General features: G+C 41.3%; 1 protein-coding gene across 1 annotated transcript; it reads left to right on the top strand.

Annotated features, from left to right (window-relative positions):
- Positions 1–10,360: 10,360 nt before the first annotated feature.
- On the top strand, positions 10,361–118,902 carry LANCL2 (LanC like 2). Its single transcript, XM_043885722.1, has 9 exons — positions 10,361–10,824; positions 50,333–50,450; positions 81,693–81,900; positions 82,760–82,907; positions 84,257–84,403; positions 87,317–87,499; positions 111,210–111,386; positions 114,018–114,090; positions 116,488–118,902. Exons 1-9 carry the CDS (start codon positions 10,636–10,638, stop codon positions 116,601–116,603), a joined length of 1,359 nt encoding a protein of 452 aa, XP_043741657.1. The 5' UTR covers positions 10,361–10,635; the 3' UTR covers positions 116,604–118,902.
- Positions 118,903–123,513: the final 4,611 nt, after the last annotated feature.

Below are 123,513 nucleotides of genomic sequence, written 5' to 3' on the forward strand. Positions count from 1 at the left end.
CCCCCTGCCCAAATATTTATGGGAGTCTTTGTAGTGTGTTTCCTATGTTCATGGGGGAGTCTGCTTCTCTGGCGCTGCATCTGCTTTGCAGGGCACCAAGCTACCTCTGCCACCCTCACAGGCTGTGCCCATTCGGCAGGAAGGAGGGGGCAACGCACTGTTACCCATGAAGCCCTGTCTTCCTTCACCATGATGACATTCTCTTTCCTGAGGACCCATCTGAGTTGGGCTGGGGACAAGCCCCTGCCCCTGTTGTTCTCAGAATTCCCCCACATTACATTGTTCTCAGAATCCCACCACATCTGCAACTGAGGCTTTGTTCTTGGGCCCAGTGGTTGCATGTGGCCCTCAGAGAGTAAAGGAAGACACACACCTTGCAAGTAGACTATGCTGGGGCTGCCTGCATGTCCCCAGACCTCAGAGATAGCTGAACCCCACAGGGATCTCCAGTCTGAGTCAAACTCTCTGTCTCATGTTTTGGAGTTCTCCAGATGAGCTCGTGCTGAGAGTATGTTGCCACTTCATCAATGTCTCCTGCTCTTTCTTAGCTTTTCCTGTGATCTAACCAACTGCTGGGTTCATCTTTGCCTTCTTATCTATCTGTTAGTCTAGAACAACCTAAATCATCCCACTGAGTCCTGCCGAGATCTAGAAATAAAATTAGATATTTTGGATCGTCATGATAGATTTTGATCCAATGTAGAAGGAGAGTTATGAAACTGCCCATTTTGGCTCAAAGACTTTCAGGGATCTCCACGCTGTCACCTGGTGACGGCCACTGAAGGGTCCCTGCTGGGACTCCTCCGAGAGTGGTGGCCCTGTCCTCAGCACTCAGAGACATTGCCACAGAGGACTGGTGCTGAGGGCTGCCACGGCGACAGGAGCCCCCCAGTTCACCACCACTTCTTTCTGCAAATGCCTGCAAAACCCAAGACTGGTTACAATCTAAATTGTTTCTGGTTTTTACAACTATCATGGAAGCATTAACATCCAGCTTACATTTTAAAATTTGGCACAAGCTTTAAATCTATTGATCCATCTAGGATCACACACACACAAAAGTTTGGGTCAGGATCTCCCAACTCTCCATTTTCATATTTGAATTGACACCTGGCCTTTCTTTGATCATCATTTTCCAATTATAAATTGAGTTCCAGAAAGCAAGAAACTAAACAAATAACATCAAAATACACTAGTGTTATAGGGAGACCTAACGAAAAAAAAGACTACAGGTAAAGAATCTGCCCGCAATGCGGGAGACCTGGGTTTGAACTTTAGGTTGGGAAGATTCGCCTGGAGAAGGGAAAGGCTACCCACACCAGTATTCTGGCCTGGAGAATTCCATGGACTGTTCAGTTCATGGGGTCACAGAGTCAGACACAACTGAGCAACTTGAACTTTCACTTTCACAGTGAAAGGTTGTTGCTGGACGATAAGACACCAGGATTCTTGTCCTCCGGAGGAGACAAATTCAATCCGGGGCCAGAGATGAGGCTGGATTGCTCAGAGCTTTTGTGTAATAAAGTTTTATTAACGTATAAAGGAGATGGAGAAAGCTTCTGACATAGGCATCAGAAGGGGGCAGAAAGAGTACCCCCCTGCTAGTCTTCAGCTGGATATTATGTAGTCACTAGCAGTCTGTTAATGAAAAGAAAGGAATGTCTTAAAACTCAGAATGGGACCAGATAATTCATCCCAGGCCATAAAACGATTGACTTGAATCTTGTAAAAGGGCAGATTACCATTCAAATAGTTTCATTTACATAGATTAGGAGAACAATATCTGAGTATAACATACTGGATTGTCAAGTAGGTTCTGAGCCATTTGGTGGAACTTGAAGACAGAGTCTGGGGTACATTAACATAGCTTAAGACAAACATTTCCATAAGAAAAAATGTATTGGTTAACTCAAGGTTTGAGAACAGTTAGCTTCAGGTGAAACCAGGTGTCATGGCAACACAGCATTTTAAGAGAAACCTCCTTTTAAATTTGTATAGAGAAGGAAAAAAAAATTTGTATAGAGAAGGAAAAAAAAATATCGCTAGTTTGTTTCCTCCTGCCACCTAAGAGAGATAAAAATGTCTGGCACTTGCAGCCTATTTCCTCCATTTGGAGACCCCTGGCGTTCCTGCCTGTTGCCCTCTCAACAGGAAATAGCAAACACCAGCAGTGAGGGTGGAGTTCTTTGCAATGCTCACATGCACACTGCATTGCTTTGAATGCTCTAAGTCCCTGAAGCATAGGCCTGTAACAACAGGTTGCTGAAGGCAACAGTTTTCAAATGTTAGGTCTCAGAATTCCTTTACACCCTTAATTTGTCAATTATAATTAACAATCTGTTATGTTAATATACTTGTCAAAATTTTAACATAAGTTAGATGCTAAACTTTAACATAAACAACGTATTTTTATGAAAGAACTATTTTCAAAACCAAAATAATATGCATGGGAAATGGCATATTGCTTTTTTGCACATCTGTGTACCTGACCGCTTCTCTGTTTAATCTGCTGTGACATCATGTACAGTGTTGCCTCCATACAGTACCACAGAGAGAGAGCAGTGCACGGGTACTTCTCTCGCACCTGTCTCCAACTGTCTGCACAGGCTCACCCGTACTCAGGGTCCTGTTCATATGTATGCGGAATATGACTACCAGAGCACCCATTACCACCGCTGGTGGGCCAGCTGCAACTGATTATCTAGCTTACAAAAGATTTTATGTTAAAGATCCTTGCAGCACATCTATGAAAACCTTTCACAACCAGAAAAACAACTCCAGTGTGTACTACCGTTGTTGGAGGTCCAAAAAGTTTACATTTTGGATTTATGTAAGTTTACGTAATGGATTTCACCCAAAACACAACAAAAATGAGGCAGGCTGGGACCCGGGACCCTGTGCTACACGGCCTGCACCTGGACACTCCTCTCCTCCAGCAATGAAATCCAAAGAAATTTCAAGGGACTAAAACCAATTATGTGCATGTGCAGGTGGGGCAAATTACGGACAAAAGATACAAAAAGGCCAAAAAAGTCCAACTGCCACTTCTGAAGAGGTGGGAGCAGAAACAGTGTATTGTGCATGCCCCCTGCATACAATGTCACCAGAGGAGCTGATAAAACACCCAAGCCCTCCCTCTAGCCCAACCCCTGACACATCCCTATTCTCGCCCCATGTTAAGGAACCAACTCACTGCCACCCCCTCAGCAAGCAAGCAAGGAAAACTGTTCCTTATTCTCATTCCCTTTTCGCAGCAGCAGGGGCCCCACCCTCACCTGAATATCTTGACTGGCCTCTAGTCAATTTCCATCGATCTGAGAAGGCCAAGCACCCTGGTCGGTATCAAAAAGACTGGAAACAACTTGGAACCTCTGATCAATAAGAAATAAGATATCTAAATGGAAAATCTTGATGCTGCAAATCCATTTGTCATGATGTTACTTAACTGTTTAACTAGAATGACTACCCCTTCTGTCCAACCCACCTCCCTTGGTTTTAGATGTGCAAAACTGCAGTGTTCATAGCCATGTCATTTACCTTACTTGGTGAACCATCCTGGTGAACATTCTTTTAAATTAAAAAAAAAAAAAAAAGGAAAACAGAGAAACCCACCTCGTGACCTGTGGGTTATTCTGGTCTTGTAAAGGATCTGTTTCTTTACAGTTAAAACAATGGCATTAAGATATGAAAGTAAAAGTGTTAGTAGCTTAGTAGTGTCCAACTCTTTGCGACCCACGAATTGCAGCACGCCAGGCCTCCCTGTCCATCACCAACTCCCAGAGTTTACTCAAACCCATGTCCACCGAGTCGGTGATGCCATCCAGCCATCTCATCCTCTGTCGTCCCCTTCTCCTCCTGCCCCCAATCCCTCCCAGCATCAGGGTCTTTTCTAATGAATCAACACTTCGCATGAGGTGGTCAAAGTACTGGAGTTTCAGCTTCAGCATCAGTCCTTCCAATGAACGCCCAGGACTGATCTCCTTCAGGATGGACTGGTTGGATCTCCTTGCAGTCCAAGGGACTCTCAAGAGTCTTCTCCAACAACACAGTTCAAAAGCATCAATTTTTCGGTGCTCAGCTTTCTTCACAGTCCAACTCTCATATCCATACATGACTACTGGAAAAATCATAGCCTTGACCAGACAGACCTTAGTTGGCAAAGCCATGTCTCTGCTTTTAAATGTTATCTAGGTTGGTCATAACTTTCCTTCCAAGGAGTAAGCGTCTTTTAATTTCATGGCTGCAGTCACCATCTGCAGTGATTTTGGAGCCCAAGAAAATAAAGTCTCTCACTGTTTCCACTGTTTCCCCATCTATTTGCCATGAAGTGATGGGACCAAATGCCATGATCTTAGTTTTCTGAATGTTGAGCTTTAAGCCAACTTTTTCACTCTCCTCTTTCACTTTCATCAAGAGGCTCTTTAGTTCTTCTTTGCTTTCTGCCATAAGGGTGGTGTCATCTGCATATCTGAGGTAATTAATATTTCTCCTGGAAATCTTGATTCCAGCTTGTGCTTCTTCCAGCCCAGCGTTTCTCATGATGTACTCTGCATAGAAGTTAAATAAACAGGGTGACAATATACAGCCTTGATGTACTCCTTTTCCTATTTGGAACCAATCTGTTGTTCCATGTCCAGTTTTAACTGTTGCTTCCTGACCTGCATATAGATTTCTCAAGAGGCAGGTGAGGTGGTCTGGTATTCCCATCTCTTTCAGAATTTTCCACAGTTTATTGTGATCCACACAGTCAAAGGCTTTGGCCTAGTCAATAAAGCAGAAATAGATGTTTTTCTGGAACTCTGTTGCTTTTTCAATGATCCAGCAGATGTTGGCAATTTGATCTCTGGTTCCTCTGCCTTTTCTAAATCCAGCTTGAACATCTGGAAGTTCATGGTTCACGTATTGCTGAAGCCTGACTTGGAGAATTTAGAGCATTGCTTTACTAGCGTGTGAGACGAGTGCAATTGTGCTGTAGTTCGAGCATTCTTTGGCATCGCCTTTCTTTGGGATTCAATGAAAACTGACCTTTTCCAGTCCTGTGGCCACTGCTGAGTTTTCCAAATTTGCTGGCATATTGAGTGCAGCACTTTCACAGCATCATCTTTCAGGATTTGAAATAGCTCAACTGGAATTCCATCACCTCCACTGGCTTTGTTCATAGTGATGCTTTCTATGACCCACTTGACTTCACATTCCAGGATGTCTGGCTCTAGGTGAGTGATCACACCATTGTGATTATCTGGGTCGTGAAGATCTTTTTTGTACAGTTCTTCTTTGTATTCTTGCCACCTCTTCTTAATATCTTCTGCTTCTATTAGATCCATACCATTTCTGTCCTTTATCAAACTCATCTTTACATGAAATATTCCCTTGATATCTCTAATTTTCTTGAAGAGATCTCTTTTTCTATTCTGTTGTTTTACTCTATTTCTTTGCATTGATCACTGAGGAAGGCTTTCTTATCCTTGCTATTCTTTGGAACTCTGCATTCAAATGGGAATATCTTTCCCTTTCTCCTTTGTTTTTCGATTCTCTTCTTTTCACAGCTATTTGTAAGGCCTCCTCAGACAACCATTTTGCCTTTTTGCATTTCTTTTCCATGGGGATGGTCTTGATCCCTGTCTACTGTACAAGGTCACGAACCTCCGTCCATAGATCATCAGGCACTCTGTCTATCAGATCTAGTCCCTTAAATCTATTTCTCACTTCCCCGGTATAGTCATAAGGGATTTGATTTAGGTCATACCTGAATAGTCTAGTGATTTTCCTTACTTTCTTCAATTTAAGTCTGAATTTCACAAAAAGGAGTTCGTGATCTGAGCCACAGTCAGCTCCTGGTCTTGTTTTTGCTTACTGTACAGAGTTTCTCCATCTTTGACTGCAATGAATATAATCAATCTGATTTCGATGTTGACCATCTGCTGATTTCCATGTGTAAAGTCTTCTCTTGTGTTGTTGGAAGAGGGTGTTTGCTATGACCAGTGCGTTCTCTTGGCAAAACTCTGTTAGCCTTTGTCCTGCTTCATTCTGTACTCCAAGGCCAAATTTCCCTGTTACTGTAGGTGTTTCTTGACTTCCTACTTTTGCATTCCAGTCCCCTATAATGAAAAGGACATCTTTTTTGGGTGTTAGTTCTAAAAGGTCTTGTAGGTCTTCATAGAACCATTCAACTTCAGCTTCTTCAGTGTTACTGGTTGGGGCATAGGCTTGGATTATCGTGATATTGAATGGTTTGCCTTGGAAACAAACAGAGATCATTCTGTCATTTTTGAGATTGTATTCAAGTACTGCATTTTGGACTCTTTTGTTGACCATGATGGCTATTCTATTTCTTCTAAGGGATTCTTGCCCACAGTAGTAGATATAATGCTCATCTGAGTTAAATTCACCCATTCCAGTCCATTTTAGTTCGCTGATTCCTAGAATGTTGACATTCACTCTTGCCATCTCCTCTTTGACCACTTCCAATTTGCCTTGATTCATGGACCTAACTTTCCAGGTTCCTATGAAATATTGCTCTTTAGGGGGGCTGTGAGGCCAAATCTAGCTTTTGGGTTTTTTTTTTTATTTTAAGGCTAATTCAATATATTAACTTTATTAAAATTAATTTTAAAAAAAAAGCTAGTTTTGGCCTCACAGCCCCCCTAAAGGGTCTGATCACACTGCGAGAACTGCTGGCTTAAGGGATTGAATTTTTCTTAAATCAGGGTTGCATAGCATACATAGGGCCTGTATATGGCTTGCAGCTGCAAGGAACAATCTCATGTCCCAAAAGAGACAGGGGATAAAACAAACCCTTCCCTATACCCTTGGGCTCGCTTGTTTCTTCCCCCAGCTAACAACGTGGACAGGACAGGACAGGACAGGATGGATGGACAAAGCGTAAGGAAATCTCTGAGGAGACTGCAGTGTAAGACAAAGGGCATTTGCCGGTCTGCCTTGTGGGACTTCCTCTTGTACCGCCTAAAGGAAAGTTCTTTTAATGGAAGCCTGGGCAGCTCTGGCAAGCATAGAGGCGACCAGAGGACTCACTGGTGGCTGAGGAAGTTGTGCAAATCTAAAGCCTGTCAGATGACAAACATGTGAAGAATAAATATAACAAAAAGAGAAATAAGAAATCAAAAGCAAAGCCTCAGGCCTTCCTGTGTCCTCAACAGAAGTTCTTTCACCTGACCCCTGCCAACATGCATGCTATCTGGAAGTTTCTCAGCCACACATCCCTACTCACGCCCTCAGGAAAACCTGCTCCTACGGGAGAAAGTCTTACTCTCTGGGCCCTTTCAGGGTTTCCAACCTTAAGTGGTGCCCTAGTTCTCAGTCAGATGAACACAGAGATGCCCCTTTCCCAGTTAGATTCCTTTGAAAGAAAGGAGACATCACTTGCCAACTGCCCTTACCACTCCTGGGATTTGTTTTGGATGGGTATTTGGTTAACCCTTGTACTGACCACCTCAATTACATAGAAGGGTTGGGAAGGATGCTCTCCCTAAGAATTTGGTTTGGCCTAAAATAATTAAAACGTCTGTAATTTCAAGGCACTGGCCACGTCCTTGTACTACTAAAGAGTGTCCAGCAGAGGAGGGTGGTCCTGAGGTTTGAAATGTCAAAAGGGATCCCTATGCCTCCTGCATTAAGAAGCCTCTTGGAGATAGGAGCTGAAGAAAGGAGACTGTCACTTCTTGAAAAACAATGTAAATGAAATCTCCACTGAAGACAGGAAGCTGCAAGTTGAACAGCGTTTAGGAAAATTTGCCAAGTCCTTACATTAGGTTTAGATTTTTTGATCTTCGAAAATATTGGCTGTCCTTAGGACAAGTTTGTGTACCTGCCAGTAGTTGTCCATGGTTATCACCAAGATTTTAAGGAGAAGGAGAAAAAGTATCTCACACCAAGTTGTGAGCAAAATATTGCCTTGCCATTGCAGCAAACAAGGGATGTTCTGATCATAGAGCCATCATCCACCGTGGTTGCCCCCAGTGGTACACCCTAAGGGGATTCATGATGAAGAAAAAAGCAATAATGAAACCCCAGATAGGTAAGATGCAGATCAGAGGAATAATGTCAATGAGCTTGGACTCTTGCATCTTAGAAGGGCACTAAAATCATTAATTTGTGAAGTCAGGAGTCTTTTTGTGTATGTGTGATTAGCAGTAACTTTTCAATATTCAACTACAGGGTTTTTTTTTTCCCCTCCATCAAACTCCTATGTATCCTGGCTCCTCCTTTTCCTCTTCAACAGTTCCTCAGAACTATCTGAGAGGCTGCCATCACAGGCTATAGTCCTCAGTACGGCCATGGAATAAAATGTAATTCTCAACCTTTAGACTGTGCTTTTTTTTTTTTTTTTTTTCCAGTCAACAAGGGGTAGAGAAAGGCCAAAGGTCACTAGGCCTAATACAGCAAAGCCAGCAGCGGATGTTTCTGCTGCACATACCTGTGGTGTCGGAGTCTAAATAACTCAGGCTTTGGGAAACATCTGCTGCGGGTTATTTTGCCTAGTAAAGTCCATGAAGTGGGAGAGAGACGGCTCCTAAGACAGACGAGTCTCAGCAGTTAGGGGATTGAACTTCAATATGGTAAAGGTAACATGAGTTTGAGCAAGCTCTGGGAGATGGTGAAGGACAGGGAAGCCTGGCGTGCTGCAGTCGACTCAGTCAAACACGACTGAATGACTGAACAACAATAGAAAGGGATCAGAATTCAGGAGTAGTTAGAAAATGTCCTTCACTGAGGGTGAGAGAAAGATGGACACTGGGACAAAGAAATGAAGCAGTGTCAGGCGAGTGTATGCTCCCTGCTTTTTGCCTCGTCACAACAAAGATTTGGAGTGACGGACATGAAAGCCCCCCTCAGCGGGTCACAGCTCTCGGGTCTTGGACAGACCGTGTTATAGCTCTCAGGTCTCGAATGGACCGTGCTATAGCTCTTAGATAAATCAGTGTTACAGCTCAGTATTACAGCTCTATTTTATTTAGATAATAGCAGGAAAATTCATCTTCGAGGCGTGAGGACATGTCGACCCAAAGTTGCGAAGAGAAGAGCGCCCTAGCGCACGGGTGAGAGAGCGAGCTAGCTTTGGCTCCTCTTTTTATATGTTTTTCTCTCCCTGGGCCTGTCCTATGTAAATTGGGTCAGCCAGGAGTGCTGTTTGTTTTACCTGAGGTTCTCACTCCGATCCTTGGACCTTCCTTTGTTCTATTTTCGCAGGCTTTTCCCTTCCAGGTCTTTTAGTCACTGCCATTCTGGACTCCTTTTCCCTATTCTACCTGCCTAACAGCAGGAAAGTGGAATGGGCCTTCAAGGCATCCCGTTATATCAGTTCTGTTTCCTTGAACACAAAGGATATACGTTTATGCCGAGTAACCTTTACAGTGATTTTCTCCTACAGTGGCGTTTTCCATGGTCATCTTATGGGAGGAGGCTGTTCAACATGTTTATCTAGTACAGTTCAGGGGAGACACCTGGACAGGCAGGAGTGGGAAGCCAGACCACAGAGGCAGAATACAGGCTTTATTGTGGTAGATATTGTTTTCCTCTATCATGTCACTTTTGATATATTAATGTATACCTTCTTTAGTTCCAGAAGAGTATTCATATCATGCTAAGCTATGCTTACTTTTCTAACTTGGAATCCCCAGGGCAGAAACTATCTTTTGTCATCACCTAGTACCATCTGGCTTCCCTGGTGGCTCAGAGGTTAAAGCGTCTGCCTGCAATGCAGGAGACCTGGGTTCAATCCCTGGGTCGGGAAGATCCCCTGGAGAAGGAAATGGCAACCCACTCCAGTATTCTTGCCTGGAGACTCCCATGGATGGAGAAGCCTGGTGGGCTACAGTCCACAGGGTCGCAAAGAGTCGGATATGACTTAGCAACTTAACAAACTAACTAGTACCATCTGGCATTCAATCATGTTTAAATGGAAACAAAAATTAAAAAACGAAATAATGGAACAATGTATTTCCCGCGAGGAGAAATCATGACATCTCTAACATCTACTTAGCTTCAAATAATTAAAGAAACAACAACAAGAAAAAAAGAGAACCAGTAAAGACTGTTAACTGTGTTGTGATCATATAACTGCAGATTTACTTGCTTGTGCCCTTTATTACACACGTTATGTTCCTGGGCAATTTAACTAATATCGATGGAACTTTCGGGTCAATGAAATATTTAGGTGATTAAGTATGCTTTCACGTGACCTGTTGTTACCTAAGATATTCGTTTATCCAAAACAAAGGGGCTAACCTAAAAGAAGGAAAAAAAAAAAAAGGCGTTGGCTCCTCCTCCAGACCCCCCCCCCAACAGCAGGATGACAGGGAGGGACCGCGCCCTCCCCGGAGACGCTGTCCTCGCGGCGCCGCCGGCCGGCTGAAGCCTCCTCCTCGGAGGGGACCCCGTACCGCGGAGCCTTGGTGACTGCAAGGCGCCGCAGCCTCCCCGGGGGCCCATCCCCAGCCAGGTCGGGGCGGGACCGGGCGCCCGCCACAGCCACGTGTATGCGCGGCGCGGCGCATCCGCCGCTTTCCTAGGGATTACCGCCGCCCGCCGTGGCCGGGCCGAGCGCCTCTGAGGAGGCTTGTCCCAGCTCACTCGCCGTACCGCGCGGCCCCGCGGAGGGCAGGGCGCGCGGCCGACATGGGCGAGACCATGTCCCGGAGGCTCAAGTTGCAGCTGGGTGGGGACGCAGATATGGAAGATCGGGCGTTCCCCAACCCTTTCCCGGATTACGAGGCCGCCGCTGAGAGGCAGGCCGAAGAACCGCCATGTTCTCGCACCCCGCTCTCCCCCGAGGAGCTCGGCCTCCCTTTCCACAGCGATGGGAAGGTGAGTCGGTGATAGACTGCTACGCCCGGGAAGCACCGGGCCGGGAGGGGAGGGGCAGGGGCGCCAGCGGTGGTAGAGTCCAACTGCCGCCCCCTCGCCGGGCTGACGTCACCCGCCGGCGCCGCGCGGACGTCACGCTCCCGCGTCGCCTGGGTCAAGGCCTGACCCGGGGGACGCCAGGGGCGTGAGAGGCTCGGCATGAGGGGACCGGGCAGGGGGCCGGGCCGCGGTCCTGTCTGGGCGGCGTCGCCCTGGAATGCTGTGACCCTCTGTGCTATTAGTCTCTTTCCTCGTGGTAGGCGCCTCCTGGCTTCTCCTGCCAGTCCGCTAAAAAACAGTCACAACCTGAAAGGAGTGTGTTTTTTTTTTTTTTTTTATGGGAATGCTTAGGACTTCAAGCCAGGGAGACTGCGTGTCATATAGCCCTGAGAAACTGCCGGGAGAAGGCCGGGGAGGGAGTTAGGATATATTTAAGTTGGTAACAGAAGGCGCCGGGCAGTTTGCACGTCAAAGTTTTTTGCTAATTAAAGAAAATAGATAATCTCAAGTTAAGGAATTTACTGTGAATGATGCAGGAGTGTGGAGTTTTTGAAATCATTCCTGTCCTGTCCTGTGCATCTCAGCTATTTGAGGCCAGCATCCTGGTTTTCTTGATTTCTCACATGCCCCCGAGCTCCTCAGCACTGAGGCTGAGGGTGGGTGGGTGGTGGCATCTGCTGAATCGCAGACATTGTTTTCTGTTTTGGGAGCCCTCATTCACATTTGGAAGCCCCAAAACGCTGATGGCTGTGACATGCTTGTTTACTGATGTGGCAGGAAATGTTTCTTTCACAGTCCCTCTCTATGGTTGGAAATTCAACCATATGTGAGAGAATTTTCATGACTCTTTTTTTTTTTTTTTTTGTCCCGCTACTCTGGAAGGACATCTGAGATCAAACGAAAGTTCTTGTTGATATGTCGCTCCAGGTGTTAACTTCTGGATTAGGCCCATTGATAGACAATATAAGATTCTCTGGATCCTCTATCTTCTAACCTATTAGGATTCAGGAGATATTTCCCTTGTTGCATCTTCCCATACCTAGAATACACTGTTACTGTTATTGACGGCATACAGATCTCTATTTTTTGGATCAGTTGCTTTAAGTCACCATTACATTGGTTGGAGGCCTGGCTACACACTCTTAAGAGAGGACAGTCTTATAAAATAGACATAAGCAATTTGACTAGTAACCTTGAAAAAGTCATTGTAACTGAGAGACAAAAGCATAAGCAATTTGGAAACAACAAAAGTTATTAGTTTAATGAGTTGTAATCCAGTTGCAATAACCATTAAGTCCATAGGAGATCCAGCTGGAGAAGCCAGATCTTGGCAGGATCAGGCAGAGAGAAGAAGATAAATGTTTTATCTTTGTTTCCAAAGGCATACTTATCAACCTGTTGTAGGTCACAGCATAAGAGAAAAAAATTTACTGGAAAACAGATTCAAGTTAGTATGTTTTCTAAAGTCAAAGATAAAAATCATAATTCATCAGTTCATTTAGTTTCATGTAATTGATTCCTGTTGATCTGTATGAAGTAATCAGGTTTTCCATTAGTTTGTAATTTGTTACCCAGTTTAGTGGTGGTAAGGCTATCAGAAAGACATTTGTTTAAAAGTTCTTTTTATGAGTTTTCTTGAAATCTTCATTTTGTAAAGGCAGTATAAAATAATGATAGTCTCTGAAGGACAAAACTTGAAATAGCATAGTTAAAGGTTTGAGTTCAGTGTAATTAGGAAATTTGGATATTTTAGTATAATCACTAAAATTATGACTGGTAGCATTATATCAGGACATATCAGATGTTAAGGATTTCATATAAATTTTGGAATATCTGTGTTAATGATATTTATCCATACCTAAAGTTCACCTTCAATCATTTGACAGTGCTTTTGAATTAAAAAATGCCAAATAAACTTAATTTAACATTTGTCTCTGAGATGTTTTGGAGATGTTTCTTCGAAGCATTCATCCCCGAGTCAGCTAGAAGCTAAAACAGCTTAGTTAGATTTTGATATTTGGGAATTTTGTTAGAATTATAAACCACAGTATCATAGGTCACTGAAAGAATACTTATTCAACCAAAGTCATAAAACAATTAAAGGAAATCAAATAGAAATCACTTAAGGTTGCAGAAACTCACACAATTTATTATTAAAAAGGAGCATTTCTCCCAGAAATCAAATTCCACTCCTGCACTGGCTCACTTAACAAAATCCATTTAGTCAACTTGAATCTAAATTTAGATAATCCTGAATATGGATAAAACTTTTTCCTTTTTCTTTCCAAAATCTCTCAACACTTTCTGTGTTCAGCCTATCTCTCATTTTCCATCCAAATAAAATCAACTGGCTCATACATTCTCTTTCCTCAATAAAATGTAATTTCATTTTTCATATCTTCTTTCTGAAAACATACATTCTGTTTCTTACTGTATACTGAAAAGTTACTGTATCATTTCTCATAGCTTTTTAATTCCATGTTTAAATTAGAATCCTCAACTCTTAAAACCTTAATTTTAGTAAAGCTAAGAAGTAAGCAGTTCTGAACTGTCTTACATCGGCATTCTGTAGATTGGTGTGTAAACACCAGTGATAATTTCCAAAAACATTTGTTTTCTTATAGAGAACATCTCAGGTGATACCAAACATTTTCATTAATATTCCCAAATACTTTGTTTTTCTACTTAGTAATGTTGTACCCAGATCGCGGAATCCCACCAAACACCACAGGAGCCGCAGATCGATGCAAAAACAGTGAGGAACTTTATTACAAGCTCGAGCAGGGTCTCTCTTCACACAATGGCAAAGGAGCCCCCAGTGAAAGCGGCGAATCATTTTTATACTGTATAGCAGGGGAAGCGGGAAGGGATGCTTAAGGGGATTGGTTAATTCATACTGTGCAGCAGGGGAAGCGGGAAGGGAAGCTTAAGGGGATTGGTTAATTCTTCAACTAAGGATGTCTTGTTAGCTACTGATTGGTGGGTTAGAGTAAGGGGGGTGAGTTGGCTCGTTGAGTTTTTTTCTCTTTACATTTCGTTTTCTCTCCTTGGGAGGGGGTTTTACTCAAAATGGCGGTGCTATCCTAAAATGGAGTTGTTTGGGTTTCACATTTCACATTTCTCCCTCTTCTAGTTCCTATGGAAGGCCCAATCATGGGTCTTCCACAGAGTCAACTATATCATCTGTGGAGACAGTCGAATATTGAGATCTGAGTAACATTAGGTGGACGGTATTAAATCTATCTTTTACAAAGGACATAATTCTATTTAATATACAGGGACCTACAGTTAAGATTAATAACAGTAGAATGAGGGGTCCTAATAGAGAAGAAATCAGGGTGGTCAACCAAGGGGAAGTATAAACCAAGACTCGAACCATGATTGTTCATTTTCTCTTTCTTGCTTTCGCCTACTTAGGCCTTCTCTAACTTTCGGTAGCGATTTCTGTACTACTCTGAATGGTCAATATAAAAACAGCATTTTTCTCCTAGGGCTGCACATAGTCCTCCTTGTTGTAAGAATAGTAAATCTAAACCTCTTCTATTTTGTAACACTACCTCAGCCAGAGAACTTAAGGATTCTTGGACGTGGGAAATGGATTTTCAAGCTGTTCAATATCTTTATCTATGGCAGCCCTCAGTTGGTTATACTGCTTATTTTGGAGCATTAAGGCTGCAATTACACTTCCCATTCCTATACCCCTCAATCCCAACAGGACAGCTAAAGTTAGGGCAGTGACTGGTTCTCTTTTTACCCTATATTGATCTGGTGTCTCTAACCTTGGTTGCAGTTCTTCTTCTGAATAATAGTTTAGCCAGGGGATTAGATGGACTAGGACACAGAAATCTTGAGAGGTTTTTAGTGCCGCCTGATGGGCACATGGGGTTAGCCCAGCGGAGCAAGCCCACCATGCATTTTCTGGTGGGATGATCCACTGGTGGGTGGAATTAATGAGGTTGGTCATAGGAACTGTGTGATTACATAGGTGTTGATAAGTCTCAGGAATGGCCCCTATGTAGGTGCCTATACCCGTAATGGAGCCCACCGTCAGGCGGCCAGTACTAGGTTGTTGCTGCCATCTACAGGCTGAGATATCAGCAGCCACATTGAATCCTGAAGAAAAAGCAACTGCCTCATAGTAAGGAGGCCTAATAATATAGCAGAGCCAGCAACCATTTGTTAAGTCCGGACGAGAGGCATTAAAGGTAAGATATGCTGAAGAGATCATCTTTATAAGGGGGTCTGTAGGTGGAGACATGTCGGCTATGGGAGGAGTGTGTGGAGTAGGCCCAGTATCCCGACTTTGGTTCTGGGAGGGAGGTTTTGGGGTTACCACCTGTGAGGAAGGTTTTGGGGCTATCACCTGATTTGGTCCCAAAGCTACCTTGGGGGTCAAGTAGAGTGGTCCCATCTTTAATTTAAGTTCAAATCGGACTCCATTGTCAAACCCAGTCTTATAAAGACGTAGGCCCCAAGCTCGGCCTACATCCCACCTGGTAAGCTTTTTCCCTTTATCTGTGAACTTAATCTGTAATGGAAAACATTGTCCAGGTTTAGACGATATTCCTTGAGACCTGCATTTTGGGGTATTCTGGGGTAATTTTATCTGAATGAGGTCGTTGCCAGGATTGATGGGCCAAGGGACCGTTCCCGAGGTTTCGCATCCCCAAGCGGCGCAATAAAAAGAGTCAACTCCCCCACATTTTTCAATTTGGTTCTGATCTCTTCCTCCCCCTGGGCAGACATAGACAGGCACTTGTTCTAAATACTGTGGGCCCTTACCCTCACAGTTACGGATGAGTAAGCCGTAGGAGCCATGAGCAAAAAAGTTGGTCAATTGGCTGGGACCATGGAAGCTGTTATTGTCGGCCTCCAGGATGCACAAATCAAAGGTCAATACCGGCCACCATGTCCCTTTGGGGGCTACGTTGGAACTTGAATTAAGTATTTCTCCAGTCTCAGGGTTGTAGACCATCCAGGTCATGTTAACCGATGATGAGGATTGGCTGAGGTAATGCCCTGGAAGGCTGCCCAGAGTACAAAGTACCTTAAAAGGGAGATGCTTCTTTGGGGCGTTTCCGGAGTTTTAGCTTGAGTGGATTGTCTGGATGTTTGGAGACTCTCCATTGTGGCAGAACCTCGTGGAGGTCGGTGAAAGGATCAGCAGGCCTCACATGCGAGAAGTGGACCCATGTTGAGATACCATCTACCTTGAGGGCCATTGGTGTGACTAGGATGACAGAGTAGGGTCCTTTACAGCGTGGTTCGAGGGTGCCTGAGTGGTGTCTCCGCACATAGACCTAATCTCCTGGCTGAAAACGATGCGGTTCAGGCGGTGGCTTGGTGAGGTATAGGGCTTCTAGCCATTTTCAAATGTCCTTGTGCACCCGTTGGAGGAGTCGGAGGGAGGAAAATAGAGCATCAACAGGTAAGTCAGCTATTAAGTCAGTCTTTAAACTAGGTACAATAGGGGGAGGTCTCCCGAACATAATTTCAAAGGGGGTTAACCCCAACATGTAAGGTGAGTTCCGCACCCGGAACAAGCAAAGGGGAGGAGCGCCACCCAGTCCCCGCCAGTCTCTAGGGTTAATTTGGTCAAGGTCTCTTTTAAAGTTCTGTTCATTCTTTCTACTTGCCCTGAACTCTGGGGTCGATAGGCACAATGTAATTTCCAATTTGTCCCCAGAACCGCCGCCAGTCCCTGACTTACCTTGGAGACAAAGGCAGGACCGTTATCGGAACCTACCTGTGCAGGGAATCTGAACCGTGGCGGGATCTCTTCTAAGAGTTTTTTTGTTACTACCTGGGCTGTCTCCTTTTTTGTTGGGTAGGCCTCTACCCATCCAGAAAAAGTATCAATGAAGACTAGCAGGTATCTATATCCATATTGTCCCGGTTTTAACCTCAGTAAAGTCTACTTCCCAGTAGGCTCCAGGGCGTGTTCCCCTTTCTCTGGCTCCTTTAGTTGCTCCTGAAGTCTTTGTTGGGTTTGTTAGCAGGCAAGCCTTACAGTCTGAGGCAATTTTCTCTATTTTCGCCCAGTAGTCTTTGATGACAATCTTTGCAGTTCTGACGAGATCCTGCATTTTTTTTTGCCCCTAAATGGGTTGCATTATGAATTTTCCTGAGCAGTTCTGTCCCCAGTTGTTCAGGTAGGATAGGCGCTGACTTAGCGTCTTTCCACCAACCATTTTTAAATTGTGTCATAGGTAAGGAGTTAATCCATTCTCTATCTGTTTCACTGTATTCGGGGTTATCGGGTAGAGTCATGGTCCCTGGATCAGGGAGTCAGACTGCCAAAACCGGGGTAACAGATGCTAGAGCAGCTTCCTTGGCCGAAAGATCAGCCAGTCGATTGCCCCTTGCCACGGGGGAGTCGCCTCTTTGGTGGCCTGGGCAGTGGACTATGGCCAGTTTCTTGGGCAGCCAAAGGGCTTGTAGAAGCTCAAGAATTGTCTCTTTATTTTTTATAGTCTTTCCTTCAGCCGTCAGGAGTCCTCTCTCTCTATAGATGGCCCCGTGTATGTGCGCTGTGGCAAAGGCGCATATCTGCTGTCAGTATAAATGGTCAGTTTTTTTTCTCTACCTCTTTTGAGTGCTTCAGTCAATGCTATAAGTTCGGCTTTTTGGGCCGAAGTCCCATGGGCCAAAGGGGCAGCCCATATAACTTCTGTCTCAGTGGTCACGGCCGCACCCGCATACCTTTGTCCATTTTGTACGAAGCTGCTCCCATCCGCGTACCAAGTCAGTTCAGCATCTGGAAGGGGGACGTCTTTCAGATCAGCTCGGATCCCACATACCTGAGCCAGGATGTCAGCACAGTCATGTAGTGGAGCGTCCAGGTCTGGATCCGGCTGGAGTGAGGCTGGGTTTAAGGTAGTTGGCGGCTGAAAAATGATCTTGGTAGGGTTTAGTAGTAGTCCCTGGTAATGGGTCAGTCTAGCGTTACTGATCCATCGATCTGGAGGTTGTCTCAATATACCCTCTATGGCATGTGGGGTTGTTATTTGCAGTTCTTGTCCCAGGGTTAATTTGCCAGCGTCTTTTACTAACAAGGCCACACCAGCCACCATACGCAAGCAGGGGGGCCATCCACTAGCCACTGGGTCCAGTTTTTTTGAAAGATATGCCACTGGTCTTTTCCAAGGTCCCAGTTTCTGGAGTAACATCCCTTTGGCTACCCCTCTGTTCTCATCTACATAGAGAAGGAAGGGCTTAGTGACGTCAGGTAGACCTAGGGCAGGGGCTGACAGGAGGGCTGCCTTAATGTCCTGGAAGGCTTTATCCATTTCCTCTGTCCGGGCAAATGGTATAGTCTCTTTTGTTGCCTGGTATAGTGGTTTTGCCATTTCAGCAAAACCTGGGATCCATAATCTACAGAATCCAGCAGACCCCAGAAATTCTCTAATTCCGCGTTGACTCTGGGGCTTAGGGATCTTTAACACGGTCTCTTTTCTAGCTTTGGACAGCCACCGCTGTCCTTCTTTTAATATGTATTCTAGGTAATGAACCTCTTGTCTGCCAATTTGTGCTTTCTTTGCAGAGGCCCGATATCCCAGCTCACCTAAAGTATACAGCAAGTCTCTGGTTGCCTCCAGACAGGTTTGTTGGGATTCTGTGGCCAACAAAAGGTTGTCCACATACTGTAGCAAGGTAACCCGTGGGTGTTGGATACGGTACTCACCCAGGTCCTCATGTAATGCTTCGTCGAAGATCGTGGACGAGTTCTTGAATCCTTGTGGTAGTCTTGTCCAAGTTAGTTGCCCATGAATGCCTTCCTCTGGATCTGATCATTCGAAGGCGAAAATATTCTGGCTTTTGGGTGCCAGGGGGAGGCTTAAAAAAGCATCTTTTAAGTCCAGTACTGTATACCACTGGTGATTGGAGTTCAAAGAGCTCAAAAGAGTATAGGGGTTTGGTCCTATGGGGTGGATGTCCATCACCCGTTGGTTAACTTGTCTCAAATCCTGCACTGGCCTGTAGTCATTGGACCCCGGCTTTCTGACTGGGAGAAGGGGGGTATTCCAGTTGGATTGGCATGGGCTTAAGATGCCCTGAGCCAACAGCCTGCGTATGTGAGGGCGAATACCGCTTTGTGCCTCTTGTGGCATCTGATATTGCTTGACTCTGACGGCCTCTGCTCCTGGTTTTAACTCAATATAGATTGGGTGCCGATGTTTGGCTAAGCCTGGACCTCCGGTTTCTGCTCAGGCTTGTGGGTATTCATTAAGCCACTGATGCATATCAGCCTCAGGGGCTACTTCGGAGGGGCCTTGGTGTAATCTGTACTCATCTTCTATTTGCATGGTTAGAACTTGTACAGGCCGGGTCCGTAACATTCACCCCGTCAGGTGAGAAATGGATCTGGGCTCCTATTTTAGTTAGCAAGTCTCGGCCAAGCAGTGGGTAGGGGCAGTCTGGTATGACCATGAAAGAGTGGGATACCCAGCCCGTGCTCAGATCTAGGTTTCTTCGGGTAGTCCATGAATATTTTTTCATACCAGTGGCCCCCTGCACCCATGAAGTCTTTGAAGAGAGTTTTCCCCGTGGGTCAAGCAGGACAGAATGTTCAGCCCCAGTGTCCACTAAAAACTCAATTGGGGTCCCCTCCACTTTTAAGGTTACCCTGGGCTCGGGGAGGGGTTCCGGGCCCTGTCTCCCCTAGTCGCTCAGGTCCCCCAGAGCCAAAACGTTGGTTCCTTGTTTGAACTTTTTAAGGCAATCCTTAACCCAGTGTCCTTTTTTACAATATGCACACTGGTTCCGTCCTAACTTTGGTTTTCCCTGGGGGTTAGGTTTCAGCTTACCTTCTGCCAGTTGTCTCAATCTCTTCTCTCGTTCGTCCGGCTGGGCGCTGGTGGCGGCCAGGAGAATGCGAGCCATATTTCGGGTCTGCCGGTCGGCGGCTCTAGTCTGCTTCTCTTCAGGTGTCTCTTGGTTATTATAAACTTTCTCTGCTACTGCCATCAGATCTTGAATAGATCTTTCACCTAATCTATCTATCTTCTGTAACTTCTTCCTTATATCTGGGGCTGACTGATTAATAAAATGCATCATTAAAGCTGACCTAGTATCCTCCGCCTCAGGGTCCATGGGAGTGTACTGACGGAATGCGTCCATCAGTCTCTCCAGGAACGCCGCAGGACTTTCTTCTCTCCCTTGCTGTACATTACCTACCTTAGCCAAATTAGTGGGCCTGCGAGCGGCCGCTTTGAGACCCCCCAACAGAGTCTGGCGGTAGACCCGGAGCCGCTCCTTACCTTCTGCCGTGTTACAGTCCCACTGTGGCCTAGACAAAGGGAAGGAAGAGTTAATCGTCGCAGGGTTAGCCGTGGGTTGCCCATTATCTCCTGGCACCAGTTTCCGTGCCTCTAGCTGGATCCTTTCTCTTTCTTCTGTGGTGAATAATATCTGGAGTAGCTGCTGACAATCGTCCCACATAGGTTGATGAGTGAACAGAACAGTTTCTAACAAATTAATAAGCTCTTTAGGTCTCTCTGAAGATGGGGCGTTCTGGGTCCTCCAATTGTATAAATCACTAGTAGAAAAGGGCCAATATTGAAGGGGCTGATTTCCATCAGCATCAGGGGGACCCAGAGCCCTGAGAGGAAGAATAGCTGCTGAAGTAGAGTCGGCAGGCCCCCCGGGGGAGGCGGCCCTACGATTTCGCGTGTTCATTGCAGGTCCTCCCCCAGCCGCTTCTGGAGAAGGTTGGGGAAGTGGGGGTTCGGGCTGAATAGGAGGAGGGAGAGAATATGGTGGAGGTGTGATAAGGAGATCAAGAAGAGTCGAATCTTCCTGTAAAACAGGGGCAGAGGGGGCAGCAGGAGGCTTTTTCTTTTCTTCAGCCACTAGGATCTCCGTGGCTGCTGCTGCCTGTGGAGGTAAAAAGGGTTGGATCCAAGGGGTTGGGCTGACTATTAAATCTTCCCAAACCAGAATATATGGGACCTGGTCTGGATGTCCGCTTCGAGGTCTGAGGATGATTTCTCGGACTCTCCGGACAGTCCTTAAGTTGAAAGTCCCATCAGGAGGGGACTACAATCAGCCTACATTAAAGCTGGGCCATTCAGCATTGCAAAAGATAACCATCTGAGATTTTTTAATTTCGACACTCAGATTATGAGCTTGAGCTCTAACTTCTTTGAAATGGTCAGTTATTAAGGTAAGCGGAGAGCATCCAGATTGGGCCTGTCCCATCGTCGGTCAGTCACACAATGAACAAACAAGACGACACACCAGACAAGCAACAGAGCGTGCAATTCCGAGAACAAAAGGTACAGAGTATATCAGGTGTATATCAGATGTGTGTGTGTGTATATATGGGACTACTGAGTGGGAACTGGAAGACGTCGCTTCCTGCTCCCTGCTGGAGACTATATCGGCGTCCACCGAGGTTTAAGTCCAGCTACAGAGCGGGGCCCCCTTACAGATACAGGTGCAGCTGCTGCTCCTGCTTACCGGCCGTTCGTCCTCTGAAGCGCGGGTCCTGGAGGGTCCAGGGGATCCCGGACGAGCCCCCAAAATGTTGTACCCGGATCGCGGAACCCCGCCAAACACCACAGGAGCCGAGGATCGATGCAAAAACAGTGAGGAACTTTATTACAAGCTCGAGCAGGGACTCTCTTCACACAACAGTGAAGGAGCCCCCAGTGAAAGCGGTGAATCATTTTTATACTGTATAGCAGGGGAAGCGGGAAGGGAAGCTTAAGGGGATTGGTTAATTCATACTGTGCAGCAGGGGAAGCGGGAAGGGAAGCTTAAGGGGATTGGTTAATTCATACTGTGCAGCAGGGGAAGCGGGAAGGGAAGCTTAAGGGGATTGGTTAATTCTTCAACTAAGGATGTCTTGTTAGCTACTGATTGGTGGGTTAGAGTAAGGGGGGGTGAGGGACTTTCCTGTCCTCCCCTGATTGGCTCGTTGAGTTTCTTTCTCTTTAAATTTCATTTTCTCTCCTCCGGAGGGGGTTTTACTCAAAATGGCGGTGCTATCCTAAAATGGAGTCATTTGGGTTTCATATTTCACAGTAATTGATGTCTCAGTATCTTTTAGCTATTTAATAATTTTTCATCACATCAGTTAACATAACTCCAGAACTTTTAAGTTATCAAATATCTGGAAAGATCATTTTAAGCAGTCACTTCTAAAAGATAAGAGTTTTAACTCTAAGATTCTTATTTACATTCACTTTGAAGTTTCATTATATCAAGTTATTTTCTTACAAGAGATCTAGTAAAGTCTTGTTTATTAAACCTAGGTAAAATAATCTTAACAGCATGTCTTCTTTTAATTAGATTAATAATCTTAAACCTTAATATCAGGTATCAACTTAATATTGACTATTTCTCAGTTCATGTGAACCTGAAAGTCATCATGGCCAGTTTCTTTAAAAGTAAGAGCTTTTTATGAAGATTAGATAGAACTCTTTTTAAATCAAATTCTAATAATACTTTTTTAGAAGGAGATATTTCATATGTATAATGTGGACACAGACATAAATAGGCAAACTCAAGATCTTCTTGCTGGAATGGGGACCCCTTCCAGGGCTCGAAAGTGGGCTCTTGTCTAACACTCGGAAATGTCTGAGGAGACACATTTGCTGACAAAGCAAGAGATTTTACTGGGAAGGGGCACCCGGGTGGAGAACAGTAGGGTAGGGGAACCCAGGAGAACTGCTCTGCCACTTGGCTGGAAGTCTCGGGTTTTATGTTGATGGGATTAGTTTCTGGGTTGTCATTGCTCAGCCAAGATGGATGCCAGAGAGGAGGGTTGTGGGAGGAGGTCAGACACGTGGTGTCTTTTTTTGACCTTTCCCCAACTCTTTGGGTTGGTGGTGGCTTATTAGTTCCGTGTTCCTTACCAGGATCTCCTGTCTTAAAACAACTCATGCAAATGGTTACTAGGGTGCCTGGCCAGAGTGGGCGGTTTCAGTCAGTGTGCTTCCCCTAACAATCTCATGGCTTCATTGAAAAGCTTGTCTAAGAATCAGGTATTACCATATAAAGTTACTAGTTTACCAACAGTTGGAATACATTAACGTTGCTTGCTGAGTTAATTAAGGCTTACTATCTGTAAGGTTTGGCTGAAGAAACAATCTCAGCAGTTTGGATTTAAAACTGCCATATTTTTTCCCTTGGTTTCAGATCTTGCCGGCGGCTTGAGCTAATTCAGGTCTTTAAGGCCTACATTTACATTTCTGTTTTTTTAGACATTTGTGAAACAAAAACAGTTGCTTAGTTTCACAACTTTAGAGTTTAACTTATTATGCTCTCAAAGGTTTGTATAAGGCATTTAGCAAAGACCTTTCTGAGTTTATAAATTAAAAGCAAAATCACTATTTTTATTTTCATTAGCCCTTGCATGTTAGTACCCAGTTTTACTAATTTCGTATGGCTTAGGTAACTGTTGTGGGGAGGAAGCCAATTCTGACTCCATGTTGGAACTGTTTCTTTGACTTGGTTTTCATTGCTTTAATCATACTTAATAGCCTGCCTCAGAGGACATTCCCCCTCTGCTTGAATATAAACTAAAATGCTTTTGTTCAGCTCATCCCTACCTGCCTATGAATGGCTACCAAAAAAAAAGAAGAGATTAACACACCCTTTTCCAAAGGGTGGCTCTTCCTGGAGACTAAAGTCCCTTTCACTTCCTCACTGACTCTGTTTTGACTATTGACTTTAGTTCCTCATTGCTTCTCTCTCTCTGGCTCTATAAAAGAACCTGGCATCCAGACCTCCACAAGATGGTTGTTTTGAGGAGCTAAAAGTCTTCTGGCTTTCCAAATAAATTTTTTTCCTTGCCTCAACACCTCATCTCTTGCATTCATCGGCCTGTCCTGCGGCAAGTACAGTGAGCTTGGACCGAGTAACAAACTATTGGTTTCCTCAGTTGTCTATCCCACGGTATAATTAAATGAGAGCTGTAACCGCCTTATACAAAGCCAAATTAATTATACCAATTTTATATACTTTTATCTAAATTCAACCAACTTTTATACCTTTAACTTTAGTTTTCATTAGGATCTAAACAGTAAACTTTCGTCCTAGAGGAAGGGTTTTAGAAGGTTTTTTTTCTTTTCCCTGTCCAATTACCTACTTTTATATAAAAAGCTCTGGGATTCCCAGAGTGTGGTTTAAGCCAAGGAGTTCTGGTCCTTTGGCCTAACTGTCCCAAATAATTATTGGTCAGATATCTCTGTAAATTTTCCTAGCCTATTAAATATTAAGTTAAAACTTTTATAAATAAAACAGACTTGATTGGCTTTAAAGATGGGGATTAGTAGGAGGTCTCTTTGGGCCCATTTAATCTTAGATAGTGTAGTAATATCAAATCTTGTTTTCATCACATGAAAGTCTATTTTATTTACCCAATTTCAAATAACCATCCAAAGATTTCTTTATTCACTTGCAGTAACTCCTTTTTAAAAAAATTCTTCTTGTTGTTCAGTTGCTTAGTCGTGTCTGACTTGTTGTGACCCCATGGACTGCAGTATACCAGGCTTCCCTGTCCTTCACCATCTCCTGGAGTTTGCTCACTCATGTCCATTGAGTTGGTGATGTCATCCAACAGTCTCATCCTCTGTCATCCCCTTCTCCTCCCATCTTCAATCTTTCCCAGCATTTCCCAACCAGTCCATTGTTCCATATTTGTATGGATCACAACAAACTGTGGAAAATTCTGAAAGAGATGGGAATACCAGACCACCTCACCTGCCTCCTGAGAAACCTGTATGCAGGTCAGGAAGCAACAGTTAGAACTGGACATGGAACAACAGACTGGTTCCAAATTAGGAAAGGAGCATGTCAAGGCTGTATATTGTCACCCTACTTATTTAACTTATATGCAGAGTACATCATGAGAAATGCCATGCTGGATGAAGCACAAGCTGGAATCAAGATTGCCAGGAGAAATATCAATAACCTCAGATATGCAGATGACTGCACCCTTATGGCAGAAAGCAAAGAAGAACTAAAGAGCCTCTTGATGAAAGTGAAAGAGGAGAGTGAAAAAGGTGACTTCAAACTCAACATTCAGAAAACTAAGATCATGGCATCCAGCCCCATCACTTCATGGCAAATAGATGGTAAAACAATGGAAACAGAGACTATTTTTGGGGGCTCCAAAATCACTGCGGATGGTGACTGCAGCCATGAATTAAAAGACGCTTGCTCCTTGGAAGAAAACCTGTGACCAGCCTAGACAGCACATTAAAAAGCAGAGACATTACTTTGTCAGCAAAGGTCCATCTAGTCAAAGCTGTGGTTTTTCCAGTGGTCATGTATGGATGTGAGAGTTGGATTATATAGAAAGCTGAGCACTGAAAAATTGATGCTTTTGAACTGTGGTGTTGGAGAAGACTCTTGAGAGTCCCTTGGACTGCAAGGAAATCCAACTAGTCCATCCTAAAGGAAATCAGTATCATTGGAAGGACTGAAGCTGAAACTCCAGTACTTTGACCACCTGATGCAAAGAATTGACTCACTGAAGAAGACCCTGATGCTGGGAAAGATTGAATGTGGGAGAAGGGGACAACAAAGGATGAGATGGTTGGATGGCATCACCGACTCGATGGACATGAATTTGAGCAAGCTCCAGGAGTTGGTGATGGACAGGGAGGCCTGGTGTGCTGCAGTCCATGGGGTCACAAAGAGTTGGACATGACTGAGCGACTGAATTGAACTGAACTGATGGTTCCATATCCGGTTGTAATTGTTGCTTCTTGACCTGCATACAGGTTTCACAGGAGACAGGTAAGGTGGTCTGGTAGTCTCATCTCTTTAAGAATTTTCCACAGTTTGTTGTGATCTACACAATCAAAGGCCTTAGTGTAGTCAGTTAAGCAGAAGTAAGTGTTTTTATGAAATTTTCTAGCTTTTTCTAAGATCCAACAGATACTGGCAATTTAATCTCTGGTTCCTCTGTCTTTTCTAAATCCAACTTGTACATCTTATACAAGTTGAAAAATGAAATGAAAAAATTCTACTTTGGAAATAATATCTAGACTTTCCTTCCAAGTTTTTCCTATTGATTTTATAATGCTCTTATTAGCGTCTGTAAGATGTATTGAGGGAAAATAAAGGCTACAAGGGTTATAAATGAAGCTGGTTAGTTTTTCTAGTTTCTTCTAGACAAAAGAAATTCTCAGGTTAAATATTAGATGTTTTCCTCACTTTTAATATGATTTTTGTTTTATAGGTACCAACAAAACAGCTGTTTACAATGAGAGTACCCCAAATTTGTTAATCTGCTAGTTTCTCTAATTTTAAAAGGATCCATTATTTGGCCACCAATAAATTATATCTCAGTAGATATTCAAACCATGCAAAAAGACCTGGGGTCAAACCCAAGTCTCTTGTGTCTCTAGCATTGGCAGGCGGATTCTTTACCACTGGTGCCCCCTGGGAAGTTCAACCTCTTATAGGCCAAACACAAACAAACACAGAACAATCTAGGATGATCAGGTAGAACATTTACATCTCAAAGACACAGAGAAATAAGAGTTTCCCCCTAGAAGGCCTTTGTTTAAGGTTTTACCAAGCTGGCTTTTAATGTAATAAAAGAGTCCCATCAATTTTTAGGGTGAGATTTCCTTTAGGGCTTCCCTGCTGGCTCAGAGGGTAAAGCATCTGCCTTCAATGCGGGAGACCTGGGTTCGATCCCTGGGTGGGGAGATACCCTGGAGAAGGAAATGGCAACCCACTCCAGTACTCTTGCCTGGAAAACCCCATGGATGAAGCCTGGTGGGCTACAGTGCATGGAGTCTCAAAGAGTCGGACATGATTGAGTGACTTCACTTCACTTCACTTCCCTGGTGGCTCAAATGGTGAAGACTCTGCCTGCAATCTAGGAGATCTGGGTTTGATCCCTGGGTCAGGAACATCCTCTGGAGAAGGGAATGGTTACCTACTCTAGTATTGTTGCCTGGAGAATTTGTCGGAGAGAGGACCCTGGCAGGCTACCATCCATGGGGTCGCAAAATGTCAGACATGACTGAGCAACTAACACTTTCACCTTCCTTTAGTATAATTTCTCCAACTATAGTGTATTTTCTCTAGTTAACTAGATACTTGGCCAGAATGAACTCTGTAGATACTGTCCTTGAATCTGGGGTGTTAGTTGGAGATTGACTTTCTGATACCCATTGTTTTGCTTTTGAGAGATTCTCTTTCCCATTTTAAGTTGACTATGTCAGAGATAAAATTACTAGTGAAATTATGTGGTGGGCCTGTGTGTGACTTGTGAGCCTCATTCCTCCGGGAGTCACCCCTGAGTTGTTTTAGCTCATCGTATGTGTCTCAGAGTCTATCTCTGGTAGTCTGAGACCAGTGTGGTTGCTCAGATTGCTGAATGGCCAGTTCTTATTTGTGACCCCCAGGCAAGCAAGTGTTTTAATGAGTGACTTTCCCTGTGGGACCACTGCACAGTATGAGGACTCAGCCTCAACCACCTCCATAAATTTCTTAGTCACCTGAGGAAACCATAACTACCTGGGAGAAGTTTTGTCCCTTTTGTTTGAAGCAAAGCTCTCATGGAATATCTTCACTTTTATTCCGACAAATTCTGTTAAGGCAGCCGAACTGAGGAAGAGCATCAAGTCAGGCTCTGACTTTACTACTCAGGACAGACCACTCAGCCTCCTACCTCAGAGCAGCCTCGGTGTCTTTCCTTTGAGCTGCCATGTATTCCTTGGTATCTTTCAACCATCCCCCCATCCAGTACCTTTCCACTGGGTGGGGCTTTCCCTGATATCTTTCAGCCAGTGTCCCCAGTGTCTTTCAACTGGGCAGGTATGCCTTGGTGACTTTCAGCCAAGCCCCAACTAGTATCTAGACCCCCAGTATCTTTCAACTGAGAAGGGACAGGTACCTGCTATACCCCACCAAATAAAACTCAGGATCATCAACCAGTACGGGAGATCTGAGAACCAGGAGAGACTCACTGAAATCTGTCCAGACTCCAGAGGAAGCGAATGGGCAAAAGGGGCCTCTGTTGGTACCAAGACTCTGGATCCTTGTAGAGTTTAGGCAGAGGAGAGGAATCTGCTTTGGGTCCTGTTGCATTGGTCACCAAAACTGTTGACTAAGAAAAAATAGTCAGAACCTGAAGGTGGGGTGTGTTTTATTTTGTAGGAATGTTTAGGATTTCAAGCCCAGGAGGCAGCATCTTAGGTAGCCATGAGAAACAGCTTCAAGGAAGCATGGAAAGGAATCGGGATGCATAGAAGTTTGTAACAACGGGGGTAGGTAGTCTGAACGTCAAAGATTATTACTAAGTAAGAAAAACCAGATATCAAGTTAAGGAATTTACTGCTCTACTATGTTTGGGAACATGTAAGAGTCTGGGATTTTTGAAGTCATTCCTTTTATATGCATCTCAGTTCTCTGGGGCCAGCATCCTGTGTTTTTGATTTCTCATATTCCCCTGGGCTCCTCAGCAATCACACTGGGGTTGGGGGTGGGTGGCGGCATCTGTTTCATCACAGGCATTGTTTTCGCTTTTGAGAGCCCTCATGCACATTTGGAGGCCCTCGCTGATGGCTGTGGCATTTTTGTTTACTGATATGGAAGGAAATATTTCATTTCACTTGCCTTTGAAATGCGCTCTTTCAGGGTGCTTGGAATTGTGGGCCAGCGCTGGGGTGTCTATTGTGTGCAGATTTGTTCACCTTTGAGGGCCCACCTCCACAGCTGCAAAAGTTACCTGCTGACCACCTGGTGGTACTGTTCCTGTGTCCCAAGTTTATCATCAGGCCTGGTCCTGGCTCTGCAGTGTTGGAATTAATGGCTTGGGAACAGCAGCCAAAAGTTATTGTTCATACGGGTCGCTTTGATGGGTCTGGTCTGTGCACCCAGGAGGTGGAAGTGGGATATCTGGGAACAAACTAACTTGGTAGCGGAAAAGTGAGCAGGAAGGAACATGGGAATATTGGCACTCAGCTGTTGTTGGGTTTGGTAAAACCACAAGTTCACTGGTTAGGTTATTGCTTCTCCACTGATCTCCAACTCCCACTTTACCTCCCTGGCTGCCCAAATATTTTGTATTTGAAAGGGTATGAGTTCACCCAAATTAAGGCAGTTTTGAAAGTGCTATTACTGGTCTGAATGTGGAATCTTAGGCAAGTGACTGCTCTAAACTCTCTTTTCTTGTATGTAATTAAAAACTGGAGAACAATTCCTGATTCACAGGAATGTAGTGACTAAATTAAAGTGCTCAGTCACTAAGTCATGTCCAGCTCTTTGCGACCCTATGGATTCTAGCCACCAGGCTCCTCTCTCCATGGGACTTTCCAGGCAAGAATACTGGAGTGGGTTGACATTTCCTCCTCCAGATTGAGTTAAAGTATCAATATATAAAATGGTCTGTCAGACTACCTTATGTGGCACCTAGTAAGCCCCTGATAGATAGATACATTGTCTTTCTTCCTCTTGAAAATTTGTGCTCATGGTTTAGAATTCATATGTTAATAATTATTTTTCTCTAGATTTCTCTTGTTTTTACATACTTTCTGTTATATTTGTGATTTAGTATTCAAATCCTTTGTAATAAAAATACATGTCTGGCACACATTTAAAAAAATCTGTCTTTCATACACATTACCATTGCTATCTCAATAGTATATTTAAGGACTAAATACTATTTTAAGAGTAAGGATGCTGCTGCAGTTTAAAGATATATGACAGGAACTTCTGACCATCATTTGAGTCTCCCTGAGAACAGTAAAGAGTTGGGAACAGTTGAGTTTCATTTTCTACTGCAGAAAAAGAGGTAAACACTGCTTCTGAAATTGCATGTTTTTCTTTTTAACCTTTATATCTGGTAAACATAATTTTGACCTCAACCACATGCCAGACTGGCTTAAGTAAATGGAAATTAAACTAAACAAATAACTAATGGGGCTTGTGGGGACCCATGCCAGCAGTTGTTGTTACACACTACAGGAAAGGGGAAGTGTTCTTTCATGTTCTTGACATGAAAATGAGGGCCCATTAGAAGGATTTATGATTTTAAGAGGTAGAAATGAAGCTGAATGGGACCCTACGGTCCCCCCTTGTCTGCCCCTGCCCGTGTCCTCAGTTCAGCTTTTGTCTGTGAAAAACTTTACCCAAAGAATAAGTTGAATCAGAAAAGTGAGGAAATGCAGAAGCAAAGGAAAGCAATCAAATAGGACAAAATAATAAAGGTTTGGTCATTAAGCACAGTCAAGGGCCTTTAGTTCCTCCTCAAGGGCTATGCATAATATTCTGAGCCATATCCTGTGAGCTTCCCCACCAGGTGGAAGAAGGTAACCACAGGATGACCAGGCTGTATCCGTGAAATAAGCTCCCACAACTCTGAGAACTGGCCTCAAAGAAATGGGAACAAACCGACCCTGGAACTGAAGACAAAGTATACTTAAAACAATCAAGATGATGCTGATCGGGCAACTACATGACCAACTTCAAGATGATTATGGGAATTGACTGCCGTTTCTGCACACCGTTCCTCCTTCCACTTATACCCCCCTGAAATTCGCCTTTAAAAGCTCTAACCCATTGGTTGTCAGTGGGGAAGTCAGCCTTTGGCTTTGAGTTCCACCAGCCATCCCCCTGGTTTGCCCTCCTCCAAAATAAAGCAGACTTTCCTTTCCACCAACCTTGCTTCTCAGGTGTTGGTTTTAGAGAGGCCAGCAGCAGGACCCCACGTTTGGTAACACAAAAAATACTTAGATTTAGGGAAATTGTAAAGTTGAAGATTAAGTTCCACTGTCTTCTGTAAAGATAGATTACAATTGACAGATTATTACTTTTTTAATCCTTAGAATATTAAGGATGTAGTTAAAACAGAAGTTGTCAGCTGTACATTTGTTTTGATAGAGACATGAAGCTTCATGAAAATGAGGGTGTTATGGCTTGAATTGTGTCTCCCCAAAAGATGAAGTCCTAAGCCCTGGAACTTCAGAATGTGACATTTGGAAACAAGGTTATGTTAGATGTAATTAATTAAGGTCATACTGGAATAGGGTAGGCTCTCAATCCAATATAGCTGTTGTCGTTAGAAGAGAGACAGAGACACAGGGAGAGAGAAGATGACCACGTAATGATGGGGGCTGCATTTGTAAGCCGAAGAACGTCAAAGATTGCTAGCAAACAGTCAAAGCTAGAGGAGGCGAGGAAAGATTCTTCCCAGAGTCTCAGACTTGGCCCTGCCAACCCTTGATTATGGACTTGTGGCCTCAAGAACTGTGATACACTCAGGAGATAGAAATCACACAGTGAATTGATAGGGAAAGTTTAATATAAAGGACTACTACTAACCATGAAAATTGGATTAATGAGAGATTGCCTCATAAAAACTAAAGGGAATTCTAAAGAATATAGGAAAATAGCCAGTATGAGGAGCAGCCCCATTTCTACAACTAAGAGGATACTCAAGAAGCCGCTGTTACTGTCCACGTATTGCTGTGGAATAAGTGGCCCCCAAACTGAATAATGTAATAAAAATGTATTATCTTATGTAGACTCTGAGGGTCAGGAATCCAGTTGCTGTAGGCTGAAGTCCAGTTGGCTATTTGTAATTGCTTGTCCATAGGTTTTGGTTTTGTAACTTAGAGGCATTTACAGGCTTAGGTTTTAGTTCACTTATGTAGGCCACCAGGGCAACAGAGCCACCTCAGCCTAATGGTCTCCTTGTTTAATTAACAATATCCTTCTTTTGATTATGTTCTCATACATGAAAGACTGATCTCATTGTTTAGAAGTGCCACCTTCAGTCACCATTAGAGTTAAGTTGCTCTTTGTCATGAAACTCATGGGTTATGGTGTCAGGTTCATGGAAGAATTGTTTTTGCTGTTCTTCTCATTGTTCACTTGTATCTGTTTCTCCAAGAGTAGTGAGACCATGTGATATACTGCCAATGGCTGTGAACATAAGCTTAAGACGGTTGAGGGAATATAGTCCACTAGGGAGACTGATGAGGACTATTAGGAGAATAATACCAAGTGATCGAAGAATAGTTTTCAGCCAGGGCCCCCATGAACCAAACTAGTTGGCATCAGCTAAATCAAAGAATATACCTGAGGGGCATCAACCTGTTTTAGCCAAGTGTCTTATTTCCTAATTTCTTACATTTGCTACAGTGTCAGAGATATGTCCAGGTACAGCTGGACCAAAGCCAGAAGGTACTGGCTTTGGTGCACACTCCTTGTTCAGCCAGTGAATGATCTAAGCATTTCTGTTATCTAGAACCACCTTAGCAAGAAAACCTAGTGACATTTGTTGTGCAACTATGGCCTCAGGAATAGATTCAGTGATAGTTGCCAGAGTTAAGGAACATTATCTTCTTATACATTAGCAGAGAGAAAAAGCAAGTAGTGAAAAAGCAAAAAGAATAAAGGTTTTCTTTTTTTTTTTCGGAGATGAAGATCTTGTTCTGGGATCTCAGGAGATGCCATCTGCTTCTGGGCAGGAATCTCCTTGGTCAGTTTCATTTTATATCTCCAGCTGGTGTGCAGTTCCAAGAGTCTAGAGGAGCCCTTTTTAATTGAGGGCTGTGGACCCAAGGTTCAAAGGCCTGAAATTTGGCTGCCATCTGGGTATGAGGAGGAATTGGTATGGTCCCTTCAAGGACATGCAAGAGCAATCACTAAGAAGTGATCCAAATCAAAAAGTGGGGAGAAAATTGGAAATATTACTTTGGAAAATCATAACCAGGTATTTGAAAAAACTAGAAGAGTTCAGGATCCAGTCCAGTTTACAGGTATATAACAAACCTCAAAGACAATGTACAGGACTAAAGTCTGATACAAGGTTGTGTTACAGTTTTCTACCAGACCACCTGACCTGTCTCCAGAGAAGCCTGTGGGCAGGTCAAGAAGCAACAATTAGAACCAGACATAGAATAACAGACTGGTTCCAAATTGGGAAAGGAGTACTTCAAGACTGTGTATCATCACCCTGCTTATTTAACTTATATCAGAGTACATAATGGGAAATGCTGGCTGCCTGGATCACAAGCTGGAATCAAGATTGCTGGGATAAATAGCAGCAACCTCAGATTTGCAGATGATACCACTCTAATGGCAGAAAGTAAAGAGGAACTAAAGAGCCTCTTGATGAAGGTGAAAGAGGAGAGTGAAAAAGCTGGCTTAAAACTCAACATTCAGAAAACTAAGATCATGGCATCTGGTTCCATCACTTCATGGCAAATAGAGGGGAAGCAGTGACAGATTATATTTTCTTGGGCTCCAAAGTCACTGCAGATGGTGACTGCAACCATGAAATTAAAAGGTGCCTGCTCCTTGGAAGAAAAGCTATGACAAACCTAGACAGCATATTAAAAAACAGAGATATCAATTTGCCAACAAAGGTCTGCATAGTCAAAGCTATGGTTTTTCCATCATGTATGGATGTGAGAGTTGGACCATAAAGAAGGCTGAGTGCAGAAGGATTGATAGTTTCAAACTGTGGTCCTAGAGAAGACTCTTGAGAGTCCCTTGGACTGCAAGGAGATTAAACCAGTCAATCCTAAAGGAAATCAACCCTGAATGTTCATTGGAAGGACTGATGCTGAAGCTGAAGCTCCAGTACTTTGGCCACTTGATGCAAAGAACTGACTCCTCAGAAAAGACCCTGATGCTGGGCAAAATTGAAGGCGAAAAGAAGGAGATGGTCAAATAGCATCATCAACTCAGTGGACTTGAATTTGAGCAAACTCTGGGAGATAGTGAAGGACAGTGAAGCCTGATGTGCTTTATGTAGTCCACGGGGTTGCGAAGAGTCGGACATGATTTAGTGACTGAACAACAGGGATAAACTTTTTTTCTCTGCCATCACCATCATTTCTATTTAAGATAAAGCTCATTTGTTCGCAACATAAGTCCTCTCATTGAACTTGGTCTGTCTTAGTGAGGGGACCTCCTGGGGGTTGTGAAGGATCTCCTTCTGACAGTGGACCTGTTAAAAGATAAACTGAGGCATATTGCAAATGCTAAGAGTTAAGGGAGCACAAACTGATTTGAATCAGGAAACACCAAAGTGAAAGTGGTCCAGAGCCCTTTTCTGACAGGAGCCAGGGGAGCAATGTGGGATTAGGGGCACTGACCCTATGAACAGCTGAATGTTACCGTAACTTAACTCCAAATAGGTGGCTCCTCTGTATTGAATCTTCTGTATCAATGGTTCCTTATCTGTGGCTTTAGACAACCACTGTGGTACAGTAGTATTTACTGTTGAAGATATCCATGTACAAGTGGACCTGAGCAGTTCAAACCTGTCTAGTTTAAGGGTCAACTGTATAGAAAAGTGTGGAAGCAAAGCATGGACCTTCTTGATTGGCTGTGACTTAAAGCCTAGTTGTCTGTCTGTGGTTGGTTGTCCTTGGTGTTTGGATTTCGTAACCTTGAGGCGCCCACAGGCTTAGGTTTTGGTTTGCTGAATTAAATTGCCACAGCTTCAGAGCTGCCTCAGGCTAATGAATCTGAAAATAAATGGGCTTTGCCAGGCTGAGGGGAGTTCTGAGTGAAGGGACAGGGGAGTAAAATCTAACTGCTGAGGAGGGAGCGTGAGTAACATTGGATGGTAACCAGGATGAAAAGGCAGATTGGAGCCCATTGTGAAGGACTTGATGGGTCCTAAGGATTTTAAAAGTTTAAACATACAGAAATGAAGATAAAGAGAATTTTTACTTGTCTTCTATAACTTGGCATTATCTTGAACTGTTGGAAATGCTTCATTTTATACTTCTTCACTTAAATTAATTTTCTGTATTTTTGTTTGAAAGTGTGTTCTCTCACTTCAGAATTTGTTCACTGTCATAATATATCCCAGAAACCTAAGAAGATAGCAGTTTTCAGTTGCCCAGAAATTATAATTATTTTTTCTTCATTCAAATAAGCTAATACGGGCGTTTCTCCTCAGAGTGAGATTTTTGGATCCAAAACATCAGCCTTTCCTCCAGCCAGTTTTCAGATTGGATTGTGGAAAGATAATGACATAAAAGTAGAATTGAAAGATTATGTAGGGGGGACTAGAAAATACCTCAAGTCGACATTTCCCATCAGTTGGGAACAACATGTGAAGAGCACATGGGAACGTGAATTGACCTAGGTTTGACGCCTACATTTCTGCCACTTATTAGCTGTGCTGTGTGCTAAGTCTCCAGTTGTGTCCGGCTCTTTGCAACCCTATGAACTGTAGCCCCACCAGGCTCTTCCATCCAAGGGATTCTCCAGGCAAGAGTACTGCAGTGGGTTGCCTTTTCCTTCTTCAGGGAATCTTCCTGACGCAGGGATCGAACCGCCTCTCTTATGTCTCCTGCCTTGGCAGGTGTGATCTTTACCACAGGCGCCACCTGGGAAGCCTGTTATTAGCTATGGACCTTGAACAAGTAATTTGGGCAATGATACTACCTTCCTCATAGGTTATGACTATTTAATTAGTTAATGCATGTAAACACTTAGAATGATGCCCATTAATATAGGATAATAGCATTTATGCCATCAGCTTGTAGTACAAGGTTAAGTTGAAAAGGTAATTGAAGTTCTTAGTATAATATTGTGATAATATACTGTATTGGTTGAAAGTTTATATAGTAGTTGTGGTATAAGCTGTTCCTCTTTAGCTTAGAGTTAATACCTCTAGAGCACTCAAAAGTGCTTGATATTGATACAGTTATTTACAGTACCTTGTTACACATAGTTGCTAATATTAATTCATAGGTAAGTAGTTTGAGTTCAGTTAACAATAGCTACTACCATTGTTATATATCCTATTTTTTGTTACTGTAGCATAAAATGTGATAATGAAAAATTTCTTAAAAGTTTATCTTTACTGGAATATCAAAAATACTGCCTATCCTTTACTTTTTCCCTCTTTTGCATTTTTCTTCTGAGGAAGATACAGCCAAACATGCAGTATTCATATAGGTATGTTCTCAGATTGTCAACAGTTCTCAGATTTTCAAATTCCATACCATACTCTCCTCACTGTCATCATCTCCACAATGGGGATACTAACACCCCTGCTGATGGTGGTGAAGGTGAAAAAGGATTACCAGATGTTGAAAAGTCAGCTAAACTCTCTGTCCACAGTTCTGTCAACTCATGCTGTTTTTATTCGGGCCACAGCAAGATTGAAGATTGTTGTATATCATTAAATGGATCTTCAGATTTGCATGTTTGAGCTTGAGCCCTCAACAGGAGGCTTAATGGACTAAACAGAATGATTAATCCATGGTTACAGAGGGCCTAACCATGCATTTTTATTTTTCTTCCCCACTTGACTTTACTCTTTCAGACAGGAATTTTTTCTTATCTGTGCTTGAATTATGGTTATTATAAAAAAAATCCACACTTAATACTGAGCCTAATACATAATAGATACTCAGTGAATATTCTTCAATAGAATGAAGAATAAATGTACTGAAATAAAAAACTTTTTATTGTTTTATTAGAATTATTTTATATATTATTTAATAGTATTTTACTTTTAAAGTTTCTTGTGTATCAAGAATATTATTTGAGTCACAGTTTAGGTCCTTTTGACAATCTTCAAAGATAATAAAAGACTGTGTAATATACTTTATCCGTGTCCAAGGTGAGGCCTATACTCTGTAGGGCCACCTTTGGAGTCTGCTAGGGCCAGAGTAGATCTTGAGCAAATTTTGCTGAATTAGAATTGAATACAACAAACTTGAGTTTTCCAAAAATAAATATAATTTGACCACAAAGTCCCACTATGTTAGCTATAATTATATATGCTTTGAGCCCTTATTAGTTTATTAATATACATCGCTAAGCAGTTGACCTTGATTCTTCATTGCAATTATAAACATTTTCGTGGTTAAGACATATATCCCCTAGAGAAGTGGTCCCCAACCTTTTTGGTGCTAGGGAACAGTTTCATGAAAGACAATTTTTCCATGGATCAAGGTGATGGAGGGTATGGTTTGGGGGATGAATCAAGTGCATTATATTTATTATGCACTTTGTTTCTATTTTTCTTGCATCAGCTGTACCTCAGATTATCAGGCATTAAATCCCAGAGGTTGGGAACCCTTGCCCTAGAAAGTATACACAGTAGATTATTGAGTTAATTTTTATGACACAAAATAAATACATCCCCTTTTCTTCTTTAGTAATTCACTTTGAGATAATTATTGGGGTATTTTTGATATTCATTTTTGTTTGAAAATAGAATGTTAGAAAACACGCCCACCTATTTCATGTGTGTGAACTGTCACAGAGCTTCTTCCCTTGGGAGATCTGAGATTACAAAATGCACTTTCCTCCACCTGTGCCCTGAAGGAAGAAGGTTTATTAAAACCTTTCCTATGAAAGAATTACTTGCCGATGTCTATATATTTGCATATGTATTCTTATACTTGCGGGCTTTGCTGGTGACTCACACAGTGAAGAATCCTCCTGCAATGCGGGAGACCTGGGTTCGATCCCTGGGTTGGGAAGATCCCCTGGAGGAGGGCATGGCAACCTACTCCAATATTCTTGCTTGGGGAATCCCCATGGACAGAGGAGCCCGACGGGCTGCAGTCAGTGGGGTTGCGAGGAGTCGGACATGACTGAGGGACTAAGCAAAGCCCAGCATGGCATATATATACTTGTATTTACTGATATCTGTACATTTGCTCATATGTTGATGTGTATAATCTGTGTATATCAAATAAACAAAATGTCAATTAAAAAGCCATTTCTATTGTCTTTAAAAATGTAGGCGACTCACTGTTAGCTTTAGTTTCTTTGTGCATAACATGGGGATAATAATGTTACAGAGTTACCAAGATTGAATTAGATAAGTGTCACAAGTGCCTGCATATATGAGGAGTATAATAAATTATTTTATTCATAAGCTTTCCTGGTGCATTATTCAAACTCAGAAGTTTGGTTCACAAATACCTATTCAAAACATTATGTTTTGCTTTAGGAGTTATTTATATGTGCATGTTAAACACCTATTTTGAGACTTTCCACTCTTCTTCTGTTTGAAATTAAGATCATGAATTTTTAAAGTTAATTGTCGATTTTCTTTTAATTTATATTTTAATTTTTCTTTAAATATAAATTATAAATATAAAATATAATATTTATATCTTATTATACTTTTAAGTTATATTTTACAATATTTTATATTATATTTCCTCAAACAACTTTTATAAAAAATAGAGAAAATATAATTATTTTAGAAATAACCAATGTAGCTTTGATTTATAACATTTGGGGGTCCTTGTTTGGGGAAATTGCTTAGTGTGGGGGAAAAGAATATTTTCTTGCTAATTGCAGTGTTTAGTTCAGTTCAGTCGCTCAGTCGTGTCCGACTCTTTGCAACCCCATGAACTGCAGCACGCCAGGCCTCCCTGTCCATCACCAACTCCCGGAGTCCACCCAAACCCATGTCCATTGAGTCGGTGATGCCATCCAACCATCTCATCCTCTGTCATCCCCTTCTTCTCCTGCCCTCAATCTTTCCCAGCATCAGGGTCTTTTGCAATGAGTCAGCTCTTCGCATCAGGTGGTCAAAGTATTGGAGTTTCAGCTTCAACATCAGTCCTTCCAGTGAATACCCAGGACTGATCTCCTTTAGGATGGTCTGGTTGGATCTCCTTGCAGTCCAAGGGACTCTCAAGAGGCCTCTCCAACACCACAGTTCAAAAGCATCAATTCTTCAGCATTCAGCTTTCTTTATAGTCCAACTCTCACATCCATACATGACCACTGGAAAAACCATAGCCTTGACTAGATGGACCATTGTTGTCAAAGTAATGTCTCTGCTTTTCAACATGCTCTCTAGGTTGGTCACAACCTTCCTTCCAAGGAGTAAGCGTCTTTTAATTTCATGCAGTCACCATCTGCAGTGATTTTGGAGCCCAGAAAAATTAAGTCAGCCAACTGTTTCCACTGTTTCCCCATCTATTTGCCATGAAGTGATAGGACCAGATGCCATCATCTTAGTTTTCTGAATGTTGAGCTTTAAGCCAATTTTTTCACTCTCCTCTTTCACTTTCATCAAGAGACTCTTTAGTTCTTCACTTTCTCCCATAAGGATAGTGTCATCTGCATATCTGAGGTTATTGATATTTTTCCTGGCAATCTTGATTCCAGCTTGTGCTTCTTCCAGCCAGTGTTTCTCATGATGTACCTGCATATAAGTTAAATAAGCAAGGTGACAATATACAGCCTGATGTACTTCTTTTCCTATTTGGAACCATTCTGCTGTTCTATGTCCAGTTCTAATTGTTGCTTCCTGACCAACATACAGGTTTCTCAAGAGGCAGGTCAGGTGGTCTGGTATTCCCATCTCTTTCAGAATTTTCCACAGTTTATTGTGATCCACACAGTCAAAGGCTTTGGCATAGTCAATAAAACAGAAATAGATGTTTTTCTGGAACTCTGTTGGTTTTTCAATGATCCAGTGGATATTGGCAATTTGATCTCTGGTTCCTCTGCCTTTTCTGAAACCAGCTTGAACATCTGGAAGTTCACTGTTCACACATTGCTAAAGCCTGGCTTGGAGAATTTAGAGCATTACTTTACTAGCATGTGAGATGAGTGCAATTGTGCAGTAGTTTGAGCATTCTTTGGCATTGCCTTTCTTTGGGATTGGAATGAAAACTGACCTTTTCCAGTCCTGTGGCCACTGCTGAGTTTTCCAAATTTGCTGGCATATTGAGTGTAGCACTTTCACAGCATCATCTTTCAGGATTTGAAATAGCTCAACTGGAATTCCATCACCTCCACTAGCTTTGTTCATAGTGATGCTTCCTAAGGCCCACTTGACTTCACATTCCAGGATGTCTGGCTCTAGGTGAGTGATCACACCATTGTGATTATCTGGGTCATGAATTGCAGTGTAGTTACTAAAAATCAGCCTCCCAAATTCTTTAGCTTCTCATGCTGTTTCTGTGCTTTGTGGTGGATATGTGGTGGATTCACATGGTGTGATTGAGTGAAAACTGGAAACCTTTTGCAAAGCTCAAGGTAAATTGTACATGGAAAAATCAAACGAAAATGTTCATAGTGAAGGCTCAGCATGGGGAAGCCCAGGAAGTTTGGGACTAAATAGTCTAGTTACAGCTCCAGGAGTTAGGTCTCTTGCTGACACGTGACCTAGGGCTAGCCTCAGATTTCTCACCTAGAAAATGGAGAGTCATTCAGTGATGTGAAAGATTAATTCAAATATCATGTAGAGTACTGAGTGCCAGGCATATGGTAAATGGTCACTAATTATTAAATAAATTGTCTTTATAGTAATACCATTATTAAATGAGATGAACCAGTTAAAATTCCTCCAAGTAAAATTATAGCATAACAGATTTTCTTCTTTGTTCATGAGGCTTTGGTTCCAATGTAAATTAGAAATCTCTTTTATGACAAAATTAAAAATTAGGAACTAGAAAAGATACCTTAAAACAAAGGCAGAGAAATTATTTTTACAGTTAAATTTTGACAAGTATTAAGAGGAATTAGAGTGAGTAATCATAAGCCTTAGAACTATACGCTAGTATCATTTATGAGGAATAAAGCATTTGCTTTGGAGTCAAGTTATCATGACAGAGCTAAAACAATACACAAATATCTTAGGCCTACATTCAGCTACAATGAACAGAAGACTTAACTTGGAAGTATTTTAATCAGATTATTTTTCCTGTATAACAGGAAGTCTAGAAGTAGGCAACTCATGGTGTTGATTCATTTCAATAAGATATCAGATAGGATTTCTGCAATTATGTTGGTCTTGCTCTCATATTTTTTGTGTTATAGTATAAGATGGCTGCAGTGCTGGATTTCTTGTCTAATATTACAACTGGACAAAGGGAGAAAAAAGAAGGGAATACAAGCTCTATATTTCTCTTTTATTAAGAAATGTGAGAACCTTCCAAGAGGCCCTAGAAGACTCGCACTTGCCTTTCACCGTTTGGAACTGTGTCCTGTGGCTGCCCTTGGTCGTAAGGCAGTCTGGGACAGCAAGTCGCTCTTCTGGGCTTAGATGCGTTGCTGCTGTGAATAGAATCAGGATTCTGATGATAAGAAGGTGTGGGAAATAAATGTGGACTGGATACTACCTTATGGGTTCTGCCATATCAGGTTATGAAGATATAATACTCTATTGTTTTTTTTTTTTTTCCTTTTGACTATGATTTGGCATTTCTTTGACTAATGGTAGAAACCAAAGGTTTAAATGGTTTAAAAGGTTTAAATACAAGAGGCTTAAATGACTAACTTGGGGTCAAAAAGTTATTAAGCAGTTGGATGGAGAATCAGACAACTATTCCTCTTTAACACATAACAGTAGCACCTCTTAATTCTTCTGATCCATGGAAACAGGATATCTTCCCTTTTGTTTATGTCTTTGATTTCTTTCATCAGAAGCTTTCAGTCCCAACATACACCTCTTTTACCTCCTTGATAATAAAATGTATTCCTAAGTATTTTCTTATTTTTGATGCTATTGTGATGAAATTGTTTTCTTTATTTCTTTTTTGAGAAGTTTCTTGTTAGTGTTGCCTGGTGGCTTAGTGAAAGAATCCTCCTGCCATCACAGGAGAGGCGGGTTCAATCACTGGTGCAAGAAGATGCCCTGGAGAAGGAAATGGCAACCCACTCCAATATTCTTGCCAAGAGAACCCCATGGAGAGAGGAGCCTGACAGGCTACAGTCCATGGGGTCAGAAAGAGTACAAAACGACTTAGGGACTGAACAGCAGCAATAGAAACACAACTGATTTTCATATGTTAATTTTATATCATGCAACTTTACTGGGTTTATTGCTTATATCAGTTTTTTGGTTGAGTCGTTAGGGTTTTCTCTCCTTGTTGTTTTTGTTCAGTCACTAAGTCGTGTCCAACTGTTTGTGACCCCATGGACTTCAGAGCACCACATCAGTCTTCCCTGTCCTTCACTATCTCTCTGAGTTTACTCAAACTCTTGTCCATTGAGTCAGTGATGCCATCCAACCATCTCATCCTTTGTCGCCCCCTTCTCCTCCTGCCCTCAGTCTTTCCCCACATCAGGGTCTTTCCTGAAGAGTAGGCTCTTCACATCAGGTGGCTGAAGTATTGGAGCTTCAGCTTCAGCATCATCCTTCCAGTGAACAATCAGGGTTGATTTCCTTTAGGATGGACTGGTTTGATCTCCTTGCAGTTCAAGAGACTCTCAAGCATCTTATCCAGCACCACAGTTTAAAAGCATCAACTCTTAGGCACTCAGCCTTCTTTATGGTTGAACTCTCACATCTGTTCATGACTATTGGAAAAACCACAGCTTTGACTATGTGGACCTTTGTTGGCAAAGTGGTGTCTCTGCTATTTAACATGCTGTCTAGGTTTGTTATAGCTTTTTTTTTTTTTATGGAGCAGATGTCCTTTAATTTCATGACTGCAGTCACCATCCATAGTGACTTTGGGGCCCAAGAAAATAAAATCTGTCACTGCTTCCACTTTCCCCCCTTCTATTTGACATGAAGTGTTGAGACCAGATGCCATGAGTTTAGTTTCTTGAATGTTGAGTTTCAAGCCAGATTTTTCATTCTCCTTTTCCACCCTCATCAAGAGGCTCTTTAGTTCCTCTTCAATTTCTGCTGTTAAAGTGGTACCATCTGCATATCTGAAGTTGTTGATTGATCCTTTTAGTGTATTTTTGAATTCAGTTTGCTAACATCTTGCTGAGAGTGAAAAAGTTGGCTTAAAGCTCAACATTCAGAAAACTAAGATCATAGCATCTGGTCCCATCACTTCATGGGAATTAGATGGGGAAACAGTGGAAACAGTGTCAGACTTTATTTTGGAGGGCTCCAAAATCATTGCAGATGGTGATTGCAGCCATGAAATTAAAAGACACTTACTCCTTGGAAGGAAAGTTATGACCAATCTAGATAGCATATTAAAAAGCAGAGACAGTACTTTGCCAACAAAGGTCCGTCTAGTCAAGGCTATGGTTTTTCCAGTAGTCATGTATGGATGTGACAGCTGGACTCTAAAGAAAGCTGAGTGCCAAAAAATTGATGCTTTTGAACTGTGGTGTTGGAGAAGACTCTTGAGAGTCCCTTGGACTGCAAGGAGATCCAACCAGTCCATCCTAAAGGAGATCAGTCCTGGGTGTTCATTGGAAGGACTGATGCTGAAGCTGAAACTCCAGTACTTTGGCCACCTCCCGCGAAGAGCTGACTCATTGGAAAAGACCCTGATGCTGGGAGGGATTGGGGGCAGGAGGAGAAGGGGACGACAGAGGATGAGATGGTTGGATGGCATCACCGACTCAATGGACATGGGTTTGAGTAAACTCCGGGAGTTGGTGATGGACAGGGAGGCCTGGCGTGCTGCGATTCATGGGGTCGTAAAGAGTCGGACACGACTGAGTGACTGAACTGAACTGAACATCTTGTTGAGAGTTTTTTCATCCATATGTATCAGGGATATTAGTTATGAATAGTGTCCTTATCTGGCTTAGGAGTCAGGGTAATGCTGGTCTTGCATTTGTAAGTTTTCCTTCCTCTTCAGTTTTTGGGAAAAGTTTAGAAAAGATTGGTGTTAATTATTCTTTAAATATTTTGTAGAATTCACCAGTGAAACTGTCATATTTCTGGGGTTCTGTTTCTTGGGAGGTTTTGAATTACTGATTTCAATCTCCGAATCCATTGTTGGTCTACTTATATTTTCTATTTACTCCTGATTTGGCTTTGGTTAGTTGTATGTTTCTAGGAATTCATCCATTTTTCTAGATTATCCATTTTGTTGGCATATAATTGTTCATAGTAGTCTCTTATGATACTTGGTAGAGTCGACCCTTGAACAACATGGGGGTTAATCTGCATATAATTTATATAGTCAGCCTTTCATGTTCTTGATTCCTTCACATCCCTGAATTCAACCAACCATGGACTATGTGGCGCTGTAGTCTTTACTGCTGAGAAGTGTCTGCATGTAAGTGGACCCGTGCATTTCAGATCCATGCTTTCCAAGAGTCAGCTGTGTTTCTGTGGTGTCACTGGTAATATATCTTTTCATTTCTGTTTTTATTTATTGTCTTCTCTTTTTCTTAATTTAGCTAAAGGTTTATCAATTAAATTTAAAAAAAAAAATCAGCTGTTAGTTTTGTTAATCTTTTCCGTTATTTCTCTAGTTTCTATTTCATGTATTTCTTCTGTGATCTTTGTTATTTCCTATCTTCTATTAATTTTGAGTTTGGTTTATTCTTTTTCTAATTCCCTCCCTGGTGGCTTGGATGGTAAAGAATCTGCCCACAATGTGGGAGGCCAGGGTTCAATCCCTGGGTTGGGAAGATCCATTGGAGAAGGAAGTGGTAACCCACTCCAGTATTCTTGCCTGGAGAATTTCATGGACAGAGAAGCCTGGTGGGCTACAGTCCATGGGGTCGCAAAGAGTTGAACATGGCTGAGCAACTAACACTTTCACTTTGAGGTGTAAAGCTAGGTTATTTATTTAAGATTTTTCTTTTTCCTTCCTTTAGGTATCTATCATTATAAACTTCTCTCTTAGAATTGCTTTTGCAGCATCCTGTAGTTTTGGTAATGTTGTGCTTCAGTTGGCATTTGTTTTGAGGTATTGTTTGATTTCCCTTTTGATTTCTTTGACATTGGTTGTCTGGGAGTATATTCTTTAAATTCCTCATATATGTGGATTTTTCCACTTCCCCCTTGTTGTTGATTTCCATGTTTATGCCAGTGTCAGAAAAGTTGGAGGAGGAATTGTTAACCCACTCCAGGATTCTTGTCTGGAAAAACCTATGAGCAGAGGAGCCTGGTAGGCTCCTTGGAGTCCGTGGGGTCACAAAGAGTCAGACACAACCAGCTGAACACAAGCACAGTAGTTACATAGTATGGTTTCACTCTTCTAAATGTGGTGAGACCTGTTTTGTGGCCAGTCATTTGATCTACCATTAAGAATATTCTGTGTGTACTTGAGAATAATGTGTATTCTGTTGTTGTCAGATTGAATGTCTTATATGTCTGTTGGGTTCATTTGGTCTAATGTACGATTCAAGTCCAGTGTTCTCTTGATTTTTTGACTGGATGACCTATCCCTACTGACAGTGTGGTGTTGTAGTTACCCATTCCTGTTGTATTGTTGTCGATTTCACCTTTTAGCTCTGTTAGTATTTGCTTAATGTATTTAGTTGCTCTGGTGTTGAGTGCATTTGTGTTACTATTCCTAATTGGTAATGTCTTCTTCACAAATTGACCCCTTTATAGAAGGACCATTGTCTCAGGGTGACGGTTTTTTGCTTAAGATCACTTGTCTGGTATCAATTAGCTACCTCTGCTGTCTTCTGGTTTCCACTTGTGGAATGTCTTTTTCCATCCTTTCACTTTGAGCCTGTGTGTTCTTAAAGCCAGAGTGAGTCTTTTGTAGGCAGCATGTAGTTGGATCTTGTTTTTTTTAATTCATCTAGCCATTCTTTGCCTTTTGATTAGAAGTTCAGTCTACTTATATTTAGAGTGATTATGGATATGTCAGAACTTGCTGGGCTTCCTCAATGGATCAGCAGAAAGGAATTCACCTGTAATGCAGGAGACATGGGTGTGATGCCTGGGAAGATCCCCTGGAGGAGGAAATAGCAACCCACTCCCATATTCTTGGCTGAAAAATTCCATGGACAGAGAGCCTGAGGGTCTATGGTCTAAGGGTCGCAAAGAGTCAGACATACTGAATGACTGAGTACAAATAGAAGAGCTTCCTAGTGCCACCTTTTTAATTGTGTTTTGGCTATTTTGTAGTTCCCTTGTTCCTTTTTGATTCTTGCTGGGTTCCTTTGTGAAATGGTGGTTTCCCACTGTTGTGTGCTTCTTATTCTCCATCTCTGTCTTTTGGGAATCTAGTCAAATTATTTGCTTTGTGGTTATCAGGAGATACATAAAACATCTTATACCTAGTCATATTTTACTCTGACAATGGCTTAACTTCAATCACATACAAAACCTTTCCACTTTTACTCTTCCTCCTTTTAAGTTTTTTAGATGTCATAATTTGCCTTTTTATATTGTGTATTTATTAGCAAATTATAGTAACTATAGTTACTTCTGATACTCTTGTTCTAATCTTTAAAGTAGCATTGTGTTAACATCATATTACAGGGTTCTGAGTTTGACTACATATTTATCTGTGTATTTTTTCTTTCATGTTACTGGTTAGCCTCCTTTCATTTCAGCTTGAAGAACTTCTTTCAGCATTTCTTGTTAGATAGGTCTAGTGATGATGAATTACCTCATCTTTTGTCTGGAAATGTCTTCATATCCCTGAAGGATAATTCTGCCACATAGAGTATTTTTTTTTTAATTTAAAAATTTTTTTAAAGTTTTGACCATGCCAAGCAGCATGCAAAATTTTAATTACCCAACCAAGGATTAAACCTGTCCTCCCAGCAGTGACAGCACAGGTCAAAACCACTGGACCACCAGGAAAGTTCCCAGGTGGATTATTTTTTATTGTTTTTTTCTCTCATTGCTTTGAATATATCATCTCACTGTCTCCTGGCCTGTAAGATTTCTTCTGAGACATTCACTGATGTCCCATTGGAGGTTCCTTTGTAGGTTACAGTCTTCTTTTTTTCTTGTTGTCTTTAGGTTTCTCTTTTTTGTGTTTGATTTTTTTATACTTTCTGTTTTTAAAATAAAATGTCTTGCAGAAGGACATTTTGGGTTGTCTTAATGGGTCGATCTGTTTATTAGCTTCATGAACTTGATGTCCAGATCTCTTTCCAGATTTGGAAAGTTCTCAACCATTGTTTCTTTAAATAAGTTTTCTGCCCCCGTTTTCTCTCATTTCTTCCTTCTAGAACTCTAATGATTTGGATTCTGGGTTTTTGAGGATGTCTTCATAGATTATACAGACTTTCTTCATTTTTTTATTCTTTTTTCTCTTTAGGCTGAGTTCTTTCAAAGGTCCTATCTTCTTTTTTGTTTTTTTTTTTTTAAAGAATTTAAAAAATATTCACTTATTTATCTGGCTGTGTCAGGTCTTTGTTGCAGCACGCAGGGTCTTCACTGAGTCCTGTGGGACCTTTCGTTGTGGCCCACAGACCCTCTAGCTGTGGTCTGCAGGCTCTGGAGCACAGGGGCTCAGTAGTTAGTGGTGTGAGGGTTCAGTTACTCCGTGGCATAGGGGATCTTAGTTCTCTGACCAGGGGTTCAGAACCAGAGGTTCCCATGTCCCCTGCATTGCAAGGCAGATTCTTAACCATTGGATCACCAGGAAGTCTCCCTAGCTGTCTTACTGATTCTGTTTTCTATGTGGTCTACCTGCTTTTGATGCTATTTCATTTTTCATTTCATTTGTTCAGCTCTTAAACTCTAGAATTTTTTTTCAGTGATTTCTGTTTCTTAGTTAAATTTCTCATTTTCATCACAATCTGTTATTTTTTTAAATTTCTTTGAATTGTCTTTCTGTGTTTTCTTATAGCTGAGTTTCCTTAGAAGAGCTATTTTGAATTCCTTATTGTGTAAATAGTAGATTTTCCAGTCTTTAGATTTGGTTACTGGAAGATTATTATGATCTTTTGGTGATACCATGTCTCCTTGATTTTTTGTGTTTTCTGATAGAGTCCAAAATGCATCAGCAGAAACTACATTCCTTTAATGGCCTCTGGGAATCTTACATGCTACTCTCTGACTTGCTTCCTCTCCCCAGGCGTGGACTTCCTCTGTGATACTCGGGATGCATTATGAGAAATGAGAGAATTAAGTCTCTTGAGCAGAGTCATGCGCAGACTGAGATACCAAACGAGTGCGGCTGTCCCTTCTGAAACTGGACCCAGTGGCTCTCCCTTTCCTCTGTGAGAGAAATCACGGGCCATCTATTTAGCCACATGCTGTACCTGTGCATTATGTGATGCAGGCAGAGACAAGCTGTTCCTCTTACCCACTGCAGCTCATCCGAACTTCCTTTTTTCTTTGTCCTCAAAAGGAATGTCGATACTTCTCCTCTGGAAATATGGATTTCCACAAAGGCTCTCTCCTCTGAAGGTGACTGCTGAGTCAGACTATGGCTCAGGGGCTGGACCCGGCTCAGTCTCCTGTAGGTTTCACAGCTGGTACTGAAGTCTGCTGCTTATTACCCGGTGCTTTAGTCGGCTAGGTTTGCTGTAAGTCCCTTGGAGTAAGGTGCTGGGTCCCACTACTCACATGAACATTCTTCCATTTGTGGATAGATGCCTAATTTTTGTTCTTTAGTTTTTAATATTTATATGTATTAAGTTTTTCCTGAATGTACACAAGAGGTTATTGGATCAGAGATTAATTATTTATGAGAAAGAAACTAGTGAGTGGTTCCCTGAGTCTCACGTCTAACCCTGAGTCAGCAAAACCCAGGTCAAAGGTTTGTAGACAAAGTCTGTACTATAGGCAAAGAATGAAGAAAAACTAAGTTTTCTGTCCTTTTTATAAAAGGGAAGAAGACATCTGTCTCTCCTTCCCTTTCTGAGAGAGTTTTGTCAGAAATATCAAAGTCGTCATCGTTGTTATTCAGTCACTCAGTCGTGTCCAGCTCTTTGCAGCCCCATGATGTACTGGAGCACACTAGACCTCCCTGTCCTTCACTTTCTCCTGGAGTTTGCTCTAACTCGTGTCCACTGAGTCAATGATGCCATCCAACCATCTCATCTTCTGTTGCCCCCTTTTCCTCCTGCCTTCAGTCTTTCCCAGCATCAGGGTCTTTTCCAAGGAGTTGGCTCTTTGCAGCAGGTGGCCAAAGTATTGGAGCTTCAGCATCAGTCCTTCCAGTGAATGTTCTGGGTTGATTTCCTTTAGGATTGACTGGTTTGATCTCCTTGCAGTCCAAGGGACTCTCAGGAGTCTTCTCTTCAGCACCACAGTTCTCAGGCATCTCTTGGGCCCTCAGCCTTTTTTACTGTCCAGCTCTCACATCCATACATGACTACTGGAAAGCTACCATAGCTTTGACTATATGGACCTTTGTCGCAAAGTGAAGTCTTTGGAATGTAAATAAATCTCTCTGTGATAAGACCAGGCTCCGTTGTCTTCAGTTCTGTGACTGGGAAGTGTCTTCCTGCTCTGGACTCTCATCCCCTTTGAAATGTACACACATCTCTCCAGGTTTAAGTAAACCTCTCTGGGGCTTTTGCAGTTGTAATGTAATTCTAAGGTTGCTTTTAGTCCAGAATCCCAAATTTCAGTAAAATTTGGCCTGAAAGCACTAACTGTCCAGTAACATGAAAGGAACTTCCCTGTAGCCTCACAGAGGGAAGTTTCTTAATGATAAAATCTGTCAGGAAGACATAACAGTCCTAATTGGTCTATGTCAAATAACAGAACTGCAAGAACACTAAAGGGGGGCAAAAAGAGAATTACAATTACACCTCAGCGATTGATGTAGTGGCTAGAGTTTTCAAAAATCATCAAAGGCAGAAACATCTGGACAACACTGTCAACTACATGTTTAAGAATATTGATTGATGTGGGATTTCCCTGGTGATCCGTTGGTTAAGAATCTGCCTGCTAGTGCAGAGGACAAGGGTTCCATCCCTGGTCAGGGAAGATCCCACATGCTGTGGGCCAGCTAGTCCTGCGTGCCACAACTGCTGAACCCTGGCTCTAGAGCCCATTCTCTGCAACAGGAAAAAGAACCACAGTGAGGAGCCCATGCACAGCAGCTCAAGAGTAGCTTCTGCTCGCCACAACCAGGGAGAGCCTGTGCGTGGTGATGAAGGCCCAGTACAGCCAAAAATAAGTAAAACTTTTTAAGAATTACTGATTAATTTCCTTTGAGAAAGATCACCAGCACTCAGTAAGAATATCTGCTTCCTTAGCTCCTAGCAGCCTTGGAACTTAATATTTTATTATTTGTTAATCTGATAGTATTTGTATTTATTTTCAATTCATTAACTGCCTCGTGATTGAAAATGTTTACATATGCCTGCAATTTGATTTTTTCTTTTTGTAAGGTATGTTGATAATTTTATGTGTATTTCCATATTGTTACATAGCCTACTTTTGTTTATAATATTTTATATTGTATGTATTCCTCCCTTGTCTTTGACTTTTAAACCATCTTATATTCTTTAACTTAAAACGTTCGTGTAGGCGAATCCATCTCTTTACTCTTTTTTTGTTTCGTTTTTTCCTTTGATTTCTGCAGCTTATTTTTTGTGATCCTACTTGTTACTTAGAATCCATATAGGGCACACTCTCATTTTAAAACTTAACCTTATAAAAACAAGGTAGACTCGCTCCAACCAATGAATCATTGAAATGGGTCAGGTATTATAATTTCTATCTGTTTGTTTTTATAACCTAGATTGTTAGGTGAAGTGTTTGAAGTGAAGTGAAGTGAAAGTCGCTCAGTCACATCCAGCTCTTTGCGACCCCATGAACTATACAGTCCATGGACTTCTCCAGGCCAGAGTACTGGGGTGGGTAGCCTTTCCCTTCTCCAGGTGATCTTCCCAGCCACTGCAACATTATCCTGGTCTTCAGTAATTTAATATTATGTCTTCTTTTGGTTGTCAGATTATTAATAACTTCACAAGACGGATCCAGACCAAAATTAAAGATCTTCTACAGCAAATGGAAGAAGGGCTGAAGACAGCTGATCCACATGATTGCTCTGCTTATACTGGTTGGACAGGTGAGTCTAGGGGTTATAAGTAATTGATACATTTTATTTTTGGATTATGATATGTAAGACTTGGATCTGAATTTTTTTTCTTTTAAAATGATAGTGTTTTATACTTTGTAAAAGAAGTTTTGAACTATCTTCATTGATGAAATGCTTTCTAATTTTTTAAAAAAATTTATTAAAAAAAAAAAAATCTAGCTTAACAGGCTCTAGAGTGCCAGTGAGGCTCCACCTCACTGGAACCGACACAAATTCATTCTTATTTGTGGCTGAATTATATTCTATTGCATATATGTACCATACCTTCTTTATCCATTCTTCTGTTAATGAACGTCTAAGTTGCTTCCTTGTCCAAGCTGTTGTAAACAGCACTGCTGTGGACACTGGGGTACGTGTGTCTTTTTGAATTATGGTTTCTTAAATATATGCCCAGGGATGGTGTTGCTGGTTCATTTATTCCTCGTTTATTAAGGAATCTCTGTTCTCCGTAGTAACTATCAATTTACATCCCCACCAGCAGTGCCCGAGGGCTCGCTCCTTTCCACATCCTCTCCAGCATTTATTGTTTCTGCAGTTTTGGATGATGGCAGTTCTCTCTGGTGTGAGTTGATGCCTCATTGTAGTTTGGATTGGCATTTCTCTAGTGATCACCATGTGTTTATTGGCCATCTGGATGTCTTCTTTAGAGAAATGTCTGTTCAGGCCTTCTGCCCAATTTTTGATGGGGCTTTGTTTTTCTGATATTGAACTATATGAGCTGCTTCTATATTTTGGAGATTAGTCTTTTGTCAGTTATTTCATTTGCAGTTATTTTCTCCGATTCTCGGGATTGTCTTTTAATCTTCTTTATTGTTTCCTTTGCTGTGCAAAACGCTTGTAAATTTAATTATGTCCCACTTGTGGGTTTTGTTTTTTTTTTTTTTTAATTTCCATTACTCTCAGAGGTGGGTCAAAGAGGATCTTGCTATGATCTCGTCAAAAACTGTATTGCCTATGTTTTCCTCTAAGAGTTTTATAGTTTCTGGCCTTACTATTTAAGTCTTTAATCCATTTTGAGTTTATTTTTGTGTGTGATGTTAGGAGGTGTTCTAGTTTCATTCTTTTGCATGTGGCTGTCCAGTTTTCCCAGCACCGTTTATTGAAGAGACTGTCTTTTCTCCAGTGTATGTTCTTGCCTCCATTGTCACAGACAAGGCGCCCATAGGTGCATGGGTTTATCTCTGGGGTCTCTGTCCTGCCCCATTGGTCTATATTTCTATTTTTGTGCAAGTACCACACTGTCTTGATGACCGTAGCTTTGCAATAAAGTCTAAAGTAAGGAAAGTTAACTCCTCCAGCTCCATTCTTCTTTCTCAAGATTGCTTTGGCTATTGGGAGTCTTTTATTACAAATAGCTGTGAAAAGAAGAGAAGTGAAAAGCAAAGGAGAAAAAGAAAGATATTCCCATCTGAATGCAGAGTTCCAAAGAATAGCATGGAGAGATAATAAAGCCTTCCTCAGCGATCAATGCAAAGAAATAGAGGAAAATAACAGAATGGGAAAGACTAGAGATCTCTTCAAGAAAATTAGAGATACCAAGGGAATATTTCATGTAAAGATGGGCTCGATAAAGGACAGAAATGGTATGGACCTAACAGAGGCAGAAAATATTAAGAAGAGGTGGCAAGAATACACAGAATAACTGTACAAAAAAGATCTTCACAACCCAGATAATCACAATGGTGTGATCACTCACCTAGAGCCAGACATCCTGGAATGTGAAGTCAAGTGGGCCTTAGAAAGCATCACTACAAACAAAACTAGTGGAGGTGATGGAATTCCAGTTGAGCTATTTCAAATCCTGAAAGATGATGCTGTGAAAGGGCTGCACTCAATATGCCAGCAAATTTGGAAAACTCAGCAGTGGCCACAGGACTGGAAAAGGTCAGTTTTCATTCCAATCCCAAAGAAAGGCAATCCCAAAGAATGCTCAAACTACCGCACAATTGCACTCATCTCACACGCTAGTAAAGTAATGCTCAAAATTCTCCAAGCCAGGCTTCAGCAATATGTGAACCATGAATCCAGTTGTTCAAGCTGGTTTTAGAAAAGGCAGAGGAACCAGAGATCAAATTACCAACATCTGCTGGATCGTCAAAAAAGCAAGAGCGTTCCAGAAAAATATCTATTTCTGCTTTATTGACTATGCCAAAGCCTTTGACTGTGTGGATCACAATAAACTGTGGAAAATTCTGAAAGAGATGGAAATATCAGACCACCTGACCTATCTCTTGAGAAACCTGTATGCAGGTCAGGAAGCAACAGTTAGAACTGGACATGGAAAAACAGACTGGTTCCAAATAGGAAAAGGAGTATGTCTAGGCTGTATATTGTCACCCTGCTTATTTAACTTATATGCAGAGTACATCATGAGAAATGCTGGGCTGGAAGAAGCACAAGCCGGAATCAAGATTGCCGGGAGAAATATCAATAACCTCAGATATGCAGATGACACCACCCTTATGGCAGAAAGTGAAGAGGAACTAAAGAGCCTCTTGATGAAAGTGAAAGAAGAGAGTGAAAAAGTTGGCTTAAAGCTCAACATTCAGAAAACTAGGATCATGGCATCTGGTCCCATCACTTCATGGCAAATAGATGGGGAAACAGTGACTGACTTTATTTTTCTGGGCTCCAAAATCACTGCAGATGGTGACTGCAGCCATGAAATTAAAAGACACTTACTCCTTGGAAGGAAAGTTATGACCAACCTAGATAACATTTAAAAGCAGAGACATAACTTTGCCAACAAAGGTCCATCTAGTCAAGGCTATGGTTTTTCCAGTGGTCATGTATGGATGTGAGAGTTGGACCATAAAGAAAGCTGAATGCTGAAGAATTGATGCTTTTGAACTGTGGTGTTGGAGAAGACTCTTGAGAGTCCCTTGGATCCAACCAGTCCATCCTAAAGGAGATCAGTCCTGGGTGTTCATTGGAAGGACTGATATTGAAGCTGAAACTCCAATACTTTGGCCACCTCATGCAAAGAGTTGACTCATTGGAAAAGACCCTAATGCTGGGAATATTGGGGGCAGGAGGAGAAGGGGACGACAGAGGATGAGATGGTTGGATGGCATCACCGACTCAATGGACATGGGTTTGGGTGGACTCCAGGATTTGGTGATGGACAGGGAGCCCTGGTGTGCTGCGATCATGGGGTCACAAAGAGTTGGACATGACTGAGCGACTGAACTGAACTGAACTGTATTTCCATACAAATTGTGAAATTTTCTTTTCTAGTTCTGTGAAAAATACCATTGATATTTTGATAGGGATTGCATTGGATCTGTAAATTGCTCTGGGTAGTATTGTCATTTTCACAGTATTAATTCTTCCAGTCCAGAACATGGTATATCTCTGCATCTGTTTGTGTCATCTTTTATTTCTTTCATGAGCTTCTTATAATTTTTTACATACAGGTCTTTTGTCTCTTTAGGTAGATTTATTCCTAGGTATTTTATTCTTTTTGTTCAATGGTGAATGGCATTGTTTCCTTAATTTCTCTTTCTGGTTTTTCATTGTTAGTGTATAAAAATGCAAGGGATTTCAGTGTATTAATTTTGTGTCTTGCGACTTTAGTATGTTCATTGATTAGCTCTAGTAATTTTCTTGTGACATCTTTATGGTTTTCTATGTAAAGAATCATGTCATCTGCAAACAATGAGACTTCTACTACCTCTTTTCCAGTCTGGATTCCTTTTATTTGTTTTTTTCTTCTGATTACTGTGGGTAAGACATCCAAAACTTTCAGTGTTTCACCATTGAGAATAATGTTTGCTGTAGGTTTGTCACATTTGGCCTTTATTATGTTGAGGTATGTTCCATCAATGCCTATTTTCTGGAGAGTATTTTTTTTTTAGTCATCAATGGGTGTTGAATTTTGTTGAAAGCTTGCTCTGAATCTATTGAGATGATCGTGCAGGTTTTTTTCCTAACAATTTGTTAATATGTATATCACATTGATTGATTTGTGATATTGAAGAATCCTTGCATCCCTGGAATAAAAGCCCCTTGATCATGATGTATGAACCTTTTAATGTGTTGTTGGATTCTGTTTTCTAAAATTTTGTTGAGGATTTTTATATCTAATTTGTTGATGATATTGGCCTTTAATTTTCTTTTCTTGTGGCAGATTTGTCTGGTTTTGGTATGATGGTGGCCTTGTAGGACAAGTTCTAGAAAAGTTTGAGCAGGATAAGTGTTAGCTCTTCTCTAAATTTTTGGTAGAATTCACCTGTGAAGCCATCTGGCCGTGAGCTTTTGTTTGTTGGAAGATTTTTGATTACAGTTTCAATTTCTGTGTCTGTAATTGGTCTGTTTGTATTTTCTTTTACTTCTGTTTCAGTCTTGGAAGGTTATACTTTTCTAAGAATATGTCCATATCTTCTTGGTTGTTTATTTTATTGCCGTATAGTTGCTCGTAGTAATCTCCATGATTAATTTCTGCATTGCCTGTTGTAACTTCTCCTTTTTCATTTCTAATTCTATTGATTTGAGTCTTCTCCCTTTTTTTCTTAATGAGTTTGGCTAATGGTTTGTCAATTTTTTTTTTATCATTTAAAGAACTAGCTTTTAGTTTTATTGATCATTGCTTTTCCCTCCTTCATTTCTTTTTAACTTATTTCTGCTCCAATCTTCATGATTTCTTTCCTTCTACTAACTTTGGGGGTTGTTTGTTCTTTTTCTAGTTGCTTTAGGTGTAGGGTTAAGCAGTTGATTTGAATTTTCTCTTGTTTCTTGAGATAGGATTGTATTGCTATAAACTTCCCTCTTAGCACAGCTTTTACTGCATCCCATAGGTTTTGAGTGTCACGTTTTCATTGTCATTTGCTTCTAAGTATTTTTTGATCTCCTCTTTGGATTTCTTCAGTGACCTCTTCATTACTCAGAAGTATATTTTTAGCCTCCATTTGTTTGTGATTTTTATAGTTTTTTCCCCTTGTAGTTCTCATCTAATTTTATAGCATTGTGGTCAAAAAGATCTTGAGATGATTCCAAGATGTGATCTATCCTGGAGAATGTTCAGGAAAAAAGTGAGAAAAAAGTGAAATCTACTGTTTTTGGATGAAGTGCCCTGTAGATATCAATTAGGTCCAGCTAGTCCAATATATCATTTAAAGCTCGTGTTTCCTATTAATTTTCTATCTAGATGGTCTGTCCATTGGTGTGAATGGTTAAAGTCTCCCACCATTATTGAGTTACTGTAGATTCCCTCTTTAATAGTTAGCTTTTGCCTATGTATTGTGGTGGTGGTGGATATATCTTTATAATTGTTGTATCTTGTTCTTGGATTGAACCTTTGATCATGATGTGGTGTCCTTCCTTGTCTCTCGTAATGGTGTCTATTTTAAAGCCCATTTTATCTGGTATGAATGTTGCTGCTTGCACTTTCTTTTGTTTTCAGTTTGCATGGAATATCTTTTTCCAGCCCCTCACTTTCAGTCTGTATGTGTCTCTAGGTCTGAGGTTATTCTCTTGTGAACAGCATATATAAGGGTCTTGTTTTTATGTCCATTCAGCTAATCTGTGTTTTGATTGGAGCATTTAATCAATTTACACTTATGGTAATTATTGATATATATGATCCTATTACCATTTACTTTTTTTCTTTTGGGTTTGTTTCTGTAGGACTTTTCTTTCTCTTTTGTTTCCTATCTAGAGAAGTTTCCTTGGCATTTGTTAAAGCTGATTTGGTGGTGCTGAATTCTCTTCACTTTTGCTTCTGTAAAGCTTTTGATAATCTCTTTTGGATCTGATGAGATTCTTGCTGGATAGAGTAATGGTTGTAGGTTTTTTCCCTTTTATCACTTTTAAGTATATCCTGCTATTCCCTCTGACTTGCAGAGTTTCTGTTGAAAGATCAGCTGTTAACCTTACAGGGATCCCCTTGTATGTAATTTATTGCTTTTTCCTTGCTGCTTTTAAAATATTTTTTCTTTGTGTTTAATTTTCATTAGTTTGACTAATATGTGTCCTGGTGTGTTTCTCCTTAGGTTTATCCTTTATGGGATTCTCTGGTCTCCTTGGACTTGGGTAGCTATTTCCTTTCCCATGTTGGGAAGTTTTTGACTATAATATTCTCAAATATTTTTTCATACCCTTTCTTTTTCTCTTCTTCTTCTGGGATCCCTATAATTTGAATATTGATGCACTAAATATTGTCCCAGAGTTCTCTGGAGTGTTGCTGTATCTTTAATTTTTTTTCCTTTGTCCTATTCTGCTTCAGTTATTTCCACCATTCTGTATTCAAGCTCACTTATCTGTTCTTCTGCCTCAGTTATTCTGCTGTTGGTTTCCTCCAGAGTATTTTTAATCTCAATTATTGTGTTGTTCATTGCTGGCTGTCTATTCTTTATTTCTTCTAGGTTGTTGGTAAACATTTTTCATATATTCTAGATCTGTGTTCCATTCTATTTATCTGTGCATCCATTTTATTACCAAAATTTTGGATATCTTTACTATCATTGCTCTCAATTCTTTTTCAGGAAGACTACGTATTTCTTCTTCATTTGTTTGGTCTTGTGGGTTTTTACCATTTTTCCTTTATGTGCTTCATGTTTCTCTTTCTTTTCATTTTGTTTAATTTATTGCTTTTGAGGTCTCCTTTTTGTAGGCTTGAAGGTAGTAGTTCCTCTTATTTGTCAGGGTTGCCCCCGCCCCCATCGCTGGGGTTGGACCAATGACTTGTGAAGTTTCCCAGTTATGGGGACCTGTTCCTGTGTTCTTGTTGGTGGAACTGTGTCTTGTCTCCCTGAAGGGTAGTGCCATATCCAGTAGTATGTTTTGGGGTTTCTCTGGGCTTGTTATGGCTTTGGGCAGCCTGTCTGATAATGGGCAAGTGTGTGTTCCTATTTTGCTGAAGGTTTTACTTGAGGTGTCTGGTATTGAAGCTTGCTTGCTTTTGGGTAAGACTTGGTCTTAGTGTTGAGAGACCTTTGGAAGAGCTCTTGGTGATTAATGTTCCATAGTTGGGAAGTCTCTTGGTCCTGAGTCTTGTACTGAGGTCTCCCATCTCAGGGGTTAAGGCCCAACCCCTTAGTGTAGCTCCAAGACGTCACAGGCCACACAGCACAGAATGCAAAACCCCAAGACTAATGGTTAAACCACAATCAAGAACACCCAAAGAAACTCACACACTTATATTGAGAAAAGAGCAAGAAAAAAGAGATGAAAAGAAAAAGAGAAAAACAGGAGTCAAAAACAAAGAGCATAATCAAGCCATTAAACAAATCTATATGTGAAAATCAGTGCTAAAAACTAGACTAGAACATTGGAGAAGGAAATGGCAGCCCACCCAGTGTTCTTGCCTGGAGAATCCCAGGGACAACGGAGCCTGGTGGGCTGCCGTCTGTGGGGTCACGCAGTGTCGGACACGACTGAAGTGACTTAGCAGCAGCAGCAGCAGGCCAGCACAAATACAAAGTAAAAAGCATGGAAAAAATGTAATATGACTAAAGAGTACTGTAAAAACAGGAAAAAATAGGATGAATTCATTTAGAAATAAGATGTTTTAACAAAGGTGAAAGTAGTTCATAAAAAAATAACAAAGGTTTAATAAAGAAAGAACATTAGAACAATATGAAAGAGAAAAATATATAGAGTGATAGCTAGAAGAATGTTGTACTGATTCCTTATTTTCCTCTTCACACGGTGTGCTGTGGTCGGTCTACCTACTCAGAAAGCCTTCCAGCATTTCTGGAAAGGTCTTTGGACCTGTTGTGGGCAGTGTAGTGTCGGCTCAAACTCAGACTTTGCCTTACTCAGTACTTGGTTTACTTGCTCCCAGGGTCCACAATTTTGGGCTGATTGTGGGGATTTAGTCTGCTGCACCTGCAGCTGCAAGAGCTATTTCCCCTTCTCTCTGGTGCTCACACGGCCCCTGGTTCTCTGCTCTGGTTTAGGCCCTGCCTCTGCTTGTAGGTCTCCTTCTCATGTCTATTTTCCACCTAGACATGAGGGGACAAAAACAGCAGCTTATTAGGGCTCACTTGTTCAGTTGGACTGGGGAAAGAGAGGGGTACGGCAGACACATTTGGGGTGTGTGGGGAGTGCCCACTGAGGCTGAGATCTGCAGAAAGTCACCACACTCTAAGGAAGGTCATGCACCTCCCCAGGGGAATTGGCCTCAGGTTGTGGGTCCCTAGGCAGAGCCAAGCTGCTCAGGCCTCCGGGAAGGTGTGGGCAGTGACCTGTGCCCACTCACAGGATGCTGGCAGTTGCAACCCCTGGGGTCGAGACCACAGTGGCCTCCTGTCCACCGCCTCTGGCCCCCACACTGGCCCTGGCAGCAGTCACGTGTCCCGTGTTCCCCCGTCTGGGGTCACAGACTGCAGTTGCATCTGTTTCTGCATCTGGCCCTCCTGCCAGATTTTCTGTTTCTGGAGTCACTGACGGTCGCTCCCTCCTTGTCCCTCTGGTACTTGTGAGGATGGGGTCCGGCCTTCCCTGAGCATGGGGAGTTAGAGCCTTCCTGCAGCAATGATCTCCTGCTTCTCTGGCAGGCCCAGACTTCCCCCTGAACTTCCTTAGCTGTGTCATACTAACCTCCTCAGAGTGTCTTCATGGTGGTCAACCCCAGTCCTCTCCCTGGGGTCCGACCCCCAAAGCCTGAGCCTCGACACCCAGCCTCCACTCACTGGCAGGCATTCAGGCCACTTCTCGACTGGGAAGGGCTGTTTGGCAAGATCTCTGTGGTGAATTCTCGGTTTTGCCTCCTGAGCACCTGTTGCTGGGTTCCCCTCTGAGAGTCCAAAGGTCCCCCCGATCCCTCCCACGAGGGGGTTTCTGAGTGTGTGGAAACTTTCCCTCCTTCATGACTCCCTCCACAGGGCGCTGGTCCCCATCTCAAAATCCTTTGTCTCTTTATCCTTTGCTGTATCTCATTCTTACCTTATTTCAATGATAAGATTGACTGATCCTTTTGGAAGTCACTTGGTCTTCTGCTGGTGTTCAGAAGTTGTTCTGTAGGAGTTGTTCCACATGCTGATGAATTTTTGATGTGTTTGTTGGGGGAAAGGTGATCTCCCCATCTTACTCATCTGCCATTTGAAGGTCTCCTGGACATTAATATTCTTAAACACTTGCCTACCCGTCCTGAGCCCCAACTGCTTCCATTCTGGGCCATGTGTTCCTTCCAGGCCTGTTAATTTTATTTCTAAAGAAATTCTTTCTGCTTGAAGTTTAAATGTCATATGAAGTTAGTATGTCATTTTTGTAACATTAATTACCTGACCTAATATATGTCTGATTTTTTAAATGTGTAATGAGAACAGACTTGCTATAAGGTCTGTTTTTCTTTGTTTGCTTCTAGGTCTTTGTTCTTTGCAACAAGTTGTATTTGTGTGACTCTTCTGGTCTTATAGTTATCTATGATTTAACCTTCTGTTTGTACTCATTTAAATCATTTGTACATAGAAAGATTTTGATTTTGATAATTATAATTAAGCAAGCAACCAGTAATAACACTTCACATCAAAAATTTTCATTTCAAAATGTTTGCCTTAACTAATCTTTATATTCTTTTTATTATTTTATCATGGTGCCATACATTATAATAGCTACCTAGGGAATACAAAAGAAATGAGACAGACCTTGGTTTTTGTTGTTGTTGTTTTTTAATTATTTATTTTAATTGGAGGCTAATTACTTTACAATATTGTGGTGGTTTTTGCCATACATTGACATGAATCAGCCATGGGTGTACATGTGTTCCCATCCTGAAGCCCTCTCACCTCCCTCCCCATCCCATCCCTCAGGGTCATCCCAGTGCACCGTCCCTGAGCACCTTGCCTCATGCATCAAACCTGGACTGGCGATCTGTTTCACAAATGATAATATATATGTTTCAATGCTATTCTCTCAAATCATCCCACCCTTACCTTCTTCCAGAGAGTCCAAAAGTCTGCTCTTTACATCTGTGTCTGTTTTGCTGGACAGACCTTGTTTTGAGGGATTAGAAACAAAGTATGATTATTGTCAATGACAATTCACATGTAAATTTATAGTCTTTTCTTGCTAAATTTTTATAGTTTAATCAGTAAACAGTATGGACAGAAGTCACCAGGAGCTGGTACTTGTTTTGCAAGTGACACTCAAGTATGATGGCCACGATCGCTTTATTTGTGTTTATATGTGTACTCACTTATGTTATGCTTTATTATTTGCCTGTTGTGACTACAATATTACATGGTGACAATAGAATTGAAGTTTTCAAACTTTTATACCCAGACAGACATGGAGCTAGTTCTCTTACAGAGCCAAAGAAATTTATCTTAAATATAAAGTTAAATAATTTTGGCTAACTTGAAGTAAAATACAAAGAATACAGTTATTTTGAAAGGAAAAATCAATTATTAGTAGCACAGGTTTCCCCCTATGAAGTCTTTTACTTAAAGCATTTCTTCTTGTTGAAAAGAGGTTTTAACTCCATTATTGTTAGGCCCCAAATTGGCTAGGCATCGGAATTATCTGGAGAGCTTTATAATAAACAGAGACTCCATTCTAGGACAGTTGTATCAGGAACTCAGAGGGAATCATTGTTTTTTTAAAAATCCCCAATTGTTGTCATTTTGGGGGATCACTGAGAGTTATCATGGAAGTATTTGGCTTGAATGATTTCAAATAATATTTAGGGCTTTGGGGTTCATGTAGCAGTATGGAATCCACTTGGACCCGTACCTCCCTGTCTTGTCTCCTAAAACTGTACAATATAAGAAGAGTAATTGAACCATTCAAAATGTATCTCTTTAGCAAACTATGAGATAGAGAATATACACAAATAATACAGGGTTAAAAACAAATACCATCCAGAATGACTATGGAAAGAGCATTGGTAGAGCAGAGGAAGAAAGACAAAGGATCCAGGGGTGGCAAAATCTGTCCTGTCCCTCCCCACAAGTGATTATTCCCAGCAGGAGTGAGACACACCCTAGGGGAAACTTTGAGGGCATATCTGAGTGAAAAGTGGGCAAGTAGTGCTGGACAAAGCAGAGAAGAAAGGTATCTGGTTATATGGGGAACATAGGTTTTATAGACTTTCTAACAAAGCACTATTCTGAAAAAGAGGATTAACTTAGAAAGCAGAAGCTGCGTTCCTGGTGACACTGCTAATGTGTAGGAAGGAGGGAAACATCAATGGTAGATGCCTTCTGAAACAAAAAGAGAGTCAAAGGAAGGCTGGCCACCAAAAGTCATCATTTATTAAGTAAACTGTTCCTCACCTAAAAAGAAGATGCCTTTCAGATTAAAGCCACTCTCACCATCTTCCTCTTCTAGAGAATCTTCCTATTAATATTTGATCCAGAAAAAGCCATCTGTTTCAAATTTAAGAAAAAGATCAATTATTTACATAATATTAGAAAAAATAAAAAAGAAAATCAGAGTTTGTCAGCAGAAGAAAACATAGCAAGAAAATTCTACTACAAGATGGAAAAAAATGCAGCACTTTTCAGCATTAATTTTGTAACTTAATTATGCAGTATATTCACAATGCAGAAATAAAGGAACTCTGAGAAGAGGTGGTAAGGCAGTAAGATGATGTAAAATAAGAATTGACAGAACTCAAAAAAGAAATTCAAGGAAAAGACAAAATCACGTCAGAAATAAGGACCAAATTGCAAGGAGTTGAAGAAAGAATTGAAACCACAGAAAATACAGGAATACATAAAAGGAAAAGTAAAACAAGAAAAAAATTAAATTGAAGGAAAACTTTCAGTTTCTGCCTGACGTGTGAGGAGTTACTAATAAAATAATTCTGATGGATCCAGAAAATTGGAGTTACATGACAAATAGCTACACCAAAAATAGGAACAATATTCAGGGAGATTCAGAAAATCACAATTTACTAGAGCAGAGACCTACAAAGGGAAATCACCACAAGAACCTAAATTGTAATTGGTTAATGCTAGAAACTCACTGTAGGCAAATATGAGAGAGAAAAAAACTCCAGGAGGACCCAATCATAGGGAGGCTTCCACACTTTTGTGAAGTTAACTTCAGCAGTTATCCCAGGTCCCCACTGTGAATATTGGAGAAAAATCCCTGCATGCTTCTCGTGGGGTTGAGGGGCAAAGGAACCATTTTTAAATATTCCAGAGCATTCTGTTCTTAACAAGGCCAGCCTTCAGGAGATATTATTTTACCAGAGCTTAACCTACTGGATCAGAAGCTAAGCTACCTGGGGAAAGGATAATAGCCGACTCCAGCTCCTCCTGGCATCCTGTCCAACCTAAGGGCAGGAAGACGCTGAGGAGTACCGATGGAGTTCATGGTCCAGGGGCACCTGTTCACTGAAACACTGAGACCTACTCATAGGACCATAGAATGCTTCCACTCCCGCACTCCTGACCACTCCATTACCATAAGACTATTTGCTGCAGTTTCTTTTACCCAGTACTTTGTCTACCTTTCAACAGAACAATTGCTAGACATACTGAAAGGCAAAAACAAGCCAGTTTGAGGCGACTAAATAAACATTAGAGCCAGAACGAGATATGGAAGGAATGTTGGAATTATTGGACCAGGAATTTTTAAATACTATGATGATATGCTAAGGATTTTAAATGAAAGGTAGACAACTTGAAGGAACCCATGGATAATGTAAACAGAGAGATGTAAATTCTAAGAATTGAACATAAATGCTAGAACTCAAATACACGGTAACAAATGAAGAATTGTCTACTAGACACAGCTAAGGAGAGAATCCTTAGCTTAAAGATACAGCAGAAGAAACTTATAAAACTGAAAAAAAAATCAGAATATTCAAGAAATGGGAAACAATGACAAAAGGTTTAACATTTGTGAAATGGGAATACCAGAAAGAAAAGAAACAGAGAAAGGATCAGAAGCAATATTTGAAGCAATAATGACTAAGAATGTTTCCAAATTAATATGCACTAAACCACAGGTCTAGGAAGCTCAGAGAATACCAAACAGGATAAATACCAAAAACAAAGAACAAAAACCTGCATCTAAGCATTTAATATCCAAACTTCACAAAACCAAAGGTAAAGAAATCTTGAAAGAGATACATGCATCCCAGTGTTCATCACAGCACTGTTTATAATAGCCAGGACCTGGAATCAGCCTAAATGTCCACAGCAGAGGAGTGGATAAAGAAGATGTGGGCATATCTGGGCTTCCTTGGTAGCTCGACAGTAAAAGAATCTGCCTGCAAAGTGGGAGATCCAGGTTTGATCCCTGGGTCAGGAAAATCACCTGGAGAACAGAATGACTGCCCACTCCAGTATTCTTGCCTGGAGAATTCTATGGACAGAGGAGCCTGGAGGGTTACAGTATACAATGTAATTTACTCAGCCATGAGAAAGAACTGAAATAATGCCATTTGCAGCAACATATGGACCTAGAGATTGTCATACTGAGTGAAGTAAGTCAGACAGAAAAAGACAAATATTGTATGATATTTCTTATATGTGGAATCTTTAAAAAGGATACAAGTGAACTTATTTACAAAATAGAGTCACAGATGTAGAAAACAAACTAACAGTTACCAGTGGGGAAAGTGGGGAGGGAAAGATAATTTGGGAGAGCGGAATTGACACAAACACACTGGTATATATAAAATAGATAACTAATAACGACCTACTATAGCGCAGCTTCCCTCGTGGCTCAGTAGTAAAGCATCCCTCTGCCAATGAAGGAGACGTGGGTTCAATCCCTGGGTCAGGAAGATCCCCTGAAAAAGAAAATGGCAATTCACTCCAACATTCTTGCCTGGGAAATCCCATGGACAGAGGAGCCTGGCAGGCCACAGTCCATGGGCTCACAGAGTTGGACACAGCTGAGCAACTGAGCATGCATATAGTACAGGAAACCTTAGTCAATACTCTGTAAAGACCTAGATGGGAGAACAATTGAAAAATGACTGGGTATATGTATATGTATAACTGATTCACTTTGCTTTACACCTGAAACAAACACAGCACTATAAATCAACTATCCTCCAATAATATATATTTTTTAAACTCTTGGAAGAACATAAAGGAAAAAACTGCCCTACTATAGAGAAGCAAGGATCAGAATTACACCAGACTTCTTTTCAGCAACAATGTAAGCAAGTTAAGAGTGGAGTGAAATATTTCAAGTGTTAAGAGTTAAAAAAAGAATCCTAGAATTTTGTACCCTTTCAATTTATCCTTAAATGTGAAGGAGGTATAAAAACTTTCTCAAACAGAAATCAAGGGAATTTGTTGCCATTTGACTTGATTTTCAAGAAATGGTAAACCAAGTCTTTGTGAGAAGGAAAATGGTATTAGTTAGCTACTTGTTGCTTGTCACTCAGTTTTGCCTGACTCTTTGAGACCCCATGGACTTCTTTGTCCATGGGGATTCTCCAGGCAAGAATACTGGAGTGGGTTGCCAGGCCCTCCTTTGGAGATCTTCCCAAGTCAGGGACCGAACCCAGGTCTCCCTCATTGCAGGTGGATTCTTTACAATCTGAGTCACCAGGAGTTACTGGGATCTGCATTTAAAATAAGGAAGAGCTTTAGTGTATGAATAAGTGAAGGTGAAATAAAAACTTTTATTTTTCTTATTCTCAAATGATCTGGCAGATCAAATTATTAGATTGGTGCAAAAGTAATTGCAGTTGTAATTGCAACTAGCAAAAGTAATTACTAGTTGGTACAAAAGTAATTGAGGTTCAAAAGTAATTGTGGTTGATGTTTGCATCAATGAACCGCAATTATTTTTGCACCAAGCACTTTTGAACCCCACTTTTTTGCACCAACTGCAATTACTTTTGCACCAACTTAATATATATTCAAATAACAGCAGTTAATATATTTGTTACATAAGCATATATGTATGTTTATATATATGCACATATATATATGATTATGTATATGTTGTTGTTGTGTCCAACTCTTTGTGACCCAGTGGACTGCAGCACGCCAGCCCCTTCTGTCCTCCACTATCTCCTGGAGTTTGCTCAAATTCATGTCCATTGAGTCGATGGCACTATCTAACCATCTCGTTCTCTGCTGCCCCCTTCTCCTTTTGCCTTCAACCTTTCCCAGCATCAGAGTCATTTCCAATGATTCATTTGTGTCAGGTGGCCAAAGTATTAGAGCTTCAGCATCAGTCCTTCCTATGAGTATTGAGAGTTGATTTGCTTTAGGATTGACAGGTTTGATCTCCTTGCAGTCTAGGGGACTCTCATGAGTCTTCTCTAGCACCACTGTTTGAAAACACTGATTATTGATTCTTCAGTGCTCAACGTTCTTTATGGTCCAACTCTCATGTCTGTACATGACTGCTGGAAAAACCATAGCTTTAACTATATGGACCTTTGTCAGCAAAGTGATGCCTCTGCTTTTTAATATGTTGCCTAGGTTTGTCATAGTTTTCCTTCAAAGGAGCAAGTACCTTTTAATTTCATGACTGCAGTCACTGTTCACACTTGTGATTTTGGAGCCCAAGAAAATAACATCTGTCACTGTTTCCACTTTCCTCCTTCTATTTGCCATGAAGTGTTGGGACCAGATGCCATGAGTTTAGTTTTTTTAATATTGAGTTTCAAGTCAGTGTTTTCACTTTCCTCTTCCAGCCTTATCAAGAAGCTCTTCAGTTCCTCTATACTTTATGCCATTGGAATGGGATCATCTGCACATCTGAGGTTGTTGATATTTCTCCCAGCAGTCTTGGTTCTAGTTTATGATTCTTCCAGTCTGGCATTTCACATGATGTACTCTGCATATAAGTTAAGTAAGCAAGGTGACAATAAACAGCCTTGTTGTCCTCCTTTCCCAATTTTGAACCAGTTTTCCATGTTCAGTTCTAACTGTTGCTTATTAACCTGCAAGAAGTGAGAACAGGAGACAGGTAAGGAGGTCCCATCTCTAAGAATTTTCCAGTTTTTTGTGATCCACACAGAGTCTTTAGTTAATGAAGAAGAAGTAGATGTTTTTCTGGAATTCCCTTACTTTCTCCATGAGACAGTGAATGCTGGCAATTTGATCTGTGGTTCCTCTGCCTTTTCTAAACCCATCTTGAGCATCTGGAAGTTCTCGATTCGTGTATGCTGAAGCCTAACTTGAAGAATTTTGAGCATGACCATACTATCGTGTATATGTTATGTATAAGTAAAATGAACAATAGTAAGATACAACAGAAAGGAAGATGAATTTATTATTTTGTTATTATAAGATACTTGCTCTACCCATGAAGTGTTATAGTGATATTTGTAAGTGGAGTGGGATTAAATTGAAAAAAAAATCACATCATAAAATACAGAGAAAACATTTGGCAAAATCCAATGCCTATTTGTGATTTAAACATCTCAGTGAACTAGGAATAGAGGGGAACATCCTCAACTTGGTTAAGAACATCACAAAAAAACTATGTCATATTTAATGGTAAAATATTTAAAACTTACCTGCTAAGATCAGCAACATGGTAAAAATGTTGCTCACCACTGCTTTCAGCATCATACTTGAAGTTCTAGCAGATGTAATAAGACAAAAAAAGGAAATAAAAGGTATGCGGATTCGGAAGGAAGAAATAAAACTGCCTTTGCAGATGTCATAGCCATTCTATGTAGAAAATCAGAATCAACAACAAAAAAATTTTCTGGAACTAATAAGCAATTAGAGAAAAGTTGCGTGATATGAAGTGAGTTTGCAAATTGTTTTTTTATATACCAGTAATGAATAAGTGAAATTTAAAGTAAAGAACACAATACCATTTGCATTAGCATCCCCCCAAAATACTGAGGTACAAATCTATCAAAATATATACAAAAAATCTGTGAGAGGTAAACTACAAAGCTCTTTATTAAAGATACCAAAAGGAGAACTAAAGTGAGATATTTCATGTTCTTGGATAGGAAGACTCAATATTGTCAAGATGTCATTTCTTCCCAGTTTGATTTATAGATTCAATGCAGTTCCAATCAAAATTCCAACAAGTTATTTTGTGAATATCAACTAACTGATTCTAAAGTTTATAGAGAGAGGAAAGAAACTCAGACTATTCCACTCAGCATTGAAGGAAAAGAACAGATGGAGAACTAAGATTTACAAGACTTTTAAGACTATAAGACTCATAAGCTGCAGTAATCAAACAGGTATAGTACTGGTGAAAGAACAGAAGAGAGCCCAGACATAGAGCCACAGAAATACAGTTACTGATATTTAACAGAGGATCAAAGGCAATGCAGTATAGCAGAGATGGTCATTTCAACAAATGGTTCTAGAGCACCTGGGCATCCGCATGCTACAGAATGAATCTAGATGCCTTTCAAAAGAATTAGCAAAAAAAAAAATTAGCAAAATAGATTATGGACTTGAACATAAAATATAAGACTCCTCAAGATAACACAGGAGAAAACCTAGATGACCTTTGGTGTGGAACTGACTTTTTACATACAACACTGAAGATGTGATCTGTGAAAGAAATACAGCCAAAACCCTGGGAATATTGTAGGTTCAGTTCTAGACTATCACAGTAAAGCAAGTTTCACAATAAAATGAGTCATATAAATTTTTGGTTTCTCAGTGCATATAAAAGTTATGTTTAGTCTGTTAAGTTTGTAACAGTATCATGTCCAAAAAAAAAAAAAAATAAAGCAATGTACATACCTTAATTTTAGCAAACTGTATTCAGAGTTGCCACAAGTTTGAAGTAGCCACGATGTCTTTCAGTGAGTAAGTCGATAAATAAATGGTGCATCTAAACAATGAAGTATTATTCAGCATTAAAAGGAGGTGTGCCAAAAAGAGACATGGAAGAAACTTAAAACTTTCTAGTTTTTCTAGAAGACATTCCGAAAAGGCTACGTACTATATGATTTCAATTATATGGTATTCTGGAAAATATGTAACTATGAGGACAGTAGAAGTGGTTACTGGTCTCAGTGAATTTAGAAGTAGAGGACAGATGAACAGGCAGAGCACAGAGGATATTTAGAACAGTGAAACTGCTCTGGATCTTCCACAGTGGTGGATACATCTTGTTACACACTTGTCCCAGCCCATAGAGTATATAACACCAAGAGCGGATGCAGTATAAACTGTGGGCTTTTGGTGAAAAGTTGTGACGCAGGGACTACTGTGGTGTGGGATGTCCGTAGTTGAGGAGGAGGTGTATGAGAGAAGTATCAACAGGCAGGAAATCACCTTGGTGTTAAACCTCTTAAGTGGCCACATTCAGAAGTTCACCAGCACCCTGCAAGACTTTCAAGGAGATAAGATTTTAAATCCAGCTAGGTTACCACCCTCCAGACGTATAAAATATAACAAAAGGTATAAGAAGAACCTAGAAAATATTTTTATTTAGAGCATTGCAGAGGACTCTGCTAGTGTAGTAGCTTACGAACAGTGGCTCATAGGCCAACTCTGGGGAAAAGTCTGTTTTTTCACAGGCCTGGTACCAAGAAGGGCTTTTATTTATATTCCTAAGAAACCTATCTAGGTTTTTATGGGAAAAACAATTTGCTGACTCCAGCATTAGAAGCTTAGCCACGATACGATTCAAGGAAACATGGACATAAGCATAGAGTAACATTGATTAGGAACAGAATTTTGCAGATAGGAGAACCAGGCATACAAACATCAATAAAATTGAGAAACCTTAAAACAGGAAATTTTGGGAATACATGACTACTTTTCACTACATAAATTTATTTCACAATATAACTGAAATGGATAATTCTCTGAATACATAATCTACCAAATCTGACACTGGAAGAGATACAACATGTAAATAGATAAAATTCCAAATAAAAATTTGAGAATGTTATCAACTACCTGCCCAAAAATTTCACTGGGAAATTTTACCAAACTTTTGTTAAAGGACAGGAAATCCCAAGGAGAATGACATAAGAATGCTGTAACAGGAGTTCTGTACTGTTTCCCTCTCCCACCCAAAGAAGACTGATTTTGATAATTGCACACAAATGAGAGTACCCTTCTGGGACCCAAGAGTCCAGTGGAGGAGTTACGTGATACCACTGAAGCAAAGAAAAAAAAACATATGGAACTGAGATTGGACACATTGAAAGGGGTAAGAGGAAGATTCCCACATCACCTGTCACCCTATCGTCAACAGCTCAGGGCCAAGAGAGAGATGCTTGGCCTGTGATTTCTCCTGCAGAGGAAAGTGAGAACATATGAGTGAGTGCCCAGCTTCCCCAGCTCTTTGTGAACTGCTGAGGACACCGACTTCTCTCTCACCCCTTTCAGAATACAGAGGTGATCTACATAACTGAGGGGCAAGGAGAGCATAGCAGCCAGGGCTCACAATTCAGCAGGGGACACAAGTCCATAACCACTGTGCAGACTCCATCAGGAGGCCTGCCCGTGAGTCACTGGGGGCACCACCTGTGCATCCCCCCAAACTGGCCCATGGTTACCTCCAACATTCTGCATCCCACACCCACACACTGACCCACCTTAGGTGTGCCCCTGACGGCAGTGTGTGCAACCTTTGTGGGCAGTTACTCAGCATGGGCAGAAAGTTGGCTCAACCCAGCAGGACTGGGAGAAAGCATACACACTTGAGCAGCCCTCAACTACCCTAGGAAAAGCAAACAGGAGACTCAACATTCACCTGACTTTATGGAATCAGGAGAGGCATACAGTCTTAAGAATTCTCCCCTAACAGGGAACAAACAGTGTGGAGCAGGCATATCCATAGAGACGTTCTGAGAAAGCCTGAGAATCCCTCGTAAGTCTGACAGAAGGCATTTCATTCCTGAAGGCTGTCAATAAAGACTGAAGGAGGTGACTGCATCTTCAGATGCTGAGACAGCAACACACGACTTCAAGAAACATGAAAAATCAAGGAAACATAATACCACTTATACTTCAGAATTTTATAATAAAATAACTGTCCAGTAACCACCCCTAAAGAAATGGAGATTTATGGTTTGTCTGATAAAGAATTATTCAAATAAGTGTTTTTTGAGAAGCTCATGAACTACAAGAAAATGGAGAAACACATTTTAATGAAATCAGGGAAACGATACATAAAACGATACAAAACAGAACAGGAAAACCATACATAATAGAACCAGAAAGGAAGCCTGGAGCTGAAGAATACAAACAAATGACATGACAACTGCAGCAGAAAGCAGCCGCAGCAGAAGGAATCAACAAGAAAAAAATAGCCTATGAGCTTGGAAGCAGGTCATTTGTAATTAACCAGTCAGAGGAGAAAAAACTAAAAAGAATGAATAAAAGTAAAGAAAGCCTACATGAATTAAGGGATGTCATCAAGAAAACAATTAATGCATTATAGGAGTCACAGAAGGAAAAAGGGCACAGGGGAAAGCAAAAGCTTATTTAAAGAAATAATGGCTGATAATTTTCAAAACCTGGAAAGAGAGATGGGAATTGAGTTCAAGATGTCTGTACTTTCCCAAAGAGATTCAACTCAAGGAAGATGTTACTGAGACACATTGTAATAAAACTGTCTAAAATCAAAGACAATTTCTGAAGCAGGAAACAAAAAACTACTTACATGCAAGTTCAGTTCAGTCGCTCAGTCGTGTCCGACTCTTTGCCACCCCATGAACCGCAGCACGCTAGGCCTCCCTGTCCATCACCAACTCCTGGAGTTTACTCAGACTCATGTCCATGGAGTCGGTGATGCCATCCAACCATCTCATCCTCTGTCATCCCCTTCTCCTCCTGCCCCCAATCCCTCCCAGCATCAGGGTCTTTTCAAATGGGTCAACTCTCTGCATCAGGTGGCCAAAGTATTGGAGTTTCAGCTTCAACATCAGTCCCTCAAATGAACACCCAGGACTGATCTCCTTTAAGATGGACTTGTTGGATCTCCTTGCAGTCCAAGGGACTCTCAAGAGTCTTCTCCAACACCACAGTTCAAAAGCATCAATTCTTCAGCATTCAGCTTTCTTTATAGTCCAACTCTCACCTCCATACATGACTACTGGAAAAACCATAGCCTTGACTAGACAGACCTTTGTTGGCAAAGTAATGTCTCTGCTTTTTAATATCCTGTCTAGGTTGGTCATGACTTTCCTTCCAAGGAGCAAGTATCTTTTAATTTCATGGCTACAATAACCATCTGCAGTGATTTTGTAGCCCAGAAAAATAAAGTCAGTCACTGTTTCCCCATCTATTTGCCATGAAGTGATGGGACCGGATGCCATGATCCTAGTTTTCTGAATGTTGAACTGTAAGCCAACTTTTTCACTCTCCTCCTTCACTTTCATCAAGAGGCTCTTTAGTTCTTCTTCACTTTCTGCCATAAGGGTGGTGACATCTGCATATCTGAGGTTATTGATATTTCCCTGGCAGTCTTGATTCCAGCTTGTGCTTCCTCCAGCCCAGCATTTCTCATGATGTACTCTGCATATAAGTTAAATAAGCAGGGTGACAGTATACAGCCTTGACATACTACTTTTCCTATTTGGAACCAGTCTGTTTTTCCATGTCCAGTTCTAACTGTTGCTTCCTGACCTGCATACAGGTTTCTCAAGAGGCAGGTCAGGTGGTCTGGTATTCCCATCTCTTTCAGAATTTTCCACAGTTTATTGTGATCCACACAGCCAAAGGCTTTGGCATAGTCAATAAAGCAGAAATAGATGTTTTTCTGGAACTCTTTTGCTTTTTCGGCAATCCAGCAGATGTTGGCAATTTGATCTCTGGTTCCTCTGCCTTTTCTAAAAGCAGCTTGAACATCTGGAAGTTCACGGTTCATGTATTGCTGAAGCCTGGCTTGAAGAATTTTGAGCATTACTTTACTAGCATGTGAAATGAGTGCAAAGTAACCCCCAGTAAAGCTATCAGAAGATTTCTCGGTAGAAACCTTGCAGGCAAGAAGAGAATGGATTGGTGTATTCAAAGTACTTAGAGAAAAAAAGAAAATCCAAACAAAAATACTTAACTTGGCAGTCTGCGCATCAGAAATGAAGGAGAAATAAAGACTTTCATAAACAAACAAAATCTGAGGGAGTTCATCATAACTGACCTGCTTTACAGGAAATACTGAAATTAGTTCTTCAAACTAAAACAAAAGGATGCTAATTAGTAACATGAAAATCTAAAACACACTGTTATAAGCAAGTGTGTAGTCAAATCCAAATACTACAGTAATGTAATGTGGTCATGTAGTACTGAATTGTATTAATACTACAAAGGTTTTAACAGAAATAGTAAAATTAACTATAGCTACATAACATAAAATATGTATAGGAATTCATGATATCAGAAACATAAAATGGGAGAGAGGAGAGTTTTTGTATCAACTTAAAATAGAGTGTTATGTTTAATGTAAATATTATAGTAACACAAAGCAAAAACCTATAGTAGATACACAAAAATTGTTTTTAAAAAGGAATTTAAGTATTCCAATAGGGACAGTCATCAAATCACAAGGGAAGACAGCTGGAGAGCAGGAAAGGAACTATGGAGCAGCCAGAGAAATAAGATGGCATTAGTACATGCTTACATATCATCACTAAGTACTTTAAATATAAATGGATTAAATTCTAAAGTCAAAGACAGAGTGGTTGAATGAATTAAGAAAAAACCAATATCCGGTAACTATCCTCCAATTAAATAATTAAAAAAAAAAACAATAAAATTCAAAAGTCTGAATTCTCACAGACTTTTTATTTGTATTATTTTTACTACTATAAAGTTAAACGTGAAAAGTCTCAAATGTTTGGAAGTTAACATAGTTTCAAATAATGCGAAAGGAAAAATCAAAACTCAAAATTATTTTTAACTGAATGATAATAAAATACAGTATTTGAAGTTCATGGGCTATAGGTAAGGTTAAGGTAGAATATTACACTGGATAATATTTAATCATCCTTGAATGCTTAGAACAAACCTGCTTGGTCATGATGTGTTATTCTCCTAAAATAGATCACTAGATTTCACTTAGGATTTTTGCATTTAAGCCCACAAGTCTGGTATCCTGTTTTCATTGTTTATGCTTTTTGTCTGATTTTGAAATTAAAAATTACACTGTCATTAAAGAACTGTTTGGAAGATTTTAAAAAGACACACAATATGCTGCTTACAAGAGACTCATGTCAGTTTTATGGACATAGGCTGAAAGTGGAGGCTGGGAAATTATATTCCATGCAACTGGAAATGAAAATAGAGCCAGAGCAAGTATACTTATCTGAGAACAAATAGACTTTAACTCCAAAAACTTTAACAAGAAACGAAGATGGTCATTATATAATGATAAAGGAGTCAGTTCATCAAGAGAATATAACAGTTGTAATTATGTATTATGCAGGCAACATCAGAGTACTTAAAAATGCGAGTGCTAACAATTCTAAAGAGGAAAATATACAACAGTGAAGCAATAATAGGGGACTTCAAGATCCCCTCTTCCAACACTGGACAAATGATACAGATTATCAATGGGAAACATTAGAATTGAGCCACACTTTAGACCAAATGGATCTAACAGACATATACATTGTGTTCATTAGCAGCAGAACACATTCTTCTCAAGTGCATGTAGAACATTCCTCAGGATGATCATGTGTTACACTCAAAGCAAGTCTCAAGAAGTTTAAGAAGATAGAAATTATATCAAGTATCTTTTCCAGCCACAGTGGTACGAAACTGGAAATCAGTAATAGTGGGAAAACTGGAAAGTTCATGACTATCAAGGTATTAAACAGAAAGCTCCTGAGCAACCAATGGATCAAAGAATAATAAAAAAATATCTTGAAACAAATTAAAATGGGAGCACAACATGTTGAAACTTAACAGGATGCATGCAACAGAAGCAGTTCTAAGAGCTTGCACTAAACAGCTACGTTAAGAGAAATGAAAGGTCTTAAATAAAAAACATAACTTTACATCTCAAGGAACTAGAAAAACAAGAACAAACTAAACCCGAAGATAGGAGAAAAGATATAAGAAAGATCAGAGCAGAAATATAAATGAAATAGAAACCAGAAAGCAATCGAAAAGATCAGTGAAACTAAAAGTTGATTTTTTGAGTATGTAAACATAATAGGCAGTTTACCAAGCCTAGCTAAGAAAACGAGCGAAGATCCAAATAAAATCTGAAATAAAAGACTTGGTACCACAAAAATGCAAAGGATCATAAAACATTACTATGAACAATTATAAGCCAACAAATTGGATAACCCAGAAGGGATGAATCAGTTCTTAGAAACTTACAACCTGCCAAGGCCGGATTATGAAGAAATAGGAATCCTAAACAGACCAGTAATGAGTAAGAAAATAGAATCTATAGTCATAAACCTCCCAATGAAAGCCTAGGACCTGATGACTTTAATGATGAATTCTGTCAGACATTTGAAGAATTAATGTCAGGCCCTCTCAAACTGTTCCAAAAAAAACTGAAGTAAAGAAGAAAGCTAAAGGTCAATATCTCTGATAAACATAGATACAAAAATCCTCAACAAAATACCAGAAAATGCAATTCAAGAGCACATTAAAAGAGTATACATCATCAATGAGATTTATCCCAGGTATGCTGGGATGTTTCAACACACACACACAAGGCAATAAATAGGACACAACATTAAAAGAATGAAGGATAAAAATCATGATCATCTCAGTAGATGCAGAAAAAAGCATTTGCTAACGTTCAGTGTACTTTCATCATAAAAATTCAACAAATTTGGTAAAGAATGTACCTCAACATATTTAGTAATGAAAGTAATATATAATAAGTCCACAGCTATGATCATAATGGATAATACTTACACTCAGCTAACAATACTCAGCATTTTCTCTAAGATAAGAACAAGATAAGGATATTCAATCATGTCAATTCTGTTTAACCTAGTACTGAAAATTCTAGCTGGAGCAGTTAGGCCCACCCAAAAATAAATAAACAAAAGTCATCCAAATCAGAAGTAAACTTGCTTCTGCTCACAGATGACATGATCTTATATGTTAAAAACCCTGAAGATCCATCAAAAAATTGTTAGAACCGATTAGTTAATTCAGTAAAGTTGCAGGATACAAAATCAATATACAAATATCAGTTGTTTCTATATATTAAGAAAACTGTTGGAGAAAGAAACTGAGAAAACAATTGTATTTACAGTAACATTGAAGAAAAATCCTTAGGAATTTAAGTAAAGAGATAAAAAACCTTGTACACTGAAAATTACAAGACATTGATGAAAAAAATAAATGCAAAAATATTCTCTGTTCATGGGTTGGAAGCATTAATGTTGTTAAGATACCCACACTACCCAAAGTGATGTATAGATTTATAACAGTCTTTATCAAAATTCTAATGGCATTTTTCAGAGAAATTGAAAATCAATTCTAAAATTTATATGAAACAACAAAAGACCCAGAATAGTCAAAGCAATCTTGAGAAAGAAAAGCTAAGCTGGTGGCATCATACTTTCTGATTTTAAAATATATTGCAGTGGTATGGTAATCAGAACAGTATGTTACTGACATAAAAACAGGCAGAGAGACCAGTGGAACAGAATACAGAGCCCAGGAATAAACACATGCATAAATGGGCACCCAGAACACACAGTGGGGAAAATACCTTAATAAATGGTGAAAATTGCAAAAGAGTCAAACTGGATCCCTGTCTTACACTGCTCTCAAAAATTAACTCAAAGTGGATTACAGGCTTAAATATGTAAGGCCTGAAACCATCAAACTCCTAGAAGAAAACAAAGGAAAAGCTTCTTGACATGGGTCTTAGCAGTGATTTCTTTGGATATGACACCAACAGCACGGGCAGCAAGAGCAAACAAACTGCATGTTAAGTTGCTTCAGGCGTGTCAGACTCTGCGAACTGTGGCCCGCCAGGCTCCTCTGTCCATGGCATTCCCCAGGCAAGTGGACCGGATTGCCGTGCTCTCCTCCAGGGGATCATCCTGAACAGGGATCGAACCTGTGTCTCTTAGGTCTCCTGCACGGGCAGGTGGGTTCTTTTCCCCTACTGTCACCTGGGAAGCCCCTGCACAGGGAAACAGCATGAAAAAACATTTGGAAACCACATATCTGCTAAGAGGTTGGTCTCCAAAGTATATTGGGAATTTTTATAAAACTCAATAGCAAAAAGTAAATAGTTAAAACATGGGCAAAGGACCTGAGTGGACATTTATTTTCCAAAGAAGACATATATATTGCTGGCACATATATGAAAAAGTGTTCAGCATCACTAATTATCAGTGAAATGAAAATCAAAACCACAGATACTACCTTACACCTGTTAGGAAGGGTTTTATTAAAAAGACTAGAGAGAGTGTTGGTGAGGATTTGTGGAAAAGGAGACTGTCGTACTTGTTGGGAATGTAAATTCTCACAGCCACTGTGGAAAACAGTATGGAGGTTCCTCAAAAATAAAAATAGAATCATATGATTCAGCAGTCTCGCTTCTGGGGAAGTCTGTATCTCGAAGAGATGTCTGCACCACCATGTTCATAGCAGCATTGTTAACAATAGCCAAGATATCAGAACAACCTTAATACCCTTCCATCCTTGAATGGATAAAGAAGTTGTGATCTATCTACCTGTATATCTTTCTATCTAACTGTATCTAATGGAATGTTACATTGTATATGAATGCAGTGTTCAGCCATGAGAAAAAATGAAATCCTGTCCTTTGTGACAATATGGATGGTCCTAGGGGACATTATGCTAAGTGAAAATCCTGACAGAGAGGGACACAAACTATATGATCTCTCATATATATATATAAATTCTAAAACAAACAGAATGTCAGACTCATGGAAACAGAAGAGAAAGATGTACTACTAGAGGCTGTGTGGTAGGGGAAATGAGGAAATCGTGGTCAAACGGTACAAGCTTGCAGTTATTAGATATACCAGCTCTATCGGTCTAATGTACGGCATGGGACTACAGTTCACATACTGTTTTGTATACTTATGATTTTCCAAGAGAGTAGATTTTAAGCATTCTCATGCACACACATACATTCACCATACCTCAAATGATAACTGTGTGGGGGTAATGGATAAGTTAACCTGATCGTGGTAATATTTCCACAATGTCAGATCATCCTTTTGTACACTTTAATGTAGGCAGTTTTATGTATACAGATTTATTTATCAGTTCAGTTCAGTCACTCAGTTGTGTCTGACTCTTTGGGACCCCATGAACCACAGCTTGCCAGGCCTCCCTGTCCATCACCAACTCCCGGAGTTTACCCAAACTCATGTCCATTGAGTCGGTGATGCCATCCAACCGTCTCATCCTCTGTTGTCCCCTTCTCCTCCTGCCCTCAATCTTTCCGAGCATCAGGGTCTTTTCAAATGAGTCAGCTCTTTGCATCAGGTGGCCAAAGTAGTGGAGTTTCAGCTTCAACATCAGTCCTTCCAATGAATATGCAGAACTGATTTCCTTTAGGATGGACTGGTTGGATCTCCTTGCAGTCCAAGGGACTCTCAAGAGTCTTCTCCAACACCACGGTTCAAAAGCATCAATTCCTCGGCGCTCAGCTTTCTTTATAATCCAACTCTCACATCCATACATGACTACTGTAAAAACCATACCCTTGACTAGACAGACCTTTGTTGGCAAAGTAATGTCTCTGCTTTTCAATATGCTGTGTAGGTTGGTCACAACTTTCTTTCCAAGGAGTAATCGTCTTAATTTCATGGCTGCAATCACCATCTGCAGTGATTTTGGAGCCCCAAAAAATAAAGTCAGCCACTGTTACCCCGTCTATTTGTCATGAAGTGATGGGACCAGATGCCATGATCCTAGTTTTCTGAATGTTGAGCTTTAAGCCAACTTTTTCGCTCTTCTCTTTACCTTTTATCAGGAGGTTCTTTAGTTCTTCTTCACTTTCTGCCATAAGGGTGGTGTCGTCTGCATATCTGAGGTTATTGATATTTTTCCTGGCAATCTTGATTCCACCTTGTGCTTCCTCCAGCCCAGCATTTCTCATGATGTACTCTGCATATAAATTAAATAAGCAAGGTGACAGTATACAGTCTTGGCGTACTCCATTTCCTATTTGGAACCAGTCTGTTGTTCCATGTCCAGTTCTAACTGTTGCTTCCTGACCTGCATACAGGTGTCTCAAGAGGCAGGTCAGGTGGTCTGGTATTCCCATCTCTTTCAGAATTTTCTACAGTTTATTGTGATCCACACAGCCAAAGGCTTTGGCATAGTCAATAAAGCAGAAATAGATGTTTTTCTGGAACTCTCTTGCTTTTTCAATGATCCAATGGATGTTGGCAATTTGATCTCTGGTTCCTCTGCCTTTTCTAAAACCAGCTTAACATCTGGAAGTTCACGGTTCACATATTGCTGAAGCCTGGCTTGGAGAATTTTGAGCATTTCTTTACTAGTGTGTGAGATGAGTGCAGTTGTGTGGTAGTTTGAGCATTCTTTGGCATTACCTTTCTTTGGGATTGGAATGAAAACTGACCTTTTCCAGTCCCGTGGCCACTACTGAGTTTTCCAAATTTGCTGGCATATTGAGTACAGCACTTTCACAGCATCATCTTTTAGGATTTGAAATAGCTCAATTGGAATTCCATCATCTCCACTAGCTTTATTCATATCGATGCTTCCTAAAGCACACTTAACTTCACATTCCAGGAAGTCTGGCTCTAGGTGAGTGATCACACCATCGTGGTTATCTAGGTCGTGAAGATCTTTTTTGTACAGTTCTTCTGTGTATTCTTGCCACCTCTTCTAAATATCTTCTGCTTCTGTTAGGTCCATACCATTTCTGTCCTTTATTGAGCCCATCTTTGCATGAAATGTTCCCTTGGTATAATTTTCTTTACGAGATCTCCAGTCTTTCCCATTCTGTTGTTTTCCTCTATTTCTTTGCACTGATCACTGAGGAAGGCTTTCTATCTCTCCTTGCTATTCTTTGGAACTCGGCTTTTAGATGGGTATATCTTTCCTTTCTCCTTTGCTTTTTGCTTCTCTTCTTTTTACAGCTATTTGTGAGGCCTCCTTAGACAGCCATTTTGCTTTTTTGCATTTCTTTTTCTTGGGGATGGTCTTGCTCCCCGTCTCCTGCACAATGTCACAAACCTCTGTCCATAGTTCGTCTGGTACTCTGTCTATCAGATCTAGTCCCATAAATCTATTTCTCACTTCCACTGTATAGTCATAAGGGATTTGATTTAGGTCATACCTGAATGGTCTAGTGGTTTTCCCTCCTTTCTTCAATTTAAGTCTGAATTTGGCAATAAGGAGTTCATGATCTGAGCCACAGTCAGCTTCCAGCCTTGTTTTTGCTGACTGTATAGAGCTTCTCCATCTTTGGCTGTAAAGAATATAATCAATCTGATTTCGGTATTGGCCATCTGGTGATGTCCATGTGTAGAACCTTCTCTCATGTAGTTGGAAGAGGGTGTTTGCTATGACCAGTGCGTTCTCTTAGCAAAACTCTATTCGCCTTTGCCCTGCTTCATTCTTTTCTCCAAGGCCAAACTTGCCTGTTTCTCCAGGTGTTTCTTGACTTCCTACTTTTACATTCCAGTCCCCTATAATGAAAGGACATCTTTCGTCAGTTGTACCTCAGTAAAACTGGAGGAAATGAACAATGAACAGTAAAAGAGACCCATGGCGGGTTCAAGTCAATGTACGGCAAAACCAATACAATGTTGTAAAGTAAAATAAATAAATAAAAGAGTCAGTGTTTTTGTTTTTTAAAGAACAGGGAATCTCAGTGCTATCTTACACTGTTTCAGAGAACAGGAAAATAAGGAATACTTCTCATTGTTTTATGAAGCAAGGTTAATACTGGTGCCAAAACTGATATAAAGATTTACTAAAAAGAAAAGAAAAAATAAATGCAGCTCAATCTTACTAGTTATTAATTTTGATAGTTACAATGTTAATTTGGCTTCTAAGAAAAGATTTGTATATTTTAGATTTTCATACTTAAGTATTCAGGGACAGAATATCATGATGACTTCTTTTTTTCATACTTTGCCTGTCATCATTTACGTTAAAATACTTAAGCTTTGAATTTCTATAACCTTAGATTTTTAGGTTCATAGATTGACCAGATCATCATCCTATTTTTAGGGGTTTCTGAGTCAGTAAGGAAGTACTGGTGAACCTTTTATAGTGATTATTATATTTGAAATTTGTTGGTATTGAACTTGTTTTCTATATGTTTATAATTTCAGTTTTTGAATACAGAAAACACTCACTTGAAATCATATGCAAATCATATGGAAGGATCTTTTTTAGGGCTTATAAGTGTGCTCTTTTTGTATCTGTTTTACACAATGACTTGTAAAAACAATGGATAATGACAAAAGGACTTCTCAAAAAATATATGTGGGTGTTAAGAGTTAATCTGAAAGGGAAGTAGGATACCTTGAATAGCAAAATTAAAGAAGAAAGAAGCTACCTATTTTGAGAAGTTTAAAAAGAAGAATGAAAAATAAAAAGTGAAAGTAGGATATCAGATAACAGAATATTAGTGAAACTCAATTCAAACATTAATAGATTTTTTTTTTTTTGGCCTTTGACCAGCGTATCATTTTTAAATATACTTTTCCTGAGTATATTTTACTAGGTGTATATTTATACAGATTGATTTATTATTTAGCTGTCACATTGACTTCCTGAGCCCAGGAATAATAACATGCTTCCTTAGAAGCCTTATAGTTCATCCCTCTTAGATTTTCAGAAAAAGACACCTCTCTGGTTCCCTTGAGTAACCAGATCTGTTCTTTAATCTAACATAGGAAAGTTGGATAGGTGATAAGCTATGTCTTGTGAATTCACTACCTTAAACGCATCATGTGGCTCTTCCATAAATGATGAGCTGGATAACTTGTTGGTTGGTCACTAAAGAAAATGGAAAAATTGTGATAGATATTGGAAAGAAGAGGGTATAAAATTCAGAAAAGCAATCATGTAATTTGACATAAGATAGGAGGATGACATTATTATATGAGAAGTAAGAAGAAAGGGACCCAAGTTAGCAAAGGAAAATAAGTACAACCTTGAGAGAAATAAAAATTGAAGGGGAATGAGTGGGAAGTCCTACATTTCTCTTATCTAGGAGTTACTAAATCATTGTGTTAGAGCAATTGGCAACATTTAAACTTGTCTAAATTTTTTTCTACCCTGTTTTTTTTTCCCCTCATTTTTAAGAAACATGTGATTTTTTTTTTTTTTTTATGTTACCCCTTCAAAAGTGTAGACTTTGTGTAGGAGTTTCATGTAATTGTGAATTTAATGTCCAGTGAATTAATGTCCTGTAATGCTTGTCTTTTTTTGTGGGGGTGGGGGACTATTCCAGGCATAGCCCTTCTGTACCTGCAGTTATACCGGGTTACATGTGACCAGTCCTATTTGCTTCGATCCCTGGATTACGTAAAGAGAACACTTCGGAATCTGAGTGGCCGAAGGGTCACTTTCCTCTGTGGAGATGCTGGGCCCCTGGCCGTCGGAGCTGTTGTGTATCATAAACTCAAAAGTGACTGTGAGTCCCAGGAATGCATCACAAAGTGAGTTTTTACTACTGCAAATGTTTTTTCCAAATTCTCAGTATTGATGTGGAAAGAAACTCAAAAAACGAAAATGAATTTCTCTTTTAATTCACCTGCTCTTGCAAATAGTTCTTTCCAAGTAGAAAAAAGTTTGAAAATTAATCTTGAGCCTGATTGGGCTCAATACTGGGATTGTTTGCTCCTTTTCTATCCAAGCATGTGTTTGTCTTAATCTGAGGGAAGAGAGTAAACATGTTTTTTCCTAAGTAATTTTTGGTTGCCTTCAGTGCATGAAAATTAGCTTATATGCCTTAGATTCACTATAATAACTGAGTTATTCTTAGGTTCAGTTGTTATGAAACATAGAGAATGTAAGCTTTTACATATATTGGTTTGTATTCTCTTTTGAATCAGACCCATGGTCTCCTACTAGCCATGGTCTAGTGAAGTGTCTGGCTTGTGCTGGTCAGTTAATGTTTGTTAAAGATGGGGTGACTCAAGCTAATTCTCAAGCATTGGCTACATTTTAGTAAGATTTTTACTAAAATTTGTAATCACTTTCTTGTATTTCTGGGTTTCAAAACTGAGTATCTTCTCTTATATGTATATATTCCTATAAAGTTTAGATATATTAGTAAACGTAGAACTTTTGAACAGCAAGATGTGTTATTACTAATTTTTATATCTGAGAGAGAAGTTTTTGTTTGGTTTTGTAGTGGAAGTTTTTGTTGTTTTCCCTCTTTTTTGATGTTTTTAAAAATCACTTTTAAATGAAAAATAATAACAGATAACTCCTAAAGTGATAGGGTTACTTGCAGTTTTAGGAAGAGGTATTTTAGACATTCTCTGGGTGAACAGAATTTTTCTTGTTGGGTAGACTTTTGCAACTCCAGAGAACCATCGTCTGTCGAGATTCAGACCTTCCTGATGAGCTGCTTTATGGACGGGCAGGTTATCTGTATGCCTTACTCTACGTGAACACGGAGATAGGTCCAGGCGCTGTGTGTGAGTCAGCTATCAAAGAGGTACTGTGGGGCCGTGGGTTGGGGAGTCCTCTCCTATCCATCAGGCAGCCTGTCTGCTAGCAGAGTTATAGTAGTGACTGGACTCTGCCTCTAGGTAAGAGTAATTTCCTAAGGCCTCTCACAAAATTAATAAATAGCTCCTTTATTTTTTCTTCTGGGGATTTTTTTTTTTTAATTAAGTTTGTATTCATTCAGCTGTTTTTACTAAAACCACACAGTAGCTTAAAGAAGAATGTTTATTTCTCTTTCGTGAGGTGTCTGAACTGATAGGCAATCAAGGTGACTATGGCTAGGGACCAGCTTCCCTCTTGTTCTGCCTTATCCTTGGGCCACGCCCTTACCTGCAGGGCGCTGAGATCCCCAGTCCAGCGCGTGGTGAGGACGTGGAGGAACTGGAAGTTGCCCACCTCACTTGTGCACACATCCTGCTTCTAGAACTCCGTCAGATGACTGTGTCCCCCTGTCTGTATCTCTGAGGCTATATGTCTCACTAAAACTTGGAGCCCTGTTAGCAAAAGTATGAGGGGAGAGAGGATATGAGGAAACAGTTAAATACTACTTTGCCACATAGTCATTCTAAAATCCTGCAGCAAACCTCATTGCTGGAGTCTTTCATAAATAAAGCCAGTTCCTCCAGCATTGATGGATGTACAGTTATCCCTTAGTACCTGCTGGGGATTGATTCCAGGACCCCCTCTGGATACCAAAATGCCAGGATGCTGAAGTCTCTTAATAAAGTGATGTAGTATTTGCATGTAAGCTATGCATATCCTCCTATGTACTTTAAATCATCTCTAGATTACTTTTCATACCTAACACCATGTAAATGCTATGCAAACAGTTGCCCCCATGCAGCCAATTCAAGTTTTTCTTCTTGGAACTTTCTGGAATATATCTTCCCTAATATTTTTTTCAGAGGTTGGTTGAATCCACGGTGTGAAACCCGCAGCAGATGTGGAGGGCCAACTGTACTTGCCTTTTGGGGGGAAATATTGAGTCTAAGTAGTCCAGGATAGTTTTTATAGGAGGTTTTTCTAGGTTCTAGTAAACTGTCCATTCAAAGACCTTTTGATCTCTTGGTTCTACTTCTTAATATCTTTTTCTATTCTGCGATTGTCTTCTGATTTCTCCATGACTGTATTTATTGATTAATAGAATAAAGATAATGGTGCTTATCATTTCAGATTAAGTCATCTATGTATTAAAGATTTTCAGATTAAGTAGTCTATGTATACAAAGATTTTCAGATTAAGTAGTCTATTATATAAAGACATGCTGTTATTGTTAATTAGACTAAAACAGACTACATGTAAGTTTTCTAGACTTTCTCTGTCTCATCATCTGTGTAGGTAGTCAGTGCCATCATTGAATCTGGCAAAGCTTTGTCCAGGGAAGAGAAGAAGATGGAGCGCTGTCCCCTGTTGTATCAGTGGCACAAGAAGCAGTATGTTGGAGCAGCCCATGGAATGGCCGGGATCTACTACATGTTAATGCAGGTGAGTGATAGCCTGTAACACCAGTGCGGCAACCACATTATGAAATGCGAGGTTGAATCAAGAATGGGAACTGAAATTCTACTACAAACCAAGCAGGCTGAAGTGAAATAAGACTCCTCAGGCAGGGGCTTCCTGAGAGAGAGTGCATTCTGCGTGCAGTTTTATGCTGGATAAGGTGGCTGTGGCCCACACTTTATTTCTGTCCACTTTTCCCTGCTCTTTTAATTGGGGAAAACCTTCAAGAAGCAGAAGAGGCTTCTAGAATGCAGACTAGGGCAGAGGCTTTTTCATATTCAAATAACCCCAACTTGCTATCAGTTGTGTTGCAAATTTTTAACTCATTTGTTATTATGGTCATGATCTTGTCTCTGAATCACCCCTGATGTCTGCTGAATCACGTACTGATAGTCAAAGACCTCGCACCAAATACTGCTTCAGCCTGCTTCCAGCCTTATGGCCTGTGAGTCCCTCCTCTGGGGCAGACCTCAGCAACATCGAAGGTCCAGTTCCACACGGCTGCAGTAAAGCAGATGTCGCAGTGAAGGAAGTCATCCGTTTTTTGGCTTTCCAGTGAATGTATAAGTTATGTTTACATTATAATGTAGTCTGTTTAAAGTGTGCAATACTATTATGTCCTTAGAAAACAGGCACATACCTGAATTTTAAAATACTTTATTGCTAAAAAATGCTAAACTGTCATCTGAACCTTCAGTGATTGGTAATCTTTTTGCAGTAGTTATATCACAGGTCACTGATTGTATATCACTATATCAAATATAATAACAGTGAAAAAGTGTGAAATATTGTGAGAATTACCAAAATGTTTCGCCGAGAAACAAAATGAGCAAATCCTGTTGGAAAAAGTGGTGCCAATAGACTTGCTTGATTCAGAGTTGCCACAGACTTTCAGTTTTTTAAAAACACAAGTGCAGCACAATAAAACAAAGACGAATAAAACAAGGTCTGGCTGCACTTTTTTTCCCAGTTAAGCCTTTTTTTAATTCTACCACACCCATAACAGAGTACTTTATAAACTTATTCAAAATTACAAAGCTAGTATGTCAAGGAACATGGATTAGAATTTAGATCTTTTTAATTAAAAGCCCGTATATTCCTCTTTAAAATTTTTACTTACAGATGCCTTTTTTATTTTTACCTTTGGCGTCATGCTGGTACTCACTGAAGGAAAATGGGAAATTCCTATCTGCCCAGGACTAGAACTCCTTTTTCTGGTGATTAAGTATACTTGGTTGTAGAAAGTAAAACACCTATGTATTCTAATTTCTGAATTTTGTCTTAGTTCAGACATGTTCCCAAGCAGCCAGAATTCCATGTCTCATTTTAAAATGGCAATGTTGTTCTAGACAGTTGGTAGACTGTCTGTTTTTCTCTCTTTTTCTCAGAGAAACGTTTATAACAGTGGCCTTTGATTCTTTTTTAAAAGTGGTAAAACCTTTAGTGGGAACATAATCATAAGAAAATCACCAGTAATTTAGTTTTAGGTGTTTAGTTTCATTTTGCTAGATATTAGGGGGTTCCTTGAGAAAATCACAAATCATAAAATTTTCAACTCACCTACTTTTAAAGTGACGAACATAGAGACAGTGTTTTGTAAAGGACACTGTTTAGACATTGATGTCAGCGTTCTCTTCCGGATCACTAAGCAGTGATGTGCCAGAGCTGGTCTCTTGAAGCTGGGCGTGCACGTCTCTCCCCAGTGGTGGCGGCCTGACCACGCCGGGACTCCGGTGTGGTTTCATCAGAACAGCTGTCGGAACAGCATACACAAAAACTTTCAAAATCTCACTTGAACAGAGCTCCACTTTACAATGAAGAACAGTTCTTGAAAATCATCTCAAAACATCAAGGAAAACAGAAAACAGACGCCCAGCTTCTTTGATGAGACTTGGAGACTTCTGCAGCCCCACTAGACAAGTATGTAGACTGAGAGCAGATGAAGGACCAAAGGAACAGGAGGCGACTGAGAGGACAGATGGTTGCACAGGTGCCTGAGCAAGAGGACGCCAGCTAGAAGAAGCCGGTAGTCCCACGGAGCCCTGCACTCAGGAACTTAAGGTGCCCTCAGAGGCAGCGCCGGACATGTGCAGGTGGAGAGTGAGTCTGGGCCCCAGGAGGGCATCTTTTGAAAGTCTCCGTGGAGCCCACCTGGGCCTCTGCAGGGATCACCCTACACAGCAAGGTGACTAGAGATAACAGGAAGTAGGCTGAAAGAGTAAGCCGAGTTCTTTTAGCTCCAGAAAGCCAGGTGTAGATGAGACTTGAAGTGAAGCACAGAACTGAAGGTGGGGCTCTGTGACCGTTCCCACGGTCAGCAAGGAGACCTCGCTGTGGCCACAGCCCACCTCTCCCCAGCACCTTCCGCCAGCCCAGCTGTCAGAGCCTCACCACCTCACATAGGGAGTTGAAGTCTCTTTTGCAGAAACAGCTCAGATAAAAGATTTGTAGATATAGGTATATGAAAGTCCCCAGCTGTCTGTGATGGGTAATTTTATATGTTAACTTGACTGGGCTGTGGTGCCCAGACATCTAGTCAGACGTTATTCTGGGTATTTCTGTGAGGGTGTGTAGGTGATGTTTACATTTAAACAGGTTGACTTCTGGTAAAGAAGTCTGTTCTCTGCACGTGGGTGGGCTTCGTCCAGTCAGTTGAAGGCCTCCCCTGAGCAAGAGGGAATCCCCAGCAGACAGCCTTCAGCTTCATCTGCAGCCTCAGCAAGTATTGATGCAAAGGTCTGCCCAGGCCTTAAGTAACCAGAGAGGTAAATTGATTCTAGTTTTATATGTTCCTCAGTATTCTAGGCAATTGATGCTTAACTATATTAATCACAATATAGGTTTAAAAAAAAAAAAAACTTACGGAAAAATTAATTAAAATTTTTATTTGTTCAAAAGCCAGCAGCAAAAGTGGACCAGGAAACCTTGACAGAAATGGTGAAGCCTAGTATTGACTATATGCGCCACAAGAGGTTCCGGTCTGGGAATTACCCGTCCTCACTGAGCAACGAGACGGACCGCCTGGTGCACTGGTGCCACGGGGCCCCCGGCGTCATCCACACGCTCATGCAGGCGCACAAGGTCAGTGCCCCGCCGCGCGCTTGGCCCCCTGCGCGCACAGGCGGTGTGCGCCGCCGCCTGAGGTTTGGTCTCGGTAACCGCATTCGCTTGCAAACTGAAAACCTTCTAGGGCTGGTATTTCTACTAGTAAACGAAAGTCTTACCTCACTGTTGATCCCCACCATAGTTAGAGCTGTAAGTGTGTATGTGTGTCTTAACCGGAATTATATTTATGCGTAAAAGAAGACCTAGATGACCTAAGTGTGAATAACCAGTAAGGTAGGAGGTAGCATTATGGCCACAGTGCTTTTTGTCTGACTTCACATCATTTCATTTCCTTCTTTGAATACACCTTTGTTGCAGGATGATGATGATGATTTGGGAACTTTTAAGTCTGAATTTAAAATTATTATAAAATTATTTATAAAAGATGGACATGGCATGCAAAATTTCACACATACAGGGTATTATTGGAGATCAGGCCGTGCCTTGACTTTACTGATGAACTGTGGTAGACCTGTCTGTGCACAGTGTTAATAAAACTGTTATTTCTCTCCTGGACTTAGAATTACCATGTAAATTGAAATTATCATGTAAAATTGAAAAGCAATTTTACTTTTCTTTTTAATGCATCTTTGTTGATGTTTGATTTTGATTTCCCCTCCTATCGCTGCTACTCACATTTCACATAGGGTATACTCTTCTTGGTATAAACATGTATTATTTGAAATTATGTAATATTTTAGATGGTGTTGGAAAAATGTCAAGATTTTTAATACTATTTCTATGATGTATTAGGAATTTTGTTAATTGAAAGTGATTTCCTAACAATTACGTTTGTGGACATTTGTGGACCTCATGGATGGAAGCTATTTTGATGAATAGTTCCAATCAGTGAGTTTCCGTGGTAGCTTGGATGGCGAAGAATCTGCCTGCAGTGCAGGAAACCTGGTTTTGATTACTGGGTTGAGAAGATCCTCTGGATAAAGGATTCTCCCACTCCAGTATTCTTGCTTAGAGAATCTCATGGACAGAGGAGCCTAGTGAACTACAAGTCCATGGGGTTGCAAAGAGTTGGACATGACTGAGCAACTAACACTTTCACTTTTCTATGATCAGTTCTTTATGGTAAATTATACGTTATAGTAACAAAATCTTCCACCTTCTAACCACACATTTAGGCCTTAGGGCATTAGCAGTTTGTGCGTACTCAGCCACTAATGAACAAATACTAGCATTGGTCAAATAAAGTTATATTTGAAAAAGTAAATATATTGCCCAAGAAAACCATGTAAGTCATAGCAAAGTGATATCAAAGTTATCCTTTGATTAGGGGCTAAATGTGTGAAAAAACCATACCTTCCCTTCCTGTACCCACAACCCTGCTCTGTAATTTCCACGGTAGAACTATTAGAAATGCATCTTGATAGTCAACTCTTGACCTTGACTTTTCATCAGAAAATGTCTTCATATAAATTATTTTCTAAAATCTCATTTGTTGGTTGATTATTTCTAACATGAACTATGTTTCTTCCAGGTGGTGTTTGTCAGAATCACCTGGAGAGATTATTTTCAAACTATACTTTCTTTCCTTCTTCCTCAAGATTCTGGTACCTTTCTGATACGAAGCATCATTATAGACATACTAGTTTATCCCTTTGTTGTTCAGTTGTTTCTGGTTTTTTTACTACTATGAATAAGCTATAGTGAACATTCTTGTACAGGTCTTTTTGTAGACGTACGTTTGCGTTTATTTGGGGGCTGATAACCAGGAGTGGAATTGCTGGGTCAGAAGGTGACTTGTTTAGTTTCATAAGACGCTGCTAGAGCTTTTCTTAAAGGGCTGTGCCATTTTTACATTGAGTCAGCAATGTAAGAGAGTTCCAGTTGCTGCACATCTCTGCCAACTCTTGGTGTTGAAAGTTGTCTTCATTTTATTCTGGTGGGTATTTCATTCTGGTTTTGATTTATGTTTTTGTGATGATTAATAATATCGAGCAATTTTGCTTGTGCTCATGGGTTGTTTGTACAGTTGAACCTTTAGCAGCACAGGTTTGAGCTTTGTGGGGCCACTTATATTTGGATTTTTTTCAATAAATACAGTACTGTGGTACAACGCGGTCCACGATGGGTTGAATGAGGATACAGAATGGCATACAGATGGGGCCCACTGTAAAGTTATATAAGGATTTTCAACTAGGTGGGGGCTAGTACCCCAGCCCCCATATTGTTCAAGGGTTAACTGTATATTTTTGTTAAGTGTCTGTTCATATCTTTGCCCCACATTGTTTTATTTATTTTTTGTCTTTTTATTACTGAGTTATAAAAATTCTTCCTATGTTCTGGTTGTAAGTCCTTTTGCAGATATGTTTTGGAAATAATTTCTCTCAGTCTGTAGTCAGCCTAATTTAGTATTCTATATGGTATCTTTTAATGAATCCAGTTTTAAATTCTGGTGAAGTCTACCTTATCAGTGTTTTGTTTTCTTTTTTTTAATGGCAACTACTTTCTGAATCTTGTCTAAGAAATTTTACTCACTCCCAGGTTATACAGACAGTATTCTCCTACATTTTCCATGGATTTAGATTTTATATTTAGAATTGTCTCAAATTAAGTTTTATATGCTTTATGAAGGACTGAGGCTCTTTTTCTCACTGTGGGAGTGTTTGATTGTTCCCACATTGTTTGTTGCAAAGACTTATTTCCCCAATTGATTGATTTGGTACCTGTAGAGGCACTAGTTCAAAGATCAAATTACCCAGTAAGCATAGATTTATATCTGGGCTCTCTATTCTGTTATTTTGGCCTCTTTATCTGTCACCATGATACCATATTGTTTGGATTACGCTAGCTTTAAGCTTTGAAATCAGATGATTTAAGACTTCAGCATTGTTTTTCTTTTTCAAAATTGTTTTAAATATCCCAGATCCTTTCCATTTAAATATAAAATTCAGAAATCAGTTTGTCAACCTCTGCAAACGAGGCCTATTGGGGTTATGACTGAGATTGCAGTCAATTTATAGATCATTTTGGTATATCTGATATCGATTTTGAGTGTTCCCATCCACAAATATGGTTTCCACTGTTTATATTTTCTTTCATTTATGTCCACAATGTTTTATAGTTTTTGATGTCTTTATATTTAAAGTGTGTCTCTTCGTAGTTGGGCCTTGTCTAGCAATGCAGTTTCAGCGATCGCAGCCTTTAATCTGGAAGTTTGGTTTAACAATATTTACATGCTTGGGTTTAGCTCTGCCATTTTCCCATAGATTTCTATTGGCTATGTCTTGGGACTTTTTTTCCTTGTTTGTTTTTTCTTTCTTCCTTTTTAGGGAGGTAGGAGAGATTAATTGGATTTTTTCTGGAATTCCATTTTAGTTTCTCTGTTGACTCTGTAGTTGTATCTGTTTGCACATTTTTTTCAGTTCAGTTCACTCACTCAGTCGTGTCCGACTCTGCGACCCAGTGGACTGCAGCACGCCAGGCTTCCCTGGCTATCACCAACTCCTGGAGTTTACTCAAACTCATGTCCATTGAGTGGGTGATGCCATCCAACCATCTCATCCTCTGTCATCCCCTTCTTCTCCCACCTTCAATCTTTCCCAGCATCAGGGTCTTTTGTAATGAGTCAGTTCTTCTCATCAGGTGGTCAAAGTAGTGGAGTTTCAGCTTCAACATCAGTCCTTCCAATGAATATTCAGGACTGGTTTCTTTTAGGATGGACTGATTGGATCTCCTTGCAGTCCAAGGGACTCTCAAGAGTCTTCTCCAACACCACAGTTCAAAAGCATCAATTCTTTGGCACTCAGCTTTCTTTATAATCCAACTCTCACATCCATACATGACTACTGGTAAAACCATAGCCTTGACTAGATGGACCTTTGTTGGCAATGTAATGTCTCTGCTTTTTAACATGCTGTCTAGGTTAGTCATAACTTTTCTTCCAAGGAGTAAGTGTCTTTTAATTTCATGGCTGCAATCACCATCTGCAGTGATTTTGGAGCCCTCGAAAAAATTAAGTCTGCCACTGTTTCTCCATCTATTTGCCATGAAGTGATGGGACTGGATGCCATGATCCTAGTTTTCTGAATGTTGAGCTTTAAGCCAACTTTTTCACTCTCCTCTTTCACTTTCATCAAGAGGCTCTTCAATTTTTCTTCACTTTCTGCCATAAGGGTGGTGTCATCTGCATATCAGAAGTTATTGATATTTCTCCCAGCAGTCTTGATTCTATCTTGTGCTTCATCCAGCCCAGCATTTCTCATGATGTACTCTGCATATAAGTTAAATAAGCAGGGTGACAATATACAGCTTTGACGTACTCATTTTCCTATTTGGAGCCAGTCTGTTGGTCCATGTCCAGTTCTAAATGTTGCTTCCTGATGAGAGAGTCATTTCCTAGGCAGGTTGATAAGTCTAGGGGTCCCCAAGGAGAGAGGGGTCTGGAATTCTCAAGGAGGAAGAAAGGACAGACTTTTTTTCCCTCTACATTCCTTAGGATTATATAACAATAATGTATCCTGCCTGAGGACAGTCTATGGATTAACCTTCTGGCTAGTTCTGTTATCTTAAAATGTAAATTATGGGCGTAGGTCTGGTGTGCTCTTTACAACCTCCAGCCATTCTTTTGATTCATTGGAGAGTATGTAATTCCATTGCTAACACTAGCAAGGGGGTACTCTTTCTGCCCTTTTCTGATGCCTATGTCAGAAGCTTTCTCTGTCTCCTTTATACTTTAATAAAACTTTATTACACAAAGATCTGAGTGATAAGCCTCGTCTCTGGCCCCAGATTGAATTCTTCTCCTCCGGAAGCCGAGAATCCCAGTGTCTTTTTGTGGTTTAGCAACAGCCTTTCACTGACCTGCATGCAGATTTCTCAAGAGGCAGGTCAGGTGGTCTGGTATTCCCATCTCTTTCAAAATTTTCCACAGCTTGTGGTGATCCACACAGTCGAAGGCTTTGTAATAGTCAATAAAGTAGAAATAGATGTTTTTCTGGAACTCTCTTGCTTTTTTGATGATCCATCAGATGTTGGCAGTTTGATCTCTGGTTCCTCTGCCTTTTCTAAAACCAGCTTAACATCTGGAAGTTCACAGTTCACGTATTGTTGAAGCCTGGCTTGGAGAATTTTGAACATTACCAGCATGTGAGATGAGTTCAATTGTGTGGTAGTTTGAGCATTCTTTGGCATTGCCTTTCTTTGGAATTGGAATGAAAACTGACCTTTTCCAGTCCTGTGGCCACTGCTGAGTTTTCCAAATTTGCTGGCATATTGAGTACAGCACTTTCACAGCATCATCTTTTAGGATTTGAAATAGCTCAACTGGAATTCTATCACCCCTGCTAGCTTTGTTCAGAGTGATGCTTCCTAAGGCCCACTTGATTTCACATTCCAGGATGTCTGACTCTAGGTGAGTGATCACACCATCGTGATTATCTGGGTCGTGAAGATCTTTTTTGTACAGTTCTTCTGTATATTCTTGCCACCTCTTTGTAATATCTTCTGCTTCTGTTAGGTCCCTACCATTTCTGTCCTTTATTGAGCCCGTCTTTGCGTGATGTGTTCCCTTGGTATCTCTAATTTTCTTGAAGAGATCTCCAGTCTTTCCCATTCTGTTGTTTTCCTCTATTTCTTTGCACTGATCACTGAGGAAGGCTTTGTTATCTCTCCTTGCCATACTTTGGAACTCTGATTTCAAATGGGTGTATCTTTCCTTTTCTCCTTTGCTTTTTGCTTCTCTTCTTTTTACAGCTATTTGTGAGGCCTCCTTAGACAGCCATTTTGCTTTTTTGCATTTCTTTTTCTTGGGGATGATCTTGCTCCCTGTCTCCTGCACAATGTCACAAACCTCCATCCATAGTTCATCAGGCACTCTGTCTATCAGATCTAGTCCCTTAAGTCTATTTCTCACTTCCACTGTATAAGCATGAGGGATTTGATTTAGGTCATACCTGAATGGTCTAGTGGTTTTCCCTCCTTTCTTCAATTTAAGTCTGAATTTGGCAATAAGGCGTTCATGATCTGAACCACAGTCAGCTTCTGGTCTTGTTTTTGCTGACTGTATAGAGCTTCTCCATCTTTGGCTGTAAAGAATCTCATCAATCTGATTTTGGTGTTGACCATCTGGTGACGTCCATGTGTAGAGTCTTCTCTTGTCTTGTTGGAAGAGAGTGTTTGCTATGACCAGTGCATTCTCTTGGCAAAACTCTATTAGCCTTTGCTCTGCTTCATTCTGTACTCCAAGGCCAAATTTGCCTGTTACTCCAGGTGTTTCTTGACTTCCTTCTTTTGCATTCCAGTCCCCTATAATGAAAAAGACATCTTTTGGGGGTGTTAGTTCTAGACAGTATTGTAGGTCTTCATAGAACCATTCAATTTCAGCTTCTTCAGCATTACTGGTCAGGGCATAGACTTGGATTACTGTGATATTGAATGGTTTGCCTTGGAAATGAACAGAGATCATTCTGTCATTTTTGAGATTGCATCCAAGTACTGCATTTTGGACTCTTGTTGACTATGATGAAGACTCCCTTCTAAGGGATTCTTGCCCATAGTAGTAGATATAATGGTCATCTGGGTTAAATTCACCTATTCCATTCCATTTTAGTTCGCTGGTTCCTAAAATTCTGACATTCAGTCTTGCCATCTCCTGTTTGACCACTCCCAACTTGCCTTGATTCATGGATCTAACATTCCAGGTTCCTAGGCAATATTGCTCTTTACAGCATTGGACCTTGCTTCCATCACCAGTCACACCCACAACTGGGTGTTGTTTTTGCTTTGGCTCCATCGCTTCATTCTTTCTGGAGTTATTTCTCCACTGATCTCCAGTAGCATACTGGGCACCTACTGACCTGGGGAGTTCCCCTTTCGGTGTCCTATCATTTTGCCTTTTCATACTGTTCATGGGGTTCTCAAGGCAAGAATAGTGAAGTGGTTTGCCATTCCCTTCTCCAGTGGACTACATTTTGTCAGACCTCTCCACCATGACCCGTCTGTCTTAGGTGACCGTACACAGCATGGTAATAGTTTCATTGAGTTAGACAAAGCTGTGATCTATGTGATTAGATTGGTTGGTTTTCTGTGATTGTGATTTTCAGTCTGTCTGCCATTGATGGAGAAGGACAAGAGGCTTATGGAAGGTTCCTGATGGGATAGACTGACTGAGGGGGAAACTGGGTCTTGTTCTGAGGGGTGGGGCCATGCTCAGTGAATCTAATCCAATTTTCTGTTGATGACTAGAACTGTGTTCCCTCCCTGCTGTTACCTGGGACCAATCTATGGTGGAGTGACTTCCCTGGTGGCTCAGATGTAGGAGACTCAGGTTTAATCCCTGGGTTGGGAAGATCTCCTGGAAAAGGAAATGGCAACCCACTCCAATATTCTTGCCTGGAAAATCCCATGGACACAGGAGCCTGGTAGGCTACAGTCCATGGCGTCGCAAAGAGCCAGACAGAACTGAGTGGCTTCACTTTCACTTTCAAACTATGGTGGAGGTGATGAAGATAATGGTGACCTCCTTCAAGAGATCCCACGCATATACTGCTACACTCCGTGCCCCCAACCCTGTAGCAGGCCACCACTGACCCACGCCTCTGCTGGAGACTCCTGGACACTCATGGACAAGTCTGGGTCAGTCTCTTGTGGGGTCACAGCTCCGTTCTCCTGGGTCCTGGTGCACAAGATTCTCTTTGTGCCCTCCAAGAGTCTATTTCCCAGTCCTGTGTAAGCTCTGGCAGCTCTATGATGGGATTAATGGTGACCTCCTCCAAGAGGGCTTATTCCATACCCAAGTCTACTGCACCCAGAGCCCCTGTCCCTGTGACAGTCCACCACTGACCTGTACACAGGAGATGCTCAAACACAATTCTGTCTCAGTCTCTGTGGGTTCCCTGGGTCCTGGTGTACACAAGGTTTGAGCCCTCAGCATCACTGGCAGGAACGGGGTTTGATTCTAAGTGTGAATTTGCCCCTCCTACCATTTTGCTGGGGCTTCTCCTTTGCCCCTGGACATGGGGTATCTCCTCAAATCCACTCCAGCGCCTACCATCCTACTGGGTATTCTCTGACCTTGGATGACCGCTATCTCCTCTTGGCTGGTCCAGCAAAGCGCAGCTGTAGCTCCTGACCTTGGACGTGGGGTATCTCTTCTCGGCTGCTCACTGCTCATTTTTTAGTGGTACATCTTTAATATTTCAGTATAGAAATTGCAGTATACATCCTTAACTTTTCAGTCTCTTTAGAATTAACATTGTGCATTTCACATAAAAAAGAAGAAAGTAGTAAGTGCCAAGTTCTCTTGACTGCAGTTCTGTATATCTTTATTACATCTGTCAGTTGTATAAATCAACAAATGTTATAAACCAGTGTTATAATTTTTAGTTTTATAATTTTTGCTTTTTAAATAGTATTTTAAAGAAATTAAGACAAAGAAGATGGTCTTTGATGTTTATTTGTATATTTGTTCTTTATAGCGCTCTTCATTCCTTCTTGAAGATCCAGATCTCTGTCTGGTATTATTTCCTTCAGGCTGAAGAGCATCCTTTAGCGTTTCTTTTTCTTGTTTTTTTTTTGGTCCATTTATTTTTATTAGTTGAAGGCTAATTACTTTACAATATTGTAGTGGTTTTTGTCATACATTGACATGAATCAGCCATGCATTTACTTGTATTCCCTATCCCGATCCCCCCTCCCACCTCCCTCTACACCCAATTCCTCTGGGTCTTCCCAGTGCAGGCCCGAGCACTTGTCTTATGCAACCAGCCTGGGCTGGTGATCTGTTTCACCCTAGATAATATACATGTTTCGATGCTGTTCTCTCAAAACATCCCACCCTCTCCTTCTCCCGCAGAGTCCAAAATTCTGTTCTGTACATCTGTGTCTCTTTTTCTGTTTTGCATATAGGGTTATCGTTACCATATTTCTAAATTCCATATATATGCGTTAGTATACTGTATTGGTCTTTATCTTTCTGGCTTACTTCACTCTGTATGATGGGCTCCAGTTTCATCCATCTCATTAGAACTGATTCAAATGTATTCTTTTTAATGGCTGAGTAATATTCCATTGTGTATTTGTGCCTCAGCTTCCTTATCCATTCATCTGCTGATGGACATCTAGGTTGCTTCCATGTCCTGGCTATTATAAACAGTGCTGCGATGAACATTGGGGTGCACGTGTCTCCTTCAGATCTGGTTTCCTCGGTGTGTATGCCCAGAAGTGGGATTGCTGGGTCATATGGCAGTTCTAATTCCAATTTTTTAAGAAATCTCCACACTGTTCTCCATAGCGGCTGTACTAGTTTGCATTCCCACCAACAGTGTAAGAGGGTTCCCTTTTCTCCACACCCTCTCCAGCATTTATTGCTTGTAGACTTTTGGATAGCAAAAGTCCTGACTGGCATGTAATGTACCTAATTGTGGTTTTGATTTGCATTTCTCTGATAATGAGTGATGTTGAGCATCTTTTCATATGTTTGTTAGCCATCTGTATGTCTTCTTTGGAGAAATGTCTGTTTAGTTCTTTGGCCCAATTTTTTGATTGGGTCATTTATTTTTCTGGAATTGAGCTTCAGGAGTTGCTCGTATATTTTTGAGATTAATCCTTTGTCTATTGCTTCATTTGCTATTATTTTCTCCCAATCTGAGGGCTGTCTTTTCACCTTGCTTATAGTTTCCTTTGTTGTGCAAAAGCTTTTAAGTTTCATTAGGTCCCATTTGTTTATTTTTGCTTTTATTTCCAATATTCTGGGAGGTGGGTCATAGAGGATCCTGCTGTGATTTATGTCGGAGAGTGTTTTGCCTGTGTTCTCCTCTAGGAGTTTTATAGTCTCTGGCCTTACATTTAGATCTTTAATCCATTTTGAGTTTATTTTTGTGTATGGTGTTAGAAAGTGTTCTAGTTTCATTCTCTTACAAGTGGTTGATCAGTTTTCCCAGCACCACTTGTTAAAGAGGTTGTCTTTTTTCCATTGTATATTCTTGCCTCCTTTGTCGAAAATAAGGTGTCCATGGGTTCATGGATTTATCTCTGGCCTTTCTATTCTGTTCCATTGATCTATATTTCTGTCTTTGTGCCAGTACCATACTGTCTTGATGACTGTGGCTTTGTAGTAGAGCCTGAAGTCAGGCAGGTTGATTCCTCCAGTTCCATTCTTCTTTCTCAAGATTATTTTGGCTATTCGAGGTTTTTTGTATTTCCATACAAATTGTGAAATTATTTGTTCTAGATCTGTGAAAAATACCAATGGTAGCTTGATAGGGATTGCATTGAATCTATAGATGGCTTTGGGTAGTATAGCCATTTTGACAATATTGATTCTTCCAATCCATGACCATGGTATATTTCTCCATCTGTTTGTGTCCTCTTTGATTTCTTTCATCAGTGTTTTATAGTTTTCTATGTATAGGTCTTTTGTTTCTTTAGGTAGATATACTCCTAAGTATTTTATTCTTTTTGTTGCAATGGTGAATGGTATTGTTTCCTTAATTTCTCTTTCTGTTTTCTCATTGTTAGTGTATAGGAATGCAAGGGATTTCTGTGTGTTAATTTTATATCCTGCATCTTTACTATATTCGTTGATTAGCTCTAGTAATTTTCTGGTAAGGGTCTTTAGGGTTTTCTATGTAGAGGATCATGTCATCTGCAAACAGCGAGAATTTTACTTCTTCTTTTCCTATCTGGATTCCTTTTACTTTTTCTGCTCTGATTGCTGTGGCCAAAACTTCCAAAACTATGTTGAATAGTAGTGGTGAGAGTGGGCACCCTTGTCTTGTTCCTGATTTCAGGGGAAATGCTTTCAATTTTTCACCATTGAGGGTAATTTAGCATTTCTTATAGTCAGTTTAGTAACAACACATTGATTATCAGTTGTTACTTATCACTTGTCTTTATTTCATCTTCATTCTTTTTTTTTTTAATGGAAAGTAAAGGACAGTATATTTTAATTGTAGCGTATACTTTTGTATCCCAACATGTTGCTAAATGTCTCAGGCCCTGCCTCAGGTACATAGCACCATACAGGCACCAGGTTGTTCTGCCTGGAACCACACACTTGAATGCACCAGCTGGAACTCCCTTGACCTGGCTTTGGCTTATTCAGCAGATTACTTAAGAGAGGGTGATCCATTGTCAAAGAGGTGATTCTTGCAAGGAATGCATGTCTGGCAAACAGCCTTCAGTTTGTTGATTGTTGTGGTATTTGTGGTAACAAAGATTTTGTATCGTTTTCCTGATTTAAGGAAATTTCTTGGGTTCTCTGTGATGATGATGTACGGTTCTTGACATCCAAATGAACCAATAAAATTCTAACAGTAGAATTCCTACTGTTTCATATTCCTGTGGCACTAGTGTGTGGGTATTTTGTACCAAATTGCTTTATAGATTTCAAGGTGAGCTTGACATTTTGGGAGTACTGGTTCATCTACATTACACACCAAGGAACTTTTCCTAATATAGGTGAACATTTTGGTTATTTCCTGGTTGTTCCAACAATGGTCATTTTCATGGGCAAAATCTGAAGCCATCCCTCTGGTTGGTGCTTCAGTCTTCCTTCTACATCTTGTGGTGATTTGTGAAGAATGCTCCCCTTATCATGAACATTTAAATCAATTCTGCAGACATTTCTTTATTATTCCAAAAACTGCAGAGAACAGGGATTTTGTAATAACTGATCCAGAAATCCTATGACTTTAAGAATGCCTAACAATAAGACTCAGTGGTTGTAAAGTAATTAGCCTCCAACTAATGACTGGTTCCAAATAGGAAAAGGAGGCTGTATATTGTCACCATGCTTATTTAACTTATATGCAGAGTACATCATGAGAAATGCTGGGCTGGAAGAAGCACAAGCTGGAATCAAGATTGCTGGGAGAAATATCAATAACCTCAGATATGCAGATGACACCACCCTTATGGCAGAAAGTGAAGAGGAACTAAAAAGCCTCTTGATGAAAGTGAAAGAGGAGAGTGAAAAAGGTGGCTTAGAGCTCAACATTCAGAAAACTAAGATCATGGCATCCAGTCCCATCACTTCATGGCAGAGAGATGGGGAAACAGTGGCAGACTTAATTTTTTCGAGGGCTCCAAAATCACTGCAGATGGTGATTGCAGCCATGAAATTAAAAGACACTTACTCCTTGGAAGGAAAGTGATGACCAACCTAGATAGCATATTAAAAAGCAGAGACGTTACTTTGCCAACAAAGGTCCATCTGGTCAAGGCTATGGTTTTTCCAGTGGTCATGTATGGATGTGAGAGTTGGACTGTGAAGAAAGCTGAGCGCCGAAAAATTGATGCTTTTAACTGTGGTGTTGGATAAGACTCTTGAGAGTCCCTTGAACTGCAAGGAGATCCAACCAGTCCATCCTAAAGGAGATCAGTCCTGGGTGTTCATTGGAAGGACTGATGCTGAAGCTGACACTCCAATATTTTGGCCACCTCATGTGAAGACTTGACTCACTGGAAAAGACCCCGATGCTGGGAGGGATTGGGGGCAGGAGGAGAAGGGGACGACAGAGGATGGGATGGTTGGATGGCATCACCAACTCGATGGACATGGGTTTGAGTAAACTCTGGGAGTTGGTGATGGACAGGGAGGCCTGGCGTGCTGTGATTCATGGGGTCGCAAAGAGTCGGACACGACTGAGTGACTGAATTGAACTGACTGAATAAAAATAAATGGAAAAAAATAACAAAGGAAAAAAAAAAGACTCAGTGATAAAGAATCTACCTGCCAATTCAGGAGATGCAGGAGATGTGTGTTCGATCCCTGGGTCAGGAAGATCCCTGGAGGAGGAAATAGCAACCCACTCCAGTATTCTTGCCTGAAGAATCCCATGGACAGAGGAACCTAGTGGGCTACAGTACATGGGGTTGCAAAGAGTCACACATGAATTAACGACTGAGCACGCACAACAATAAGCAAAAGCAGTGATGGAGATGAATACTGCTCTATACTTGGGAAAACTCAATTCTTCTGCCCCATCAAATTGGCTGCTAAGTGGAAGATGTTAAAAAAACAAAAAACTGAAGTTGCTTTTTTAATTGTTATGGGATTCCATCTCTCCAAGGCTTACAATGAAAATGCCTCTTAGGAATTATTTTTTATATTAACTAGTGAAATACTGTAAGTTAATAAAGTAAGTATTATCCTGGAAGAGGTCTAATCACCTGAAACTTCACTTCTGCTTGTGAGAATTGAAAAAAAAAGTTAAGTAGTTTTATTAACTTTGTATCAGGTTTGTTTCTTGGCAAGTCCAAGCCCTGTCACCAATTCAGCTTCACAGAATATGAGCTCATATTTTTACCTTTTTTCATATTTTCCTTAAAAGCTTTAATTTTAATAGTTGAAACCATTTTGAAGAAGATAAACGAAATATATGATAAAAAGGTGAAAGCTTTAAGAAGAAAGGGAAAAGCCTTCATTTCCTTGGAGCAGACATTGTTATTTGGTGTTTATGAGGGAATGATAAACACCATGGCAATATGGCAAATAATGATTTGCACCCCACAAGCTGTTCCATATAGTCATGTATTAAACCATAAAAGAAAAAAATCAACCCAATTTTCCCTTGGAAAAGGGAGTAATATCAGAATGTTATAGCTCAATGGAAAAGCTCACAAGATACTAAAAAATTATGAATTTTATTTCATACCTTGAAATCTACAGCAGGGTTCTAAAGAGAGAGAGAGAGGAGCAAGGTCTCAGTGACCAGGTCTGAAGGAGGGAGAGAGTATGTTCTAGTTCAGTGGCTCCGAAGAGTTAACATTCACTCTGAGGAGGGTTAGACATGAAGCAGTGTGGTCTCAGAGGGCTCTGGAGCCACTGGCATCTTCTGTTCACTCTCCTTTATTTTTTTTTAATTGGAGTATAGTTGAACAGTATGAAAAGGCAAAAAGATATGACACTGAAAGGTTAGCCTCCTAGGTCAGTAGGTGTCCAATATACTACAAGGCAAGAACAGAGAAATAGCTCCAAAAAGATGAAGAGGGTGAGCCAAAGCGGAAACAACACCCGATTGTAAATATGTCTGGTGGTGAAAGTAAAGTAAGATGTGTAAGGAACAATATTGCGATTGTAAATGTGTCTGGTGGTGAAAGTAAAGTAAGATGTGTAAGGAACAATATTGCATAGGAACCTGGAATGTCAGGTCCATGAATCAAGATAAATTGGATGTGGTCAAACCAGAGATGGCAAGAGTGAACATTGACATTTTAGGAATCAGTGAACTAAAATGGACAGGAATGGCCAAATTTAATTCAGATGACTGTTGTATCTACTACTGTGGGCAAGAATCCCTTAGAAGAAATGGAGTAGCCCTCATATTCAACAAAAGAGTCTGAAATGCAGTCCTTGGGTATAATCTCAAAAACAGCAGAATGAACTTGGTTCATTTCTAAGGCAAACCTTTCAACTTCATAGTAATCCAAGTCTGTGCCCCAACCACTAATGCTGAAGAAACTGAACTTGGAATGATTCTCTGAAGACCTACAAGACCTTCTGGAGCTAACACCAAAAAAAAAGATGTCCTTTTCATCATAGGGGACTGGAATGCAAAAGTTGGAAGTCAAGAGATAGCCTGGAGTAACAGGCAAGTGTGGCCTTGAAATACAAAATGAAGCGGGGCAAAGGCTCACAGTTTTGCCAAGAGAACACACTGGTCATAGCAAACACCCTCTTCCAACAACAGGAGAGACGACTCTACATGTGGACATCATCAGTACCAAAATCAGATTGATTATATTCTTTGCAGCCAAAGATGGAGAAGCTCTACACGGTCTGCAAAAACAAGACCTGGAGCTAACTGTGGATCAGACCATCAGTTCCTTATTGCAAAATGCAAGAAAGTAGGGAAAACCATGAGGCCATTCATGTATGACCTAAATCAAATCCCTTATGATTATGCGGTGTAGGTGATGAATAGATTCAAGGGATTAAATCTGGTAGACAGAATGCCTAAAGAACTATGGGTGGAGGTTCATGGCGTTGTACATGAGGTAGTGACCAAAACCATCCCCAAGAAAAGAAATGTAACAGCAAGACAAAGTGGTAGTCTGAGGACACCTTGCAAATAGCTGAGAAAAGAAGAAAAGCAAAAGGCAAAGGAAAGGGAAAGATAGAGAATAGCAAGGAGAGATAAGAAAGCCTTCCTCAGTGATTATTGCAAAGAAATAGAGGAAAACAATAGAATGGGAAAGAATAGAGATCTCTTCAAGAAAATTAGAGATACCCAGGGAACATTTCATGCAAAGATGGGCACAATAAAGGAATAAAGAAACAGTAAGGACCTATCAGAAGCAGAAGAGATTAAGAAGAAGTGGCAAGAATACACAGAACTATACAAAGAAGATCTTAATGACCCAGATAACCACGATCATGTGATCACTCACCTAGAGCCAGACATCCTGGAGTGCGAAGTCAAGTGGGTCTTAGAAGCATTCCTATGAGCAAAGCTAGAGGAGGTGATGGAATTCCAGCTGAGCTGTTTCAGATCCTAAAAGATGATGCTGTGAAAGTGTTGCACTCAATATGCCAGCAAATTTGTAAAACTCAGCAGTGGTCACAGGACTAGAAAAGGTCAGTTTTCATTCCAATCCCAATGAAAGGCAATGCCAAAGAATATTGAAATCACTGTACAATAGCACTCATTTCACATGCTATAAAGCAATCCTCAAAATCTTCCAAACTAGGCTTCAGGAGTACATGAATTGAGAACTTTCAGATGTAGAAGCTGAATTTAGAAAAGGCAGAGGAACCAGAACTACTTGTCAACTTCCGCTGGATCATAGAAAAAGGAAGGGTATTCCAAAAAAAATCTACTTTGTTGACTATGCTAAAGCCTTTGACTGTGTGGATCACAACAGACTGTGGAAAATTCTTAAAGAGATGGGAATACCTTACCTGCCTCCTGAGAAACCTGTATGCAGGTCAAAAAGCAACAGTTAGAACCAAACATGGAACAACAGACTGGTTCCACATTGGGAAAAGAGTACATCAAGACTCCTTTGTCACCCTGCTTATGTTAATTTATATGCAGAGTACATCATGTGCAATGCCGCGCTGGATGAAGCTCAAGCTGGAATCAAGGTTGCCGGGAGAAATATCAATAAACTCAGATATGCAGATGATACCACTCTAATGGCAGAAAGTGAAGAGGAACTAAAGAGCTTCTTGATGAAAGTGAAAGAGGAGAGTGAAAAAGCTAGCTTAAAACTCAGCATTCAAAGAAAAACCCAAGATTATGGCATCTGGTCTGGATGCTTCATGGCAAATAAATGGGGAAACAATGGAAACAGTGACAGACTTTATTTTCTTAGGCTCCAAAATCACTGCAGACAGTGACTGCAGCCATGAAAGACGCTTGCTCCATGGAAGAAAAGCTATGACAAACCTCCACAGCATATTAAAAAGCAGAAAGATCACTTTACTGACAAAGGTATGTGTAGTCAAAAGCTGTGGTTTTTCCAGTAGACATGTGTGGATATGAGTGTTGGACCATAAAGAAGGCTGAGTGCTGAACAGTTGATGATTTCGAACTGTGGTGTTGGAGAAGACTCTTGAGAGAGTCCTTTGGACTTCAAGGAGATCAAACCAGTCAGTCCTAAAGGAAATCAACTCAGAATATTCATCGGATGCTGAAGCTGAAGCTCCAATACTTTGGCCACCTGATGCGAAGAGCCAATTTGCTGGAAAATCCCTGACGCTGGGAAAGAATGAGGGCAAGCAGAGAAGGGGGCGACAGAGTGTAAGATGGTCGGATGGCATCACTGACTTAATGGACGTGAGTTAGAGCAAACTCTGGGAGATAGCAAAGGACAGGGAAGCCTGGCTATGCTAGTTCATAGGGTTGCAGGGAGTCAGAAATGATGGCTATGAACATCAACATAGTTGATTTACAGTGTCATTGTTAGTTTCACGTGTATAACACACACATACATATACATATAAATTTTTTAGATTCCATATATAAGTGATATAGGTTATTTGGCTTATTTCACTTAGTATGTTAATCTCTAGGTCCATCCATATTGCTGCAAATGGCATTATTTCAGTCTTGTACTATTTCAGAGCAATATTGCATTGTGTATGTGTACTACATCTTTATCTATTCATCTGTCAGTGGATATTTAGGTTGCTTTCAGGCTCTTGTAAATTCCACCTTCATTCTTTGAAGATACTTTTGCTGAATATCTATGCTGACAGTTCTTTTTTCCCTTTCAGTTCTTTAAAGATACTGCTCCATGGTCTTCTGGCCTGACTGTTTCTAAGATGTTAGTCTTTTTTTTTTTTTGCTATATTTTTCTTACTAGTATGTGTTTTCTCTGGAAGCTCTTGACATTTCCTCTTACTTTTTGGTTTTCAGTATTTTATCAGGTACCTATGTATATCTGTATTTATCCTGCTTGAGAGCCTTTGAGTTTTTGACTTGTAATTGTGTGTCTTTCACTACACTTGGTAAATGTTAGGCCTTTAATTTCCAACAGGCCCCTAAGGCTTTTGTTTTTAATTTGTTTTCTGTAATTCAGATTGTATAATTTCTATTTATTTAGCTTTGTATTCACTAATGATTTCTTCTGTATTAAGTCTTACCAGTAAGTTTTTAATTTCACCTATTGGTATTTTATCAGTTTTTGAATATCTTTCCTTTTTTTTTTTCTATCATAATTCTCGTTGACATTTTGATTCATATAACAGAAAAGTGATCAGATGGAAAGAGCTAGCAAATATTTTTGTAAAACTGTTTTCCTAAATTGCAAGAAGCATATTCTGAACAAAATAATAATTATTTTAATAATGTGATCAAAGCTATTCTTTTATCTTCCTCTTTCTGATTTTTTTTCTCTTCTTCTTTTAAATGTATTTATTTTTAACTGCAAGATAATTCCTTTACAATATTGTGTTATCAATCAGCCATAGTACACATATGTCCCACCCCTCTAGGTTGTCACAGAGCCTGGGTTTTAGTTCCCTGAGTGATACAGCAGATTTCCACTGGTTATCTCTTTTACATATGTTAGTATATATGCTTCCAAGCTGTTCTCTCCATTCATCTCACCCTTTCCTTCCACCTCACTGCTTGTGACCATAACTCTGTTCTCTGTGTCTGTGTCACATTGCTGCCCAGAAAATAGGTTCCTCAGTACCATCTTTCTAGATCCCATATATATGCATTAATATTCAATATTTGTATTTATCTTTTCTGACTTACTTCGCTCTGTATAATAGGCTCTAGGTTCATCCACCTCATTAGAACTGACTCATGTGCATTCCTTTTATGGCTGAGTAGCATTCCATTCCATATGTACCTCAGCTTCTTTATCCATTCATCTGTCAATGGATATGTAGGTCGCTTCCATGTCTTAGCTATTGTAAATAGTGCTGCAGTGAACATTTGGTTACATGTGTCTTTTTCAGTTTTTGTTTCCTTAGGGTATATGCCTAGAAGTGGTCTTGCTGGGTAGTTGGTAGTTTCATTCCTAATTTTTTAATGAATCTCCATACTGTCCTTCGTAGTGGCTGTATCCATTTACGTTCCCACTAGCAGCGCAAGAGGGTGGCCTGTTCTCCACATCCTCTCCAGCACTTGTTTGTGTGGATTTTTTGATCATGGCCATTCTGACCGGTGTGAGGTGATACCTGTTTCTTTCTATAGTGATGTTTCTCTCAGATTTCTGAAGCATTCTCTGATGCTGAGTATAGTTTCTTTTTTATCATTAAAGATTTTTAATAACTGCCCCAAATCCTTGCCTTTATTTTCAACATTTGGTCATCTCAGCATCAGTCCATTTTGTTACCTGAGCAAACAGGCTCAGAGAAGTTACGATGACTTACCCAAAGTTACACAGACAGTAGTTGTGGGAGAAGGAATCTAACCAGTGTCTTCTGACTCCAGATCCCTTATGTTGTCCTCTGCATTGCCCGTCTCTTCAGACTTTCTGTCATGACACTTCCCAGGAAATTTAGCATTTGAGACAGGTAATGTCAATCAGTAAATAGATTTTTCTGGCCAAGTTATAATGGCTACAATGTAGAAAAGATAAAGTCTGTGATTAAATCTGGGGGCTTTCGTCCGTGTTCATTAAATTTCCAAATGTCCCATTGTTAGAAGTAGCCCCTCACTTGGAGCATGAGTGTGTGATGGTGGTGGGTGTGGTGGCCGAGCGCCTCGTGCTGAGGAAGGAAGGGGAAGCTCACTGTACGCAGCACACCTCCCGCAGCTTCAGCCTAAGCAGGGGAGCAGGGGCTCTGCCTGATTCACGTACTCCTGGAGTCCGCTGGGAAGGATAAAGGCGCCAGAGGTTTCCTGTAGGACTGGGGCTTATTCTCTGTGCTTTCATGACACAGCCTCTGAAAAAGCCTCCCTTTGAAACGGAGCAGGACTCTATGGTCCTAGTCCCCCACCCCATCATGTCCTCTGCCTGCCTTTTGCCTGTGGAACACTTTAGTCAAAGAATAAGTTTAATCAGAGAAGTGAGAAATGTGGAAACAAAGGAAAACAGTCTGAGGAGACTAAATAATAATAACGTAGTCATTAAACATCGTCAGGGACCTTTCCTTCTTTCTCATGGGCTGTAGATAATATTCTGAGCCATCTCCTGTGAGCTGTCTTATAGATTCTAAAACACCAGATGGAGAAGTGAGAGAGTCAGTTCCTAGGCAGCCTGATAAGAAGTCCAGGGGTCCCCAAGGAGAAGAGGGGTCTGGGGTTCTCAAGGAGGAGGAACGGACAAGCTTTTTTTTTTTCCTCTAGATTCCTTAGTCTTAGTCACATAAAACGTTTTTATCTTTAAGCCTCAAACTGATGATTACACAACAAACAGCTCAGTTTAAACTCTGTACTCTGTACTAACAGTGTATCCTGATTGAGGACAGTTTCTCCTTCCTGAAAACCTTCTGGCTAATCCTGTTATCCTAAAATGTAAATTATGGGAGTGGTTCTAGTAAGATCTTTACAACCTCCAGACATTTTTTTGATTCATTGTAATAACTAATTGGCACCTACCGACCTGGGGAGTTCCTCTTTCAGTATCCTATCATTTTGCCTTCTCATACTGTTCATGGGGTTCTCAAGGCAAGAATACTGAAGTGGTTTGCCATTCCCTTCTCCAGTGGACCACATTCTGTCAGACCTCTCCACCATGACCCGTCCATCTTGGGTGGCCTCACACGGCATGGCTTAGTTTCATTGAGTTAGACACAATTGTGGTCCTATGATCAGATTGGCTAGTTTTCTGTGATTATGGTTTTAGTGTGTCTGCCCTCTGATGCCCTCTCGCAACACCTGCCATCTTACTTGGGTTTCCTACCTCGGATATGGGGTATCTCTTCATGGCTGCTCCAGCAAAGCACAGCCTTGAACGTGGAGTAGCTCCTCTCAGCCCTCCTGCCCCCCACAGAAACGTGAACTTCCAGATGTTCAAGCTGGTTTTAGAAAAGGCAGAGGAACCAGAGATCAAATTGCCAATATCCGCTGGATCATCGAAAAAGCAAGAGAGTTCCAGAAAAACATCTATTTCTGCTTTATTGACTATGCCAAAGCCTTTAACTGTGTGGATCACAATAAACTGTGGAAAATTCTGAAAGAGATGGGAATACCAGACCACCTGACCTGCCTCTTGAGAAACCTGTATGCAGGTCAGGAAGCAACAATTAGAACTGGGCATGGAACAACAGACTGGTTCCAAATAGGAAAAGGAGTACGTCAAGGCTGTATATTGTCACCCTGCTTATTTAACTTATATGCAGAGTACATCATGAGAAACGCTGGGCTGGAAGAAGCACAAGCTGGAATCAAGATTGCCGGGAGAAATATCAATAACTTCAGATATGATATGCAGATGACACCACCCTTATGGCAGAAAGTGAAGAGGAACTAAGAAGCCTCTTGAAGAAAGTGAAAGGGGAGAGTGAAAAAGTTGGCTTAAAGCTCAACATTCAGAAAACTAAGATCATGGCATCTGGTCCCATCACTTCATGGGAAATAAGATGGGTAAACAGTGGAAACAGTGTCAGACTTTATTTTGGGGGGCTCCAAAATCACTGCAGATGGTGATTGCAGCCATGAAATTAAAAGACGCTTGCTCCTTGGAAGGAAAGTTATGACCAACCTAGACAGCATATTAAAAAGTTGAGATTCTGTCTAGTCAAGGCTATGGTTTTTCCAATGGTCATGTATGGATGTGAGAGTTGGACTGTGAAGAAAGCTGAGCGCCGAAAAATTGATGCTTTTGAACTGTGGTGTTGGAGAAGACTCTTGAGCATCCCTTGGACTGCAAGGAGATCCAACCAGTCCATCCTAAAGAGATCAGTCCTGGGTGTTCATTGGAAGGATTGATGTTGAAGCTGAAACTCCAGTACTTTGGCCCCCTCATGCGAAGAGTTGACTCATTGGAAAAGACCCTGATGCTGGGAGGGATTGGGGGCAGGAAGAGAAGGGGGTGACAGAGGATGAGATGATTGGATGGCATCACTGACTCGATGGACATGAGTTTGGGTGGACTCCTGGAGTTGGTGATGGACAGGGAGGCCTGGAGTGCTGCGGTTCCTGGGGTCGCAAAGAGTCGGACACGACTGAGCGACTGAACTGAAATCCCTTGCTAACACTAGTGAGGGGGCACTCTTTCTGCCCACTTCTGATGTCTGTCAGAAGGTTTCTCTACCTCTTTTATACTTTAATAAAACTTCATTACATGAGGTCTTCCCTGGTGGCTCAGACGGTAAAGTGTCTGTTTATAATGCAGGAGACCCGGGTTTGATCCCTGGGTTGGGAGGATCCCCTGGAGAAGGAAATGGCAACCCACTCCAGTACTCTTAGCTGGAAAATCCCATGGATGGAGGAATCTGGTAGGCTACAATCCTTGGGGTCACAAAGAGTCGGACACGACTGAGTGACTTCACTTTCACTTTACTTTCACTTCATTACACAAAAGCTCTGAGCCATCAAGCCTCATCTCTGGCCCCAGGTCGAATTCTTCTCCTCTGGAGGCCAAGAATCCCTGCGTCTTTCGTGGTTTAGCAACCTTTCAGAAGTTAACTACGTGATGAGCAGACTTTATCCAGGACTTGAGCTGCCACAATTCTGAGAATTGACTTCAAAGACATGGGAACAGGTGCACCCCAGAACTGAAGATTAACTGTACCTATAACAACCAAGATGATGCCGGTCAGACCACTGATGACCAGCTGAAGATGCCTGTTAGAGATGACTGTGTAACCTCCCCCCACCCCACTCTGTCTGTAAAAGCTGTCACCTCCTGCTTGTTGGGTGGTGTCAGGGGGGAGTCGGCCTTTGGACAGATGTCCACCACCTCCCCCGACCCGTTGCCAGCGTCTGAAATAAAGCAAATTTTCTTTCCACCAACCTGGCCTGATTATTAGCTTTTGAACGGCGAGCAGCCAGACCCCCAGATGCGGATCCCCTTTCAGGTGTTGTTTCTCATTTCAGTAACACTTTCACCTGTCAGCTCTGATCTAATACTTTTTAGGATGGGAAAATGTCTTTGTTTGTAATTCATATTAAAAGGCTTAAGATGGAAATGACAGGATGAAGTGTCTGAGCTGGCGTGATGACACAGAAAAAACAATATTAATGACAGCTCAGGAGGCGCCCTGACCATGGGCCAGGCAGTGTCCTAAGAGCTTCTTGTGTGTTGTTCCATTTTAATCCAACAGCCGAGATGAAGAAATAGTATCTTTTTATAGTAAATAAAACTTAAAGAGTTCAGAGGTGACTCGTCCTCAGCCACAGTTAAAAGGCGGCAAAGCTGAGACCCAGACTCAGGAACCCCAGCATCCATGTCTCGACTGCTTTTGTGGCTGAGCCCACCCTGGAGGTTCTGCACCAGGAGCAGTGGCTGGACTGCAGATCCGCCTCTTTCCTTTTGCCCCCTGCAGAAGCGGATCCCCTTTGAGGTGCTGTTTTCCTGCTCCTCAGAGCCTCCTCAGTTGGATGCCCAAGAGGTCACAGGGAGGATCCTGTTGGCTGCCCAAGGGAACTCTTCTCCAGTGACCTTTTGCCTCTAATCCATGGTCTAAAACGTGTTTGCACTAGAATGGAATGAGCTCAGCAGCAGAGATTGCTGTTAATAAAATAACAGATTCTGAGGAGAGGACTGGGAAGGAAAACAAACGCAGTGTGAGGAGGAAGAGCAGAGTGAAGGGGAGTCGGGTGGTGAAAGCTTCCTCCCGCCCTGCCCGGGTCATCTCTCCCAAGTGCGTTTGTCTCTCCCTGTAAACCACCGCGTGGAGCGGTGCTGCCTCCGCTGAGGGCTGAAGATGCTCCGTGCAGGTTTCTTTGTGACAGTTTATATGACAGCTTGTCGGGGGCACTGGGTGTATGGCTGACCTCGGGTATGGAATGTTCCTGATGTGGATGGCAGGCCTGTGTGGAATCCTCCACTGCCTTCTACACGAGTAGGACTTTCAGAGCTGCAGCCTCTAAGTCCCAGGAAGTACAAAACAGTTTGTGTATGACAGACCATCGTCCCAAAGAGATCTTGTCAGTTTCCGTATAACTTTTTAACCTGTGAACTGCTTCTGGAACTGCCACTGGAAGGAGGGCGGGGGAGGGGAGTGGCTGGGACTGCAGGCTGCCCGGGGCGATGCTGCTGCCCTGGGCTCAGCCCACCTCGGGTCACTTCAGGACCTTTTCTCAGCAGAAAGGGGAGCTGTCCTGCTGTTTGTTACTTAGGACGCTAGTTTAGCTCTGCTTTGATTTTCATTGCTCAGGTTTTTAAGGAGGAGAAGTACCTGAAGGACGCAGTGGAGTGCAGCGACGTGATCTGGCAGCGAGGCCTGCTGCGGAAGGGCTATGGGATCTGCCACGGGACCGCTGGGAACGGCTACTCCTTCCTTTCGCTTTACCACATCACGCAGGATAAAAAGTACCTCTACCGAGCTTGCAAGGTACGAGCATGTCTATCCAGACAGCTTTTGAGCCCTGCAGAGCACACAAAGCCCAAACAGCTCTCTGGTTTCAGATACGCTTCGCCCAGCTTGCAGTGTCTTCCACACAGCCGTGTCCCTGCTGGCCCGCTGCTTCTCTCTGTGCAGTGGGACTGGGGAGTGGAAATGCCCTCCGCAGTCCCACAACCTGGCTAGAGTGCCTTCCTGAGCGTTTATTAGTCTCATGACTTTAGGATGTCCTTTCTTAAAGCCTCAACTGGAAAAATACTCTCCGCCTCCTAAATTTGTCCCAAGAAAAATGAATCGTGATAATGGGCAGATCATCAGTTGGTGCCCCTGCTCAAAGTCCTCAGAACGCACGCCCCCACACTGGAGGGCCCGTGTGCCTCTGCCATTGCCCGCCTCTTGCCTAGCCCTATGCTCCACACTGCCGCCTCACCCCTGTGCTCCCCATGGAGCACAGCAGGCCTGGGGCTCCCCTGAGATCCGCCTGGTGGAGAGGACCCCAGTGATGGAGCTGCTGATCACCGCGGGGTGCTCCCCTTTCTCCTGGTGGGCCGCGCCTCGACCATGAGCCGGGACAGTGCCTGGCCCCGAGTAGAGACTGACAGATACACATCGGGTGTTTGAAAATGAATGCACAAAGCAAGGCTCAGTAAACGTTTGCTATACACATTTCACAAAATAGGGCTATGAAGACACTGGAGAAAAAGATGGGAAGAAAATACACCAAAGTGTACGAGACCATGGGTAGATGGAGGCATTCAGGGGGGCTTATTTTTTATGTTTATTTCTATTCTGAAGGCTCTTCTTAAAGCAGGTGGAATAGAGCCGTGCTGCCCACGCTCACAAAGGCCGTGCGCACGGGGTGTTGTGGGGGTCCTGAGGGCAGCTGGTGGCCCAGGAGTGTCATGTAAACTGAGACCCAGAGGAGAGCTGCAAACTTCGCAGGGGTGGGGGTGGGAGCGGAGCTGCCCGCAGAGGGAGCTGGAGGGGTGAGCACCTTGGAGCCTTGACGTCCCGTTGGCCCGAGCAGAGACATGAGGGGCAGCTTAGGGTGACAGCAGTCACAGCAGCAGATGGGCAGAAGCTTTGGGGGTTGGGGAAGACGTCACACGGAGGGAGGCACAGATAGTTTTCTAAAGATGTAGAGCCTTTCAGGTGGGCCAGCAAAGCGTGGCTTGGAGAAGGCGTGTCTGTCCCTTAGGAGAGCTCCTGCAGAACCATGGAGGCAGGCCCAGCCAGGGCAGCCCGACAGTCTCAGTGCCCAGTTGGGGGTGCGGGGTGAGGGATGAAGTCAGAGGGGCAGAGGCCAAAGAAAGCTAGTCCTTCCCCTCGTCAGTGGATCTCAACTTTGGGTACACTTTAGACTCACTGGGAGCTTGTGAGTGCTGAAAAGCTCTCACACTGAAGACGGCCTGGACCCCAGCCCAGATCCAGTGATGCAGGAGCCCAAGCCCTATGGTCCCAGCGCCTGTGGGTCTCCCCACCAGCCCCGTGAGTCCTCATCTGTAAGGAGGGGCTTCAGGAGGGTTTGTGATTCACGTTCGGTCTTCTCTGTCAGAAGGATCACCATGGCAGCAGTGGATGGATGAGGTAGAGGTAAACAATCTGGGTTTCTCCAAATTGTTGTTGAATAATTAATGGTGGTCCAGTGGCTAAGAATCTGCCTTCCAATTCAGGGGATGTGGCTTTGATCCCTGGTCAGGAAACTAAGGTCCCATATCCCACACTTGGAGCAACTAAGCTGGCATGCTGTATCTACTGAGCCAGTGTGCTCTGAAGCCCGGGCACCCCAGCTGTAGAGTTTGTGTACCCTAGTGCTGCGACTAAGACCCAGTGCAGCCAAACACCCAACTCACTAAATATTTTCTAAAAAGTGGAAATGTAGAGTTACAAACCAGGGATACTGGCTATGATACTAAAGAGAGATTTAGAAACACTTAGGATGTTGAGACCACAGAATTTGGTGGATTCTTTTTTAATGTGGAGAAGACAGAAATGTACGAATATCTTCCTGATGTCTGACTAAGAAAACCAGATAGATAGTGCATCAAGAGAGCTAGAAGTGTGCAAGGGTTTGGAGGGGAGAAAGCAGCATGAGTTTTATTATAATGTTACAAAAATCCACTGAAGAAGTTTCAGAAGGAAGGGTCAGAGAGCTCAGAGAGGAGTTGCTGAGAAAGCTAAGGAATGCGTTTTCGAGAGGAGTAGGGTGGGCAGTGTGAGGCCCAGGGGCTCAGCGGGGAAAGTGGGGAGAGGGGGCACGCTGCACATTGAGCAACAGGGCTCAGCATGCGGGGGCTTCCGTCTGCACAGAGAGCCTGCCAGGGCGGGAGGCAGTGCCTGGAAGAGACAGGGCTGTGAGCTGTGCGCTTTCCACTGCAGCCTTCCCAACAACCTCCCTGGGTAAAGCCTCCCTCACAGACGAGGAAACAGGCCTGGACAGGTGACAGGACTTGCCAGGTCTCACCTCCTTAGAAGAGGCGGTGCTAAGCTCCCCCAGGCCCACACTGCTGGCCGCTCTGTTGCCTGGGCCTTTGATTCTTGGTGAATTCACTACAGTGTCTTATTAGTTCTGTTTCCACCAAGTGAAACCCCACTCTTAAAAATAAATGTCTTTCTTCCTAGTTTGCCGAGTGGTGTCTAGATTATGGAGCACATGGCTGCCGAATTCCTGACAGACCCTATTCTCTCTTTGAAGGTAAGAGTGAGCGAAACTCCAGGTTCAAGGCTCTGGCTGTGTGCGTTTGGTCCTCCTGGCTCTGTGCACCATCGCAGTTGATCTTACTTAGTGATCGGTGCAAAGCTGGCAAATACCAGGAGCAAAGTCATTCCTGCTGAAAACTATTCTGAGTCTCTTTACCTTGCCTATTTGTGCTCCTGTGAACTTCTTCCATGTATTTTTAGATCTTTTGTGAAGTATATATGCATAGACTATTTGCTGCTTTGTGATGGAAGAAATAATAAGTTTTTCCTCTGCATTTCACCTGTAATACCATGCATATAGGATTGATCTGTTCCCAGCAAACTTGGTTAGTTATTTAGATACAGTTGAATTATTTAAGTCATATAAAGAAGCATAAATAATTAATATTAGTAATTTAAAAGTATTAGTAAGTAAAACTATTAGTACTTGGAAAAATAATAAGAAAGTTCTGAAAAACAAGAGCGGTGAAAGAAACCAGCAGACACATTAAGAGTCTGCTGCAGGCACAATGCATAGAATATAATTCAGGAAAACCAAACAGAAGTCCTGCAGAGATTGAGATATTCTAACATAAGTTGCAGAAACTAAGGGCAAAGGTTAAATGGGGTTGGGATAAATTGATGGTAATTTTTTAATTACTTATATTCTAACATAAGTTGCAGAAACTAAGGGCAAAGTTTAAATGGGGTTTGGGATAAATTGATGGTAATTTTTTAATTACTTTAGGGCTACATTTTATAGTAATTCCAAAGTAAATTCCGGAAGGAATAAATGAATATTTATTAAAAAATCAAATAATAGATGAGTGTTGAGTTTTGTCAAGTACAAAGCTGATAAGATCATGTGATTTTTCTCTTCAGCCTCCTAGCACGGTGAATCACATTGGTTCATTTTCAAATATTAAGCCAGTCTTAAGTGTCTGGAATAAAGCTTACTTGGCCGTGGTGTACGGTACTTTTTATGTATTGCATAATTGCATTTGCTAATATTTTGTTGATAGTTTTTGTGTCTATATTCATAAGGAATGTCTGCCTGTAGCCGTCCATTTCTGTACTGTCACTGTCTGCTTTGCTGTCTGGGCGATACTGGCCTACTAAATTGATGTTTTCTCTGTTTTCTGTAATAGACTGTATATTAATTGGCAGAAGAATTCTGGTTTATATGTTTGGTAACATTCTTCTGCAAAACCTTCCTAGCCTACAGATTTCTTTTTCAAGAGTCTTAAATTTATGAACTTAATCTGTTTAATAGTTTACCAGGCTGTAAGTTATCTATTTCATATTCAGTGAGTTTTGTTAGTTTTTATTTTTAAGATATTGCTCCATTTCACCTGTGGGATCAAATTTATGTGCATAAAATTTTGGTAGTATCCCTTCATTATCTTTTTGATGTTTTGAATTGTCCGTAGTGATATATCATGTTTTATTTCTACTACTGATAATATTTTAATCATATAATAGATAGTGAACAAAACTTAGAGCATTTGTCATTATCTTTTGCAAAAAAAGATCTTTTTTAGTATTCACAGATTTTATAATGAAAAAATGTTTCTCAGGATAAAAATTTTCATCATGTCATAAAAATGAGTTGTATCAGACACAGCAGAATAACCTATATATATGTGTGTGTGTGTGTGTGTGTGTGTGTAAAGAAATAACAGAATAATAGATTTAACATTAACTGTAAATGAAGTTCATTCAGGTTCATAAATTCAAGTTTATAAATGGCAAATTCAAAGCCCCAGTGGGTGAAAATCTTTGAATGTTCCCTGCCTAGAGGCTGGGAAGCTCTCAGATTCTTCTGGACCCTGTGCCTGACAAATGCCTGACAGGAGACACCAATAACTTGGTTCTAGTCAGATGGTGAGTGGCTGTGTGGAGGCCACGAGTCTGGCAGGGCCCCCAGCGCTTGGGACCCTTTCTGCAGGAGTTCCCTCTAACCAAGGGTTCCTTCGGGTAGGCTGCTGAGTTACTGCAGTGATTGGCGGTGGGGATTTTAACCAGGCAAGTAAGGTTTGTTTTAAATAGTATTTTTAAAACCTAAGGAAAATATAAAATGCAGCTTTATATTTGAAATAAAAACATAAAGACTCTGAGAGCAAGTTTACATGTTGGAATATCACAATAGCAATGCCCTTAATTTTTTTGTTAGCAGTTCTATGAAATCACCATAAAATGTCAAGATGCAAGATTTAAAAATACGATAGTGAAGAAAACCTGCTGTGTGCTAATATAAGGATTTTCCATTTGTGTATGTGAAGCTATTTTTAAAGTCCTCACTACCTTTCCCCGCATCCTTACAGGCCCAGTAAAGGCAGCGATGAAAGGTCACTTGGTTTGGGACGCCGCCGCACACCGTTTTTTTCATGATGGATCACGTTTTTCGTTGCAGGCGTGGCTGGCACTGTTCACTTCCTCTCCGACATCCTGGCCCCAGAGGCATCACGGTTTCCAGCATTTGAACTCAGCTCTTCACAGAGGGATACAAAGGTTCAAAAAGACTACTAAGAGACCTGACTGGACCCGAAGCCACCAGGTTGCTTAGCCCCTGACACAGAACCAACTGGGAATCCTGAAAGCGGGGGAAGAAGCAGCAGCAGGCCTCGTCCTAGACGCCCGTGTCGGAGTGTGATGACCGGCCGCCCCAGCAGCATTGTGCGACCGCGCCCCTCGCTGGCGCACAGTGTGAACCCTCCACGTCCAGTTCTCCGTCGTGTGTGCATGTCTTTTGGTGTTTGCTGTCTGTAGGTGTAGGTTGTTGTAAACAGAAGCCCTTCCCTGTCCATGAGCCCGAGCTGGCTGTGCATGAGGGCGCACGGCACCCACCTCTCTGTACATACTGTTTAAAGTGAGGCGTTTTCTGTCTTGACAAACAAGGAAATAGGCAGGTGGTGTCTCTTACGTAACAAAATTCTCCACAGTGATGTCCCGGTGGTCAAACTTTCAGCATTTTCTGTGTGTGCCTTGTGGATGAGCGTGAGAGAAAGACCACTCCAAAATGAAAACAGTGAAACACATTTGCTGAAGTACGGGGTGGACCCTGTCCACCAGAGTCGAATGTCCCCTGTTTGTGTGCGGTGCCCTCAGTGTTTATAAGAAGCCAGAGGGGGCACGTTCCAGCACTGTCCCCTGCTGGGGTTCCCTTTCTCAGGCTTGCTGTGTGAAGTTCTAGCCCCTCCTCACAGCCCACGGCAGCCTGTGCGCTGAGGAGCAGACCCGTGACACCAGGGCCATTCGGGGGAGCCTTTTCATGGCCACACTGTAAATCAAGTAGCAGCGACTGAGGGCTGCAAGCCTCGGTTCAGTGTATGTTATTAAAGCAGGCTGCACCGCAGTTTTATCAGCATTATGACGTAGTGCTGTAAGTTCAGTGGATACAATTCCAGATACATTATTCCCATGTTCCTCCACTTAAACTTTTTTCACAACTTGGTGAGTTATCAAAGTACAAATTTGGGATGAATATAGTCCTTCTTTTTGTCTGTTATTCAGGTGATAGAAATCTCACATTTGATGAAATGTATTAAGCATAAAGTACTAGTCTGTATCTATGTATATGGGGAACAGTTCTAACCAAGAAAATTACACTGTCTGTCTGATGTTTTTTCTTTTAAAACTGGGCATTAACTTGGATTAGCATACCCTCAATAATTTTACCATGTAGATCTGTCTTTAGAAGAGCTTTGTTGTCATGGTATGAATGGTCTGAGACTTTCTACAGACTTCTCACTTATGGGCTAAGGCCTGATCATAGAAGACAAGGTAGATCTCTGATGATCTGGTCCTTGTCTACAAGGGGTTGTCAAATGTTTATCAGCCCTGGTTTCCACTCCTTTCATAAAGGATGAAGAAGAATGTCCAAGTAGAAGACAGGTTCCTTTGCACATGTGCAGTTCTCGGGATGCCAAGCCTTGTTTTTGGGGTAACACCCTAACATGTGCCCTTTGTTTTCTAAATGATGCCTCATGCATCTCTTCGTTTTCTGACACTCACTTCTGTGTCATAACTGTTTTTTTAAGTTAGTTTGATGACTTCCATGGGTACATATCCTCATGATTGTATATTCTAACCACTTCCTGGGTCTCCTCATGTGCTTCCCAGGCAGCCCAGTTCCCCAGGACCCACAGGTGGGACTGGAGTGGGTTGGGCTGTTGTCAGAAAAGCTCATTTGATGTCGGCCCACATACACCATTCCCACCTCAGCCAGACCAGTGGCAGCCCTCCAGGCCTCAGCATGGAGTTATATCCAGACTGGCTCATTTCCCAGGGGAGGCCAGAGCAGCTGCACGGGAATCACCCCACTCAGCAAGAGGGAGCAGCTCGTGGAAACCCTGGTTCTGGCCACGTCTCCTGACCGGAAGCAGTGAGGGTGACCCTTGTTACCTGGGCATCTTGCCTTGTGTGTTCAGCTTGCTTCTGCCTAACACACTGAGGGAAGTGAGAGCACTTGTAAGGTGAATGGAGGATCTGTTATTTACAGGGCTTGTTTAGAAGCCTGCTTACCTGCTGGATGTGTTAACACAGCTCCGTCTGTGACTCCTGCTGGTGACACAGGCTCCAGTTCCCAGTTCCCCGAAGAAAAAGGACACCCACAGCTGATGGGGTGATTCTGATAGTGTGTGAATGTGGATTTCAGAGCATTTCAGTGCTTTCTCAGATTTGTCTGTTTTCTCCAAAATGTGTCTAAGCTTTTAAAAGAATGTGTATGCACAACTCCATTTTAAAATTGAAAGAGAAAAAGTTGATGTCCACAAAGTGTGTGGGGTGCTCTAGTTCAGTTCTTAGTAAACACGGTTCTGTTGTGACACTTGTGGGGTCCTCTGTTCTCACCTCTCTGCCTTCAGGAGCGATGGTTGGGAGCCTTGGTCACAATCGTGAAGGCTGCCTTCCTCATGGAACATGTGGCGACTGCTTGTGTTGTGATGTCCCAGGTAGTTCACTAGAATAATAGCTTTCTTTTTTTACTCCAAGGCCCTCCAGAACGTGGGTGAATCTAAGAGAAGCCTGTCTTGAGCTTGCATGTGTAACAGGCCTTTGCATTCACAGTTGCACCAAACAGTCAACAGCGTGTCAGGATCACGGCATGGCTAGGCAGGTTATGGCATGGCTGGGGGGTCACTGCATGCCTGGGAGTGGGCACTGCACTCATGGCTATTTCCCAGTGAGGACGCTGATGGCCTGCCCATGGTCACAGCTGGGATGAGGGGTAGTTCTTGCCCGTGGCCAAACCTGTGACTTGTACTCAGCACTTTCTCTCCTGTGTGCCCAATGCAGAAGGTAAGAAAGTGAAGCCTGAGAGAAGCCCTGCTTTCTGGGCCCCTCGAACCATTCGGAGCAGTCCCAAACGATTCTTAACTTTGTGAGGCAGTCTTAGAACTGTTATTTCATTTGCTAAATTCACAAAAGCAGTACTCAGGTGTGACGTCCAGGTTCCCTAAACGTTTTTATAGACTGTCTTTACTCCTTCCCCGTCTCCTTGCTGAAGCTTAAAAGGGGCCCTTCCAAGTCTGAATTTTTCCACGTCACGTCTGGAGGAGAGCCAGGTGTCATTTCCAGTACGACTGTCACCACGATGCCTGTCACCCTTCTGTCGGACTGGCCACTGGCCCTGGCAGCCTGTGATCCATCATTGCTTTTCCTGATCGGAGGAAGATGGCAGGCTCCTTCAAGGCCCCTGCTCCATGGAGTCAGGCCACTGGATCACTGCATCGCAAGTGCCACTGCACCCCCTCCCTTCTCCAACTTGGAGGTGGGGGCCTCAGTTCCTCCCAGCGAACGTTTGTTCACACGTGCGGCATGCCAGGCCAAAGGCTCAGTGCTGACAGTGAGGTGCTAACCCGCCTCTTGCAGCTCACAGCCTCCATTGAGCACCTGCGGGAAGTGAGCAGGCTGGAGCTCAGACTCAGGTCTAGCCTCCTTTGGCAGGACCTCGGACAGCTCCTCGGCGTGTGGGCGGGGCTTGTGACCTGAGTGCACTTCCTGGTCCCAGCAGGAGGGTAAGCTGACCAGGTCAGCCTTGCAGTGAGATGCCTCTGGCGTGAGGTCATGCTGGTCCTTGTCATCCATTAGCCTGTGGACTGGAAGTCAAGAGCAGACTATGGAACCTGGATGTGTGGAATCTAGGCTCTGCTACTTGTATGAATTTGGACAAGGAATTTCCTCCTGAGCTTTTCTATGTAATCAGGACAACCTTATTTGGTTAGTGGGAGAATTAGAATGAAATAACACATGGAGGAAACACCTAGCACATGAAAGTGCTCTGTGATGGGGTAGATGAAGGGGTGGGTGTGGTGCTTTTGTGTGGAGAAACGGGCTCACTCTCCTGAGTAAAAATGAAAATCCCAGCTCTGTCCAGCTCCAAAATCCCAAGCCTCTCCTCAGTCCCTTTCAGCCAGCTGTTTGTGTACGCCGTCTGTGGGCGCCCGCTGTGCCAAGGTCCTTCAAGGGGAGGAGTTGCCTCAGGGGCAAGGAGGAAACAAACCACAATTTCAGGCTTACACCACACCTAAAAGTTCAGAGAGGCTGGGTTTTCTGTTTCTCTGGCCTGTTCTTTGTTTAAAGGCCCTGGAGATCTTCCCACTTCTGTGCCAGTTAAGACTCCTGTGGCTTTCATGGGATCATCCAACAGATGCAGTCCTGGTCATGTGTTAACAGGGACCCTACTGCATTCCTTAAAGTATCGTTCATGAGAATAAAACAGGTACCAAAGTGGCATAATTATAAATCTACCCATAATCATGTAAATAACCCCCACAGTCCCAAGAACTGAGGGGCCTGTTTTTCAAACCATTTCCTCAGGGAGGCCATAGGGAAGTTATCAAGTGCTTTATGCTTGGCTGCAGGACACTGAAAGGGAGGATTGTGAACAGGGACAGACTTGCTCCCAGAGTCTCTCCAGTAATGAGGAGGACCACACTCCCTACAGCTGAACAGAAAGTTCTGAGACCTTTTCTGCCTGAGAGATGCCATTGTTCTGACGCTTAAATCGTAGATTGCTTAGAGAATTCTGCACTGGAAGTCACTTTCCTCCTGAAATTTCAAGGTATCATACTGACTTCTAGCTTGAAATGTTACTTCTGAGAACCTCAAAGTCATAGTTATTCTTGTTTCTTTGTGTTCAATCTTGTGTTTTGACGTGATTACTTTGCAAGTTGTAGAATTTTTCTCTCTGTCATGATAATGAGCTTAGGTCTGGGTTCTTGGTAGGCCCCTCCAATCTAGAAACTCTGTGTTTCAATTCTAAGAAATTTTCTTGAATACTTTCTTTTTAAAAAAAAAAACAACTTTTTTTTTTTTTTTTTTTTTGCTTTTTCTCCTCTGCCTTTTTGCTTTCTTTTCTAAGAGACTGCAACATTATTTTCAAAGCCTTCTATTGTGTCTTTATTTCCAGGTGTTTTTCTTGTCCTTAGGATATTTTTTGTGTATGTCTTCTTATTTCTTATTGCAGTATCTTATCTCCTTGAGGATGTTAATTTATTCAGCACATAGTCATTACATGCTTATTCAGTGCCATACATTTTTCTAGGCACTTGGAATCCATCAATGATCAAAACAGTCAAAAAAATCTTATCTTGTGGACTTTGTGGTATAGCAGAGAGACAATAAGTCTAGATAAAGCAAATTTTCTCCTATGTTGTAAGATATTAAGTAATAATAAGATATAATAAAGCAAGAGACTGACATGCTGGAGAGAACACACATTACTGTTTCAAGCAGGGTGGTCAGAGTGAGATTAGAGACAGTGACAGGTGAGCCAAGACTTTGAAGTTCATGGAGTTGGCCAGACGAGTGTCTGGAAAGAGCATCAGACAGATGGTGTGCCCTGCTCAAGAGCAGAGACAGGACAGTGGGGAGGGAAGGCCATTCTAAAGACTCTTGACTTTTACTCTAGGTGAAGCACAGAGTCATTTGAGGGTTTGTGCAAAGGAAGGATGTTATCTAATTTATGTTTTGAAGGAGTCACCCTGAGAAAATGCTGGGAGGATGCAGGGAAACCAAAGGCTGGTCCGGGAGAGAAAAAATGTGGCTTGGTGAGAATGGTGGGGCTCTCAGTTCAGTTCAGTTCAGTCGCTCAGTCATGTCTGACTCTTTGCGACCCCATGGACTGCTGCAAGCCAAGCCTCCCTGTCCATCACCAACTCCTGGAGTTTACTCAAACTCAGGTTCATCGAGTCAGTGATGCCATCCAGCCATCTCATCCTCTGTCCTCCCCTTCTCCTCCTGCCCTCAATCTTTCCCAGCATCAGGGTCTTTTCAGTTGGGTCAGCTCTTCGCATCAGGTGGCCAAAGTATTGGAGTTCCAGCTTCAACATCAGTCCTTCCAATGAATATTCAGGACTAATTTCCTTTAGGATTGACTGGTTGGATCTTCTTGCAGTCCAAGGGACTCTCGGGAGTCTTCTCCAACACCATAGTTCAAAAGCATCAATTCTTTGGTGCTCAACTTTCTTTATAGTCCAACTCACATCCATACATGACTACTGGAAAAACTGTAGTCATGACGGGCTAGACTAGATGGACCTTTGTTAGCAAAGTAACATTTCTGCTTTTTAATATGCTGTCTAGGTTGGTCATAACTTTCCTCCCAAGGAGTAAGCGTCTTTTAATTTCATGGCTGCAGTCACCATCTGCAGTGATTTTGGAGCCCAAGAAAATAAAATCAGCCACTGTTTCCCCATCTATTTGCCATGAAGTGATGGGACCAGATGCCATGATCTTAGTTTTCTGAATGTTGAACTTTAGGCCAACTTTTTCACTCTCTTTCACTTTCATCAAGAGGCTCTTTAGTTCTTTGCTTTCTGGCATAAGGGTGGTGTCATCTGCATATCTGAAGTTATTGATATTTCCAGCATGGCATTTCTCATGATGTACTCTGCATATAAGTTAAATAAGTAGGGTGACAATATACAGCCTTGACTTACTCCTTTTCCTATTTGGAACCAGTCTGTTGTTCCATGTCTAGTTCTAACTGTTGCTTGTGACCTGCATACAGATTTCTCAAGAGGCAGGTCAGGTGGTCTGGTATTCCCATCTCTCAGAATTTTCCACAGTTTATTGTGATCCACACAGTCAAAGGCTTTGTCATAGTCAATAGAGCAGAAATAGATGTTTTCCTGGAACTCCCTTGCTTTTTTGATGATCCAGCGGATGTTGGCATTTGACCTCTGGTTCCTTTGCCTTTTCTAAAAACAGCTTGAACATCTGGAAATTCACAGTTCATGAATTGCTGAAGCCTGGCTTGGAGAATTTTAAGCATCACTTTACTAGCATGTGAGATGAGTGTAATTGTGTGGTAGTTTGAGCATTCTTTGGCATTGCCTTTCTTTGGGATTGGAATGAAAACTGACCTTTTCCAGTCCTGTGGCCACTACTGAGTTTTCCAAAGTTGCTGGCATATTGAGTGCAGCACTTTCACAGC

The sequence above is a fragment of the Cervus elaphus genome, chromosome 24 (assembly GCF_910594005.1).
Source record: "Cervus elaphus chromosome 24, mCerEla1.1, whole genome shotgun sequence".
Taxonomy (NCBI): Eukaryota; Metazoa; Chordata; class Mammalia; order Artiodactyla; family Cervidae; genus Cervus; species Cervus elaphus.

Bases quoted from the DNA above. Each gene is read 5' to 3' on its own strand.
- LANCL2 (XM_043885722.1), top strand. From the start codon at position 10,636: ATGGGCGAGACCATGTCCCGGAGGCTCAAGTTGCAGCTGGGTGGGGAC. The intron at 50,451-81,692 runs GTGAGTCTAGGG...GGACTATTCCAG, and splicing joins TGCTTATACTGGTTGGACAG to GCATAGCCCTTCTGTACCTG. The intron at 82,908-84,256 runs GTACTGTGGGGC...TCATCTGTGTAG, and splicing joins GTGAGTCAGCTATCAAAGAG to GTAGTCAGTGCCATCATTGA.